This window comes from Thunnus maccoyii, chromosome 15 (assembly GCF_910596095.1).
Source record: "Thunnus maccoyii chromosome 15, fThuMac1.1, whole genome shotgun sequence".
In the NCBI taxonomy this organism is placed as follows: domain Eukaryota; kingdom Metazoa; phylum Chordata; class Actinopteri; order Scombriformes; family Scombridae; genus Thunnus; species Thunnus maccoyii.
Genome location: NC_056547.1, coordinates 28152736 through 28271136, shown reverse-complemented (window position 1 = coordinate 28271136; position 118401 = coordinate 28152736). Strand labels below are relative to the sequence as shown.

Sequence of the window (118401 nt, the reverse complement as noted above, 5' to 3'; positions counted from 1 at the left end):
AACTGGTAACTAGTTTGAGCTATCACTATAAATTTTAGTATGCCAAATATAGGCTAGACTCATTATGGTAAAATAAATTATACATCTTTATTTTTTAGTTGCAATCAACTGACATATATATATATATAGAAATTATATGTCAGCCACAAAAGGCTGCAAGTTTTGTAATTGTGTTTTATATCACATACATAATCTTTGGACTCAGCTTCAGCTGTAAAAGGAACCTTATATAGTAGGTTACCATAAGATGTTAAAACAATTGTGTTATCAAATAAGATTTACAGACATGCCTGATAATGGATAAGTGTTTTCTAAATAGAAATTATTATGTTAAAAATAGTAGAGTTAAGCTACTAAAAACTGTCAGTATAACGTATTCCTTTTGCTAGTCCCTACAATATAAACTAATTTACTCTACCTTTTATGGTAGAGTTTGTAAATGGGTCAGTGTTGAGTAATCTTAGGGCAAAGTCATGTGTCACTGTGATCACATTAGTTGAGCACATTTTTCAGTCTCATTAACCTGTCACATTCTATTTGTAGAAAAGACTCTATTGTTTCACGTTACCTTCAAGTCATTGTACAAAAAAGCTGGAATCAACTACCTTCGTTTTAGTTTATTGTTACTATTACAGTGTTGCTGAATTGCTGTGAAACATGGACACATCAGTGTTTATGGTAGGGCTATAAATCTATAGTCCATAACTTGAGTTAGAGTCAAGGGAATATTACATTTAATCCACTGAAAACTGATTAAACTGACCAATGAAAGCCAACCTTGATATATTCTGTACAGAATCTAAATGTATTATGATATGGACTTCATTTCCCATGAGTATCAATGTGTGTTGCGTAGCTTACATGGAAACCATGGAAACAGATAAGTCGATGCCGAGCCTGCACCACAGAGAGCCCGATTCTCTCTCGTCAGTTTGGCTGAGGCTCAGTGTAGGCGGGACGTTTAATGTCAACTCAGCTGTCAGCTAGAAAATGCTCTAAAATTTATTTCTGCGTATCCTGTGGTAATATAATCACTACGGGCAATCTTCTTTCATCGCTGGGTTACTGTTTGAACAACGTTAGCCGGCTAACGTAGCTAGGTTAACTTGGCGAACTAACGTTAGTAATCTTCGAACATAACTGGGTATTTGAGCTTCATACAGATACCTTAACAGAGGATGCTGGAGTCAATAAAAGTAACAGGTAATATTCTTTTTTGTCTTGTGCTCTCATATTTTCTTGTGATCGTAGCTAGAAGTGTCTACTTAACTTAGCAGGTTATAACATATCAGGAACATTAATAATACAACTAGCTAAATATAATACCGTAATAATGGTAATAATGGTAACTTTTGTTAACTAACTTAGCGTTAACAGTCGTCATAAGGTGAAATAGAAGTTGCAGCTAGGTAGTAATTAAATTGTTAATACTAACATTAACGAACATAAAAAAATCGAATATAGAAAGCATCAGAAAGCATCTATTTTTAATTATTTCTTTCCCATTTTCCTGCCTCCATATTAAGTTGCTTGATATAGCGTACATATTGTATTGTATAGTGTTAACTATGCACTTGTGTTGTTAAGACTCATGGCAGTATGAAAAGGAGCTTTCTAGTGGGCTTATTCAGAGCTGAATCATGCTGATTATTGCTTATTATATGCTTTAAATTGTGCTTTGATAGTTTCATTAATAGTTAGGAATGAGATGCTTGACCATTGAATCATTTTGCTGTGCGGTTGAATTGCATGTGAACAGTGATTTGGGACTGTTAGCTGTCATATATTTAATTTCATTTATGCTACCTGGCAAACTGAAAATGTCTTTAATTAACTTCATAAAACTTTCACACACCAAGTATTCATTAGATAGGGATAGTAGGTAGATAACTCTGTACTATGATGTGACAGTATAGCACGTCACATCAGCTGAAACTGAATGATGAGATAATCAGCTGATGCGTTAGATAACATTATTTGATTTGGTAGCTGAGCATGCAGTGAAGCTCTAATTTGTACTTTCCCCTCTTCCAATCATTGCTACTGAGGTCATTAGTTTGTGCTGTGTGTGGCTGCATGGATTCCAGCTCAGTGCTCCTGTCTGAACAGAGAGCTTACTCTCAGTGTAATGTTGCTCCAGCTCACCTTACTGCACTCTGACTTCTGTGCTCTACTGGCAGTCTCTGGAGACATGATGAGAATAATTTCCTCTGTGAGGACGGGATACTGACTCATGAAAAGGAATGGTTTATAGCCGTGGACTGCTGATGTAACAGCAGTTCAGGAAACATGTCAAATTACGTGCATTTGTGTCAGATTGCATCTTTATGATTGAGGATAAAAAGGAACAAATGGGAAGGGGCAGTTGCACTAATGTCGGTTTGTTAACAAAGATGTAAAAATAGTTGCTGTAACAAAATATATCTTTTTAGCTTGGCACTGGAATTGATCTAATTTTATCCTGCCTTGATAAGAGGATTAAGCTATCAAGCTACTCTATCTACAAAAGGTCTGCACATGAGGTGATTCTAAAGTAAGCAGCAAACAGATTCACTATCTTCTCTCACTGGCATCTCATATTACTTCTTTCAGAAAGACTCCACTGGCCAGAGGTAGAAATGTCCAAAAAGTATATCTTAAACACTGCTGACAAGCCAGTGAGTCCAAGCCAAGTATACCTGGAGAAAATTTCTTCCAGTGTCCTCAAAGATCTCTTCAGCACTGGCTCCAGCAGCTACAACGTCCTGCTGCAGACTGAGGAGGAGGAGAGGAAGAGCCCGAAGCAGTCTCCGCACAAGAGACCAAAGACATCAGTGAAATGTGGTAAGAGAAACCGTTCAGGTATGGCTACTAGAAAGATTCGGGCTTCAGAAGGCGGCAGTAAACCTGCACAGACAAATCGTGTCCTCTCAGGCAGCAGCTCCAATCTGCCTAAGCCAGCGCGGAGCATCGCAGTAGTGGGCAGCACCATGGGCTTGAACCCTCGCGCAGTTCCACAACTCCGGAGGACGTGCATCCCCAGTTCCCCTCGCACTAAACTTCCCTCTCTGCACAAAGCAGCTATCGCGCGGGAAGTGGAAAATGCCAAGAAGCTCTGCATCCTTACAGCCATCAAGCCGTCTAATGTGGAGAAAGAAAAGGCCAAGTTTTTCAAGTCTGACTTCAACTACAATCCACAGTTTGAGTACAGCAACCCTGTTTCTCCGCTCGTCCTGGCACGGCACAACAATGCCTCAGATCGCTTTCTGACACAGGTAAGAGTGTGTTTCCACTGAGCAGGTTTGGAATCATTCAATTCTTTTAGTTTGGTTTATTTGCCAAAAGGAAATCCTATAGCTTTCTTAGAAACACCTGTTCACCTTTCAAACTAAAGTGTCAGCCCTGCGTACTGTAAACTGAGGTCAGAAGCAGGGTTGCAGGGTCAGATTAAATATCAGCTTTGGACTCATTCAGACCAACCTCCAACACAGGTTTATCCCAGGTCTCTGTTTACATGTCCAGGTTCATTGTAAGCTTTGGACAGAGAAACAGACACTTAATAATACTGAAACACTGTAGAAGGTACAGTATATGCAGCCAGTAAGGGCAGAAGTCTACTAGATGCTGGCCCCAAGGCTGTGACAGGTCATTCATCACATCTGCAACAATGTCCCCAGTGCACCAGCTTGGTGCAGAGCTGTCTATGTTTGAGATCAGCAAACTCCACATGCCAGTAGTCAAGTTGGATACTGTGATCACAAAGACTTGCTGCTAAAGCTCTTTAGCGTCAGGGCTGATCAGAGCTGAGGCAGGGTGAGTCTGCTGTCCAAGAGAAAGAGGAAAGTGGCCGGAATGAATTCATGCAGGAAACAAAGACAAAAGCATTTTAGCAAACACTGGCAGATTAGTTTGAATCTGAAATCAACATCTACAGTATGACTACATGTCTGGTGAGAAACACTGAAGCTCTAAATGAAATGCAGTATTTTCAAAACCAAATTTTGATTACTTTAGGAAGACAAGAACACATGAGACTAAATATGTTACCACCAATCACACCACAAATTAACACGTAGGGCATAAGATCAGATGTATTTCTAGTGAACTGGAAAACAGCCCTGTGGTGTTTTGTTGCTCTTTTAGTAACACAAGTACACAAACAGTCAGATAAGTAAAGAGTGAGAGAGCAGGAACAGGAAATGCAGTAAAGTGATCCTGCGGAGGATGTTTGTGTGTTTTTTTTTCTTCCCTAGAGTCTGCCCTAGTTTGTCATGTTTTCTTTCTCTCTGTAAAATGTTGTGTCACACTGTTGAACTTTAAAAGTGGACTGCCATTTGGATCACTTTTGTCTTATGATATTCTTGGCATTTGTCTGAACAAATAGATACTCAAAAGAGTAAAACTTCATGGAAATGTGTAACAGCCTTAAGTGGCAACCAGTGGACCAGAACGTTTTGGGTCGGTACTGTAGGATCACAGTATTTTGCCTTACTTTGGGCTGAGATGACAGACTTGTACACCTGCACTCGCAGGCTATCTCCACACTCAAACTTACATACTAGTGATGTTAAGACCAAGTCTTAAATAGGGGAGTAAATGAAGATCCCCGATCCCCGCCGCAAATTGGTATAGTCCTACAATAACCTGAACAGTCTAGAATGCTGAATTTCAACAGCACTGTACTCAGGAGGAGAGTAAAAAGGTTGAGAAACTGTGGAGGACGAAAAATGGTATAAAAGTATAAATAAGTAAATGCAGAAATAAATAATTAAATACATAAATAGATGAAAATAAATACAAGATAATGAAAAACGACATAATTAAATGAATGTCTTGGATTTATTTTCTACATTTCTATAAATCATCTTTTCAATCATCTTTTATTTAGGCTATTCCTATATTTATGCATTTATTTATTAATTCATTTATACATTTATTTATTTTTATATTTCTGTGTCTGTATGTTAAGGATTGATGTAGTGGTGTGATTGCTCTACTACTACTACTGCCTTGGTTAAATACAGTAATAAATGAATGTAGAAATACTAATGGTGCAACGGATCGTAGCTGATCTGTGATCCGTACGAATCGCCTTCTACGGTTCGGAATGCATGTGAACCGTGGATTAATTGCAAAATTTAATGTCTCATTTAAGACAACGCAAACAAACTGCTGTAAGTACAAGTCATGGAGAGACAGTGCGTCTATAACAGGAATTTTGAAGAGCAATGACCAAACCATCATTGAATGGGTCCGCAGTGACATCTGCAGGTATGTTTACATGCTGTTAAATGTTCTGCAGCTGAGCAGCTAATTATCTACGTAGCTGCTAGCTGATGTTAACAGTGCACTTTTCCCCGCTGAATGTTTGTTTGGTGGCTTGTTCAACAAGCTGCAGGACAAGACGTGTGTTCATGTTTGTAAGTTATCATCAAGTTTCGATGATGTGGACACAGGCTGTTGTTTCATTCATTACCATATTTAAAAGAGGAAGGTATCAGGCCTCATATTGCAATTTAATTTAACAATCGAGCATTGAGTATTTTATATATTTTAAGATTTTATTTAAATATTGGGCATCTTGAATGTTGTTTTCATTTAAGACCATGGGCAAAAGTTCCTTAATGTAAGTGTTTTACAAAATATATGGAAAGCACCCCTAAAAAATACAGAAATAGCCTAAATAAAATTGATGTATGGAAATGTAGAAATAACTTCAAGAATTTATTAATTCTTTTATTAATTAATTTATATCCCTTTTCATTATCAAAAAGTTTTTTATTTATGTATTTAATTATTTATTCCTGCATTTATTTATTTATTATTTATTTATACTCAAGTCATTTTTCGTCCTCCATAAGAAACTGTATCTTAAAAGCAAAAACATATTGGTTCAGGATGCAGCCAATTGCTCCAAAATCACAAATATATTTCATGCATGTAGGCAGTGGATGTCAGTGGAACATGATAAATTAATAGACAAAATTAAATTGTTACATTTTAAAAGGGCTAAGGCTTTCTTAAAATGTAATATTATCATTAGCTGTCCATCTTCAATTTAACACTGTATCAAATCAATTAAGTAGATGTAATTACGTTAAAATGATAGAATGAAAATGACAGAATCAACCAGCAAAGTTAGTTGTTGTTAATACCATTAATGATTACTCTGATCTATTCAAGTGTCCCATTGAGTCGAGACAGAGAGCCACTATGTGCGTTAGAGCTTTTCTCAGCAGGCATTTTGATGATGATTTGATGTCACAGTAGGAAAAGCCCCAGGTGTAATTAATAACATTAAAGATGGCTGAATTCCATTTAGCTGCTTCAGTTTCAGGGTGCTGGTGTTGTTCATGGTAGATCACTGTCACACTGTCATGGCTTACTGGGACACTTGAAGAGAGCAGGGCCATTGTTAATGTTATTAGTAACACCTGCACTTTTACTACTAATGACTAATGTCTGCTGTGAAAAGAGCCTATGATTGAGGCAGTTATCAGAAAATAAAATGATCTATTGATGGTAGTCAGACTGGTTTGGTCAGGTTTGCAAGCTTTTATTGTACTTCTGTTTGTTTGTATTTTTAATGTTATTTTCAGAACAGTGATGGTGAGGGTCAGGTGATTTGTCAAGACTGACTTTAGGTTACATAAGGTGGGACTAAATCCATGAGTCTTATTGCAATTGAGTGTCATGAGTTTTTGTTGGTTTGGAGTTGTGTCAAATTAGGGGTTTTATTTCCATCACAGAAACCTACTTGAGTAAGGTGGACCACTTTGCATTGTTTAAATCCTGGGCTGTCAGTCCCTGAACATAGATAAATATTTATCATTAATTCATGCAGTGTAAGGCAAGGCTGTTAGCTAGAGTTATGTAATAGAACAACTGCAAACACATTTAAGTTTAAAGTAGTGTTAGGCTAGTTAAAAATATCCATTACATGAGCCTAAATCACATACTGTAGTGGGTCTAATCATGATCCTGGATCATCATACTCCATATGGTTAACAGATGGATCCAGTCACTCAAGAATTCATACATTTGTTATGTGAAGAATGTTGATCAGAGGTTATATATTGCAGCAATACCACTGTAAACACCCTACATTCTCACGATTTTTGTTACTTTACACCCACCTGACATGGATTCAATTTATACCCTCTAAATTGTTAAGACGATTGCCTACAATACAGTGATATGTAGGCAATCAATCCATAACAGTCTTCCCACAGTGAATGGTATGAATGCCAGAGTGACTTCCATCTGTGAGCCAGCCAGGAGCATCCTGGCAAGATTGAAACAGACACCCATTCTCTCCAATTGGAGATTCATACATAAAAGGTCCATGGAGTGACAACATGCTATGTGGTTTGTGAGTAATGCAGTCCGTCAAACTTAAGTTATCTCTCACTAGCACTTTGGAGCACCAAACTGAAAAGTTGCCAAGTACTTCATGTCCAAAGCGTTGAGGACAGGAGGTCATCAGTCACAGGGAGCTTTCATGTTATGAGCTGTTTATTTGTATCAGTCACAGTGTTTGTCTTTAAATCTCATGCAGGCAGTGCACATCATGGAGCTCGCCCTGCACCGATATGGCAGCTATGAGAAGTTTGAGCAGGTCACTGGGGGCAGCCTCCTCACCAAGAGTCGCATCTGGCACAATGTCAAGAAATACATGGAGAAGGAGGGCTGCATGGGAGAGGTGAGTCCTGACGACACATTATGAAGGAGATAATTTGCTGTTCATTGCGTTATAGTTGATATTTTTTTCACAGTTTGATTAAAAAAGAATATGAAAAGGCTAGCCTGGTGTTTTTCTGTGGCTGCCCTCTGTGGTCTGTGTCACAGTGTATTTGTACATCATCATTACAGAGCAGCAGACAGCATCAGAGTGAATGTGCTCCAGGGAAAAGTAAGACCTTGCATCCTGCAGTTTGCTTCTGTGGGGCTGTGTTTATATAACCATCTACAAATACATGTTACATCACCAAGTTAATCATGCTCCACTGAACACCACATATATATACAGGCGCCTTGTGTCCTAATGGGTTGAGACATAGAAGCCTGGAAAAAAAAAAACTCGGGAATGAATTGCCTTAAATAAGAAAACCACCCAAAAACTCATGTGACACTTGTATTTTGTTGTTCTTATTCATGTTATTATTTTATTGTTATTCCTGTGGTGAAGCAACAGTAGTAACATCATACAGAGACGTTTCCAGCACAGCTCCAACTCATAGCAGAACATATTGCTGCAATCTAAAGCATCAGTGTCAGGTTTTGGTGAAGGGTTCAGCTCAATTGATGCTTTCCACATCTGTATAGCTGTGAGGGATTTTGTGATGACAGTCTGTGAGGATGTCTGCTGTCTGTGTCCATGCCAGTTTTGGAGTTCACTATATCTGGCCCTTTAGAAAGACTACATGTCCATGTCTCATCCCCTTCGTCATTGAAATTATATAGTGAAATCACTATGTCACCAGTTAAAGGTTTTTGTGTTACTTTGTCTACCCTGATATACTTGGCTATCATGTCAGGGTTGGTAATTACTGTGGAAGTACATGAGACAGGTTAAAGGGAAATACACCAAATATAACAATATAAATAGCAAAAAAGTTACATAGATATATAAATGTGTGTTGACAGATAGTTGTCCAGGTAACAGATGACCTCCTGTCCAGAGCCTCCATGACGGTGGTGAACAGCAGACCCACACTGACCATCAACATCTCCACTGCCAGAGAGCACTGGCTGGAAGGCATGCTGAGGCATGAGATTGGTGGGTAGTGGCTAGAGCTAAATTTAAATTTGACTGTAGCGTAGTTTCCAAGGAAAGATAAAACATTGCATGGATCTAATTTTTTCTTTTAATAAAGTTGGCTTGAATTTGAACTTGAATACAACTACTGTCTATAAAAGTCCTTGTCTCTGTCCACCAGGCACACATTATTTCCGTGGCATCAACAACTGCCACCAGCCGTGGAGCAGCAGCATGGGCAGGAAGAAGCACAACCTGAAGCCTCTGAACCCCACAGAGGAAGGTCTGGCAAGCATCCACAGTGTCCTGTTCAGGAAGGACCCCACGCTGTGGCGTGCCGCCCTACTCTACTACACTGTCTACCAGGCCAGCCACATGTCCTTCTCTCAGCTCTTCCACAACCTGGGATGCTTCGTTCAGGATCCCAACACTCGCTGGGACTACTGTGTCCGAGCCAAGAGAGGCCAGACCGATACAGCACAGCCAGGTCATTATGTCACTAGATATATGAAGCCAGTAGTGGGATTTTATTAGATAAATGATTTTAATCTGAATTGTGTTTGATCACATGTTAAATGTAGATCATTAGTACACTGGTTGTCTGTTGTCTTTAACTGGTTCTCTTGTCCGACCTCTCACATTGCAGGGTGCTTCAGTAAAGACCAGGTCTACCTGGATGGCATTCTGAAGATCCTGAGACATAGAGATAAGATCAACTTCCCACTGCTGATGACTCTAGGAAAGGTGAGGCAATTCATCTGAACTAACAGTCTGAGGTCAGTTTATTATAGTCAATTTACATATTTATTAATCTAAATTATGTAGCTGCCTCCAAGATGATCAGGTCAGGTGGATCAGATTTGTTAAGATTGTGTTGTGTCTCCAGTGGTATCTCCACTATACCAGTGCTGTTCTCCATAACACCGCTACAGTTTACAGAAACAGCAGAACACTGTTACTTATGTGGTTGTAGTTCAGACATATAGTGAGATTAAAGTTACTACGAGCTACAAACTTTTTGTGTTGATTTTGGTGGCCCCTGTGGACAAAAGTGGTAGTGTTTCCCGGGATGAAGATGTCCACCCTCAGTCTGTGTGCTGTAAATCATTTTCATTCAAATCATTTCCAACCTGGTGACAAGCATTAAGAATAACTATATAGAAATAGCCAATCTTCTCACTGATGGTCCCGTTTACTTATGTATAATGTATGTAATATATACTTATGTATATATAGAGGCATCAGAGGCACTGTTTCATAACCAGTTAAAAGTTCCTTGTAGTAACTTTAATGAGAAGCAAAGCCGGAGTTTATATAACCTCTCTGAGGAGGGAACAGACCGGGTTCTTCTGCTTCAGAGGAGCTGTAAGCTTTCAGGGTTAAACAGTATGTTCATTCCAGCTGTAGATGCATTTGTGTTGTGTTTTTAATAACATCAGCCCAGTACTACAACATACACAAATTGCTCTCATCAAAAACCAAATACAATGAGCTGAAACATGCCTTTTTAGCATTAGCATTTAGCTTTTTTCCATACAGCTGAGTGCAGAGTTGGAGAATAATTTAATAGCGACACCTTTCACATTATAGTCAGTCATTTGACCCACTGTTAATATAGAAATATGAATTAGTACAGCTGTAATTATCTTGAATTAACTGAATATGTAGTTCTTAATAAGTTCTTCAGTTTGCATGTAGTTTCATTACATTTATTTTCATTCTTTTGCAGCAGGTTGCTAAATCTGTCAGTGTTGTTTTTCTGTGGGCTCAGGTGTCATTTGAAGACGTCGACCGCCTGAAAACTGTGGCTCAGATGGAGAACGTCCGCATCCCACACTTCATGCAAGACCAGGCAAAGTATGCAGAGCAGCTGACAAAAATCATGGCAGTGAACGAGCTGACTGATGAGGAGCTCAGGACCATCATCTGAGCCCAATCCATGCACCCGCACAACCCAGATCAGAACCAAATATAATCTGCCACACCACTGCCAGCCGTGGCCTGCATGCCTGAACACCACCACCGTCATCATGCATGGTAGCAAAGTGTGTAACCTGCACAGCGTGCTGTATCGCATGTAATGTAGAGATGTGTTAGACCCATACATTAGTTTTACCTGATATAAGCTCTGAATTAAAAATCTGCTATTACCTAGTCAATTTTCCACTGTTACTGTAGGAACCACCCAGAGAATCATTTCAGTGTGCTGTGTTTAGGGCTTGATGTAGTTTGAACAGTTTCTATACCAGTGCCAATGCAATGAGTTGCTGTATCAATACTAAAATGATACTTTTTCAATATCTTACTTTACTTTTCTTTAACATTTTCCAAGCATTTGGTGCCAATTTTGTTTCCTTTTTTTGTTTTTTGTGTTTTTTGGACAGTTTCTGATACTCAGCTTGGTTTGAGGTTTGATACGCACTCTTAGATTTTGGAGGATTTTCTTTAATAGCTTCTCAGTAGCTACATTAGCATGGCTTTCAAAAGAGTTTAACATGAACAACCATTTTTAATAAAGGTCCCTTAAAGGAATAGTTAAATATTTTGGGAAAGGTTTTCCGAGAGTTACTGTAGATGAAGGAAACCACTCTCATGGCCGTGTGGTAAGCTACAGTCGGGGACAATTAACCTAGCTTAGCATAAAGACTGGGAACGGGGAAAACTAGCATGGCTCTGTCCAAATTTCATAAATACACCTACCAATATCTCTACAGCTCCCTAATTAACATGTTGTATCTTATTTGTTTAATCCATACATAAATAGAAATGAAAGCAGGACAATTTGTGTTTTATCTGGAGTTATGTGCTGGAACAATTTTTTGACAATCAACAGCTGTGAGCAGTGAATTCCTGGAGTCTTGTCATCATGGTGAAGTTGCTTGGTACAATGTGGAGTTTTGGTTTCTGTACATTGTGCCTCTACAGAAACCAAAACTTACGCTCACAGACCTTATCTGGCAACCTGCGCTATAGCCGGAGACAACACACAGAGGCACTAAGTGGATGGATAAACTTGTTCATCAAGAAATAGCTCCAACACTAAATCAAATCATCATTTTCACACTTATGTTTGTTAACAGGTTAAACAAACAAGATATAGTGTGTTAATTAGTCAGTTTTTGAGGTGTCGGTAGATGTATTTTTGAACTTTGGACAGACGATGGCTAGTTGGCTTAGCTAGGCTAATGGACTCCCAGCTCCAGCTCTGTACTTAACACACAGGCATGAGGGTGGTATTGATCTTCACATTCTCGAAAAGAAAGCAAATAAGTGTATTTGCCAAATTGTTGAACTATTTCTTTAAAGTTGGTTATTAAAGAATTGTGACCAAGATATATTCTGAGTGGGACGTTTTACAGTTGAAAGATAAACTTGTTAGTGTTCTATGGTGTGCAAACTGAAATAGGGACAGTGTTTCTAAATTACCTCAAACATTTCTCTGGCGTTTCTCTACTGTAATTTCTTGTTACTTCTAAGCAGAATATCTGCCATCAGCTCAAATCAGTCAATAATGTCACATATGCTGATGCATTGGTAGGGCTCTAATCGAAATGATTTTTCTGGGGCTTTTTCAATCCGTCAGCAATACAGAGGGAAAACCTGAATGCTTAATTGTTTGTGCATTTTTTTCTTTTGTGCATGAATATGGTTAAATGTAGACATACAGAACATCCTTTACTTTTAACATACGCCATTAAAACATATTGATTTAATTCCAATTTAAGTGTACTTACCTAGTGTTTTATATCTGTCTCTGTAGTGAAGATGAATACATTCTTGCACTTTGTTTCCTCTAGATACAACTTAGGGTTACTATTTTTGTAGTACACATTAGGCATTACTAGTAACACAGAGTTGTTGCTCAAGAAAAAGACGGTGAAAGGATGGTGCACCAGGCAGAGATATACTGATACTGGTTTAAGTGCTTCATCAGCAGTGTCACACACTGTTAATTAAAGCTGAGCCTGTCAACATTGTTCTACACTTGCTGATAGCTTGATGTTGAAAAGAAAATATCTCTAAGTATGAAGGTCACTTGTAATAGTGTTTATGACATTTTGAAGGTGTGTTCCTCATTATGCTCTATGAAGCCCTAGTGGTCCAAGTGCACTGACTTGAAGCCCTATTTGACTATTTGCACTTTCTTACCTTTGAACTACCTTCTCAACTGCACTGATATTTGCAGTTACTGTGTTGGTGTCATTTATAGAGAAAGATATGTCCATGTTTGACTAAACACCAAATGCCTCGTGGTTTTACTGTGACACTTAATGAGTTTCTGTGTTGTTACGAAGAATGACCTAATGTAGGGAGCACATGAACTACTCTGCCTCCTCTAAGATCCCTTATGGTACAGTTGAATAACACAGCGTTTCTATGTGATGTTTTCTATTTGAATGGTCTTTTTGTGATAACTATAGATATAATCTAAAATAAAGTGGACTCCCTGCAAAAATGGTTGTTTAGTGCTTTTTGTGTGTCAAAGATTTTTATTGTGTGCACGGAAAGTTGGACGCAGAATTTTGGAGTCACGGTCAAAGCAGTTGGATATGATGATGTTTGATTACATATTTTTTGCACATTAAGGAATAATCAACACCATGCACCATCCATGCCCATTTTATTCCACTCATGTTAATCAATTCATAATCCTAACTTACTTAACTTCCACAAAATTTAAAGCTGCACAAATCATTTTAGATAAACAACTAATTAAATTATGACTAGTGAGAGTGGCAAACCCACATAGAATCATCACAGGCTCTGCAGTTCCCCTCAGCTCTTTTTAGCCTCTTTTAGATCATTGTTTTGGTTTCTGGTTCACAAATTTACCGGGTGGTTCAGATTCAGCTCTCTCATCAGTCTTGTTTCCAACAGCAGGAAGCTGTTCTCAGTGAAAAAGCTCACTGTATGCTACTTGCCCAGCACCAAACAGCAGAAAGACAAAGTTAGCTACTAGCTAGAGCTAGGTACAGCCACAGTTCTTATCAGGTAATACAGCTTTAGTTTTGTCTCATGTTTTGGCTGCTGACAGAATGTCTCATTTGGCCAACTGATGGCAGTAAGCAAGCTGTATAAACAACACTGTATTATCAACCTTAACAAGTTCTTACAGTGAACTTTAATTCTTTTTCACACACTGAGCTGACACATAGCAGTGAGTCCAATATTCACTCTCCTTTTAACTCTGTCTTCACCCACTCCTGTGAAAAATATCTGATTTTTAAGCTGCTACACTGTATGTGCCACTGTGTTAACTAGCCAACACGAGTAGTCTACAATGGATACAGTGTATGGTGGGTTGAATGGGGGTCGAGGAGAGAGATGAAGGGGGTCGATTGCCGGGGGATGAATGGGAGCTGAAGGTTGGTCCGGGTCATGCACGGTGGGATGATGGGGTAGAGGAGAGGGATGAAGGGGGTTGATGGCATGGGGATAACCGGGGACCAGATGGAATCACAAGAGGCTGGAGCGTTTAGGAACCCGGGGGTCGAGACTCAGGGTGGGGGACATGTCTCGATGAGCTTTCTGCTTCGTCATCCCCCAAAGTTAACTTCATTGGACTAAGTGAGAGCGGGCTCTTTGAATGTCGCTGAGGTAGGTATGGAATCTTGGGAAGACTAGCGGTCGAGAACTTTATTTATTTAATTTTAACAGGTGATCTGGGATTTCTTATTTGGAAGTGGTTGAAGCGGCTCCCCTGTGGAAGAACTGGCCAGAGTACGGTTAGGAATGTGGACTGACTTTGTCGATGTGGGGAGACAGGTTGCCTGTGTGGAGAGTTTGGTAGTGGGCCAGGAAGTCTGAAGTGAGGGGCGAACGTTTGGCATAAGATGTGGTTCGGACTTACAGATAACATGTCGAAGTGTGCGTGAAACAAGGCTAGGTATGGTGCCCGAGGACAGTTTTATGGAGATGTTAGTTCGGCTAGCGTAGATGTGTATTGTGGAAGATTTAACCTTGAGAATGGAACGGGCGAAGGTGGTGAAGCAGGAGAGGGTCAGGACGTTGAGTGAAGGGAACGAAAGACCATGGGAGGCATGGAAGCTAAAAATGGAGGGACCAGCTTTCAGGTGGGAATCTGAGTCTGGTGCCAAGGATTTAAATTTCTAGTTTATTATGGTCCACGACGATGTAGTAGGCTGTATGAACGAGGATGACTGGAAGACCGCTCATGCACCCAAAGAAGGGCTACGAAGATGATGTGGGGGGGGGGGACACGATTGTAGACAGTGTTCAGTAGCGGGATGAAGGAGGGTCGGCGGACACCGGAGTGAAAGTGCCGGTGGGCACAGTGTTGAAGACGGGCGGAGCTGAAAACACAGAAAAAATACAGTTGGGTGTTGGGGAAGGGGTGGGGGGGGGATGGAGTGGGTACAGTAGAGGAAGCACCGTGGCTTGGCAGCAGGACCAGTAGTGGCTATGGGAAGAAAGAGAAGAAAAGAGATGCGGGGGCGGGTGGAGCCAAAAGCGCTGAGGTAGCTGCAGCTGAAGGAAGGGAAGAGGAAAGGATGCTGGGACGAGGGGATGTATGTGCAGGGGTTGATTGTGCAGCCTGCGGCCGCAGGGATGAGACGAAAGTGGAAAACAGTACAAAACGGAGGGGGTTAGAAAGGAGGGAGCTCTGTGGCTTCCTTACGTATCAACTAATGATGAGGAAAACCAGGTTCCCTGAAGCAATGAATCGATATGAAGCGATTGCAATTAAAATTGTTCACTGTGGCAAAGCAGTTGATACAGTCAATGTCACTGAAAATGAGGGCATGCCCTCAATGCTACCTCGAGATGTAAATAAAGGTTGAATGAATGAAAAGAAGCAGGCGAGTCGAGGGACCTATAATAGCTGTGGCAGGAGGAAGTGAAAAGGGGTGCTGTAAACAAATTATATCAACGGAGGAGAGCCAGGATGATTCATAAAGGATGGATCGAGGGAGGGATGAAGGGATGAGGGTTGAGGGTCGAAGGGTGAGGGATGAAGGGATGAGGGTCGAGGAGTGAGGGATGAATGGATGAGGGTCTAGAGTGAGGAATGAAGGGATGAGGGTCTAGAGTGAGGGATGAAGGGATGAGGGTCGAGGGGTGAGGGATGAAGGGATGAGGGTTGAGGAGTGAGGGATGAAGGGATGGGGGTCGAGGGGTGAGGGATGAAGGGATAAGTGTCGAGGGGTGAGGGATGAAGGGATGCGTGTGAAGTGGTAAGATGTGTGGCTCATAGATGCAGGGATGAAACAAAAACACGAGACAATTAAGACATAGGGAGCAGGCACGTGGGGAAATATGACCTGGCCCTAGCTAGGGCTGAAGCAGTCTGTTGCCGCATCATAGTGGCGGCAGGATGGAATCATCGGTGTGCCAGTGCGGGGGGCGCTGGGTAGGGAACCTGCAAGCGAGTGGTCAGCTGGAGAAGTGGTGGAACTGGAGGCTGTGCAGAACTGGAAAGCTTGGCTTTGTAGGCTGTGGAGGGGCGGAGTGGTGAAGGCCAGAGTGAAAGTGCTTGTGGGCATAGTGTTAAAGACAGCTGGAGCGAGGAGATTGGTGATGGGGGGTGTTGAAGACACAGAAAAAACATTTGGGTGTTGGGGAAGAGAGGGGAACGGGGATAGAACAGTAGGAAATTGAGTGGGTCCATCAGACGGAGCACCGTGGCTCGGTGCAACTGTTGCTGTGGTAATGGCAGGACCAGAGGTGGCTGAGGGAAGAAACATAAAAGAAGGAGCTGCTGGAGCGGGTGGAGCCAAAAGCGTAGAGGTAACTGCAGCTGAGGGAAGGAAAGAGGAAAGGATGAGAGGATGTATGTGCGGGGGTTGATTGTGCAGCCTGCGGACACGGGGATAAGAGAAAAGACGAAAAACGAAACAGATCAGACAAGGAGGGAACAGGCACAGGGGAAGGTACGACCTGGCCCTGCGAGAGGGCTGAAGCAATAGGCTGCGTCGTGACGTTATTGACGTGCGGCGTACAGGTGGCGCTGGGCGGGGAACCCGGAAGTGAGCGGCCGTCCGGAGCGGTGGTGGAGGTGGAGGCAGAGAGGAGCAGGAAGAACCTGGCTTTGTTGTCAGTTCGGCGAAACGGGATTTGTATCCAGAGTTCAGCCTAGCCTTCAGCCGGGGCTGAAGAAGTCTGGGCTCTGTTGTAGTAGGTGGCGTTGTGACGTCATCGGTGTGCGACGGCCCGGCGGCGGACAATGAACCCGGAAGAGCGGGAGGATTTGAGCTGCCGGCGAGATAGTTGATGGAAGTAGAGTCTGCATAGAGTTGGAAAGTTTGTCTTTATCATCGTTTCGTAGGAGTGGGACGACCGTCTCCTTGAGAGCTCGCCAGAGGTGAGCAAACATGAAGATGTTAATCGCTTGGAAAAGAGCCGCGTCCGAGTGGGCCATTGCGTGGATGCGTGTGGAGCGTCTGGATCCCAGCTGATCAGAAGCATGGCGTCTGGAGGAGAAGGGTTCCATGTGGATGTGGTGGTGAAGGAGATATCTCGTTAGTACTGCTGGATCTAGTCGTGGGTGGTATGTTGCCGAGGAACGTGGATCACGGAGCATGGTCGGGAGGTAAGTGTTTGCGATGCAAGCGTGTTGTAGGTCGCGTGAGAACTGAGACGAACGGGAGAGAAAGGGGTTAGACACGCTTATATATGTATGCACGGATGATTGAATTAGTGAGGCACAGGTGATTGAATTTAGTGAGAGAGAGGGGCGTGGTCCTGTTCCTGAACCTTTATTATAATAATAACTCCATAAAAATATGTCTAATCAATGGTTTCAAGGTCAATGCACTATCCCATTTGCGTGTGGGGGCAGGCTTCAGCTCTGTGAAGGATTAACTGTGTAGAGAGATACTATATCAAATGGATTTGCCTAATACTAGCCCATACTGAATATCACTGAGCCACAGAGTTTATAATGCCAAAGGAACATATGCTGTATCTGGAGCTCATGTCAGAGATCAATAAGGAGAGTTTCCTGAACTGAATGTGCTGACCCACAATCTGAGTGACAGTAACAAAATCTGTCAGAACACCCTGCTGGCCTCTCCAAACCCTGTCCTGAGGTGTCACACCTCCCATTCATTGGCGTCTGGTTACACTGGGAAACTGGAAACCACTGAGGGCCAGAGTGGTGACTGGCAGCTACAAGCAGTGACATGCTGGACAAAAGGTATCAGTCTACACGCCAGTCACACACACACACACACACACACACACAGGCCTCACCATCCCCCCTCCTTGCACTTAGCTCTGGTATGATGAACACAATGTGCACAGAATGTAGTGCAGTTCTAATGGGAATGCAGTTTATTCTTGTGCTGAAACTATTAGTCATGCGTGTACCTAGTGCAGCTCCTTCATCTACTTTGTTTTTAAAGTTGTGACAAATAAAAGTATGTTAAAGTGAACTCTACTGTAAAGACTAATAGAAATGGTCACAAATACAGGTTCGCTGTACCTTTCAAGCCATGCTGGCAAATTAGTTTAGGAATGTCAGCCTATTGGTCGGTCCACTACTTTAGAATTAGTATTGTATGGATTGCCATGGTATTTTGTACAGACTTTTGGGATCCCCAGAGTATGCATCCTTATGACTTTGGTGAACCTCTAACTTTTTAATTAGTACAATCATCAAGAGTACTCCACTGATTTACATTGTTGGCTCATGGGAGAGTTTTTTTTTTAAACAAAGGAACAAAATCAATGCAGCCAGAAATATTGTCTTTTTTATTACATGCACTCTTCCTCCTTGTCAAAACCTGGTGCCTACATTACCCAGCACAGGTGTGACAACAGAGAGGACAGTGTATACCATTGTCTATCTAAGATGTTCTAAATGATAATGGAAGATGACCTTACCTCCCTTTTTTAATGCTTGTGGAATATGTTCCTGTGTTGTTGTTTTGTTTTATGGATATTTATTGGATAAACAGAAGAGAGATACTTATTATTTAGAAGAATGTCCAGCTATGTTTTCACCAGATGGGTACAACAGAAGTGGTTATCGTGAAATGAAACTACATCCCCACTAGAGGGCAGCAGCCGATAAAACATTTTCTTGTTCTGATTTACAGCTGCAAAAACAAACCAGAGAAACCCTAAAATCCCACGTGAGTGGTAATCTTAAAATCCACCAGATAATCATTATCAACATCTGCTGACAAGTCAAAGCCTGCTGACAGTAGAACACAAAAAGGTACTACTGTACTGCCAATACACAGGAAACGGTAAACCCACTGCTTTAGTAAAGCATTTAAAATGTGTGTTTGTGTCTTATGGTGGTCTTAAATGGTCTTACAGAGACATCACAGTACCCCATACAAAAACACATATACATGTGTATTAAAATAATCTTTACATATATTAAAAATACTTTGATCAAATATGTTTTTTACATATATTAAAATTATATTAATTATATATGTAGCAGAAATGTGTACATTCATAGCCTTTTTATACAGGCAAACATGAACATATTAATTAATGTTTAATATACTGTGCTAAATATTTTTGACATGTTTGATTTTAAAACCCTTGAAAACTTGCTCTCAAATTTGAAATATTTCCTTGTAACCTTCAACATTCATGACTAAGCAACAATCAAAACCAAAGTTGTAAAAAAAACAACACTTTTTAAGAGTTGAACAGTCAAAACCTCAGCTGATCTGCCTCACCAGGACTGTGTGGCGGTGGTTTAATCTGATTCAATTGACAGCGGCCTGGAAACATACACAAACAATCTCACAACTGTCATCACAGTTTGATTCAAATACGGCTAAATCCTGACTGGTGCATAAAAGTATGTGACATCACGTTTTTCTATCTGAGCCCTATCCTCTTCAAACCAGTAGAAAAACATAGAAACAAACACAAATACTAAAAATCTCATGCAAAATTCAGCCTATTTGCTCATGATAAGAAGCTGATTGTTTTTAGGGCCTTTAATGTGTCCATTATTAGGAAAATATGGCTATATGTAACGTAATATATGAAGGCTACAATATGAATTACAATTACGTAGCACAAAGGGATATTGAAGTGTCATGTGCAATTGTCCATTTCTTTTGCAAAATATTTTAAAATAAAATTATATTATTATCTAAAATATGTTTTCTACTACACAGAGGTAGTAAAAAAACATTTTTTAGACAGCTGTATATGTGTGACTTTTGGATATTGGTAAAATACAAACATTTTCACTACATCTGTGAGCCAGATCTCCTCATCCAACATCAGTGTAAGACCTCACTAATGCTACAGAGATTAAATAAATAGAAATCAATAAATTAGAGATAAACTCAGCAGTGTGGAGCTGGTTAATGAGCAGCTGAGGCAGCAGCAGCAGCAGCAGCAGTGCCCTCTGATGGCACTGTGCCCTGACACCTCATTTCCATCACAGAGGAGGATGGCAGCTCACATGTGCACACAGAAGCCTGGCTTACATAATTCAAGAGCACAGCCTTCATGAGCTCTACAGAGGAGATGTTATCACCCTCTCAACTGACAGAACAGATGAGCGTCACAGCAAAGCCTCTGAAGAGCTGGGTCATTCAGAGGATGATTAGATACTGCAATTACTTGCATTAATGACAGTTCAGACACAGCTGGAACATCTATCAATTTATCTTTATTTTATATACATATAGAAAATGTTTGGCACATTTCTTTTTAAAGTACATCATATATATATTGTCAAAACATTTTTATGGCTCTATGACTCACCAGTTGCTATTATACAGTGATAAATTGAAACCCAAAAAGGCAATCTTGGCACTTCTTCACATTCATCAGGAAACTCTTTGCTCCACGGCAAACTAAGCAGGACCAAGGCAGGATAAAGTCATTCTGATGTCTTTACTGTGACTGCGGATGTTGTCACCGCTCATGTTTGGGCATAATGTCTCCTCTGTCCACTACGGCCATACCAGGCCTGCTCAGCTCCTTAGGGGCCACATCTGCATAAAACTCAGCGACCACGGGGCAGTGATCTGACGCCACGCCGCCCCACGACCAGTTATCTGGGATCCAGGGGTTGGTCAAGCCCTCTCGTACGACCATGCAGTGGCCTGTCAGAGGAAAAGACACAAGGAGAAGGAAAGTCAGTGTGGATGCCAGGCCTGTCAATATACTAACACACCCACAATGTACCAATGTATTGACATAGTAAGGTAAACTTAATTTTTAATTAAATTTTAATTCAATAAAAGCTTCTATAGATGTTCACACTTTAGTGAGTCAACAAATAATATTGATTTAGCTCCTTCAAAAAACATGAGATTGAACTCGGGGTCAACTCTGCAAAAAAACAGCACAGCTTTAAAAGAATCATTTTCAAATGCAGCATCATTAATCATTTAATGGTCTGCATTCTGTGTCCTCAAAGACTTAAATCTTGACTTGCTATTTGTTTAGAAAGACTTGTGATTTGACTAAAGGCTCTGACAGACTTTAGACATGACGTGAACTTGTCTTGAATAACCTGAACTGATTTGGCCTTCAACTCAAAGACTTGAAACTTCTCTTGAGACTTGCTCTGACAGATTTTAAACTTGATTTTGACTTGTTTTAAATAACTTGAGGCTTGACGTAGACTTGTCTTGATTGACTTTGATTAAAGACTTGACTTGGACATGTCTTGAATGACTTGAGATTCTACTTGGTGTTGGCCTGAAGGGACCTGGGCCTGACTTTGACTTGTCTCGATCAACTTTGATTTGAGACTTGACATGGACTTGTCTCAAATTATTTAAAAACTGACTTGGACTTGCATTCAAGGAATTGAATCTTATTGAGACTTGCTCTGACAGATTTGGGCTTAATATTGACTTGGACTTGTGTCAAATAACTCCAGATTCAACTTAGACTTTTCTGGACTGGCTCTGACCTGAGACTTGACGTGGACTTATACGATAACATGAGAATTGACTTGAACTATCACTCAAGGACTTGAAACTTTTTTTGAGACTTGCTCTGACAGATTTTGCCTTGTTTCAAATAACTTGAGGATTGACATAGACTTGTGTTGATTGATTCTGATAAAAGACTTGACTTGGACGACTTGAGAATCAGCTTGGAGTTGGCCTCAAGGACTTGAGTCTTGCTCTGACAGACTTTAGACTTGACTTGGACTCTACCTTAAAATCATCAGTGCAATTTTATAGAGAGTTTGCCTGGGAAAAAACCAAGACCCTCAAACTCATATTATTCCAATCCTACATTGTACTACTGTGCACCAACACCCACACAGTGCACCTACCAGAGTAGATCTTCTTGAGGGAGCGGCTCAACCAGATGTTATCCAGGCAGCGGGTGCCCTGCGGTGAGCGGGTGCTGATGTTGGTGAACTGTGTGGATGGTACAAGCGGACAGAGCTTCTCCTTTCTCAGAATGTCCAGCTCTGAGCTCTGAGGAGGGGAACCAAAGTCTCCCAGCACCACTAACTCCTTCTCACCTGCAGCAGGAAGTGTGGAGAAAATGAGAACAGGATGAACTGACTGTTCTGACAGCTAGAGACAGTATGTTCTGTGGATTATCTACAGGAACGGGGACACTGTTACTGGAAACAGATGTTGCTGTTGAATGTTGTCAGGTTAGCTTGTGGTAATTTAATTAATTGCACATTTGTTTGTTTATACTGCATGCATCACTAAAACCCATGATCAACTGGAATGACAGGGGCCTTAAAGAACATTTTTAAGGCTGTTTATATTGTGCTTACATGGTGCATATCATTAAATAAAATAGTTCTTAACAGAGTTTCCACCAACAAATTACAAACTAATAAATACACAGCTGTGCACAGAGAGTGGGAGACCTCTCTGTGCATGTGAGACATCTTGCAGTTTCAGGGCCTGATACCACAAGAGGAATCTGAGAAAATATTTTTTGTCATTTGGGTGAATGGACCCTTAATTTTATTTTTTACAATTGCATCATGAGTAAGGATTTAATGTCATGCAAAGCTTTTATAATACACAGACACACGAGAGAGCAAAAGCTGATAAGAAAAAATCCCCCCAAAAATTGTTTACACATAAATACTGCCTGTTGACTAGCAGTAACCAAGCTGCTGAGCTGCAGATAAAATTATCTTATGATCACAACAGAATAATGACCTATGTATTAACATTTAAAATGAGGGACAGAGAAAGATAGAAGAAACCACAAAGCCTCGGGTACCACATCTTAACTAGCTGCATCTATGCTTGTCAAACATGAACAATGCCATCAGAACAACTATAAACTATGTTATTTATGTGGCTGCTGAAGAACAGACGAACAGAACAAGCACTTCCAGTGGGCACTGAAATGACAAAACAGCAGTGACTGAGCCAGGACACACTGGAAACAGCTGGATCACGTGGACAATCAGTGTTAGAGTCAAGCAATCTTCTCTTTTTGGGTGAATTGTGTAAATGCAAAGTGTGTGACTCATGCGGACTGAGGTGTGGAATAACTAGAGCTTGGCAGGTCTAACCTCACACACTGACCTTTTAGTGTTTCCTGGATGCTGGGGGAGAGCCGCTGACACTTGGCTTCTTCTGTGTTGTGGTTCTTGCCGTTGGACTCTCCTGGTGCAGCTGTGGCCTGGATGTGGACGTTCACCACGGTCAGCTCATATGAACCAACCTAATGGAAACAGTCGGTCATTTAACATTCATCAGAACAAACATGTTTCTTATTTGTGAGAGTTCAAAAAAAGTTCTTGTTATGACCATTCCTAAGTTCTGAGATGAGTATAGGTTTATGGTTTTGATTAGCAGTGTAGTTCAAATAGAGGGAGATTAAAGGATCATTCTGGATTATTACAACTCAGATCTTTGCTTCTAACAGTTAAAACATTATTTACAACCCGTCTGATCGTCTGACTGCTCATGTTTCCAGATATCAGTAATTACTTTTGCGTGTATAATCTTATCATAACTGACAGAAATGATGGTCAGAGTTATGAAAAAGTGACCCAAGTTATAATAATCCAAAACTGTCCTTTAACTGTGTTTACTTCATACATCTCTCATTAAAAGGTTTGTGGAACTTTTGGCAAAACCAGAAGAGGTGACCTAATAAGCTCTTGGCAGAGAAGCGTTTGATCTACTGAATGCAGCTTTGTTTGAGAAAAGGGCTTTAGTGGAAGTTAGATTTGCACATAAAAAGAATAGTCAGACATTATGTTTTTCAAATAAATGTTAGTTTTTACTTTTTACAGGTTCTTTTCCATCATCTTAAACCTTTGACTGTCTTTAGCATCAACAAACTACAGACTGTTTCTCAGAGCTCAGTGATACTGCTGCTGTGTGTGATAGATGGATGATCATTTAGCATTTACACTACTCTCTACCTGTGGATGTTACTATTTTGTTAATAGACATATTTCTTTTGTCTTGGTTATGTTGCTGTGAGTGTGATACTGTGCTTCTATCAAAGCAGATCGTCCTTAGCTAGTTAGAGAGTGTTTGTGTGTGTATGTCATTCTAGTTTTGTGATGACTGTTTGGTAGCAGGACATTTTTTCTTTCTCCATTTCTTCCTTTTTTCTTTTCTTTTTTTCCTATAATTACAGTCTTATTGTTTATTATTTATAATTAATGTCATTTTCCAAAGTTTTTATAAGAGGTGTTTGTACAAGCACTCCTTTTTAATACTAATATTGATCTGGTCTGATCAACCATTTATCACTTTCAAGGTGGACTACACTGACTGGACAATATAATATCAGCAAACATACCTCAGCTGAACACTACAGTGTGTTTGAGGAAATGATTATTACTTACAGAAAAGTGAGCCAGGTACGGTCGAGGGTAGGAATGACTCCCGTTGCCATTGACAACTGGTGACTCAAGGACTGCAGCGTCCTTCAGGTCAATACCAGACGAGCTGTCCCACAGAAAGCCAGAGTAGCTCACTCCCTGGGAACAGAGGATTGTGGGAACTGGAGTCAGATTTACTGACCTACTTAAATGACCTCAATACCATTACTAACAAATAGCTTATGGTCAGTTATTAATAAGTAGTTCACTGCGTCACAAGGCCATCAATATAAAGTATTTTATGATAATGCAGATGTCACATTGTGGCTAACTTGGACTCTTTTCTACAGATGTGTATGAGCTTCAAGGTAATCCTCTGCTGAGTAATAACTGTACCGTGTCAGAGGGCCTCATTTCACACACACATGTATTGTAGATGAAATGTCGGCTAAAAAGGCTCAGTAACAGCTATGAAACTGTGAAATTTTCTGCTTATTTAAGGAGACAGTTTGGTTACTGAAAATACACATGAAGACAAGATGATCCTTTAATGATCTCTGTGAGAAAACTGCATCTTTGCAGCAGCAAATGCTTATAATGCAGTGAGGAAAAATAGAATGAAATAATATAAAGCCTGAATGCATATTAACTTTTCAAGAATGCTGAAATCTATATAACAGCACATCAAGAGTCTAAAAAGCAGGAAAGTAAAGGAAAAGTAAAGACTTACATTTAAAAAAGCACATATACAGCATGAAATAAAAAATTGTAAAAATGCTTGTGTGCATGTATGTTGAAATATGATGGATGTGAAAGCATGAAACTGTGTGCTGTTCCATAATAAAGATAGAATCAACAAATAGAAATGCACTAACCCCACTCAAAACCATTTTTAGTTTCCTTTATAGATGCTTGATATTTTCTGATAATTCTGATAATGTTGCTTTTGAGTCTTTACAACGAGCACTGCTCTTTACTGTTTTATTCTTGAGGTTCAGTTATAGCATCTTAGGAGAATATTTACCAATATTATTATTGATATTGTTAAAATATTTAATAGAAATATATGTAGATTAAATGTTTTTAACTCAAATATCCAAAGTGTTCGTACAATGTGAACTCAACCCAGGTTGCTAAGAAGCAAAACAAATTCCCAGAAAAGACAGCAACAACATGACCTCAGTGTCCTCACTGCTAGCTAAACGGCCCCATTTTGAAGCAGCACAAGAACATTTACTGTAAAGTTATATAATTTATGTTAAGTTGCTCACTACATAATCAGCAATGAGTTGTAGGGTTAAATCCACAAAACCTGGGTTCCCATTAACATGGAAAATCACCCTGCCAAAAATAAATGAATGCCATTAACTTCACAATTTCCCCATAAAGTATTCATTCCCCTTTATTTTTACAAACTTTATTAGAGCATGCATGCTCTGATTATATCATATCACGCTCTCAGCAGAAAGGAGCTGGGCTGCAGGGCCTTTTAAAACCCCTTGTTGTTATTTCAACCATCCATCTTGCGTGACCGAGGCCATGAACGCACAGCTGACCCAGCTCAGGTTAATATCAAGGGGTTCATCAATTGGCTGGCTTCCGCTGTGAACAAACACAGTTATCTGCTCTGTGCTCAGCGTCTTCCTGATGTCAGGACAGATACTGTAGAGAGGAGACGCAACCTCTTGGAGCTCGAATAAATCCACTATAAGTTGTTTTACTGGAGCTGCTGATACCTTTTGATACCCCATTTTTCAAGCTTGTCTATCTTCTCTAACTAGAACTGTTATTGTCCGTTAAATCTGTGTCCGTTAAAGAGAAAAAAACACAATGAATTAGCAGTAGCTGATCAAACATGGCTACCATACCTTGCAGGAGTGTCCTGTGGGTTTTTCAGACACAACACTTTTCCACAGCCCTCGTGGCCACTTCCACTTTCGTACGCTGGCCAGTGTTCCCTGGTTTAACTCCGCACAGAACTGCAACACAACAGAGAGAGGAACTTCTGTCAGCACTAAATGCACTTCAAAAAGAGACCAGATTTGTTGTTAGTTACACTTCAGTTTTAGGAAATGACATAAATGTCGGCTGTAGCTTTACTTCCACAAACACTTCTAAGAAGAATAACACTTCTAAAACAAAGAATTTTGGGGAAGTAAGTATAAACAGAAAGGGACATGAGTGATGAAAGTACATGAGTCCAGTAAGTGGGGGGGAACAACGCTGGACAGACTGAGAAAAAAGCTTAATATCTAAATTATAGCAAGTAGTTAAAATTATGAAGAGATAAAACACCAATAAGTCCAGTACAGCCATACAGAAAAAGCACACAAATTATCCAAAGTAGCTAGATAGCCTCTTCCAAATTTAGCTTGCTATGCTAGTTTAAAGAGAGCTGAAGTCATGCCAAGACTTCAGGTGTTTTATCTGTCTTTTTTATAAAGGGTGAAACATAATACTGGGATATTCTGTTGAAATTATAAAACAACATATAAAACATAACCATGATTGTGTTAACTAGCCTAAAGCTAGTAGCATTTCCATATCTACAGCGTCAATGAAGTTTTGGCTGAATACTACACCAAAACACTTTTTTTTCCAATTGTGTTAAAAAAAAAAGAGAAAATTCTATTCTATGCAAAAATACACAGAAGCTAGTAGCTATAGTGATTGAGAAGCTAGCTTGGGGTGGGGTGGGTTTGGCTTTTTACAGTGGCTTCTGGGTAACTTGTTGCTAGCTTGCTGAGCTTCAAGATCACACAATTTTTTGTGGTCATGACTGAATGAAAAAAAAACCCACATAATGCGTAAAGGACATTGCCCTGCAGAGCCACAGGTGTTTTCAATTATTTTGGCTGATTGGCCCTGAACAGATAAGATCTTGACTCGCCTATATAGTTGTTGCAGGTTGACAGGTAAAACAGCTGCATCTGAGTGGAGTTTTATGTCAGCCTCAGCAGTAAAATAATTACCTGCCATTCACATTTATTTACAGTAAATATGAAAATGATGAATCTCACATGTGACTGCTTAACGTGCCCTTTCCTCCTTTTCCTTTTCACACTTATTCGACTGCTTGTGAGTCATGTTCAGTCCAGCATTACCCTAACTGTCCTGCTCAGGCAGATACGACAAAATGGTCTGTACACACTCAGTCCTGAGAGAGGTCTAATCAGCTAGTGAAATTGAAAAAACCTGTGTAGGTGTACCATGGGTGTGCAGGGGCATTAAAACATCTTAGTCAGAATTACAGTAGTTAATCAGTCATTATTGGAATCAGAGCACGGTATAGTAAATATCTCCTGATGTTTATCTGAAAATGAAATGCCAACACAAATTTACCTCTGCTACTGATTCATTTCTAATCTGCCTGAAATGCATGACATAGTGAGGGTCACATGAAGTGTTGTACTTCACTTTAACACTTGAGGGCAGATGAACTGGTCATCAGCAAAAACATGTTTTGCTCAACAGTCACAGAGAAACAATAAAGAATTCAGTGAACTCAAATAGCCTCATCTAATCTCACTGAGGAAATACGCTGAGAAAGAGGAAGCCTCTAATGTCGACATCACTGGGGGAAGAAATAAACCAGTAGTGGTGTAGTGTGCGGCAGGATGCAGCAGGCAAAGGCAACACAGCAAGAAAATAAAATAAGTAGAAGAAACATGCTCGTGAAGGCTCGGGTTGCTGCTCTGGCTGACCTGCAACTGGCTCTAAATTTAACCTGAGGGGCTCCCTGTGGGACACCGGGAGAGGAACCCCACCTATGTGCACACAAGCACACACACACACACACACACACACACACACACACACACACACACACACACACACACACACACACACACACACACAGCCTCTCCATGAGATGACCAGATTGAAATGACACCAATTAATATTTAAACTGACAATCTGCTACATTTAAAAATAAATGTCTACTACAATAAAGCAGTCTTATAAAACTTTTCATTTTCTATCCTCTTACACTACTATCTGTACTATAAAATTATACAATACAAACAAAGATGTTTTCTGTTGACACAATATGTTGTACATGGCTCAATTCACCTGTTAGGGGCTCTGGGACAAAAATACCCTGTTGCCTCCAAGTTTCCATTATGAACCATGCTCACACAGCAAACTATATATAGTGGCTTTTACTCTCTCAGACACCCAGAAACAAACGTTTGAGCCTGGCAGGTGTCAGAGAAAAATCACTATATAATGTGTGTGCACAAATTAATAAATAGTAATAACATAGGAAAAACATAATCCTTTAACAAGAGCAGCACGAAGCTACATAACACTAATTAGCACTGTTACAAAATCAGGTCACCTCGGTGCTTCTACAACAGCTCTATCAGGCTGCAGTGAGATATACAGCACTACAATCACAGTGAACTGCATTCTGCTTTCACTGGCCCATCGCTGAGTAAGTCATAATATTAATAATAAAGCAATTTTAAACTGCCAGGAGGTTAGAAACCCCCAACAGGATTTACTTTCACTCTGAGTCCCCAGAGGCCATTGAGCCTGTAAGGCGTACAAGGATGAATTGCTCACACGTACTTTGCCAAAACACAAAACACCCTCATAATTCAGCCTGTGAGGACCAAAGTGCGGGCACAGCATGCAGTCAGGGGCCTGGCAGAGAGCCCAGGCCTTCAGGAATCACCTGGCAGAGCAGGAGAGTCCTTCTATAAGACCTCGATTAGACCAGGTACAGGAAAACCCACTATAGTACAGTTTGAAAAGACACACACACCAGTCTCATTTCTCACTGCCAGCAATTTAATCATCTGATGACTACAGTAGGATGAATGTTAAACAGTTGTACAGACAGAGGGTGTAAAACACTCTCATCACTATTCTCCTTTGTAGAACACAAAGTATAAAACTTTCTGAAGTCTGAGAAAATAAATCTGTCATCAGGGTTATCTTAGTTTTGGCTGGTTTTTTTTTTAGCTGAAAGCCTGTTAGAAACAGCAGGTGTAGAGTTCAAAAGATGTGGGATTTCACTAGCGTCTAACTAAAGATGCTACTGAGTTGGATTATAAGTAGTGTTGTGACTCAAGGGCCAAGGGACTAAAGTCAGGATATCTCGGCCTTTGCAGCTTCAATTTTGACCATTCACCTCTTAATCATCTTAATGGAAGTGCAATGCTAAATCACATGAGTGAGTTTATCCAGTCTATTCCAGTTCTTTATCTTTAAAACCCAGTAACCTTCAGATTGCAGAATAAGGTAGTAAACACTACAATGCAAATGTGTCAGCAAAGGGTTGCCTATATATATACGTCCAGAGTTTTCAGAGTTTTTTAGTGTTGAAAACAGCTTCCTGCTGCTGCTGGAAATATGGAGGATAATGAAAGTGGTGACACTAAACCCAAACAGCAAAGTTGTGGGCGGTAAAAACCAAAACAATGAGCTAAAGATGCTAAAAAGCTCAGTAGAGCTGAGGGAACTGCAGAGACGGTGATAATTCTCTATGGGTTCAACAAACAGGTTTTTAATATAAGAAAATGTTGATTAGTGCAGCTTTAATTTAGCTTTTTAATTATTTGAATGACTCCATGATCTTTTCTCACCCTGGGAATATGTGTAGCCCCAATACTGCTAGAATACTGCAGCCTGTAGGAGCCACTAGCGGGACGTAAGGCCGTTTGTTGTGTTACACAATACAGTATATCTCTGTATGTTGCCTCCTGTGTTGCATGTATGTATGAATATTTTCTGTCATCAGATCACTTCTGAGAAAAGATCTGTATCTCATTAAACTGATTATATTAAGGCTAAAAAATATGCACATGTGTGATTGAGGCTTCTTTCAGTCCCCCAGGTAGAAATCACTCATGGTCACTGTCTGAAAAATGACCAAAAAAACTGACCTAAAACTGACTGGCTTGAAGGCAAAATTGAGAAATAAAGAATTTAGGAGCAGTGAACTCAGTGAACCTTAAGAGGATTGCCAGATAACTGTTTCCAGGGTTGCCAGTATACACTCAAAACAAAAACGATGGGGAGTGTGTGTTGCAATGTGTGCATTTACAAGTGTGTGCGTCTGTGTTTTTTGACTTATTTATAACTTGGAGAGCTACACCATTTGTCTAGTTCTTACACATTTATTATTGTATTTGTCTATAGCGGGGACTTTCACAGTGTGACTAATCATGACGGTGAAACCTAACCACATACACAAAGGGTTCCTCAGCGACATAACAGAAGGAGGATGACAATCTGGCACACACACACTCTGTGTAACTAATAAGACATGTAACACAGCAAACATGAAATGCTTCACATAGATGTAATGGAAATCCATCACATGGATACAAAAAAGTGTAAATCCATTGAATGTTTGTTAAGCCACATTTTTGTCATGACAGAAACCAATTATTGAAAAGTTTTCCTAATATTTTGTCCACCCCATTAATATACATGAGGAGGGCAAAATATTAGGAATACTTTTCAATATAATGCACTCCAGTATACCACCATCACCCACCACAACCTCAATAATAAACATACAGTAGAATTATTACCTTTCTGACAATGTCAACAAAAGCTGAAAATGTATAAGTTTTGTAATAGTCTCACAGGTCTAAACATTTGGCTCATAGAGACTGAGGACAATCTCCCAGGTTTCATTGTTAAAACTGGGTGGAAACAATTAGTGAGTTTAAAAAAACTGTATTGCCAATCCAAAGTCTTTAGAGGGGTCCTTCATGTTGGGGCTGTGACATGCAGTTCACTACGGAGGAGAATGAGGGGAGAGCATCATTTCTGGTAAGGCTTGTTCTTGACAAAATGTAAGAGGCGCAGGTTTGTTAGCGGCTTTCAGTGGGCAGAGATCTCCCATTGTCTGGTATCGTGAGACTAGCTTCGTAAAAGTACAATTTATGGCAGAACTGGATTGCATTAATGTGCTTGTGAGTGTATAATTGCATTGCAGGGTTAACACATGTTTTTTTAAAATATATTAAATATGCATTTTCCCTGCAATGAAAAGAGTGTACAACAAAAAATATATATTTTGGCAGGTTGCACTGCACTAAGCAAAGTGAAGGATCTGGGAGAGAGAATGGAAAAAACATTTCCTATTCACTATACAGAGGGAGACACTGCAGGGATAGGAGATGAAAAGAGAGGCTGCTAAGGGCTAAGACAAGACAGAAGAGATGTGAAAACAGGCTGAAAATCAGTGTGGGAGGCTGGCACAAGTGAAAACACTGCAATGTGGGCTAGAGCTTGTCCAGAGGTAACTCATCCTCCCACCACCCCCTCTCTCTGTCCAAAATACTCTGCTGCTGACCTACTTCCCTTTCCAGGGAGCTGATTTCTCTGCCAAGGATCCATCTGGTAGCCCATACAGAAAGTGACATTTCATGTGTGCAAAGAAGTGTGTAGGCTGAACAGGAACACATCATAATGCTCAGAGACGCATGTTGAACTCTGACATTTAAGGATGCATTGGCATCTGTGCATTAATGCAGTTGCCCTACATCTAAGACAGTGGGCGAGCTGACTGTACAAGCGTACTTTATATAGAGCTTCTGTTAGTGAGTTTATCCATTGTTTTCTCCAGCATCCATACTGACAGATTGGGGTCCCAAAATTCTCTCAGTTCTGAGGGCTTAATCACACCAGCATTTAAAGTCCCCCTCAAAATGTGTTTTTCTTCTTGTTCCTACAGTTGGATGTTTGAGCTTCACTGTGTAGAATGATGTATGTGCAGAGTTTTTTTTTTCACATTCATCTGCTGAAAGTGGAACGTTTCTCTGTGCTCACTGAAAATCTGATTTTATGATTTTAAGGGGTGGCATATTGGCATCATAACAAATAGTTCTGATAGTCTCAAATAGTGGACGAATATTCAACTTACACAAGTGTGATGTGGAAACTTGAAGCCTCCAGTGCACAAACACTGAGAATGGACTTACAGTGAAGTTGGAGACATCTTGTGTCCAGCAGTTCAACTTCTGAGATTAAATATATTTACGTATTTTAATGAGAGAGAAAGAGGACATTAAGGATTTTAGTGTGGTAATTATACTTTTTCTGTGGAAAAAAACATATTGGAGTATTTTTGTATGTCTTAATACATGTCTGTAGAGGATCTTTAAAATCTTGCAGCAAAATCAGGTCATGAATGTAATGTGCAATCACTGGATTCACTTGCTGGTGTGAGGTAGCCTATTTGCTATGTTGCATCAGCCACTTTTATTTAACCTTGCTCTGCTGGATTACAAATGGCTCCACAACAGAGGAATAGTTATAGAATGGAAGAGTTATGAGACAGGAATTGATGGTTCAGATACATATTTTGAATAAAATGTGTAGCTAGAAACTAGCTAGGAGGCTAGTTAGCTGAGAGAGTTTTTTCCCTATTTCAATAACTATGGAAAGAAAATACCAGGGAAGAGGGGGAGGGCCAGGGTACGGTGGCCAACACAAGCAATTTAAGAAAACATCTTCATCAATTTGACAACACACGCAGCATTTAGAACACGCACTGCAAATACCACTAATACCACTAATGATAAGTTTAAGCCACACACAAACATGCTGTACAAACAGACGGGTGAGGAATTAAAGGAAAAGCCAACATAAAGTGTCTTAATAAGGTGTTGAGCCACCAGAACAGCTTCAATACACCTTGGCATTGATTCTACAGTCTCTGAACTCTTCTGGAGGGATGAACACCATTCTTCAAAAAGATATTCCCTTGTTTTGATGATGGTGGTGGAGAGCACTGTCTAACACATCAGTCCAAAATCTCCCATAGGTTTCAACTGGTTTGAGATCTGGTGACTGTGAAGACCATAGCATATGATTCACATCATTTTCATACTCATCAAACCATTCATTGACCCCTCATGCCCTATGGATGGGGGCATTGTCATCCTGGAAGAGACCACTGCCATCAGGATCGAAATGTTTCAATATAGGATAAAGGTGATGACTCAGAACAACTTTGTATTGATTTGCAGTGACCCTTCCCTCTAAGGGAAGTGGATCCTAACCCATGCCAGCAAAATGCCCCCCACAGCATAACAGAGCCACCAGACCCCCTCACTGTAGGGGTCAAGCATTCAGACTTGTATCAGTTTTTCCTTTAATTTGTCACCTGTCTGTATACACAGAAGCACATTTACACACACATTCTTTCTGTAGCTCACATACAAAGATCACAGTTTAGTCTTTACTGAAAATGTTTAGGTACCATGTTGAACAACAGCACACAAACATATCATTTTACTTAAAAGTATGAGTTTTTGCCTTTGTTAAATTGATGGAATTAATAAAGTTCAAAATTATCTCAAAATTGTTTGATTTTGTGTCATTTTTAAAACAGTATTTAATGGTAGCACTAATAACCCCTAGAGCGCTCAATTTACCCCATCTCCATGCTCATTTTACCCCTACCTTGGGGTAAGTTGTGCCATAGGACTAACTTTTTTTGATGGGTCATTGTTCTAAAACTATAATAATTAGATACCTTGTTTTAATTTCCATGGGTACACAACAACCTGAGGTATATATAATAACTATTATTTGAAACAAATACACTTTTATTTTCCATTCTCCCCTACAGTGTCTGGCTTAACCAGCAGTCAATTCAAGCACAAGCAAGGGGAAAAACATGTATCTGTTAGTGTGCACCTGCACTGCTTAAAGCAAGATACAGTTGTCAAGTGAGCTTGCAATACTGTTTAGGGTTGTAAAGTGTCCAATTTGAATGCTGGCTTGGTGATATATAAAAGCAGAGTAAACAAAAGAAGGTTAGGGCTTTTGTCAATGTTGACTCAAGCTGTGGCTGTGGCTATTCCCTGGAAGCAGCATGTGGCAGTACATAACGAACTTAAAAATGTAGTAGTAGAAAAGATTTGTTTGTTCATTTTTAACCAGCACTATGTAACAGTGAGGTAGTCGGTTTTAGTAGCATCATGCTTTAGAGGAGTTACTAAGTGTATCTTTGAACTTGACGGGGACAGGCTAGCTGTTTCCCTCTGCTTCCTGTCTTTATGCTAAGCTAGACTTAAGCTAGGCTAGTCAATATCCTGGCTTTATCGTACTGAACACACAGACATGAGATTCATATCAATGTCCTTATATCACTCTGAAAGAAAACAAATGATTGTATTACCCAAAACATTTAAGTATCCCTTTAACATGGTGAACTCAAAGGTGCTATAGCACAAATATCCTCCAGAGCTGAACAACTTGGAAAGCTACAGCTTCTGTTATGATTTATATTTCTGTGTCATTTGTCTTCTGGCAAATCTGGCCATCACAGCTCCCAGCTGTCAGCTCAAATGTGGCAGCATCTTTTTGCTAAATTATCTTTTCTAATTTAAAAACAGAATGTGAATCAAAGATTAGTCCAAAGATAGTAATCAATAAAGTGTCATCTTCTCTCAGTGGAGGGACAGTTGTAGGCTGTGGATTTGTATGTATGCCAATACCTGACACTGGACACCCTCCAACCCATAGCAACCACTGTCATATTTATAGTAATGAAAGCACAGGAGAGCACTAACACAGTTCAAACCCAAAAGTGTGACTAGAAATAGAGGACATTTACACTCCAGAGATAGAGACAGAGACAGAGAAAGGGGGAGCATTTGCAGAAACATATTACCTAAATAGGAAACACTCAGTGACAGTTTCTGACTGCATTTCCCTGAGTAGTGAGTCATCTCATTTGCAATGCTGCAAATGAAAGCAAGACACTAGCAGACCTCCCAATCAACCAGTGTGACCAGTGAGTCTGAGAAGCTCCACTTTACCTTGTCAAGAGCCTCCCGCTCCAGCAGGTCCTGCACTGCCAGTAACTTGATGCTGTAAACAGAAAGAGAGCGGTTTCAGTTTTACATTTACATATTTACATTTTGACTGTGCATACCATAACATTTCCATCATGAACAAAACATTCATATACACTGTTCCATTGGTTACATCTGGTGTGACTATTGTGGCTAAAAAATTGTTGAAAGTTTGACTTTTAATCTGTTTGGGTCTGTTTTGGTCAGACTCTCTCATTAAATGTGAGCCATGTTATACAACCTCAACATTCCATTGGTAAATACATGTGTTTGCAAATGCTTGAAGCAACATTAATTCACAGTTTTGGGTTTTCCCCCTGTGGAACAAGCTGTAAACATAAGGCTGACAGCTGCAGCTTTCAAAGTTGTTAGCAAGCAATTGCCTTTTACTATACACTCAGCAGACATCAAGCAACATTAGCATTTATTTGAGGTTGTGTCTCTTTAAGCAATTATTCACTCTCCTTTGGTTTGGTCTCCACCAACCCCTGACAAGGAATATTTGTCTCTTTATAGCTGCTAAATGTCTATATGTTTACTAGCTAATTGCTAACTCTGCCTGTGCCACTGATTCAAAACTGTAGTTCAAGGTTCTAATACCAAAACAATAAGTTAAAAGAGGCTGAAATGCTCCACAGAGCTGCAGAGTTGGTGATGATTCTCTGTGGGTTTGTCACTACAAGTAACATCTTTCACATTGCACACAGTTATTTGATGCATTGCTGATATGAGAATATTGATTAATGCAGCTTTAAATAATTCCATAAATAATCTCTTTAAGACACTATGTATAGGAGTTATACTACCCAGTAGTGGTATGAAAATAGACATTGTGAGAGTAACACAAAACGTGTTGGACCTGGAACACTGAGATCTGAATGGAGCACAGAGAATGCACCAGTTTTCACTTTGTCTCATTTTTCTTCAAATATTACTACACACTATTCTACTCTCTCTGTCTTTGAATTGTATAAATATGATCTTTTTAACAAACATAAAAACATCTTTTAATCTTTACTTTCAATAGAAGAGGTCACATCACCCACAGAAACTCAAACATCATTAAGATTTATAAAATCCAAGGAAAAGATGTGTCAGTACCACTCACACTGTTTGCTTTGGTTCCTTGGAAATGCAGACCTGAGATACAACAGCAATGAGTGCTCAGCACCAAAGAAGGAGACTGGAAACAATTAGGATTTTATGAATCACCACATTAAAATTTGTTTTTTCTAACCCAAATTACAAAAAAAACCCCAAAACAAAAACAAAAAAAACTCCCTACATATTTCCTAACTTGCTTGTACTGGTATCTAGAGATGCCTGTGTACTTACACAGACTGGTAATTATTGACTTTTTATTCTATATTGAAAATGCACTGTTACATTATGCCAAAATAAGGGCAAACTTATTACAGTTTTGCTTTATTCTATTATCTTACAAACAGTAATGATAGCATAGAGAGACAGACTGTGTTGACCCAACAGATTCAGGTGGCAAAACCCAAGCTGGATCCTCTACATAATAAACAGCACATTTTCTCAGGGCAATTTCAGTGTTTTTTAAACTGGCAAAGATCTCAGAAAATCTGACTAACTGACGGAGGGAGTTTGGACCGGTAAATTCTATGTGCCGACATGTTATTGCAGAGTGAAGGAGGAGTCTTTACAGCCCAATAAACATTTATCTGTTTACTTTAAAAATGATTTTCCAGACCAACAGTCAGCACAATAAAAAGCAGTAAATTTCTGAGAGGCACTGCTGCTTTCTCTCGGCTCTGTGGGAGGAACTGCTTTGCAATGCAATTTGCGACAGAGTAAAGCATTCCTCAGTATTTCATTTGAATTTAAGTCTTTCACAAACAGCCTCTGAACATGAAGAAAGTCTTATTTGGTAACAAGAAGGGAATTAAATAAGTTTCCAAATTCCTGCTAGGTAGTTGATACCCATAATCTTCCAGAGCTCGATCTGAGCCGTTTATTATATTAGAGCCAGAGTTACACAAGGCATTACGCATACACGCTCACACACGCACCCTCAGCTCAGTCTGCAGTGCCATATGCTGAACTGATTCGCTGTGGTGCAACACAATGAAATGGTTGGTGGAAATGCTTCGACCTCATTCACCTCTAACCTACTAATCCGAAATCAGCCACAGAGAAAATCACATTGCATAACAGTCTTTTCTATCAGAGAAGTGCTGCTGCTGGTGCTGCCGACATTAGAGGAGCTCTGTTACTACTCCACACTGACTCACATTCACTTAGCTGAGTGCAGTAGTTCCACTGTAGCATCATGTGTAATGTAATCAGTCAGCACTTGTGAAGGAGAACATAGAGGGGTTACAGCACAAATCCTCTACATGGCTGCACATGTCATACTGTAAAGGATGTGAAGCCGTCAAGGGCAAATTCAGCCATGAGGAGACCACGTTCTGCACTTTCTCTTCTGCAGCATAAAGGTCGTACGGAAAGACGGCTCAGACCTTTACACATAAAATATCTTTCACCAGTTGGATGCACTTCAGATATGTGTTTCATCCACCTGATGCATGACAAATGCTTTCATTTTTAACTAACAACAACTCATGTTTGACACACACTTTATGTGCCTAGCTGGGATCTGGAGCAACTTTATATGCTTCACAAGTCTACTTTTTTATGCAAGTAAGTGCTTAATTTACATCCACTTAACCATTTTAATACAAAAAATGGTAAACATGGTAAACCACCTGGATAATACTAACAAAACAGATATTTTTTTACAGGGCAGACAACTATTTTAGAAATACAAGCTGTTTCATGAATTATGTTTTGTTGTCGTCGTAGGGTGTTGAAACTTTTCAGTCAACTCACTACGCCCATCCTTGCATTGACTTTTTCTGATTGGCTGAGAGCCATTGCACTGCAGTTACCCTTTGAGCAGCCAATGAACTATTGATAGGCATCACCTCATCTTAAAGACGACGTTTTTAGACAGTATACTTATTAATTGATATTGTTATATTTTCACCTCCAAGCATTTGACCTTCACCTACTGTACTGACTGTACTCTACTGAATATGTGTCAGCAGCTGCTTTAATTGATTCTAATTCCAGTCACAGTGAATGAGGGAGTGAATGTGTTAAAGATTTACGTACTTAGAATTTCCAGGTCCTGAGGACACCATGTAATACTTATACTGATTGAATGAAGACCATGTCTAAGACCACTGAGATTTCCCAGCAGGTGTCTGAGTTCATAATGTTCACAAAATTGTGAACCAGTCATTTAAAGATGCTATAATTGACTTTTTGAGCTGCTTGAGGTCAGCGGAAAAAGCTGTAAACACGTTGACATATTATGACCTTATTAAGTTGTTATGGCTATCATGTTAGCAAACGATTGCTGATTTACACATCCAGCAGACACGACCAACAAAGGTAAGTTCAGTATTCACACTCTTTTAAGCTCAGGTTTGGTCTCCACCAACTCCTCAGGGAAATATGGTTCTTTAGCTGCTAAATGCTGCAATATCGACTCTCATTTGAAATGAAAAAGATGCAGTTAGCGCACTTCCAGCAGCTGTAAATTATAACTGAGCCCTATTTCTTTCCTCTGCGTTGCCCTGCAGCAAAGCAGCTAGCCAATCAGAACCTACCCTGAAATAAAACAGGTTGTTTTAGAATATCCAGTGAAACTTTGTGAAGGTTGAAAGCTTTGACTTGCTGTTTTAGCTGCAAATCTCTACATATGAAGTAACTTAAATTACTGCTGTATTTCAAGTTGCAACTTACTAACACAACCTGCTGTGTGTGTATTTTAACTCTGTAACACTGGCCTAAGATACATTCAGACTAGACTATCCACAGTACCCAGAGACAGTGGAGATTAACCCAAGCCATATCATGCCTACTGCACATGGTACAGCAACTCTTTACATAACAATACATACCACTGAGATTCAATTTACAAATCAGTATCAGTATCAATGATCCTTATTTCAGTTTTCCAGCAGATCCATCTATTTCTACTGCCCCTTTGTTGCCTTTGTGATCAACGAGTCCACAGATCCTGTTTTAAGAACAAACAGGCCTGCAGCCCCAGAGACAATACCTCTTTCCTCCTAAGTGTGATCACTCTGCACAGTGAAAGAAACTTTCACAGAGACCATGCTACTCTCCCGCTGATTAAGATCCTGATCCTCCTGTTTCCACTGGCAGGAATTCAAGCCCAACACACCCTGAGCTGACCTGAGCTTCAGCCATGTCATCAGGACATGCAGGATAACGCTGAGTCAGTGATGCAACCAGTGCTTTGACTGTACTTTGAAGCCCTGAGATGTCAACAGAATTTGCTGTGTCCACAGGAGATAATCCTGACACAAATGATTCTCAAGAAGAAATGAAAATACACATAGACACAAGTAAGTACAAAAATACAAACAAAGGTTGCTGAGAGATATAAAAACCAATCCTTCAGTGTCACCGTGACAACAGAAATCGCTGTTAATGTCAAACACTTGCAGTGGATTTCTAGGCCCCATATCTACTGCTGCTGTGCAGATACAGACAACATGATGAAGCAAAACAGTGTCTGCTTCAGCATTTGTCGGATTAAGGCAAATCTGAGGGCAGACATGAGGTTGCGTAATCAGGCGTGACGAGCAGCAGCGGCAGCAGAGATGACCTTGAACATAAATAACGCCTCTGAGGATTTTCTAGCACTGAATGAGGAAAGGGGCAATTTAAAGAGCCACAGTTTGATGGGGTGCTGACGGTGGTGAAAGCAGGTCTGAGTCTAGGGGATTTTTCACTTCATATAACTGCTGTCTTGTGAAACCTGTCACCATGGTTTTGAGAGGTTTTAGTGTTTTAACTCCAGACAAAGGCATGATTCCTCTATTAGTTATTCATGGCTGCTGTGAAGATAAGGCCACCTTTAGATGAAAATCTATATTTAATAAACAGTCTACCCAATGTCCACTTTTGAGGAACTAACATATATAGCTATGAAGAGACCAAATGTCCACTAACACAGTAAGGTTTGTGAGGCCGCAACTTGACATGCAAACTTGTAAGAGTTGCAATACATAAACATCTACTACAATCTGTAAAAATGAAAAACTAAAATAATTTGTGAACTTGTAAACTTCAGATGTTTTGTGTAGCTTTGTTGATGCATATTTGTATGAAATAATGTATTTGATATTTTAATTGGTTTTTAGCAAGATATTCTGCATGAGGATACTGTCAAAATGGCTGTAATTTTGTTAATAATATGCAAAGCAAATGTCAAATACATTTGCTTTGGTTCCTTGCTTTTGGTTCCTTTTACTACATGTAATTTGCACATTTACATTACACCAAGACCAAATCAGAGCTAAAAAAGAGAAAGAATAATGGACTTAGATTCATCAGGCGGCTGGAAACGCCGCCAAATGAATGCTAATGTTGCTCCGTAACTGCTGGATGTGTAAATAAGCAACTGTTTGCTAACATGTTAGCTACAACAACAGTACTGGCTGGGGATATGGTGCTGTGCTGTGCATCCGTCAGCTTATTTAGATGGTAAATATTTTGAAAAGTTTTCATATGCAGTAAAACAAGAAAAAAATAACATGTGAAAATCAACAATAAAGTTAAAGTTATATGAATGTGCTGGGAAACACAGATGATGTCCCAATCAGTATTAGAAAAATAAAGCCCCATCCCATCATCACTCCAACAATAATTAACAATAACTAACAATAACTTAATTTAAAATCTGCAACTACATTTGTCAGTAACTACACTAGTGGCAATTAGAAGCTGTTTATTTAGCCATATTTTGGAAGTGTTTGGAAGACACTGAGTATATGGATGGAAAGCAGAGAAGTAGTTTTTTGAAAAGTTTCTACAGACGCATTGATACCTTTCTTTTGCCATGAAATTGGAATTCAAAGGAAGCAGTGTTCACAGCCATCTTTCAAGCCTTGAAAATGGGATTGCGGTGGAGTATTCCTTGAAGGTTTACTCTTCAAATCAAGTATTCACTTCAGTAATCTGTGTTTGACTGACCCATAATTCACCTCACTCGCTCCATACCCTCTAAGGTAATGTATCTTTTGTCTCAATTTCTCTAATTAAAGTGGAGTTGCTTTTAGCTTGGTATTGACTATTGTAAGTCACTTTGATTTGCTGCTCAGTGTTAAAAGTGCTGCTGCAGGAGACAAACAAGCCCAAATCAGCTTTGTTTAGCGGAAGAAATGGGGTTGGAAGCACTGTATTGGCCCGAGTGACTCCTGGCTGGCAGGGCTTGATGCCCCTAACTCACTGTCCACCCACAATAAAATGCTGCGCCAATGGAAATTTCCACATGAGCACCCAACACCCTGCGTCAGCTCAGCACAGACCTCTTTTGCAGCACCCTGTCCTCATGACCTCAGCACCCATGCTGGCTGCAACCTTTCTCTGGATTCTTTTAGAGGATCAGGTTGTCTCAGTAATAGCCAAGCGCTATTTACTAGCATCACTGAAAATGTAAGATGGCGGTGGCACGTCCAGGTGCGGCGGCTCTGCACTCTCCAAACCGATGCTTCAGATTCATTGGATGAGCAATGGGGTACAAAATCTCTTAAGAGCGCACAATAACGCTTTTAAATCCGGTGACACTACAGCATATAGTGTTGCCAGGTCAAACCTGAAAAAAGGCATAATAGAGGCCAAACACATTCACAGGTATCCTGTGGAAGACCACTTAAACAGCGCTGACACTGGGAGCGTATAGCAAGGCATCAGGGCTATCACTGACTACAAGAGCAACCCTGTCTGCCCCCACAGTGATGTCACACTGGCCAAGGAGCTCAACATTTTCTTCGCTCACTTTGAAACCGGCAACAATGTGCCAAGATTTCGGCCATAGAGGATGAACAGGTTCTCACATTGAGCACACATGATGTACAGCGCACGTTGCAGAGGGTCAATCCACACAAAGCGGCAGGCCTGGACAGAGTTCCAGGACGGGTACTTAAGGACTTTGCTGAACAGCTAACTGAGGTATTTAAAAGAATCTTCAACCTGTCAGGTTGAAGAGCTAATCAGAGATAATCATCAACTTTGGAAGGTCACAGAATGACAAGTACACTCCAGTCTTCATCAGCAGAGACAAAGTAGAGAGAATGTCCAGCTTCAGGTTTCTAGGCAAACACATGTCAGAGGACCTCACATGGTCCACTAACACCACTGCACTGGTCAAGAAAGCACAGCAATGGCTGACTCTGAAAAGAGCTGGTCTGCCCCAACAGATGCTGGTGACTCTCTACTGCTGCATCACAGACAGCATCCTAACATACTGCATCTCTGTGTGGTGTGTAGTGTGTAGTGTGTTTGATTCACACATAAGCTTAATGTAAAAAAAACAAATTGTCATTTTTACATTTGTATGTTATACAACTTATTAGATACAACATGTTAATTAGTGAGCTTCAGAGGTGTTGGTAGGTGTTTGTGTTTTTACTTTGGACAGAGCCAGGCTAGTTGTTTTTATGCTAAGCTAGGCTAATTGCCACCCAGCTTTAGCTCCTAACTTAACGTGCAGCCATGAAAATGCTATGGTTATATTTCCAAAAATTTCAAATCTTTCCTTTAACAGCAAAGTCGAGCTGAACAGGGCCCTGCAATGATTCAGAATCTCCCACAAACCAGCGGGGAGCACTAACTTCAGTGGACTAGCATGTGCAGAGAGAGGAATACAGATTCTTAAAATACACTCAGTCAGTCAGAAGGAATGTTTAAATGATAAATGGGACATTGTTCTGAATATGAACTGAATAAAATGTCACAAGTGAATGCAGCAATTCACAGACTCTGGTGCTTCTATAAGCTTGCAGTTCTCTGTAAAGTAAGGCTAAACAAGGAGCAGAAGCAGCTCTGATTAGACAGTAATATGATTAACAGTGACGACAGCCGCTGCTATCTGTACGCCCATTACTCAAAGACCAGGAATATCTCCAGAAACTCATTACCATATAATTGGCTTTAGTGGCTGCTGTGTCAACACAGTGGGCTGGACTATCATCTGTAAGCCACCTCTGCTAAAAACATGAAGGAATGGTGGAGATATGAAACGTGAAAGACTGCACAGTTAGTGCATTTTAAAGGTTTTATTCTTACGTATGTGTTCCCTTCTTTGCTTTTTGTGCTTGGGTGTATGATTTAATAGCCTGTAATCTGCAAAAATGATAATGTGACCTGTCAAATATACAACTGAGCTTACATAAAACCAAACACAGAGACACCACAATCGGCTATGAAACTGCTTTGGCTAACTAGATGAGGATGTAAATCACTTTGTCTGGCATCTCTTCCTTTTTCACTCTGTCCTGTTCTGAGAAACTACAGTTCGCTTTTAGTAGGAACTCTCCACTTCATGTGCGTGACATCAACCCCTACCACCATCAGCCCCGTCAGCAAGGTGAAAGGTCAACCACAGACACAGTACCGAAGAAAACAAACCCTCATGACTTGACAGTGTGATGGAAAAAAGAAAGAACCTTGAGTAACTTTGCTGCTTTAAGGTTCAGCTTGTGATGAAACTGACTTTTGTTTCAGCTACGTGATCCAATTACAAAACTTATTTCTCTTTAACTAGAATATTTCAATTAGGAAAAATCTACTTTTCTCACACATAGCTTTACACAGGAACACAGGTCATTGGAAATTTTGAACTTAAAACTCATTAGAAAGTCCTGTGAAATTGTAGGAGTCATTTTGGAAGGACCTTCATTTGAAGTGTGTGCTACCATTATTGATCACAATTTCAGTTATTTGTTATCTGGACTGGTAACAAATATCTGGTAATAAACAGATCACTGGAGTCTGGAGGTTTTTGCTGTATTTAAATTAACTTCACATGCACCATTTGAAGCCTTTGTAGCATACCTGAATCCTGTATCAAGGCACAGACCTTCAATCAACCTAGCAAATGAAAAACTCTATGCAAATTCTAATGGTGATATGCCAAGCACATGGTAAATGAGGACAATGAGGATCCCAAATTAACATAAAAAAGGTTTGGAGGCAAAACCTGAAAAAGGAGAAGGAAAGCCTTCAATTAACTGTACCAAACAAGCCAGCGAGTTAGAGAGTCTGTTCTAAAGCATCTGACCAGTTTTAGAGAAATCATTTAAGAGCTTTATGAGAGTGAAATGAGTAATAGACAAGAAATATTTCCAGCATGTAACTTAACATTACATTTCTGTTTGTGAACTGATTAAAACAACTAGATGTAATGTGTTAATTAGTGACCTTTAGAGGTGTTGTTGGGTGTATTTTTGAGTTTTGGAGCCAGGATTAACATGCATGTTTTTATGTCCGAGTGCATTATTTATTTTTTTTTAATAATTTACATTTTCAGTACATTCAAACATATGTAAATATATATCTCTGTGTTTTGGCATCTCAAACTCCCAAATGTCAGGCGGTGCAACCCTCCATGCAAATGAACAGACTAAGAAAACGATGGTATTTTAATGATAATAAATTCAAAATAAAATACTATGGTATGATTTTATGTTTAAAACCTTTCAAATAAACCAAATTTTACAAATACCAATTGTTTTAAATGTGTTGAGATAATTGAAAAACTTTTGTCCAGCAGTTTGTATGTTCTCAAATGTCAGCGTGGAACTACCGCAAATATGGGATTTTTATTTTGAAGTGAAGAAGTAATAACATTAAAGAGGATATTGTATTATCAAGATATTGTTAGTAAAAACAGATGAGGATACCTGCTCTGTTCTTTCCGGTCAAAGTAAGCTCTCCCTCAAAGATAAAGCACTTCTTCCTGCACGTTAAAAAGGTTACTATCGAGAAAATGTATCATACTTTGCTGTAGACTCCTGATCAGTGCGTTTAAAGACACAGTAAAATAACGTGTTTTCCTTGCAGGATGGGAGAAGACACAAAATTAATGCAACTCTATTGTACAGATGTGAATGGTCAGAATGTTTGCAGGAAAGATCAGCATGACACATAGAGCGCATTAAAAATGATCCGGCTGCAAGAGAAGCATATCTTGCAAAAAAAAAAAAGAGAGGTAATACATCTTGATAAACTATAATGCAAGTCTGCAAAACAGTTTATTTTGCAGTTATTACTTTTAACCACTAGTCAGACATTTCAGATTTTTAAATGAGAATATGCCAGTTTATTAGTTCTCATGTTTTATAGTTATCAGAGGAGGAAGAGAGAGGGAAAAATTGTCATCAGCCAGCTGCCCAGAACAGAAAAAGAAAAAGTGAGGAAACAGTGGAGGCAAGACCAGATAAAGCACAGGGAAAGGAAAAGAGCTCAGGAGGAAATACTGAATTTCACACCTGAGTCAATGGATACAACTCGCTAAACATCCTAACACTGACAGAGAGAATATTGTCTGTGTAGATGTACAGCAACCCAGACCATCCTTGACAAAGACAGAAAGCAAGGTTGCACGTAAAATGCACAAAATGAAAAGAGAAATGGAAGCTGCCAAAAGAGAATCTAAAAAATCACAAAAGCGCATAGAACAATTAAGGGAAAAAATAAGTCTGGGAAGCAAAAGTCAAGATCTACAACTGAAGGGAACAGATCAAGGACTGCAAAGAAATTAGCCATCCAGAGAAAAGAGAGTTGTTGACTTCCTCTGTCGAGATGAGAACAGTCGCTTACTGCCAGGGGGAAAGGATACAGTCATAAAAACAAAAACAAACAGAGGCGTGTGTTAGTTAAACTCTTGACTGAACTACATCTGCAGTATAATTCTTAAATGGGAACTTCTTACAGACAATTTGTTCGATATTGTCCTTTCTTTGTGAAACAGCCATAAGTGTCGGACAGGACCACTTGTGCATGCTTGGACCATGAGAATGTCAAACTCTTGACTGAAAAACTGCAGCAGAAAGGTCTTCTAAAAACTGCTAACATTTCTCAGCTGTTGTCCTCAATTGTGTGCAGTCCAGACAACAAGTTACACCTGTATCGAGTCTGTACAAAATGCTTCAACAATGAGATACAAGTTGCAGCACCTCAGGCGGAAGAGATCGTGACACGGCATCAATGGATAAGAAAACCTGTGTCAGAGGGCCATAAGACCTACATGAATTTTGTCAAAGAAGCACAAACTGGAACATGTGCTGAACTGTTGAACCTTTTCAATCCCAAGCTCAACAGCCTTACTAAACACCACTACAACTGGTTGCACCGAGTCAAAGAGTGCAGGGCTTTAAAAGAAAGCCTAAGAGAGGATGAAGTTGTCCTCCATGTGGATTTTCCAGAGAACTCCTCCTGCAAACGTAATGGTGAGGTGCAATCTCTTCATTCTAGAGGGAGTCAGAAGCAGGCCACGGTCCACACGTGAGGCTTTAAACAGCAGCTGGCTCACAGTCCTTTGCCACCATCTCTGCATCCCTTCAGCATGAAGAGAGAGCTGTGTGGAGCCAGAGCTGAGGGATGTGATGGAGAATAACAATCTGTCTCCCACAACTTTACATGTGATGAGTAACAGTTCAGCCACTCAGTACCAAGTAAAGGGACTCTGCTAACATGACAGCAGGCTGAAACGTCTGTTCTACTGGACTTAACTTGTTTGAAGCAATAACAAAACTATGTGTGCTTTGTGAACTGCACACATTGAGCTCATATTTACCAGCCTGGCTGGTCTATCATCATTCAGACCAAATAAAAAAAGACATGACAAAAGATCTAATGCTGGTGAGCCCAGCTTTCTGTGGATAGATCACGTCCTCACTGCTGTCCTGTAACTCAATTGTTTGTTTTGATTCTTCACTTCCTGTGTGCGGTGAAGTGTCAGGTACGCGGGATGGTAAATTGAATGAATAATGCATGGCAGCGATGTTGTCTCTTGCAGCATCACTGTGTGATTTTGACACAGAGGATGGGTGTTGGTTGTTTCTTAAAATTCTTGCTTCATACAGCTTGGAAGTTTCACAGCAGCACTGCAAAACACATTATAGACGTCATGTGAGGGTTTCAAAACGCAAACAGCCAAATTCCACTCTGACACACACACACACACACACACACAAAAAACATGAACTGATGAAGCACAGAAAAAACTGTGTGGATCACTCCAGACACAGAAAAGTCCTCCTGTAACCTGTCATGCAGACAGAGAGGATCCCTGGAGAAGATTTGACAGCAACAGCTTTTCACCACTGTAGCCACATTTGCTCTGAGTCAAGTGAGAGCCTGTCAGCTCACATCCGTACCTTGATCCAGATTAACCCCGCTGTTAAGAGTTAGTGGTGGCTGTTTCGGTGTGTGAGGCTGGCTGATCACTAACATCAGCAGGCCTTGTGAGGCTCTGATGGCTGAGCGCAGTCTGCTGTTTCACCTTTGGTAAGCAGGAGTTCATTGAACTCTAGTAGCTCTCTTCTGGTGCTTGGAGGAAAGCCAGGAAGTGAGTAAACTCAGCCTGGATCTTGTGATTGCTCACACAGCGGAGCCCGAGCGCTGTGCAAACACACCATATCTCCTCTACAGCCTCCTCCTCCTGCTGCCGGCTGTTCCTCCATAACAATCAACCCTCCAATATCACCACTAGGATTGTTACCCATGGCTTGGGAACACAGGAAGTGGGAGGCATGAGTGAGGGAAGTGCTGGAGATTTATAAGAGGGTGGGTTACAGAGGAGATGGAAGGGGAGGCAGATATGGAGGAAGATGATCTAAGACGGCGCCAAAGGTAATCAGATGGTTCTTATCAAAACACACATGACAGCAGACACCCCTTGTTCAAATGCATCTATCATGTGAGGCTGGAGGGTTTACCTAGTGCAGTTTACACTTGGTGTGGTGGAGGTTTATGGACGACTTAATAAACATGGATGATTATGAAAAGGTGAAGTGATGATGAAGTGCTAGTCTAACAGTCTCCTCTACCACATGTTTCCAACGTTGGAATTGGAGGGGCTTCGTCCCACCATTCTGAAACTGGTAATCTGACCATCACACCCACTTCATGCAACGACTGGCTGGAGTGTGCAGGTGTGAGGTGTAAGCAGGGAAACACCATGTACGCCTTTGAAGAAAGCTTCAAAGACATGAATCATGTTGAAAGTGTACGCTGTTATCTCAATTTGTACATTTCATTAAGGTGAGAATACAAAGATACACAAGTCGCAGATAATTCAAAGCATTCTTGGGATAAAGCCAGGAGGAGGCTATGATGGCAGGTTCTTCATCCCACCTTCCAGTGTGGTGATTCAGAACAGCTATATACTTATTGTACAAACTAATTCATTTCTAGCATAATGAACCCTTAAGGGTCCTGACATACCCAGTTGGTTTTAAAACTAGTGTTGATCAAAGCCCTCTGGCTGCGTTACCATAAGGTCCAAGTTAGTGTCAAATTCATACAAAAGGTCATTCAACCGCATCTAAAAGCAAAAGTGTTTTATACCATTTATAAATGGTGTCAATCTCAGAGAGATGAAAAACCTGTCACCATAGAGAGGTGTGAAATGCAATGAATCACACATGCAGATAAAGGAGCACACGTTCATACAGTCTCTCCTCGAAAACATTTATGTTGTTACCCTCGGACGTAGCTGTGTAAAGAATGAAAAAAGAGAGCTTGAGAGACAAGTTCAAACCCTGCCTACTTTCTCACCTCCACAAACCCGGCCAATCACTGTGTAAAGTTGGCGTAATGGCCAGATTGTCTTTTTTGGGAAGTTACAAAAATTGTCTGACACAAAACCTCCCCATTCAGTCAAGAAATAGGGTTTCAGATGCTGTTAGATGATCCGACAAGCACTTTGTTTGAAGACTACTGAGGCCTTTAGGTCGCTTCACGTCACCTCTCGTTGCCTTGTTTTCTATTCAAGTTGTTTGTGAACATATATGAAAGAGAAATCAACTAGTACTAATACTTTGTACTTGTACTCCAAAGAAAAAATGAAGAGATAAACAATATGATCTGGTGAACCATTTTCACACTACTGTAAATATAATTCAACAGTCTTGCCATATGTTTGGAATGCAAATTGAGAATATGTGTATTTTGTTGGGGTTAGGGTTGCTTTGCTTTGCAGTGATATTTTCAGCCTGTGGTCTTTTGCTTGTTGAAGAAAAAAAAGGGGGCAAAAAATAATAATAAACTGTACTAAACAACTGACATCACAGTTTCATAAGGCTGAACAGCTTTCTCACATCGATTCAACATGCTGAATCTTCTCTCCAATAAGAGAAAACTAGAGCAGAACTAAGAAGGACCCTGCAGCAACCAGGGGGTCAGGAGATAATAAAAATAACAAAAATAGCCTGAAGAGCATTGAAATAAACTCATCTTTCTGGTAGTGCTTCCACAGAAAAGCTTCTTAGTAGCCAGCTAGTGAGAACAGGAAGGATGTTATGATGAGACAACAGACCTGCTACTTGCTGTAGCCACCTTGCTAACTTGATGCCTGATGGCGCTTTGATAACATGACAGAAAAGGATGTATGGTTCACAATGGGGCCCTAAACAGAATCCAGTTCTGCTTATTTCAATTCTGCATAGGGTACCAAAGCGCCTCTGACACCTTGTAGAACATGACCAAAAAGACGTCTTTATAAATTGTGAAAATCTTTAAACCCAGGACCAATTATTTCAATATCATCTGAGTTTTAATAATTGGTAAGCATGGTTTTCCACAGCTCATGACAGTGTAATTCAGTGTGTCATGATTGTGTGAAAAGCAGGTGAATCAAGTAAGGAAATCAAAATTGTAATAAAATAAGTTCTACTTGGTGTATTAGCCATAAGCAGAATTGATAAACAGAAGTGGACAATTCAACAAAGCTCTTCAGTCATGTCCAACTAAGTGTGTACAGGAAGTAACATTAAATGACACATTTTCAGTTGGAGTTTGGTAAGACACGTTGTCCATACGTCAGAGGAGAGAATGTTGAGGTGCTATGGTGAATCATATGATAGCTACATAGCAGAGGATACTAATTTTACTGGCAGTGACAGTTTCAGACATAACAACTTGAATGCCCTCTATTAACCCCTCCACACCTTCCACCCTTCAAGGCAGGTCAGGGCTCACCAACCCAAGGCAGGATACTGCACTGCTCTGGTTAATTGAACAGGCAAACCCAGCCTATGTAACTTTGTGCCAAGACACACTGCGATAGCCTGGTTACACCCAGCTCAAGAACTGTGTATTATGAACAAAGAATTGTAAATGAAAGACATGGAGGCTGTGTGAGCAGACATGTGAGCGGGACAAAGTACATATCTTGTGAGTCATTTTGTGCTGAGCCATCTCAGGCCTGGTCAGAGGAACTTTTTATCCGTGCAGCTTGTTGTCAAACAAACACCAAGAGAATCCTGTTCAATTGATTTTGTTATTCATTCACGGACCAGCCTGACACTGAAACTCTGCTCTCAGAGTTTATCTCAGCAGATTAACCTTATTCACAGAGGCTCATATTTGCACAAATGTTTCTCTTGGAGTAAAAGAACACAGACACCTTAACTAGTCGACTAAATATCCTGTTGCTCTCTCTCTGCTCTTCATTCATTTTCTTTTCAAGTGATACTTTGTCAAACAACTGACACAAGCAACTCAAAGTGAATCAAAGGATCAGAAATGTTGCATAAGACTCTGCGAAGCTTGTCCCTGTTACATTTAAACAGGTGTGGCCCAGAACCCTGCTGTGTTGATCTTGTAGGGCTATTACCTTGTAAAGAGCTTATAATGGCACTCTGTACTATTTAACTACATATCACTTTTTGTTGCACTTTTGTGGGCCCTCAAGCAAGCAAAAAACAACACTTTGGATTCTTTTTTGTCATAATTCCAGTATACATTTGTCTTTTGTGTGATTTTTTTTTCTTTTGCACTTCTAACTAGGAAACAGTTCTTAGCAGATCAAGTTTCACAGTTTTACATTTCTTAAAAGCGTATTTTATTTCTTCCATTAAGTTAAATTGTAATTAATCCAGTTATTAAAACCAAATGACATCCAGTGGCTTTCTGGGGCCCCTGGTGGTTAGGGGTACCTAACCAGACTGTTGTGTGACCATGTGATGTACTGTTTATGAAGATTTTTGGGGGGGCCACAAACAAATATAAAGAAAGTCAGGCATCATTTGTGAAAGACACTTCCTTATTTGCTACTTCAGCTTTTGATGGTAAATCATTTGCATTTTTTGAAGCATAAAATAATTAGTTACAGGTCACTATGCTCTAGCAGACTGACCGGCCCAGGTATGGCTTCTACGTGGCACTGCTGGCACAGATGTTTCAAAAATGAAATGAAAATCTTGTTTTTAATGTGTTTGGTGAAAAAAAATAGCTACAGATTTTGTCGGCTTTTGATGACTTTTGAGCTTTTGCCTGATCTTTGCATCTTCTCTCCATTAATAAGACATTTATATAAGTTTGCCTCACTTTTGGTGTATGACACTACCTCACCATGACACATCCAACTAACTATGTTCATCAAATACTTAATATGTCATACTCGAGTGTATTAATCCCTGGAAGTTGTACTCACTCGTTCTCCAGCAGGGTCATGCACACCACCTCTTTGACCCCCGGGTTGTTGGCCTTATCGCAGGAGCAGCTCTGCAAGCTCCATGTGGCCACGCGCACCACGGGCTTCCCGTCCCGCAGCCCGGGTGGGGGCTCCACGTTGGGCCGCACAGAGATGATCTGGGTCGGTCCTCCGGGCGGGAGGTCCAGGTCGTCGCTCCTGAGGCTGAATGAAGTTGGGCTGGGGTGGGACTTTGTGGTACAGGTCAGCCCTCCGTTGGTGTTGGTTGAGGGCGCCCTGGAGCGCTCCACGAACACCTGGAAGCGGATTTTGTCCAGCAGGGAGCTGTTGATGTAGCTGACCCTCACCAGGTCCTCGATGTTTTTGAACGGGCCGTGTTCCGCCCGATAGGCCACGATGTTCTTGGCTATTTTCTCCGTGATGCCTCGGATGCTCATGAGCTGCGCCGGGGTCGCGGTGTTAATGTTCATCCCAGTGTAGGACTGATGGTCCAGGTCTTTGCGCAGCGAGGACGGCGAGTGCTGGGACGAACTGGTCCTGCTGGAGACGCATATTTCCAGTTTGATCACCTCTAGTTTGGTGGCACCGATCCCGCTCACCAGAGCAAGATCCTCCACCTTTTTAAACCCCCCGATACAGTCCCGGTACTCCACGATATTCTGCGCAACAGTGCGGTTGACTCCCGGTAGAGTCATGAGTTCCTCCTCGGTGGCTGTGTTGATGTTGAGCCGCTCCTGGTTCACCAGGATGTGGCCGAAGTTACACGCAGCGCTGAATTTACGCTTGCCGCAGCTGAAGTCAGTGGGGTCCTTGGGGATGGAGCGGTGGCAGCCCAGACTCCCACCCATGGCTCCAGCGGGTCACCGGGGCTCGGATCAGTGCAGCGGACGGCGGCAGGCAGAGGGCCACGGCAGAGAGAGAAGAGACTGAAACACAAGCAGCACAGAGAGCAGACAAGTGACAGTCACACAGGCTCACACATCAGAGCGTCCAGATTTCACCTTCTTCCCTTCATTAAAAATGATTTTAGACATACGCACCATACAGCAGCTGTCCACAGCCCCGGCTACATGCTGCTCACCGTGTCTGTGCGCTCCGGGCGGCAGCAGCTGACTGTGTGTCTGTGTGTGAGAGAAGAGCTGGATATAAACAGTCTCCACAGAAAACTTTGCCCTCACTCAGTCTGCTGTCCGTCTGGCCACAGGTCGGCCTCCACACTCACTGATCTGACAGGGAGACGCCAGTTCTCACATCATTACAAACCACTGCTTCCAGCGTGCGTCAAGTCACACAGGTTCAGCCAAGACAATACCGGAACACCTTATTTGTGGTCTTCAGAATAAAAGTAAGGAGGAAGGATAAGCATGCAAGGCAGTTCAAATGAATATATAGAGTAAATCAATAAACACTAGTGCCAAAGCCATAGCCATAGCCTACTCGGTATGTTAAATTACATTCAATACAGGGCCTGTCCTCTCAGACTATGGGAAACCAAAAAGGATACAAGAAATAAATATACATTAATAAATGTGAACTGCGCACCATAGCTTTAAATACATTGATACATTTAAAACTTTGCCAAGAAAGAAATAAAAGGTCAAGAAATAAAGATTTTCTGTATTGATTTATTGATTATTAAATGTCTCTACAATAAATTTCGAAATATATGTTATTCTCAATTTATTGCCCATTATTTTTAATTTCTGGCCAAATTTTAAATTTATCCTATTATAAAGTTGAACACATTTTACAATGGATTTAATGCATATGTGGTCCATCTTTTAAATATAATTTTCTTTTTCTGTGCCTAGAAACTTAATGTTGATAAAAGAAAAAAAAAGTCATTTGTCAACCCGGCTTTTACTTTGAAAGCAAAGGTTTCCTTCATTATCAGCAGTAGCAGGAGGCTCCAGCCACGACAACTAAATGTTTTCTCTCACTGGAGAAGAAGAGCTGACTATAAATATATGTAAATTTTGATATAGGGTATATTCAAATTTGGATTTGGCTTTAATGTAGGTTAATAATTGATCATTAAATAATTCCTGGACTTTGTAGCAACAAAAAGCCTGTTTGCAGTAAAGCAGGATAATAGCCTGTATAGTTTTAAATGATTCCTGATCTTACATTACAAACATATTTTTGTGAAACGTAATCATTTTTATATTCAGGTTTCTTATTGGTATTTGTAAAGACCTTTCAACCTGAGTCTTTAGTATTGGTCTGAGCTAATTATTCTCATCAAACCGAACATGAAGTTTTCACTTTTGCAGCAAGTGGTTTTGACAGACAAATTGTAACATGCTGTGAAAAAAGAATTGAAAAAAGAATAGTCAAAATCCAAGCAGCAGGCTATACAACTATTTTCACAGCCCCTGTGAAGTGAGTAAATTGCCCCTCAAAGATTTTTGATTCTAGTCTTTTGTTTTGAGGAAGAACTTTTGAGAAAATTCAAACCTGAAATGAACACATCTATCAGAACCAAACAGTAGGACCAGTCTGCAGCAATTGGTCAAACCTTTCGGTATTTTACTGTGGACTCTATCAACAGAAGGTGTGTAACCAACGCTCTGGCTGCTTCCGCTCTGATCCTACCTAATTGAATTAGCATAACATTATAATTTTAGATAAGACGCATGCTTTGGTCTCATTCTTTATCAACAAAGCCTGTGATTATCCATTGATCTAATGCTTTCTCTCCTCTGTAATGGTGTTGAGAAACTCTCCATTCATGGATTGGATGATTCTTTTGAAATACACCCACTGCTCACAAATCCAATCAGTTTAAATATATTCTTTCTAAATGGAAATAAGACAGCCACAAAGCAACAGAGATATACACCATATACACCTAGTTTGGGACTAATTAATATGTGCACAAGTGCAGATTTCAGTGCCAATAGTGCTTTATTTCTGTATTTATTTGAATAGTTATTGTAATTATGCTACACCAGTAATTTTCAAAATGCGATTTAGAGACCACTGTGAGTTCTTGACAGGGTTGCACTGATGCTTCAGTTGGTTTTAGAGAGTCTCAGCAGAATCCAGGGCCTAGATGAGGATTCGAGAGGTTCTGAATGGGTTTCAGGGCTTCTTGAAGGGTCATAAGGGAATTCCAAGGGTCCTTGTGATGACCACAGAGGTAACAAGGGATCTTTGAAGGATCCTCTTGAATTCTCCATGCAGTTCTAGGGGATCTGAAACAGGTCTCCAGAAGTTACTGAGAGATTCTGTGGGCTCCTGGGGGTTTACAATGATGTAGAGAAGTTTTGGGAGGTCTTTGTGGGGTTCCAAGGATCCCTCAGGTGGCTCTGAAGAGTATTAGAAGGGAATTCCTGTGGAGCACCAAGGATATTTTATTTCTTTTTTAATTCTTAATTCCTCTAGTTCTTGAGGTGGTTCAAATGGTCTTTCAGAGGATATTAAGGGTACCTGAGAGTATTCAGGATGTTTCCAGGGATCTTCAACAGAGGTTTTTGAGTACTTCTATGGCTCTTAAGTGGATCTAGAGATCTTGAGGGGTTTACGTAGGCGATTGATGGAGTTCAAAGGATGTTTGAGGGTGATCTGAGGAGTATCAAATGGGTTCTAGGGAATTAAGGGGGTTCCATTTGTTGTTGAGAGGATTCAGAGAGGATTGCAGGGGTTGCTGGGATGGTTCCAGGGGTTTTGCACACCATGGTTCTCCAAGGATTACAGGGGTCCTTGGTTCCTGTGCTTCTTGACTGGAGCGCCCAAAAATCACTCTTGGGCGCTCCAGTGATTCTTAGATATTTTTAAGTCTTTAGAGGGTTTCCAGCAGTTCTTGATACACTTAATGGGTTGTTGAGAGGGATGCATGGATTCCAAAATAAAATTAGCACTATTTTAATTTGACAACCATCATAGCTTTTGCACGAGAATATCTAGCTCATCATTTTGATTATAGGCTTCACAGTCAGCACTGTTTCCTACTCCACAGACAGTTATGTAATGCATCATATCTGTCAAATGCAAATTCTATCACATGGAACTCTTTTTTTTACTTTATCATTTGGGTGCAATGTTCAATTAGTAACCTGTGCCATGGATCTCTGGCCCTAACAGATAATGTAGAGCAGACAGTCAGCTGTGTGCCAAGTTCCTCTGTAGTAAACGGATAGTCCACTGTTCATATCACAACTCTATTTAGAACCATGGTACCCCATGGCATAAATACTGCACATTGCCACCTCTGCCTGACCTCAGCTCTTATGCAACATGGGTAACACAAGAAAGACTCGAGGAGTTCAACATGTAAGATGGTGAAAAATAATCAGGACTCAAAACTGAAGGTATCAACATTCCTAAAAAGGGCAAGTAGAAAGGAAGGAGTGATTCTGATCTACATCCAAATTAGTTAAGAAGATTTGGATTTCACAGTGATATGAATTTAAAGAACACAACAGTGGTTTAGGGTTGATTTTCCCTGATGGTATCTAATCCTGTCTGTTGTCTAATATTACTGTCTAATCCTGCGGTTTTTGGCAGGTGGAGATTTTGGCCCCACTTGACCTTGTAAGTAAAGACTCGTGTTAGCCTATGGATGGAGGCCAGAGAAGATCAGATGTTGTACAGTTACTTGTCAAACACTTTGTAATTACAATTAAATGTTTCCCTGCTAGCATGTCCTTGTTTTGTCCTTTGAGTATGATGTGTTGTCAGTGCATCCTAAGAACTCAAGGTAGTGGAAATGAGTGTAATAAATAGACTTATGAACATCATGAACAATGACAATTCCATGTAGAATAAATGGATGCTTGTGGTTTGGAATTATAAAAACAAATTAGCATTATTTGTGTCTGTTTTTGTAAGGATTTCAATAATACTAATGATCTTTCCATGGTGGCAGCAGGTCTGTCCAGCACTTTGTTCCAAAGCAAGTTCATTGTAGATATTCATGGTCCCCAGAGGATGTCCTAAGGACCAGAGTCCTAATGATTTTGGTGACCCCTCCTCCCCTGCTTTTCATCCTCTAGTACCACCATCTTACATTAGACATTTCAAAATCTAATGTGCAGTTTGGCATGACATTTACTGAGCACATTCATGCTTCCCTGAAGATGCAACCTTTCCATTTTGAGCACTTTAAGACCTCTCCTATTATGTCAAATCATCAAAATTGTGTACAAGATGAACTCTTGGCTGTTTCCAAGAGAGATTTGCTATGGATATTCATGGTCCCCAGAGGATGGTTCCTCAGAGCTCTTTAGTGTCACTAAAAGGCAATCACAGATCAAGTGAGTAGATTGTAATGAATTTTGTAGGCTCAAAGAAGAGCAGATTCATCAGTAAATTCTTCATTACATCCATATGATCTGTAATTTAATCCAACCCATTCATTTTTCAGGGAGTAATTACCATAGGAGCCTTCAGGGGTTGCTAGTGTGGCTTTACTTTTTTGCTATGATAGTGTGGTTCCAGGAAAGGCAATGTCTTTAGTTGGTTGGTCAATCTACCCCACTTTGGTCCAGATGGAAAAATCTCTATAGCTTTTGAATGGTTTTCCACAAATTCATTACAGACGTTCATGGTCCCAATAGGATGAATGACAATGACTTTGGTGAGCCAATAACCTTTCCTCTAGCACCTCCAGCAGGTCAAAGCTTTAACTTATAATGAGATATGGCTTTATCTACTCGATGGATTAACACAAAATTTTGCACATTCATAGTTCCTGAAGATTCCAATCACTTTGATGATCCCTTGACCTTTTCTATGTTGTCACAGGTTTACATTGTGGTTTTAAGTAAAATGTCTTGACAACGCAAAGATATCCCTGACCTGTTCCCCACAGGATGAATTGTGACACTTGCTTTAGTTTTGCAGGTATTTTTTTTCAAATACCTGCAAAACTAAAGACATTCAGATCAACCTGAGCTGTACTTTGTATTCAGTGCTAATCAGTAAATGTTAGCATGCTAATATGCTAAACTTAAGTAGTGACTTAAGTAGTAGTAAACATTCTCTCCTAAACACCAGCATGTTGGTATTGTCATTGTGAGTATGATGACCTGCTCATTTTAGCATTTATCTCACTGCAGAGTATTTTAAATAGGATCAATTTTACATGAATAGGGAAGATTCCCTTATTCCTAGTGCTGTCTCATATTGTTCTTATTAGCTGTAATACCACTTGCATCAGCAGTAACAGGTATAATATATTTTAAAGCAGATATGTAATGTCTCATGATTGACTACATGCTAACTCAGAGACTTTTAGTCCCTGAGTAAATGAAGGATAATGAGGAGTTTGGAAATGTTTGAGCATGAAAATGGTCAAAACTATTATTCTCATACAAGATACATTTAAATATTGGCACAAAAATGTCACCTATAGGCAGACTCAATCCAAAAGTACTGGTGAAAAAAGTGAAAAAAATTCTAGAGTCTACTGATCCCATTGCTGGCTCTCTGAATAACATGCTTTGTCTGGAGTGTATAAAACTGAGCCCAACAGAAAGAGTGTTGACGGTCTCGGTGACACATTTCCTACAGTCTTATCATTTTGCCCAGGGCTGGAGCTAACCCAGAAACACTGCAGCTCTCAATGAACCAGGTCAATGTCAGAACAGCAATTAACCAAACATGAAGAGACTCTGATTAACCTGATAAGGAGCAGAAGTTGGCAGCAATAGTGGAGGTACAGTAAGGTACAATGGACAGGAAGGTATAGTGAGTTAATAAAGAAAAACAAGCAGATTTAAATCAGAGAATGAGGCAAGTTATGGATTCATAGCAGTATACGTAGCTGCAAAAATACTGTGTTTAACAAAGAATCATTGCAATGAAGACAGGTCAGTTCCTGTCTTTTTGGAGCCCGAAGCAGGATTAGATTTGTGACCCGCTCCTGTCTTGTCATGTGGGCTGACAAATGGGGTTTTAGTGTACACTGCTGTAATTGGCTGGGGGTGTCTTCACCTGGGTGACCCGAGGGCACAGCCGACCAATCAGCAAATGGAGAGGCCAAAGCAGACTAGCTGTCACATTAGGAAGACTGTGGCGTGATACTGCAGTGCAGCAGTGTGTGTGTTTGTGTGTGAGTCCAAAGGGTCCAGCATTTGTTTGAATAAGCCAGAAGGAACACCAAATTTAGGATTATATCAATATATGGAGCCAATACTGACTTTTTAAATTAAAAATCTATTGACCACATCTGATATTGATATAATACAGGGTGAATGATTAGAAGCTTTAATTTGGAACTGATCAATATATTGGCTGTCTGTGGGAAGACCTCACTTTGAACTGATTCAAATGCAACACTACGATTCACAAACATCCTAAATGGGCCCATATTCATCTCCTGTTGTGCTGTTTGCTAAAGTCAGCTGTGGTCAGGAAGTAAACCTAGACCCAAGCTGTTTCCTAGCAACACAATTCCTGTGACATAGGTTTCAGTGAGGAGTGGACCAGGAAGGTCTTAATGCTGTTTTAACTTTTCCACCTTGATTGTGACATCCTGGAGGATAGATGGAATACTTCTAATCTTTTGGAAAGAAAAGATTACTGACAAATAATGATAAGCAAAATCTGCTGCTGTAATCCATAAAACAATAATGATTGCATCAGCCATTAAAAACCCATACCAATCCACTTTTCATTGTGTTCACGTCTAACAGTTCTTTAGAGTGCTAATAGGACATAGTCTGTTTGCTGAGGGTTCATAAGGTTAATTGATTTTACTCCTCTCGCCCTGAACCAAACTTTAACATTAAAATTAAATAATCTCAGGCTCAATTATTAGTATAAAGGTTAGTTGCTATGTCATAGCCTTTTGGTTGGCTAGTTTCATATTCTATTGTATTCAGCGTGTCTACAATCAATACTATTTGGTGACTTAAAAATTTGTTGCTCTCTTGTATTACATGTTGTTGGACTACTGGCAAAAATATAATTTTTAATGTGAAGATAAAAAGGTATGGCATTTCATTTCATTTCACTGTCAGGAACCATTTTATCTTACAAGGCATAATTGCAAATAGGCACACAAAGGTAAATGATTACAAGAAAATAATGTATATTGTACTAAGGCCAGTTTTAGAAAGTTTATGTAATTATTGAGTTTATTTTATGTATGTTTGAGCCCTTTTATGCGCTTAGAGAAAATCAGTAAGAATTCCTGAAGCCCCAAGAGCCATTTAAAAAACTGTTCAAGAAGTCCAGCAACCATGGAACTGTCTCAGCAACCCCTGCAATCCTTTTAAGTGCATCTGGACTCCTCTCATGAACCCCAGATCCCTGTTAAAGATCTCAGAGACTCCCAAAGAACCCCATCTACTCCTTCAACAATCTCTGGAACTCCTGGAATCTCTGGTTACCCCTGAAATCTCCTCAAGAACCCTCTGAATAACAAGGGCCCAAAAATCCACCCCTGTCAAGTTCCTCCCCCAGCCATTAGAGCCACATTAAGGACTCCTGGAATCTCCTCAGTGACTCCCAAAACCTTCCCAAGAATCCCTGGAACACCTCAAGGTCTTCTTAAATCCTTTAAGGACCTCTAAACCACACTTAAAAGCCCCTAGAGCTACCACAAGGACTCAAGGGCCTCCTTCAAGAATTCCCTGTCCTTGTCCATGAACCATCACAGGGACCCAAGGAACCACCTCAAGCACTCACTTAAGGACTGCTAAGAGAAGAATCATTAGAACTTAAAGACAACTTAAAATCCTATCAGTGACCTCTGGAGACTCCTCAGTGATCCCTAGAATCCCCCAAAACTTAGACTATAAAATTTAAAAAAAAGTATTAGAGCTCCTCGAACTCCCACAAGGACTCAGTGAGCTCCTTCAAGAATCTCCAGAGACCCTGACAAATAACCACCTCAAGACATCTGTCAAGAAAGTCTGCAATCTTCACAAGGACACCTGGAATACCCTCACTACCTCCTAGAACTTTCTGAACCGCTTGACCCCCTCAAGAACCCAAGGTGGTGTCACAGACTTCCACTCTGAAAACCAAGTCAGCCCCCTTTCCTTTAATTCTCAAGAAATTACAAGGAAACATAATACCCAAATAACACAAACAGACTACCTTACTGGCTCTTTTGTCACAAGTGCCAAGTGGGCAACTATTGCCTTGGTGACCCTCAGACTGAAGTGCACTGTGATAAAGCCTCTAATCTGACCTGTTTGAGCAAAATGCCCAGAAGGTTAGACAGGAAGGATCTTTCCAGTGGGTAAAAGGCTATGACAACACAAGTGGACTGTGAATCCTTTACTAAGCATACTTGGGGTTTTGAGTGCATTGAGACAAAAACAGCTGGGTCATGTTTAAAGTCCAAAGAAACACTGATAAGGCTGATCAAACGCATGGAGAGTCCCTGAATGTGTACAAACTGAGGAGGCAGTGCAGTGCTGCCACCTGCTGGAAGCAAACATAATTAGGACCCAAATGCAAACCTGTACTTCATAGGCAGAGGCATGTGGAAACCAATGTGTAGTGCTGCATGTGGTTATACTTTTTCAATACTTTACTTCAAGGAATATAAAACATGATTCTCTACGTGGTCATTTTAGTCGTAAAAGTAAAACACATAAAAGCACAAAAATGCAAAAATCAGTAACTTTGATCAAGGAATAAGTGAAAAAACGTAGAAATCTGAGGAAGCATTTGATGCCAGCTTTGGGTACTTTAGTTGTTTTTTTATACTCAGTATTAACGTATTCAGTATCCAGCCCTACCTGTGTCCACATAGTTTTGTTTACTTTGGGTCTTGGGCTGGTTGTCATGGTTTAGGCTAGCCCCCTTCTTTCCAATGAAGGGAAAACATCATGCTACAGCATACAGTGATGTTTTAATATTATGATAGTGTTTTTACAAATTCAGTTGACAAACTTCATTTTGTCAACAGTTTGTGTTTGCCCCTTTCCTGTTTCAGCATGACAAAGCCCTTGTGCACAAAGACAGCTCTATAAGAAAACGTTTTCCCAGTTTGGTTTAGAAAAAGCTGACTGGCCTGCAGAGCCCTGACCTCAACCCCATCCAACATCTTTGGGATGAACTGCAGCACTGACTGTGAGCCAGACCTTATTGCACAACATCAGTGCTGGACCTACCAAACCTGCATCCAGGTTCCAACATCTAGTGGAAAGCCTAAAACCAGAAGAGTGGAGGCTGATATAGCAATATATTACTGAACATGGTTTTGGAATGACATGTTCAATAACCCCATGTGGATTTAATATTCAGTTGTCCACATACTTTTTGCCACAGTGTGCCTTTTTGTCTTGTAGTGTAATCTTTTCAGACACTTTCACCAAATTCACCTGTTTTTCCCCATCACAATTTTATTATGTGACTTTTTACAGTAAAAACAAAACATTACAAAATACAGATGCAGTACACAAACAGTGCTAAATGTGATGTAAAGAAAGCCAGCTTGGTACGGTTATGGAGCCGATTGCTGTTTGACTGAAGCATCTCAGCTCCAGCTTTCCTGTCCACTGACATCTCACACAGCCTTTCAAGATCCTGCCCCTGGAAAGATTTGTTTGTGTTGCTGTTGCATATTAGCCTGGGATCGCCAGATCGATTCACAAATGCAAATTACTCTGGGACCTCTGAGTTCATTTTTGATTTCCAAGTAGCGTTATCAATGGGCGCAGACCAAAATGCCTCTGGATGCAACTGGACAGATCTACAACCAATTAGAGCAACGGAACGTGTGACGTAGCGCTGTGCGACGTAGCCCGCACAGTCATCTGTACAGTCATCATATCTGTACGATGACTATACAGATACATTGTGGTTGTGATGTGATTGGCCTGACTCGGGCCAGGTCAGCTGTAAATCTGTCTGAATGGGAGGTGGGTCAGATGCATCTGCCAGAGCAAATAAAACATGAGCTTTCAGTTTCATGTGGTTCCCAGGCTAGTTGCATATAGAATCTGGACAAGAAGTTCAACTAAAGGTGTGTTGATTCATTATGTAAAAAGCAGTTGAGCAGTTTCTTTACATTGTTGCACTCAGGATGAGTGAAGTCAGGAATACATGGAGGGTTTCCAAGAGCAGGGCTGGAAAACATGGGCTATGATAATCGAAAACAAAAATCAACACAATTTCTCTACCAGGACCAATACAAAAGAAAAAAAGAAAATGAACACGAAGTAAGAAAATGTTACACGTGATTGAAGTTAAACACTGCAGTTCATGGTTATACAATTTACATTACAGGAGATGGGGGAGCATAATACCTTGGGAGGAAATAAAATGTGAGACCTAAAAAAGAGAACCAAAAGATATATATTTATATAAAAAACAGTGCCTGAGGTGAGCTTCAGCCTTACACAGTCTGCCAATGTGCAGAAGTGAAAGGCTGACCTCTTTGTTTGTTTTTTGGCATTAAAAGGATACAGCACTGCCAGTGCAGCATCCAACATTCCCAAACTAGAGAAAGAAAAGAGGAAAGACTGAGTGGACTCTGAACTTTGTCTTTGTGTTTAACATGAGGGAAGGATGCCAGTGGCGTTTTCTGTGTTAATATAATTGTGTGTCCCTGGTAGGAGTCAACAGAGATAAGAACAGTTCTTTAAAGAGGAACATGTAGAAATTTGAAGTATTTTTGAGGTCGATTGGTCAAATTCAGAGTCCACACAATACTGCCCCCTGGCTTTCTTTTGATTATTACACAGTAATATGGTCAAACAGCGGATGTAGTTGATCGACAGATGTTTTGACAATCAAGGCTGGCAGGTTGGCAAATAATAATACACTGTAACATTGGGAAGGTCCTCCGGGGATATTAAAATATCTTCTTCTTTTTGTTCTTTTCCAAGGTCCTGTAAAATACAAGACACAAGAGCACAGAGAAGCAGTCAAGCATCCAAGAGTCTCTTGCCTTCCAAAAAACACAATCTGTTTAGTTTCAATAGGCTCCAGGTGTTAGTGCAATTCCTTGCATCTTAGGTCTGTATTGGAGAATCCAGCATGCAAGTCCTACTATGCTCTGTTTTAGTGGTTGCAAAATTGAATGAAATGCTGCAAAGCATGATGTGGCCACTTAAAATAATCCTACAAAAAACTGTTTTCTAAATGAATATGGGCTTTTAGCAGATTTGCATTTTGGTTGTTTGTTAAAGCATTTGATCTGTAGTGAGTCAGAGGTTCACAGAGGAGTAAGACATGACTGCTGAGGCTAACAGTCAAACACACATACATATTTGTTGAGTATTTCCAGCAGCAGGGCAACAAAGTGACCAGTGTTGCATTATTTCTCTAGAAATTCAATTTTTTTCTCAAGTCAAAAACACAAAGTAGTATTATGGCACATTGAAGAGTTTCTTTTTTCAATTTTGTTTTGATCTCTACTCTAAATAGCCATTTATTTTACATAAAGCCTGCAGCTTGCGAGAGACCAGAGAATGCATAGAGCCCTGTTTTGCTAGCCTAAGTTTAAATTAATAAATTACGGTTTGCTCTTTAATAATTAAATCAAAACTTTTATTTTTTTACATTTTCTGTTTTCTGTTTCTTGTTGCACAGTCTGTAGGGTCTTCAGTGAGTTGCATTAAGTTTAAGTGACATCTTCGGGTAATTCAGGTTACAGTCAGATTAAGCCTGAAACCCCTCTTTAAACCAGTTAAGAAGCACCATAATAAGACACTGATCATCATGTGTGAAGGTGTATTTACCTGGAGGCGTCTAGTTTCTGCTGTTCCAGAATCCTCTGCTGGGTCTCCCAGCTGGCCTTCTCCTCCTCATGTTGGCGACGCTTCTCTTCCAGTTCTTTGTGTTGGGCCTCCAGGTTCTTTTTCATTTGCTCGTGACGCCTCTGGAGCTGCAAGGAAATGGAAGTGCAGTCAGAGGTTTGCCAAGAGTTCATAAAGAAAACACAATACAAAAAAAAAACACCTTAATTGATTTACCTCAGCCTCAGAGTCTTTAAGCTTCTGGAGCTTCTCTTTGACCTTCATCTCAAACACTTGTTCCATTTCTTGTTCCATCTTTTTCATCTTAGACACATGGTCCCGCCGCTCCTCCTCCATCTGGGCGAGAGGACTCCTGGAGACACAAACCATGTTCATACAGACCGCACAAAGTGGCAAGATATGTGGATGGTGACACATCTATGACATCCCAGGTGGACATTTAACATCAGTGTTAACCACAGATGTGTCCCCCTCCCCCTTACTAAGGTGTGGCTGAGTGCCGAGTGATGAGAAGGAGAAGAAGGATCAGGGGAAGAGGAAAGACCAAGCTTGCTTTCCTTCTCTGGAAGCCCTCTACAATAGACAGCTTCCAGAGAAGGGTGTAGCTAAAAGGTGACAGGGGCTTTTCATGAGAGAATAAGCCCTTGGTCTGACACTAACCATGCCTTGCTAAGCAATGATGTCTACACATCACCTACTTGTCCCAGTGAAGAAGTGTCAATAGTAGCTAGAAGAAGCATTTTTTACCCTGTTTCTAGTGCTAAATCAGCCTGTTTACTAGTTAGCTAGCTATATTTATTCAAATTAATTGTGTAGAGATGAGCACTAATGGCAGCTAGTTTACATATTCACAGACATCAATGATTGAAAACAAATCTACAGTATCAGTCAATGTATCATTAATTTTAGCCACACTAGCAGCATGGAATTTGGTACAGACATTCATGTTACCCAGAGGATGAATTGTATTAACTTTATGGACTGTCTGACTTTTCATCTAGTTCCCCCATCAGGTCAAAATTTAAATTTGTCCAATACTTTGGTTCCCATTAGCCTCATTTGTGCTTTGTGTTTTATGCTTTTTTAAACATGTTAGCATGCTAACAAGCTAAACTAATATAGCAAATCTTATACCTACTAAATATGAGCATGTTAACATTTTTATTGTGAGGAAGCTGGCATGGTGAGGTTAGCATTTAGCTCCTGTTATTCTGACTTGAGAGCATTCATGCATCATTCCAAGATGGTTAGCCTTGTTGCTAGCAGTGTAGTCACACCAGATAAATGAAAAATTCAGCTGAAATTAGGTTTTTGTTGTCATGTTTTATGTTTCTAGCAGTTATCAGGTGAAACCAGCTAACAAGCTGTGTATTAGCTGAATTCTGTCTCATTAGACCATGCTAACGAACTAAAAATAATAATCTGAGCAATGAGATTATGTTTTGAAAGCAGCAGATAAACCAGCAATTATTAATTTTTGCCTTGTAGATACAGGAAAGTGAAATAGTTAAAACTACAGCAAAAAGCAAGCAACAAGCTAGTAAATAACATCTGTAGTTAGGCCAACATTGTATTGAAGTACTAAACTGGTTTTTCTGACAGTGGTGATGTAATGAAGTGTTGTAGGGCGGCGCGTCGACACACACCTGTTCACTGCCGGTATGGGGGTTGTACGTACAAAATAACAGGGGTGGCCGTTTTGACGGATGACGTTCAGTATGTTTTGGCCTTTGATTAGTCATTAGCTTTGCAGTAACTGCACACAGAAATCAATGAAGGCATCAAATGTACTTAATAAGAACTGTGTAATCAAGCTGCAAAGCAAGTAGCCATCTTGCTGATTGTCAATATGCTTTATGGAATGACATTAATTAGATATATTGCACACATCTCATGCAGAAGCTTGTAAGGTATAACATGTTTTGATTGTATTACTGTCTCTAGTATGAATTTATGGCATGTAATATATAGCCAAACAAACCCACTAAATTTAATAATATTTCAATGTTTCATTCAAACCAATATATAAATTTCAAAGCGTTGCACAGAGAAAATCCTATGAGACAGGGAAAATGAAAAAGGTTGGAGCGAGGAGGAAGAAAAGTATCTGTGAGGTTATGAAGAAGTGAAATAACTTACATGCCTTCAGCCGTCTCAGGTCTAAAAACAAACAAATGCAGACACTTAGCTTGCTGCCATAACCCATGCATTAGCTTGTGAGAGTGTGCTGGTGATTACTGACGGCTGCAGCTGGTGGATTAGGAGTCAGATGGTGCCTCAGTTAGTGCTGTCAGATTAGACACAACTGATACTGGTGGCTAGTTAGTGGGGGGTTAGTGCTGGCTTGTTTGGGCCAGAAATGGGTTTAAAGGTTTGGACTGCTTTAGTGACAGCTTGGCAACTTTAATCAGTTGCTGAAGACTTTGACCTCTGAACTGCAATTACCTCCACAGTGACATAGTAAATGTGCTGGTCAGAGACGGAACCAGCAGCCAAATCGGCAACACGTTCCAGTAGGATAGAAGACAACCTCCTGTTTCACTTGAAATATTATTAAAGGGCACTTAAGAAACATGAACACAACAATATCATGTATACTTGTCCTGATGAACTCACTTGGTTAGCTGTCCTTTGGTCTTGTTGTTGTCCACACCATTATAGGTGACTGCAGCCAGTTTCCTGCTACGGTAGTTTTCATAATGAACATTGTTTGTCACATCCTTCAGGTCCTGCATGTGGGTCCTGGAAACAACAAAAGTGGATGTAAATAAACACATCTCTCACTGAAAGAACCAATTTGCTTATTGTACACCTGCTTTGTTAAATCAATACTCTTTCTTGAATATGTTTTCATATAGGTGTTGCACTTTGCTATATTTTCTGTGGCATCCACTCCTGAGCACAACTATTCTGGTCTCTCCATGAGAACTGTGTGGGAATACTTTAATTGTATTCTGTTTGGCATTGGTATAGTACTTCTTCTAGTAATATGAATTATGACCTCTTCTATTATTACAGATCTGAGGGGAAATACTGCAGGTACCAGGCATTCATTTGTCACAGGGTTGAATGAGACATTTAGGCACTGACAGTCAGCCCAGCATAACCTCTCCTGTGCTGCAGATGATGTGTGTTTGTGCTCACCTGATGAGCATGTTCCGGAGGATTGTAAAATCACAGTGCTCTCCATTCTCCACTGTGAGAAGAAGCAAACAGAAGCAGAGTTTAGACGCAATAACATGATCTGATCAGAACATCATATGAACATAACTGAGACCCGTAGGGATGCTGGAAACTAGACAATAGAATATAGAGCAACTAATATTTACCAATGCAGCTACCAGTCCCATCATATCAACATATGAAAGAAGAACTACAACTTATTACAACTTGGGTTTTATTCTCATATATATTGATAATGCTGTACTGACAAAAGTAAGTCAGTGAACGCATAATGTCACTGTATATGAAAACTGTGTGTGCACAATTACAGTAAGAACAGTGAGTCAAAGTTGAAGCAGGAAGTGGGTCTGTAAAATGTGATGGTTGTTTACAAAGGACAGTTTGGGTAATAATGTAACAGTTAGCCTTTGTTTTCTCTTCCAAATAAGTGAGAGCTAACCCATTAGCTTGTTTCAACTCTGTCTGATCATCTGACTGCTCGTGTTTCTTGCCTTAGTAGACTTAGTGATGTCGCCACATTGTGAGATCACAGCAATTACTTTGGTTTAGTTCAATGTTATCAGAACTGAACTTAAAAAATTAAGTATACTGAAATGTTAAATATATTCATCATGACACAAATAGAAATTCTGAAAATATCAAGATGAGGGCAAAGCAGACAATATGTGATCATATGATATGCAAATATGAAAATGAACAACATACATGATGGGGTTTCTGTGCTTCATTTTCTCATTTCCTGGTCATTAATATATAGTACATACATTCTATAGTATTATATGTAGGCCGTATGTTTATATTATGTAGTGTAGTGAAATAATGTGTTAATCAAAAAGTCAACACAAGAGTAGTTAGTACAGAGTTCCAAAACAGAGAAAAAGAAGAAAAAGGTTATCAGATGAGTCAAAAATTGAATGAACTCATTTTAACTTAAGTATAGAAAGAATAATAACACTCTGTACTTTTCATTTAATTAGTTGGTGAAAACAGAAAATAGCTTTTTATTTTTGTTTTTTACCATGGACCATTTGATCAAATATATCAAAACTTTATTTTACTCTTCAATTCATCTTTCACTAGCTTTTTTATTTAGTTTTCCTATTTTTGTGGTCTTCTTTCATCTCTTACATTTAAATCATCCATCTATCACAAATTTTATATATACTTAGCAGTATTATTACACATCTTAAATACTTTTACAACCTTTTGTGACTCAGGGTTCCATACTTACAGCCTTAAATTTAACTATTTTGTCTAAAGTCTTTTTCAGGCTCTCCAAAGCCCTGCAGATGACATAATGACATGGAGCAGCATAGATATGGATGAGTGTAGTACCAGACAGCACCAGCAGAGAGCATCATGTGCTGCTTTTCTGTCCCTCCTACAGTAAACTCACCACAGTCCCCTGAGGTTTCTCTGGACTGCTGTGGTAGAGTGACTCACATAGCTTCTCAGGGACCTTGCCCTCTTTCTCTCTCCCGCCCTCTCTCCATATTTATGCTGACATGGAGCCAGAAACATTTTTGGTATTCCAAAACTCACTCTCCATGAACGGCAAACCAGTTTCATGGTAGCACTCCTACATGTGATCCACTAAGCACTTCTTACGCAGTTGTATTTTTTTGAGACGACAGAAAGAGTCTGAACATCAGATTTAATATGATCTGCAATGTTCCCATCACTGCCTCCAATTTATTTGTTACAGTAAATACCTCTGAGCTTAGTCACATTCAGACTGTGTCCTCATCACTTCAAGCTGAATATGTTGTCATATTACATATGTCTAACCGCAGTGTGACTGAAACTTCCTGTGTCATGTCAAACAAAACCCTCATATCCTGTGCTGAAGAGAAATGTCTGACTTCGGTGTGTCTCTGTGTGTGCGACTAGCAGCAGAACAAACACAAGCCAACTGTGTCAGGGCCAATTCATACAAAATATGAATAAAGTTTACATAAACTGGTATTTTATTCATCATTTTAGGAATGAAACTGATTCAACATACAAGTATTAAAGTGACCCTGTGGAATAATCTTTTAATCTTGTAATCTTCTTGTAATCAACTGGTTTAAATTCAGTGTTTCTTACTAAAACACACTGGGCCTCATGCAAGAACATTTTCCTATTCTTTTCCTGATCTCTCATTTTTCAAGTTTGTCTTCAAACAACAGTCAGGAGTCCATATGAACATTGACACATGTTTTTCTTGCTGTTCATACTGACCATTAGAAGATCCCTTCATAATGCACTTACAATGGAAGTGATGGGGGACAAAATCCACAGTCCTCCTTCTGTGCAAAAAATGTATTTAAAAGTTTATCTCAAGCTAATATGAAGCTTCAGCGTCCAAATGAGTCAAATCAAGTAGATATCTTTCAACATTAGTCTTTTTAGTGCCAAAGTTCCTCTTTTTGTTACTATACTTCCACCTGCAGCTCAACAGGGAAACACTGTCCGAGGAAACACAAAGAGGGAATTTGATGCTAAAAAGACTGTAAATGTGTCAGATATCCACTTGATACGACTAACTCAGACTGCTGAAGCCTCATATAAGCTTCACATCAACTTTTAAATGACTGTGTGGACACACTGTGGATTTTGGCCTCCATCACTTACATTGAAAGCACATTTGAAGGGTCATTTAATATCCAGTATGAACAGGAGGAATGATTACAGCGAGGAAAACTTCTTTCACTGTTCATATAGACACCTGACTGTTGCTCTAAGACACACATTAAAATTTTTGAACCTGTCCTTGAAACTACTATTTTTGTTTATTCATTTTTTCCCCATTCTTCATTCATTTCCATGACAACATGGCCGCTCCATATGCTGACGATCATGTGACACAATCAAAAGCTCCAGAACAGTCACTGAGTGGACCTCAGTGTATCGCGTTTACACCTGTTTGTGTTTGATGTTTCACCTGTTTGACTTTCTTTTTCCCTCAGTCTTTTATTGGCTGCCTGAACCACACATTTGTATCACCGCCCTCTGCAGTTGGCAGGAGTGTGTATTGTGTCACAGCCGACTTGTGAGTACATGTGTAGCCAGTTTAGTACAACATACAAACAAAACAGGTGCCTGCTCATCACTGTGCTGTTCCATAGCATCTCTAGTGATCAAAAAGTACGTTTAACTTACTTTGTGTTATTATCCATCTTGAGTTTCAACATGTTATCGTGTTGGAATGAAGTTACCATGATGGAAAAATGTTACTTGAACATGTTATCATTTATATCTTGTTACTGACCAAATTTTGTTAGCAGTTTTTCAATTGCTGGATCTAGAACTTTTTTCACTGTTGGTCATCTTGAAAACATTAGATTATTAATTAAATTACAAAATTAAAAAAATACATGACTAAGTGTTTAAGAACATGAATGATTTTTCTGTGTGTGTGTGTTGCGTGTGTGATGAACACTGCGATGAAAGCAAAACAAGAGCGCATGGGTTGTGTTACTGCTTTGCAAACCATCTACACATGATATTCAGTAATCCAATAAAACTGTGGAAATATTTGTGTGTGCGGGTGTGTGTGTGTGTGTGTGTGTGTGTGTGTGATTCCACTTAGTTGATCAATTTACAGGCTGGGATCAGTTGACCTTTGACCTCTCACCTTCAGCCACACCCCAGGGGTACTGCCTCCCGCGCACTCTCTTTCCATTGACCTCGATAATGGTGTTACTACCCACTACAGCCAGGGGTAAACGATCCTGCAGAAAGGAGGGAGGGGACACAACTGTTGCATAGCTCACACACACACGACGGCTAAAAATACACCGTAGGCTGTGGGTGTGTACTAACATACACGGAAACACTGCATGTATGACATACATAAAAAAAAAAGACATTACATTAAATTAAAAGTGTTCAGTGCAACTAAAAAAAAAACAGAGCGACAGATTTATCGGAAGGTTGCTTCAACAGAACAGACCTTGATCTTCCTGACTATCTTCATCTCCTCCTCATCGTCCGTCTCTGGGAACTCGTAGATTTTGATTTTGTGCTCTTGGATCTCTTTCATGATCTACACACAGTAAGAGAGGAGGAGACAGAGGGTGGAGGGGTGAGATGGAAAAAGAGCATGAGAGGTAATGTAGTGAAGTGAGCTCTATGTGGGACGGACAGGTCAATAGTCACACTAGAGGTTAGTCGATACACACAGGAGGAGGATCCTATAATTTGATTATGGGGCTTTTGATGGATAATGAAGAAAGAGATTATTTGAACTTGTCAGAGAGTCAAACACAAAGCTGTGGATGTCTATTGTGAAAGCAGATCACATCTGCTTTTATTAAGGCTGAGTATTATTTGAAATGTATCAAGACTGGTGCCAATAAGAGGCCCAGAGTTTCTGTAACAATACTAACCATACTTTCCCCACATGTTCCACTAAATACATACAGCATCCTTTAGGAAATTAAGCCAACTTTCTATAATGTATCTAGTGCAATATAATGCAACAATTAGTTGATTAATTGATCTGTTGATCGAAAGAAAATTAATCTTCAACTATTTTGATAATCAAATAGTCATTTTGATTTTCATTTTTATACTGGTGATCAAATAAAACAAGACAAGACAAGTTTTGAAATTTTATAGACCAAATAATTAATTGATTAATTAAGATAATCAGCAGATTAACTGATCATGATAATAATCAAAATAATCATTTGATGCAGCCATAAAATGCATTTAAATGATTAATTGTGTCTACACACAATCAGTTGTAGAAGAACTTTACCTATGAAATATCAGATCAAATAATTTCATCAATTTTTGTTGATGCCAAAACAATTTGGAGCAAAGTCATGAAGACTTATTGTGACCAAAACATGAAGTTTGCTATGTGTAGTTCTCATAATTACTGAAATGCTCAAAAAATAGTGAATGTGAAGTATTTCTGTGATCATGAGTGGCAAAGTGTACTGGACAGTGGACATGAACTGGAAAGAACCCTGTCAATACATCATGTAGCCCCTAGGGCTGGGCTGATGTAAAAGTTTTCAAAGCGTTTGATATTAAGCCAAATACTGGACTGGTAATACCGAATTTTACTAGATGTTGCAAGTGACTCATCCTCTCCAGAGTGGAACGTAATGAGAGCCAATGAGTGAGAGTGTAGTAGCACCACAGTCAGGAGTGACACATCGTGTTTTAATTCCCTTAACAACCATTCAACTTAACACCAAACAGAATATGCATAATGTGCACGTGTCCAATGGTCAAACTGCACACAGAGGTAGGAACATGTCTTTATGTAGCTCAGTAAACGTCAGATAACTATCTTGACATATTATTGACTGAAGGTCTGATCTGAAGGTCTCTTCTGTGTTGCAGTAGATTTGTAAATGCTCAGGACACAGCATAGATCTCTCAAATCATGTTTGCAAATCATCAAAATCGCCATTTGCTAACCGTCATTGGGTTAGCTCTTTGCACATAATTCACCACCCAATAACATAGCTTATAACTGGAAGAGAGAGAACGTAAACATGGCTGCAAACAAGAGCTGTTTGTACAGTTGATATGAGATAAATAAGTACATAAAACATAAAATTTTTGCTTTTATAATTTTTCGAAAGTGTCCAAAAATAATGCAGTGGTTCCTTGATGGATTATCTAGCACCTGGATGGATTATAAGAGCAGACAAAAGCTTGTCTAACCTCTGAATGGTGTGGTGCAGGGCAGGTTGCTACATACATCTGTTACAGAGATATTATTAAGAGTAACAAGTGAGTGCTTTTGCAATCGCAGTCGACTGATAGTGCAAGTTGCCAGAATGCTTCATAATTATAAACGCTGGTTCAATTAGTTCACATATAATCAAATTGGTTTCAGCTCGTACACCAAGCCTGACTGGCAAAACCAGAAACCGCCCCAACTCTAGTAGTCACGATAGCAAACTGATCACACACCTGTTTCTTGAACAGTTGACACTCCTCTGGAGTCATTGTGTCGGCTTTGGCGATGAGAGGGATGATGTTTACTTTTTCGTGTAACCGTTTCATGAATTCAATATCAAGAGGCTTCAGTCTGGAGAGGGAAGCAAAGAGAAGAGACAGTTTAAAGGTTAGTGTCAGTGAATGGATCTGCTTTAAGTGGAGCTGCAGGGATGGGTGAAGCAGTGAGCTCCTGTCACACAGCCTGCAGGGCTGGAAGTCATGTTTAATGGCTTGGCTGACCTCAAACTGCACATGTGAAAGGCCCAGACAGCAGAGTAAATCTGAGCTGATTGGAATCCTCTTTCAAACGGCATTATAGTGTTTTGCTGTTGTTTGTGCATTTGTTTGTGTGTTGCTGCCAGAGCATCTACAAAAGGTTCTATTTGGATGAATTATGTACTGTAGTCTCTAAACTAGTCCATAACCCACATAAAACGCCACATGATATCAAATATCGCACATCTGTGATATCTGTGATACTGGCATTGGAAAATGTAAATCCAATCCATGTTAGACCATGTGATAAGCCATGTAATATTTATTTCCCAGATTTCAAAGAGAGTTATAGGTTGTTCTTGGCTGTTTTCACATTCATGGTAGTTTATTTAATCTTGTTGCATGACCAGCTGCTATTGTCTCCATCTGTGAGAGGGAAGCTGTGGACAAGTGTTTGGCTTGGGAGTGTTTCAAGCACTACTCTTCTCAGTTATTCCACATATGGCCCTTTGGCTGTTTCTTAATGCAGAAAAGGTTTTAATCTTAAACTATATCCATGATCACGTAGTGACTGCGTAACAGATTGATGGTAAATCTTGAAAAACAGCTGACATACAAACATGAAACAGGATTGCAGTGGATTATGTATTGATAATGCATTTTTCATACCATGCACTGAGTGGAAAAAACATTTCTTTGTGTCCACCCACCAGTAATGGTGGGTGGACACAAACTGGAAACACATAATGATTCACAAACTGGAAATTCATGTAAACAATATGTCTCCCTTGACTAAACTTAGTGTTTCAGTATTTGATAATCATTTCTGTTTGCTTTTCTGCAGTCACTACTGTATAAAGTTCTTCACTTCCTGGTTCTTGTTAACAAGATGAATGAACATAGTGGAGATTTTAGGCTTTATAGAATTGGATCCTGGGATTTTTAGCATGTGTTCATGTGTCTGTGTGTTTGTGTACTTGAGGACTATCACATGTACTGAAATAAAGATGCCTTCCCAAACCTCGTTAACATTTTCAGGCAACTGTTGTAGATATATTCTGAGCTTAAACTGCCGCAGTCTTGATCAATGTTTCACCTGCAGCAACAGGTTTCCCAAGCTTTCCAACACAATTTCCAAGAACAAGGCTTCCATCCCTCAAACTACCTAAATAACTGCACTGCACACAGTAATAACCTCAGGCAGGGATGTAAAATAAAACAGGTCAAAGGGTCCAATAATTCTGTATTGTTGAGTTGTTTCTTTTTATTCATACCAGTGTTCCTTTGAGAGGAAATGTTATATTGAAAAAATATGGCCACATTATCTAACAACTACGATTTAATTATCCACAATTCTGTTTTTAAAATCAAGAGTAATTTATGGTGTGAAAGAGTGGTATATATCCAGAAGTCATCATTTCAAAATCATGGAAAAACCATCAACCTAAGTGAGAACACCTCACTGTCCACTTCTGCTCATAGCTGGTAAGGTAAACATCTCCAGACACAGGGCTGTGTATACATTCAGTGAACGCAGCTGTATACAAGCTGAGTAGCTCTGCCCAAGCGGTTGATGGAAACGTTATCTTGTCCACTGGGTTTGCTATGGCTACCCTGGCATTTACACCCACATTTGTCCAGCTTTATCTAACACTGGTTGAACTGTGGAGAGAAAAGGGTGTGCAACATGTTTTTGTAGATGTGAGGATGTGAAAAGAGACTCAAATTCAACAAAAAAATACAACACAGATCCAACAACGTTAGGTCATATTTACTTGTAAAATTGCGAAACTTGGAAAATGCATTTGTGAACACCATCATTTTTTCCCAAATCATCAAACACAATGTAAATCTTGTTTTTATTTGTGGAGCAGGAAGCACACATTTCTCACTAATAATGAGACATTTTTCTCCATAATAAAACCTAGTTCAGCTGCAGTTTTTGGCTAAATGCAGAAAGTTGTGTAAAGCTAGCTCTAATACACTGATGACAAAAAGTGATTTGACATCGCACTTGATCCAAATGCATAAAAACAGTGCATAGTCCGAGATGTATTTATTAAACTCTTAAACATGTCCCAGGAGCCTGATTAACAAATACAACCAGCCTTATAAATCCCTGTAGTCTGAGCTGTGAACTTTACACTTATTAAAGGGCCAATGCTGGTCTGATGTTTTAGTGCAACCCTTACACACTTACACACTCCAGGGTAGATGCTGAAAATGAATGGATCCTTATGGTGCTTTTCTTTAGCCAAGAGAGCCAACAAGACTGTGGTCAGAAATCCACACTGGGTCACTGTGGCCAACAGGCTCAACAGTGCTGGACTGCAAAACCACCTTTTGTTGTAGGCAGCACAGCATGGCCAAGTGTATGAGCCAGTCAGGCCAACTGTGTGTGTGTGTGTGTGTGTGTATGTGTATGCTTGGCAGTGGCCAGAGCCAAGACACAGATGGGAGGAATGGGGTCTTCAGGTCAGCGAGCTCAGAACAGATTACACCAGTGTTATTCCTGCCTGGTAGCCTGGTAGGAAGCCACAGTCAGAGCTGCATGGGTTTGGTCTACTTGGCCAGAGAATCATGCAGCGGGGGAGAAACACTGAAACACAACAGCTGACTGTACTGTTCCCATATGAGTCCACACCATAATGAGTGAGAGGAAAACTTCTTCAAGAACAGTCTCATACTTAAAGTCCCTGATCTTTCACCTTACTGGCATTTTTGGGGCAATTTCTCAGTCTCCAAAAATGGTATCTCCTGTGGAGTTTCTCAAGGATCCATCCTAGGCCCCCTCTTCTTTTCCTTCTACATGCTTCCTCTTAGGCATGGCTATTAAAGGTAGAGTCAGTCATTCTGGAAAAAGACTGTTGATATTTGAACTAAACACCCAAACAAATATACCCCTCCCTTCATGCTCCTTCAGAATTTCCACCCCCCAAATTCATGGATGTGCATTGCCATTGCCAAGCCCTCCTTTACCATTCAACGGGTGCTGGAGACGGGAGACTGTCATGTCCTTGCACAGACAGCTGCTCTGATGACTTCACCATGTCCTGTACATGAGCACGAACACACCCTTCCGATTGGCTGGAATAGTGATGTGTGGCTTGCTCCCGACCAGTTTGTTTGTTTCCCATTTACGGAGCCAGTGTTGTGTATGAACACAGGATTTTTCAAACACAGAAGTGACAGCTAGCAGACTGTGAGATATTCACTGAATTTGACAAAAAGTGTATTGACCAATTTTGCTCCAGAATCATTGACTCTACCTTTAACTACAGAAATTAAATAACCAGGGTGATTTAAAGACATGTCAGGACTCTCCAAATGATATGAGAAATTAGATTAACTTTGGTTAACTTTCTCTAGCTGAAGAGAAAGTTTCTGCAAAGTCTGAGATGGTTATTTGTGGCTCTCAAAAGACAAATCCTTTGGCTGAACATGTTAGTTCCTCTGCCAAAAAAACTTGGTGTCATTTTGGAATTTGAGTATAGTTTTGAGAAGTAACTAATTCAGTGGTTAATTCCAGTTTATTCCAGCTGCGAACAATATCAAAAGTCAGGTCTTGCCTCTCACCCCTTTGGCATTTGGACAACAGAACTCATTGTATGTCCCAGTGTGTCTGTTCTACTGTATAACTATGTTGTGTGTTCTTACATAGCTGATCTTAAACCATCCTTTAAATGTTGAGCAGCAGTTTGGACAACATGTGTTTTTAAATGGCATCTAAACGCCAGAATTGTTGAAGAAATTTCCAATCCTAGTAACTCCAGTTATGCCTCCAACCCTAGCCATGAGGGAGGGTTGGCTGATGTAGACTGACTCATACAGATAGGACCATGATGTGGATTTGACCCATGTCACTGTGCAGGTCTGAATGGGGTACAAGAGGGTCAGGACTTAGGACAAAATCAATTCTAGACCACAGAAAGAATTCTGGCAATTATATAGTCTAGTTCATTAGCAATTGTACACTTTATATGTAATGCATTTCTTTCTAGCCTCATTAACTTTGGTTTTCTAAAGGAACCAATTATCAGGGTTACATTGTGAGTCAATTGAATGACATTTAATGCAATGAATTTGTGAACAAGCCTGAATGTACATTGTTCGATTCCATTGAAGTGGTCGGTTTGTAAAAATTTCAAATACCGTACAAATTTGAACTTCTGTGACATTCCAGGTGATGAATGTGAAGTCTGGAAAACCTACCCATGTCCAGACGGGGCGATGAAATACAGGCAGCATTGCACTCTGCTGTCTGGCATCAGCCGTCTGTTGACCCGCGACTCTGCGTTGAGGTAGTCCTCAAACTTACTGTCAATGTAATCAATGACCGGCTGCCAGCTGAGGATGACACATCATCTAAATTAATGTCAGGAGTGTCCCAAGTTTGTGATCAAAACTGCGGATTAACTCATAAAGCAGTGACAGATGGCTGAGCTCACCAGTTACTGTTGTCAACAGCATCACCAAAGCCCGGGGTGTCGACGATGGTGAGCAGAAGATGCACTCCTCCTTCTTTTATCAGAACCTTCGACTGTTCCACCTGCAAAGAGCAAGAACGTTGAAAATCATTTCAAACATTTGCAAATAATTATAAGATTATTGCAGGCTAGATGGCCAATACTATCTCTTTACTTGTTTGCAATATTTTAATTTAATTTAAGTTATATTACATTCAATTCCCTTAGACCATTTAAGCTACACAGTTCTATGTAAGTGCAAGAAAGTTATTTTTGTAAATGCTGTACAAAAACAGAAAAAAGTCACATGCTGACAGTCCCAAGAGTTTTTAAATCTACCAACATACACCGCACACATCACGTTAACCATCTACTCCAGCCTCTAATGCTTCATATCTGATACCAGTTAGTATTTTACTGCTTCTCAAATCTAATTCCTGTTTGCAGAGAGGTTGATTTTCCACCAGTGATAAGACAAACAACAAGGCATGCTTTCAATTATAATCTGACAGACAAGTAACTGACAGTCAGATAGAATCAAACGACTGTAGGACCACATCATCTGCACCAGTTGGTGTTCCACAGAGATGGTTCACTTGTAAGTCACACCACTTTGAATCTTTACCATTACTTTGTCAAGGCTCTCGATCCCCAGTAAGAAGTACAAATGTATGGGAGAAAATAATTGTCAATAAGATTTTGACTTGTGAAATGATGTTAAGAAACAATTTCATGGCCTCTAGTCAGTATCACTGTGTAAACCTGTGAGAAACTATATTTCGTGCACAAATTATGTCAACGGAGAGATTACACAAAGACAAAGACTACACAAAGAGAAAAATATGCCAATCACCAGACAAGAACATTGATATTGGACAATTCTGCAAAACCCCAAATTATGTTCAATGACAAAAAAGTCCAGTATCAACATTTCTAAAGTAAAGTTCTGTGGCAACTGTGGTATGGTTGAGGGTACAGAAAGATCACAATTATGGCAAATGGCTAAGGTATGGTCAGGGTTAGGCAACTATAACAGTTGGTTAAGGTCAGGGAAGGATTGTATTTATGGTTAATAAAAAGGTGAAAGTTAATTGCAGCTCTTTGACAGGAGGCGAACTCCAGTTTCCTGCATGGAGGTCAGACTCATAACACTTCATCCACCACCTGAACTCAACACATTACTTCTGCACCGACACTGAACAATAGAATTGGACAAAAAAAAGCAGCTGTAGGTGCTGAAAAACTCTGGTTCTGACCACATCAGAAAGGCCAGAAGGGTTGAGCTTTGATCAGCGTGGGTTCGAGGAAGGACTCGTGATCAGCAGATGAACTTTGATTTAATCAGCAGATCTGTACCAGACCTTGTCTGCTACTCTGATGTCAGACTCAGAGCTTTCAGACTGTGAGTGAATGATGAGAAACAGTCAGTACTGCTGAGGTCAAGTCGGGTCCACATAGCATGATCAACATCAACATTACAACATTCCATGACAATACATACACAATGCATAGCCTTTGATTGCAGTCTTAGTCTGCACATGTTTTTTTTTTTCTTGAGCTGATGACTTGAGATAAAGAATAATGAGTGTTGTGAAGGTTGTGTAACACTGTAAGAAAGCTGCTGCTTTCACTGAGGAGAAAGACACACTGAAGCTTAACCTCAGCTAAACTGAGCCAATACCTTACACTTAAGTAGCACCGCAGAATGCCTGTGGTACGCTCACTGACTGGGGCTGGGCTGCACTTTCACTCAACCACACGGCGGTTACACTGCCAAACCAGGTTCTCACAACACAACAAACCTCCTCAACAAAGGAAAAGGGAGTCAAAGAACAAGACAGAAATTTGGTGCTAATTTCTGTCCATTTCCGACCAGACATGGTAAGGCCATGAAGCTCCAAGAACTAGACTAAATGCAAGATTGTACCAGGTTTAGTTGGTTAGGTGCTCCAGCAAACACAACAGGCAGTGGTTGAGGGTGTCTGGGGGGATGACGGGGATATCATGTCCTTGTTGCTGCACTAGTGAAGTTCTTGCCTGTTGTCTTGGCACCAATGTAGGGAGATGTGGGATGGTTTTCCATCCATGTAATGAAAGACCTTGATCTGTCAGACATTCATACCTGTTTATTTTATCCGTAAATACTTCTTGATTGAATTAAGAACACTTTACTAACTATTATCAGTCACTTTAAGAATTTCTAAGTTAGGCTTTGATTCATATCACATCAGCAACTTCATAGTTCTGAATCTGATCCTTCAGTATTTGGAGTAGCTGGTGAAGTACAGTGGGCATCGGCTGTTCATTAAATGTGCCAGATACATATAATTAACATTTCATTTCACTAAAAACTGATGGTTTTCTGCTTCTCAGCCAACAAGAGGTGCATTAGACATCTGTTACTTGCAGATGTTAAAAGCTAAATCTAAGATTCAATAATAATAAGATTCAATAAGGGATATGTGTATAACTTGATTTGATACTGGATTCAAATTTGATAAAATCAATTTTTGGGAAAAAAAAGCCTAAATTCTCAGATTCCAGCTTTTCAAATATGCGTTTGTGTTTTCTGGTTTCTTAAGTCTTCTGTGACAGTAAACTGAATATCTTTAGGTTGTGGATTGTATGTCATGACAAAAGAATACATTTGAGGATGTCACTTTAATCGACATCAGTAATGAAAATAACCATTAGTTGCAGCCTTATGTAATTACAAAAATGCTTTTCCTGATATGACATGTCAAAATGTCTCCTCTAAAAAAAAAGGATGTATCGAGCTCAGATAAGATGACTTCTTCTTCTTGCACACATCCTGATGACACTTGGTTATCACTGGCTGGCTCTCTCACGCTCTCTCACACACACACACACACACACACACACACACACACACACACACACACACACACACACACACACACACACACACACACACACACACACACACACACACACACACAACTGCAGCACAGGATCCCCTGCAAAGCATTTACAGCAGACCTTAATCCCTTTGACCCCCACCCACACTTACTGGTGTCTGTCATGTAGTCTGGCTGTCTTTAAACTGACCTCTGACCTGCAGAGCTGGGCTGCCCAGAAGTAATGACTATCGTACAGTGTGTGGCAAGCTGAGTAAATTAACTTTTAGAAACTTTTAAAAGGCACTAAGACTTAAATATGCCTTATTTTATACCCAAACTAATGTAAAAATGAAAGCTACTGCAGAGCTGCTGGAGTAAACTGGCTCTGTGTGACTGATCAGTAAGAGATGATACTGCTAAGAAGAGACTGCAATATTTTAAATACCTTTATAACCATATCACTGTGAAAGAAAGATGCTTGTGATGCTATAAATGTCTGAGAGGATCTCAACAGGCTGAAATAGATGAGAACATGTTGAACTTCACAGTCAAAGATGGTACAATGTTTAAGATAAATGTGTAGGACTGCTGAGTGGACGGTATTGTGATGAATGCTGCGGTGTCTCTCTTCTTCTACTCCATAAAAAGGATGAGTCAAGCCACAGACATGTCTATTAACCAGACGGGCTGCCCACAGACAGTGAGCTCATGGGAAAAGGAACAACAACACTAGATTACACCATGTTGCACAAGGACGGTAACGTGAGACGTCAGTACTACAGTCTGTACCAGTGTTTGACTGGATCACAGGACTGCAAGCGGTGTGATATACTGTGAATGGATTGTGGGAAAACAAACCACATATGATGAAGTTATGTCATCAGCCCTCTACAAGTTGGTCCATATGTGGGAATTAAACATCCGTGATACAAAAGTAAACATGAGGATAGCCTCTTCATCACAACTCAACATACAGGTTTGATGGATTGACAGGTTTTCACTTTGATTGGAGTCCAAATGACTGAGCAACTCAAAAATGAGCTTCTCAAGGTTGCCTGTAGGTCAGGTTTACCTTTCATTAACTTTGACAGTGAATTTGCACAGATAGCTGACACAAACGCTCTTACATTCTGTTTGAAGAAGATTATTCTACATTTGTGCCATCGCCCTGTTTAGTACAACATCATAGTATCTGAGTACAAACTGCAGCATCATTCTAACACATCGTTTACAGTCTGTGATCACTCTGTTTAACATTTATTCATGACACACATGGAAATGGTGATATCTCTATCATTTCAGGGCTGAGAACAGGGCAAATTCCTTGAATTGAAAGCTAATAGCCAAATCACTTTTCAAATACATATTGTATATATATGAAAATATGCTTGTGATTTATGTACTTGAAACAATAAATCATTTGTGAGTGACTGTCTTCAGTCACTATAAAACAATCTATGATCATTGTTCTGTTGGCCAATATTTGTATCCAGGCTTAACTTGAATCATTTGTAGATCAATTGAAGGTGTCATTCAATTAAAAATTCCATGAAAGCAAAAGCTTTATGGATAACATGTATTATATCTGTATCAATATATACTGTGATACAGCAAAGGAAAATCAGTGAGAGACAAGGAACTTCATCTGCCGGTGAAGGCCGTGAGATGCGACTAAACTTCTGGACAAAGCTTGTAAGTGGACACTGAGTAAAGATTATTTATATCAAACTGCTATTTCTAAGATCAAGAATGAACTTTCATGCTCAAAAGTCACAAACAGTTCATGGGTAAAATAACAGGAATCTCAGTTTTTGGTTGATACTGTGAATAAATAACTGATGAATCACATCAGGCCTCCAACTCAACACTGAATCTGCTGGCTTTCTTTATTATTTAATTAACTGCTGTTGATAAAATGCTGGAAAATACTGAAAAAATGTTTCCCACCATTTCACCAAGTTGCTTGTTTTCTTTGACCAACAGTACAAAACTCAAATACATTCAATTTACTATCATAGAGGACTGAAAGAAAACAGCATTTGAGAAGTCAGAACCAGTGGATTCTTTGGATGGATTATCAAAATCATTGCCAAAAACAACGATGCAAGAATCATACAAAATATCAATTTGCAATGCTGCCCACGATGGCTTAATATGACCAAATATATTTAAGTGATCTAGACATCATGGTTTAAAGTAAACAGCAAAATCTGACAGTTTATTGTCTCACATTATGTATATCATCATATCGCCTACACCCTATTGTACAACCATGTTGGTCAAAAATATTCCAGTAAAAAACTTGTCATTACTACTAGTGAGGCTAAAACTACTCTTAGTGAATGGAGTGACTAGCAGTCCAACAGAGCCTTTGTTGAATATGTGAGGGACACTGCCCTTTATATGAAACATATTTCATCAGACTATCTTGTTATTTTAATCTCTAAAATTCCACTGAAGCAGGAACAAGTGCCTGATATAAAAAGCGAGGCGTGTCTGTGCATTGGCAGGACAAGACTGAGCCCAGCGCACATGGCAATTTGCTGGCTAATCATCAAGCCCCTGTCCTTGTATGCTCAGCGGCCTGGCCGGCCCTTATTAACTAGGAACAACAGAGACGGCTGCTCTGCTCTATCACTTCTGATAGTTAACACCCATTCTGTCAGCTCGCACGGTCATCTTTTCTTTCTAATGGACTGGATTTCATTAGACGCAGCATTCCACCGGGTTTCATCACATTTCTTTGGCATGAGTTGGAGAAAAAGTGGCCACAATTATTTGAAATGTAATTAGTTTGTGGTTCCTGGAGAGAGAAAAAAGGAGAGTTCTCTGTTCCTCCATATTTATCTTTTGGTCCTTTTGAGGATAAACAACAATCAAAACACACATACATACTGTATTAATTTCAAGTCTATATTTCATCTACACTGGGACTAGAAACCTTGGGGAATCCTCAAACATTCAGTCTGGGCGCCAACCAAAGCACACACAGTGTAAATCTGCTTTAAAGTTTTAATAAGAGCTGAGGAGGTGTAATAGGCAGGTAAACAAATTGGAAGCAGCAGTGGGGTGAGGGCAGACAGAGCTCCTCAGTGTGTTGCCAGGGATTAAAGGAGATTTAGAGCAAAGCAGTGGATCACAAGGAACAGGTGAAGGGAAGATCCTCAACATGTAGCTGATCTGCTGTACACTAACCCAAACAGAACCGTTACAACTCCCTGCTAGAGGAGAGAGAGAGAGAGAAGAGCACTGTCGCTGGAGCTCCTTCACACCAACAGTATCACCTTTCACTCTTCAAAAGGAAGCTCAAGTAAAACTATGCAGCTGTGAGCTCTATTTGGGGAAAATGTCAAACCCTTATCCTCTGTAGCTTCTCTGCAAACAGCATCGAAGATTTAGAACTTGAAGCACAAACCACATGCCTCGCACATACAATATCGCTCCTGGTTGCAACTTCATTCTTGGCGCAGTCAAACCTGCAGCTTTAGTGTCTGCTATTGCTTAATTTAACATGACAATGATTCAACCTACAGTCAGCTCATGAAAGCTTCAGTGTTTACTAGTGCTGGGCGGTATGACAAAAAAATTTGTATTGTTTAGGTGGTTTCATGGTATATCATGGGTTTGTTTTGGGTTTTTTTGGCACGACTGGGCCTTTATATAGGTTTATAGTGGATTATTCTACTGTGAGAAGTACACAGAGTTTACAAAAGTTTGTTTCTGAGTCTGAATGCATGTAAACACAGGAACTAGCTGCCTGTAACAGCATTATGGCTAACTGCATAGAGATCTATATCCAGGGAAGTCTGCTGGGTAACCGAACCACCCACATATTCATCTACATACGCCGGTTTGTTTACATATATGAGGCTGACATTCACCGTAGTTAGACTGTAAGGAAACTAAAAAAACTAAGTGAGATAATGGATTATCTCAAGGACTATTATGAGTAAGATCATGAGTCATATCACTTTGAATGGCCAAGCGTATTTAATTGGAGTACGCGGAGAAGACATAAAATAATTGAAAGAAGAAAAACAAAGAATGGAGGCAGAAAGGCAATGTATAGTAACATTACCTCAGAGAAACTGTTAGTGTTCCTGTAGTCACTGCTCTCCTGAAGAGAGAGGAGGAAAACTTTTTTCTGCAGGGTGACCTGATGCTGCCAGACTCAGAAAATGTTTCGTGTGTTCACGGATGTGAGTAATCACCGCTGTGCAGCTACTACAAATGGATTTATGGCATTTATCCTGGAGACTGTTTCACCTCCACAGAATCAACTGGATGAAAAGAACAAGGCCAGCTGGACCAAATGTTCATCTCCACATGGTAAGAAAAATGTGATTACAACACGTAACTGTGTGAGGAATTACAGTATTTAAGTCTCTATCATCCGGCAGTAGTACATGAATATTGCTCAGTGTGGATCTGGTCATTTTACCTTTGCAATTTTACCTACCCAGGAGGCTGATGGAGGTTGCCCTGATAACTCTCATTACACGCGAGGCGTCGTTCGCCTGAAACTCAATCTGACTATCCGGAATCTCAATAACAGAGCTACCTGGCTAGCTAGTGAGCTGTATCCAGCATGCCGTTCGGCGGTATTATATTGTAAATGTACAATTACAAATGTACAAATTCGGGACAGATGTGTATGGTTTAATAACAGGTTTGCCAGAACAACTTCATAACATAAAAATATGAGAGATGTCTTTAAAGCTTGTTCTGCTGCCCCCAGGTGGCTAAAAAATCCAATAATGCAGCTTTAAATGTTGTCTAAACTCAAGCATACATACAAGAACATCTAAAACTGGAAAATGTTTGATTTAAAATCTTACTTGACTGTTGATTACTGCTACAGACACTTTTGGAGCAGTATAACCATCTGAGATATTGATGTGGAATACCCACTACCCACCCCTGGTAGTTTGCATGAACTTTGACAACATTGATTGCTTGGCAACTAAGTAGAGCAAAAGAGAACCTACATATTGATTAGCAACTTAAACCATAACTCTACTTGTAGGCCTATTGGTATTCTCGCTACATCAACAATTTCACCAAGCTTTGATGTACTCCACCAGTGTCAGAACAATTATTTAGGCATTTTAAAGTCAAAAACAAAAGACAAAAGGTAGTTAACTGACCTTCACAGCTTAAAGTAATGGTGAAACAGCCAGCAAAAAACCTGCTGGTCGATGGTTCAATCCACTGCCTGACATCTGACCTGGATAAACATGCTGGGTGACATAATTAGCACCATTACTGCTTTAGATGCAAGGTGTGGTTAAAGGTGCAGCTTGAAGCTTTTAAACAGATAAAAGGTCAGTGAAAGAATGCTTTTCAGCTTGGAGTTACCATTTAAAATAACAAGAAAGCTTTGGTTCATACCAAGGGATGGAAATTAGCAGCCACCGGCCAAATGCCGGTGAATTTGTGAAGTGTCTGGTGAATTGGGTCAACCTACCAGCCACGGTGGCTGACCTGCTGTAACATTACCAGTCGACAGCCAGTCTCTGCTGCAGTTCATATCATTTAGTTTTAACATGTGTGCCTGTGACGTTGCTATCTGTGCCGCCGTGTGCACGACGTAAACCATCAAGTAGCTATGTGTGGCACATTGGTGTAAATTTGGCCGGCAAAAAATTTGGATATATGAGACTGATCAGAGTCGGTCACTACTCCAAAAACCAGCTGAAAACCGGCCTATCGATCGGTGCAGCTCTACAAACAACAGCTTTATTGTTGTAAATTGGTGGCTATTATGCCACAAGGAAGTGATCTACATCGTACAAGGAAAGTCAGCTCCAGAGAAAACGGCTCCAATGAGTGTGTTTGTGTGAGAGTTAATACTTTTTATGAGAAAAATGTGTATTAGTTGTTTTTTTTCCCCAGAGCTAGTTACACACAAAAGTGCAATTACAAAATGGGGTTAAAAAAAAAGAATGGCTGGTAAAATTTAGGAATAATTATATATTAATAAAAAAATACACTTTTTAGACCTTGGTCGTTTTTAACTATATCTTTTAACCGGATGAGGGGTTTTAGTCATCGGACGTCTGGATCTTAAGCTATCAGAGAAACAAGCTGAGCAAACGTTAGCAGCAGCTAAGCTCACAGTTCCGCCAGACATCCTGTATCTGCCGAACAGAGTCAGAGAAACAGTGACTTTTAATGTGAAACTGCTTTATTCAGTGTTTTTGCTGGGTTTTAATCGCCGGGTCTGTTTGTTTTGGAGATGGGGACCTCTGCGGATAATTTGTCTCCCAGTAAAAACAATGAACACGGAAGGAATCCTAACTGTGAGGAGCTGACTGCAATGACCGCAATGGTGGTTGTTCAACAATGAAGACAACTCCCATGATCCCACACTACTTCACAACTTCATCAAACTCCACTTTTTGTTATTATTTGATTGTTTTGGATGAGAGACCCCTAGTGGCAGAAATGAAATATTGTTCGTTTAAGAGGAAGCTTCTTGTCTTGAAATGGAAGGGGGGGGGGGGTTTGGTTTTCTGTATATTAAGTCGTGTGCCTGGGTTTTATCAGTACATCATCACAGGAAGTTGTCTGTTTGTGTGGGGTTTTGTGCAGTAAACAGTTTAATGAGGAGTACAACATCTTCTATCATTGACTTACAGGAAAAGCAGCGCCAGAGAGCTGGTTGCTTTAGTCTAATCTGTTCAATTCAGGCAGCTGTAGCTCTGGGACTAACAGAGGATCTCTGTATCGGAACAGGCTGATACATTTTTGACACGTTTACACATTACATGGGGTCAATAATAACCTTTTTTTCAACATTAGACATCTGTCAGTGTCACAACCTATGGTACGAATCAGTACATTTTATGTGTTTCAATATGAAGTTTAAATAACGTGTGAATAACACCATTTGAAATGACGCATGTATAGAATGTGGCAAACACACCTTGGGCAGCTATTATTGTCAGAAAAAAAACAACAGAAGACAAAGTTGTATATCTGTTTATAGTGCACCCAAACAACCACTGGGCTGAGAGGATTAATCGAGTCACATTGAACCATCTGCTGTTTATGTCCTCTTTTCACTTCCTTTAATTCATTTTAATTTTTAGCCTGTATGTCTACAGGTTTTGAACACAGCACAAATACTGTATCAGTATATGAATGTACAGAGGAGACCATCAGTGTTCCAAGGATATACAGTAAGAACAATGTAACAGTAATTTAAATGCTAAAATGCATTGATTCTACAAAAAAAACTCATTTTGAAGGACTTAATCAATTCTATATTTTTTCCTCATGTGACATTTATATTTATTTTATAATATATTTTCTCAGCCTGGTTCCCAACATACTTTGGGCGATGTAAACAGGAAGTATAATGCTGCCATGGAGTTAGCCGAGGTAACTCTAGCCTGGCTTTATTTTATTTTATCTTATATTTCCCTACATTTTGGTGAATCTGCACCATGAAAAGCCATGCTGCATTATTTCCCAGCACTTCCTGTTTACACTAAAACCATGTCGAGTCACATCTTTCACATGATTCCTAAACAGATACATAGACATTTATCCTGACATACCACTATCACAAGACAGTGAGTTGCACTGATTCCACAAGCATGTGTATAATGTCGGTGTTATGATTTGACTAGGTTATGACCTGGAACAGCGCTACTTATTTCATGCACCAACTTCCACATCACGTTCAGCATGTACTTGCATTGATATCATAACCGTCTTAAGAATTATAACTTTAAATCAATCACGAGTATAAGCAGCTGTTAGAGAAGCTGGTTTTTCTTTTCTTTTTGTTTAAGCAATATTTTCCTGAGTGCTTACACTGGAGTCGAGTGGAGCAGAAAGAGGTAAATATATTGTTTACAGAGATGTCCGTAGCCAATCAAGCATAGCCACTGGCCATCTGAGCTAGAATAAACTCTCTGTCTCGACTAGCGCGGATTAAGATGCTTACATAGACGCACGCACTTCAACTCCTTCGCTTCCACTGTATGCACATACCCAGCTTTCCCCTTCAACACATGACAATGCATTGTTCTATATCAACCAATGAATAACGAGTTCATCTTAACCTTTCATCTTCTAGCTACAGCAGCGTGACCGTAGCGCAGCCTCATTCATTCTCACAGTAGCTGAGGGAGCCCACACACATCCAGAGACCCGCAGCGTCAATCAATAAGGCGGCTTTCTTCCTCACACCAGGTCTGTTTATGCTAGATCTTATCATCATACTGTTTCATCTTCACTCGATCCGCTTTTATTTACTCTCCACACATTTCATGTCTTCTCTTGTGCATTTCATCCATACTCCAGCCCACATTAAATAGCTTCTGTGGAGGCCGGGGAAGTAAGCGCTGCCAAGCATAGCTTTGCTACAGCTCTGGCTCTTCTTTGTCCAGCCACCAACACACTACACACCCAGTCTCAGTCAGGTGGTTCTGGGAGTCCAGCATCTTTTATCTTAGTTCAGCTATTAATGCTCAATTATTATTTTATGGTGTACACTGAGCCTATTTTGGCAAAGATAAATGCACGATGAAAGTTTCAGCAGACTTAATTTTTGGTCAAACAATTTGTTTTACACATCAGTAGCACTGATATTAAGCTTTCATTTGCTCTAATGTACTGTGCACGAATGCAAGGTGTCTCTGTATCAAAACTGAATAAACAAATAGGACATTATTAGCTATGTTAGCGGCGCATCTGGATTTCTGGGGCAGATGCCGATACTGATATTAGGGAGCAAAAGAATTCTGATATCTCAATCCCTCGATCCCTCAAATGTGCTTATAGAACACCTGTGACAAAGTTATGTAATGGAGGCATGCTATTTTACAATAATTTAACAATAAACTCTACTGTATAACATGATCAGTGCACTGAAACAGTAACCTTCACTGGGAATTTAATAACTATAAATAAAAGTAACACATAGAACAGAAAACATGAATACATCAAACTTGAATAAAGCAAAAGGATCAAATATATATAAAATGCTGCCTATACAACTTAATATCTGCTGACCGATATATCGGTCGGGCTCTACTACTAATGGATGGATTACCAGGCAATATGGTACCAATATTCATGCTCCCAGGAGGATGGAATAATTATGATGATCCCCTGACTTTTTCTCTGAACCACCATGAGGTTCACATGCCTGCTAAACATCAGTATTTTAACAATGTCATTGTGAGCATGTTAGCATGCTGACATTAGCGTTTAGTTTAAGGCCCCACTGTGCCAAAGTACAGCATCAAACAGCTGCTGGCATGGCTGTAGAGTCTTGAGTCGAGTCTTGTTATTTCACAACTGTGGAACCAAACAAAGGACAGAGCCAGCTACGCCATCGGCTATTGCTTTGGTCTGAATGAGTGAACAGCAGATCACACAGCTGTGTCCGCCCTGTTTATCTTGATTCAAGCAAAGACTTTGTGATGAAAAGTTATGAATATTCTGCTGTTCATAAAAACAGCCTTGCATCAAATAAGCTGTTAGATGAAATATATATAATATGTAAAAGCAGCCATTTACCATGAAATAGCATTTACTAATATCAAGTTGAGTTTTAAAACTTTATTGTATTATTTCACTATTTCAAGTTTTGTTATATATTTGTCTGTATTTTTCAAGATTATTCATTCCATAGTCTTATTTACTCATTTAGTTTGTTAACTTTGACCACTTTGGTTGTCCTTCATTTAATCAGTAGTCATCTCATCCTCTCTTTTGCAAGAGAGTCTTGAGCTCAGCAGAGAGAATAACAAAAGGACAAAGACATACAACACACACAGCCAGACAAACAAAAGGACAAACAGCATCAGAAACAATTACAGACATCCCTAAATAAACTTGAGCTTCAAACCACACAAGATATTTGACAATGCGTTTGTCTGTCCCTTGCCTAGTGGATGTGGGCTGTTTTGTTTAATCAAAAATGATAAATACTCCATATTTCTGGGCTGTGAATGGTTGCTACACTGGATGAACTATTCATTGTGAAAGGATTAACTCTTTGATTTCAATTTTAATGGAATCTTTGAAGGTTTTGGGTCTTTCTTTTTAAGTTGTACCCAAAGTTGCAGATCACTGGAATACCAGGTCCTGTTTTGGGGTCGACTTCACGTAAAATACTCAGTAAGTCTTTACTTTATATCACCAAATATAAAAAGATGTGTTACGTCATACGACATTTTCCATTAGGCAACAGTTTCAAAGGCAACTTAATGTAGGAAATGTTACAACTGTAGAACAACAATCTAATTACATTGCCTAATATGAAATTATGACACATCTTTGCCTTTGGCAAACATGTTAAAGCAGATGGACCGGTTTCACTGTCTAACACAAACAAACGGGTGGCAACAGCTAAGAGGAGCAGTCTCACAAAACAAGATCTCACACAGCAACTATTCAGTTGATGGCTGTAATGCAGACAGACACTGGGAAAAAAAAGGTGAGGGCACACCTGTGTTATAGAAGCCTCAGGCCCTGACACTCTAACTGGCCAGTGTTAGGGTGAAGGTAACCTAAAAGACAGACCTTTGGCTCTTTATGGGATTATATTTAAATAAATAGCTGAGTCATACCAACACAAAGAGTCAATCCACAGGGGAGCATACAAAAATAATAATTTATCAATGGGTGAAATGACCAAACAGGGTTTACACTTGAAAAGAAGAAGAAAGCTGCTGGCTTCTCCTGGAGAAAAAGGAAAATTTACCTGTACAGTTTTTTTGATTCTGTGCGAAGGACCCGGGTATTCAGGAGAGTACAAGTCTGTCAGAAAGAGGGAGTTGATCAGCGTCGACTTTCCCAGCCCGGATTCCCCTGAAAGACAAAGACAGAGCCAGAGTGAGTGGGTGGGATTGAACTCGAGAGATGCATTTCACGCTATACTTGTTTTCTAATCCTCTTTTTCATGCCAGACTGAGGCACAACATGACACAATCTCCAGATGTTTATCAGCCCCGTTTCTAATGCAGTCTTTTGCTGTTTGACATTCTTTACATGTTTCAGATTCAGACCCTTTTTTCAGGACAGGAAATGGTTCCCTTTAACCCCCTTTTTTTTTTTTTTTTAAATAGGCAAGCTTTAACACGAGATGAAGGAAGAGGCAGACAGAGTAGAAGTTCTGTCCTCCCAAATTCTTTTCCTGTCTGCATTTCAGGAATCTAATCAGAGATTCATGGGAAGGAAGGGGAGGGTAAGGAAGATTTAAACAACCACAGTCATCATGAATTCTCACTCTTAACAAAAGAGGAAAAACAGAAATCAAATGCACAGATACCATTTCATTGTACTCAAAAGTAATCAAATGATCACAAGAAGCAATCAGAGAACTAACACCTTGATTCACTATTATTCTAGAATAATGAGTTTGAAAACAAACGTTTAATGGTGGACTAATCTTCTCATAAAGGTCCATTCTAAAACTTTTACAATTAAACAATTAAATGGCAGAGACCTACTCATGTACTTTAATCTGGACTTTGAATCTGATAGTTTGAGATCCAGTATGACACTGGCCCCATGCGGTGGATTTGTTAGTCTTAAACTTAGCCTCTTCCAATGTCACTTGTATCTAGGGCTGCAACTAACGATTATTTTAGTTATCGATTAATCCATTAGTTGTTTGGTCTATAAAATGTCAGAAAATGTTTCCCAAAAAATACCCAAAGGCCAAGGTTACGTCCTGTTGTTTTGTCCTGGCCAACAGTTCACAACCAAAAATTATTTGGTTTACTGTCACAGAAACCACAAAACATTCATAGTTGAGAAGCTGGAATCAGAGAATTTGGGAATTTTCTTCTTAAAAAATGACTCAAAATGATTTATCAATTATCAAATGAGTTGAAGATTAATGTAATAGTTGGCAACTAATCAATTCATTGTTGCAGCTCTACTTGTACCCCCACATAATAAAGTAGTTAACTAATTATACGCTTTGGCGGTAATGCTAGCGTTAAAGATCTAGCGTTAAGTAGCCATTATAGATACTAAGATAGAGTTAGACAAGCTAACGTTAGCAGCTGGCATGAGAGCAGACAATCCATCCACACTCTTGCTCTTATATTTTTGGTAGAGCTAAACCTTGAATAACCAATCAGCAAAAATATTAAAATTTTGATAATCACTCTCATCATTTATCAAGCAAAATGCCATTCATTTGCTGGTTCCAGCTTCTCAAATGTAATTATGCACTGCTTTTTGTTCTGTCTTATATAATTGTGAATTCAGTATTTAGGGTTTTGGACTGTTAGTTATACACAACAAGCAATTTGAAGATATCAACTTTGACTCCAAGAAGTAGCGCTTGGCAAAAACTTTCGTGTAAATTCTAAGGAGCTTGTGGAGCTGCAATAATCACAACAAAACTTGTAGGAACCCGGAGGGACTGACTGTGGTAATCCAATACCTACCATAGTGTGCCTGTTAAGATTGGGGTGAGTAGAGGGCAACAAGGAGCTGCTGAACAAAAGCCTCAGTGTGAGAGAAGAGGCGGTCATACGCCAGCCTGGCACTGCAGCCAAAGAGCTGCTCCTGACCTTTACAAGTGGCCCTGGCCAACATCGGCCACCGCTGCCAACAGCTCAGCCACTCAACGCCCCCATGAATAGGGAGGAGGACGGCGAGATGAAGAAAACATTGAACAAAAGGATCCTTCACTCAGCACACTCTCAAAGTCATAAATATTTTCCTACGAGGGCAGAGCCACATTTATCTTGCAATCTCAACAGAAATGCTTCGGCAATTATAGCTGGTCTGTGATGAAACATGCAAGACCGCTGTAAACATTTCTTCAAGGCTGAGAGGGAATGGAGAACTCTTATTGACTGAACGCTGATGGGTACTAGCGGGGAGGCTGTGGTTTTGTGCAAACTGTGGGTGAAATACATGTGATAAAAATGTCAGCTTGAATAAGGGAAGCTAAGAGCTGACAGGAACAGCCGGACCAAAGAGACAAAGTGAGATGCTGATCCAGGTCCAAGTCTATGCCCAGTGTGAGGAGAGGGAAGATGAGGAGGCTCTGGTTACACGAGAACCAAACCCATCAAACCGAGGGTTACGATGATGGTGGTAGTGGTGGGTCGGGAAAACACAAGAGAGGGTGCTGATCGTGACTGGTCGTAGCTGTGGTTGCTTGTTATGAAGGGAGGCGGGTCCTGAATCTGCCACATGACAGAGTCATATACAGCTGAAGTTAGCTGAGGAGATCTGCTCAGATGGTAATTGGCCTTGACTGAGTGACAAAAATTCACCACCCCTGCTGCTCTGTGAGTGAGGCTAACCCAGCATATGAGGTTTGACCCTTTATCCACAACTGCTTCCCAATATTCAGCGGTCTGAGTGAGTGAAATGCAAAATGTCATAAAAAAAAAAAGCAAATAGCAGCCAGTGGTTTCATCGAAGCAAACAAAGTGAGCAGAGTTCCAAAGATATGTATCAACTGTATTCTCTCCGTTTCAGCAATATTTCTCAAACTGTGGCCACTGATGACTTCTTCTTCTTCTTCATGTAGAGAGTGGAGGCAAAGGAAGTAACAGTTTGTAGTGTGTAAGATAAGGAACTGTGGATTATACAGACGTGAATGAAGTGAAAACTGAATTGATTGTGGCCAGGAGATACAAATTTAAGATAATCTATGTGCTTTACAAGTGCAAATCACATTTAAAACCCTGAAACTTTGATTCAAATCTGAGTGTTTTTCACATAACATTAAATATTCACACCACAAAATCAGCAACAATCGATGCTTAAAATGGAAACTCAGCTCATCTGCTTCATCGGGACTGCGTGGGTGTGGTTTGATCAGATCTGACTAACAGCGGCAAAGTACACCGCAACTGACGTCACATTTTGATTCAAATATTGCTGAACTCTGATTGGTGCATAGATATTACCCAACATCCCTTTCTTCCTTCCGAGCCTCACCATTCATTTCAGTGAGGAAAGCACAGAAAACAACAACACAGACAAATCTCTCATATGCGAATTAGTAATAATGATTCTAACTTTGAGAGAAACTTCTGTGTTCATGTAGATTCCTGTCACTCTTAATAAAGAGCTGATTGAGGAAATATGTTTGCAGGGCAGTGAAGTCAAATCATAATTCTCTCACCTTAAAAAATGTGCTGTGCTACAAACTAAAAGCCTTATAGACTTACTGCTAACTGCCACCTTCACTCATAGACAGACAAGTAATGGTGCATACTGTAATTCGTTAACTGCCCAAACTCACTGTATTTTTATTATGACCTGAATCAGAAATGTCAAAGTCTGATCTGATTGGTCAGTTTGGGCCTAAGCTTTGATTTTTAAGGGAGGGAGTCCACCTGCAGAACAGCCACTCACTAGCATTCAACACCAAACTTGAGTGTATTGGAGAGGCATGCATGGATGGCATAGCTATGCCCTGCTTTTCTTTCATCCTTCTTCACTGTTTCTTATAGTTAAGTTTGCAGTTAGGTCATTTTGAGTCATGACCAGCCTTGTAAAACTTTGTGGCGGTTGTGGTTCTGGAGATAGAGCGGGTGGTCCATTAATGACAGGATCTTTCTGAGCTTTTCTGTTTGATGCCTGACTCTTCCTGTCCACAGATCAAGCAGGACACTAAACCACAAGCACGGCAAGTCTGCTGCCATTGGTGTGAGAATGGAGAAATCGTCTACTAAAGTAGAAAAAGCTTTTTATAAGTTCAATCCATTTGCTATTTACTATTTGTACTCTGCTTTGCTGGTATCGTAAGTTATGTGTACAATGAAAAACTGAAAAAAAAGATGCTTCAACTGATAACAACAGGTTCGATTCGGGGGCCCCTTAAAAGGAAACTTGGGTATCTTTCAACCTGGACCCTATTTTCCCATCATTTTGTGTCCAAGTGACTAATAGGGACAACAATTTTTGAAAGTAGTCCAGTATTGAGCGAGAAGTTGAAAAATTTCCTTTTAACGGATGATTCAACTCATCGACATTTCAATAATGTTTTAAGAGCTGACACTTTTTTATTGCAGTATGAAATGCTAATTTTCTAGAAATAGCAAAAGGACACAGAGGAGTGTTTAAAAAGTCAGCAACTGCAGCTAAAGTTAATTTGCTGATGGAGCTGTGTGATATTGCCAGGTACCTGTCAAGGACTCATTTAACTGCTGTACAGGTCTTTTGCATTACTCAGCACATACGTATAAAGTAATGCTGCCTTATGTGCTATATGTTCAATAAATACATAATATTCAATATATAGAAAAATATATTCATTTGTTTATGGGCGTATTTGACTAATGGGTTGTACGGGTGAAGGCTCCTCGAGTTTCGTTAAAATACGCCACGTCAGGAATAAATAATGAAGCCATTCAGTGTCTTTACAGCTGAGCATCCCAACTGCAGCACCAGAGGGGCCACTCTCACTGAGCCGACCCGCCAAGCCGAGGCCCACCGGCTCGCTGCTCGGCTCGCTCAGCAGCCAGCACACTTCCTTTAAAGGAAATTTCCAGCAGCTGTGTAAACCATGGGGGTTTATTCAAAGACACTTCCCACTGCATGCAAGAGGCTGGTGGAGGGGAAGCAGGAAAAGTTTGGCTTGTAAGAGGGAGGCCGCGGTAGGTTAATTCATTTGACAGGGCTTTCAAAACACTGTGCTAATAACGTGCAGGTGAAATGAAAAGCAGCCTGTTTTTTTTTTTTTGTAAAAGGGGAAATTTTGTATGTTCAACATTATCAGGCAGCTGAAAGCAGTCATCTTCTTTCCACCACTGTGTTTATGAATGGGGCTTTCCCTTCAAAAAAGGGGCAGGAGACAGTAAAAGTTTTAACAAGTCTAGAGCATGACAAAAGTGTTACGTATATATCTTTCGGCGAAGCCATCAATTTCCATCTGTCTGTCTGTATCAGATTTTGTCTCCTTCTCCTAAAAGCCCCTCTTGTTTAATTCGAGGGCCTGCTTTCCAGAAAGGATACAACAGAGCTCACTCAACTCTCTGTCAACCAGGACCAAGCACAATGAGCTACGGCTGCACTGGCCAACATCAAGGTCAGTTCCTGCCAATGTGTAATTCACTGCCAAATATTGACTTTGACCACAACAAATGGCTCTGGCCCACTTTCACTTGCCCGCTAACAATAGCCATCCCCCAACTACATCCACACCAACACTGTGTACTTTAACCCTTAAACTTAAAAAATACCTAGTTAAAACCAGTGTTTTCCCCTCATTTGATTCCTTCATGCATTATAAAAATGTATTCTTTTAACATTTATGCAACTGAAACAGACAGTTATTTCAATGTTTTCAAATAAAACATCTGATTAACTCTTAAAGTCTCTTAAACAAGCATCCTATTCTAAACTCAACTCTATTCTTAACAATGGAGAACATAAAAAGAATACAAAAATGTACAGGAAACACATGCAAAACTAGGCTTAAATGGCAACACGATTGCCAAGTAGAGGAGAGAAGAAGAAGACAAAGTTCATAAATGTTACTTCTTTTTAAAGATGCTACACTGGATATATTATACCCCAGAGAAGATACATAAGATAAATAGTGAAATGTCATTTTCAGTTGTGTCAAGGGACCTTCTAAAATCATTTTGGAAATCTGTATCTGTTTGTTTAAATATTTGATCCCTGTGTACTCACCATGATGAATCTCTAAATCTTTGACTTTGTTAATTAGGTACTACAAAACAAGACAAATGGAATTCTCATGATAAAATATATACTTATAGCACTATTGGTCAACAAGTCCTCCGAATTAAAATGATGAAATACACTTTGTCCATGCCCTCCAGAACAATACATGAAAGTGATTCCTGACCTGACGGCTCTATTGACAGAACAACATTGTTTATCTGTGCTTTCTGAAACCACTGCAAATCACAGTTTCAAAAATAAAACGGTTTTATGTTATGACAAAGCTATGGTAAAGGTTTGGTAGGTTTAGAGAACATGAAAAGAACTTGGTTAGGGCTAGGGAGAGATCATGGTTTGGGTTAAAATGACTACTTTGTTAGAGTTAGGGTTATGGTTAGGGTTATGGTTAGCAATAGGGGTTAGGGGTTAGGCATTAGGCGTTAGGCGTTAGGGTCTTCACAGATTTTCTGTAACCCTAACCCTAACCCTAACCCTTAACAAAATAGTCAAAGTTAGGAATGACCGCGGAGATGGTTAAATGAAACTAGCATTGACTGTTGGGAGGAAACGGAAACTAACAGTTTGATGCCAAATTCCTCCCACTGCAGGTTCGGTGGCTCTATAACACTGTCACACTGCTTCTTCCTTTGTTCCTGATGGACAAGTCATCATTACTATGGCTGGAGATAGCTTTGTCACTTGAATATAAACATTTGCTATTTTGGTGCACAAACGACATTGTCATTTTTCTGGGGAGGACAGTCTTCTATTAGCAGAAAGGGAATACATTACCATTCATTTGGAATCTAGTAACTTGCCAACCTCTTTAACAATGGTTGACTTCCACATGAATTTTGTAACTATTTGAAAAGGAAATGATCTGCTGAGCGTGCCCAAGCAAAGAAACGCACGTGTTAAGCCACCTGTGTTTACCCTTATTCAGCCATGCTCTTGGCTGTCTGATAGCTTCACGTCAGTGAGTATTAGAGTGCGAATTGTGTCAGGTGGTTGGACCCCATTGTACTTGTATAATGCATTATATTAGTTATTATTTTTGTCTTTGTACATGTGTATCTGTGTATGGTTTGTGCACCCTTCTACAGATTCCATTTACAGACTTTAGTTCATGTTCTGTGTGCTTCAATGCAGATGTAATTCTCTAACAAGCTCAATGATAGGAAGGCATTGGGTGCGTCCTAGTTGTACACTTGTCCATTATAAAATACATACATAAAAACAATATTCTTTCCAGGTGTGTTCATACTTTCCTGAGGGTGTAAGCAGACTGGTTTCCACTCTATTTATGTAAAAATTTCCTTTCCATTACCCTCACCATATGAAGCAATATGGGAAATAAAGAAAATGCAGTAAAAACAAGAAACCTGTAACATAAATTCCCTGACTTCATGTCTCTCTCTAAAATATGTGTCTATAAATTCCATCCCATAAATTCCATAACCAGTGAGTCCCTAGTGGGTAAATGTGTTTTGTAACCCTCCCATCAACCCCTTAAAAATTCAGGAAAAGCGCACAGTATCTGACGCTTCATCTACTCCAGTCTGACAAGCGCTTCATTTTGCCAATTAGCCAGCTATTCAAATTACATGCTGCACACAAAATTACCACATAACAGTCTCTTTCCTTTGAGCACACAGCAGGGGGAAACTCCAGGGCGTGACTACATGAACCAAGCCAGAAGGAAGGAGGGTACACTGATTGCCATGGAGACTGGCTCTGTAGCCCTGGAGGCAGGTAGGCACTGAAAGTCATGAACCCAGGAGACAGGATGTGACATCACGCAGGCATTCAGGGCGGCTTCCTGCTCAGGTACCTCTAGACAGCAGAGAAAGGAAGGGTTCTTCTACGGACGCGCCTCTCCCCAAATCAGCTGCTCAGGCTTTGACTTTGGCTGCATGAATGGAATGACAGGAAACCTCCTCCCACCACACAATCCAGAAGACACAAGCCACACACACAAGAGCGTACATACACATGCAGTAGTAGAGGGCTGCCTGTGCTGCTGAATGTCAAACATTTGTCTTAAGCATGGTTTCCCGGAGTCTTGTTTTACGTGCAACTTATTCTGCTCAGCTTAAACCATCTCTAATGTGTTTCAGCAGCCAGCTGCTACCGCTTTCCGCCATGCCGTTTCTGTGAAACTCAATACTGCTCGACACATGAACATGTACAGTAGGAGCAACACGTTTTAACAAAGATATACTCACTGTATATAGATGTATCAGCATCTTTTAAGACCTTCACACTTGAACTGGCAAACAGACTGAGAAACTGTAACCCTCTCAGTGTTTGTTATCCACACATGAATGCCTGATTGGGTCAAAGACTGCAGAGAAACAGGGATGTACAAAAGGTGCTAAAAGAGAAGTACTCACCCACAACCATGAGTGTGAACTCGAAGCCTCTCTTCACAGATTTTCTGTAAACTTGGTTGGGAAGATTTGCAAAGCCCACATAGCCCTCCAGATTCTTCTGTTGCTGTGGATTGAAAATAAACATAGCTGATACTTCCCTGTGACAAGACGTTACTGGAGAATGAGCACAGATTTGTTGCAGTATGTAAAGCTTGCTAGCTAGCATTTCAGACAGAACATTTCAGAATGAATAAATAAATACATACATAAATAAACACACAGTGCCTGCATTAAGAGCAGATTAAATGGTTGAGCATAGTTAAGTTTAGTGTGCAGTGCAAATATATGTAGCAAATACTGTAGCATAAAATTTTGAAATACAGAAAATATAAAACTTAACCCAGAGTCCACATACTAGCTTTTTCCAGAGCTTTCAACTGCATCTCACAGTCTTCTGGTTTTCCTCTGAGCATAGAGCAACTGAGCAAACTCCACACTCTACGAAAACTGTGAAGTGCAGTTGAAAGCTGCAGAAAAAAAAAAACTAGTAGGTAAACTTCTGGTCATCAATTGAAAATCCAAAATTTGTCCAATACTTTGGTTTATGATCAAATATTTGCAAAACTGAACATGAATCTCAGCTGTGCTTTGTGTCTAGTGCAAGTTAGCAATATTAACATCATTTAGTAAGATGAAGAATATGTTAGCATGCTGATGTTAGCATTAGTCCAAAGCATGGACAGCAATTTCAGCTCTGGGATGGTTCTTCAGTCTGTTTCTTTTGGCCGTACTGAAGAACCACCACACCCACGTCAAAGAAGGAGTGCCCTGATGTTTGCAGTGATTTGTCACAACTCAGACTGATTGATTTCCAAATTTATCAGGACCCTCTGCTTTCTCAATCCTGTCTCTGTACATTAATGAGTCAAACTTCTAGGAATAACCACACATTTTCAATCAATTTGAAACCATTTCAACAAAATTCCATGGTAATTCATTCATCGTTGTTGACAGAAGAAATCAACATTGCTCCACACAGCTAATATGGCAAAAAAAAGGATAATAATAATAATATAGTCTTAATTTTCAGTCAAACTTTGGTCAAAGTATGGTGAGTGTATCAAACCATGATTCCTTGTACCTTGAATCAACCAAAACATCATCTGATTACACACCCGTTACCCAGTGAATAAATACACTCATAACATTTTTTTAACAGCTCTGAATAATTTTAAGGACTTAAATTCTTTTAAGACCTTTCCAGATTTTAAAGGGTACATTGCACAATTTACATTAATGGACAAGGATTAAGGCTGCAGCTGTGTCTCTATTCAAGTAACTCAATTCTAAAAGATGCCAAAACAATTATTACATCCATGAGTATTTGTTGAACCGTAAATTTTACAGTTTTACTACAGTCCATGTGACCCAGAGGTCCTGCAGGTTGATGAGAGACATAAATAGAGTACTTACAGCTGGTTTGGAGAGCAGACAGTGGTTGTCATGATGTCAAAAAAGTGACACGAGAAGTCAGCGATCAAAGCGGGTAGGTCCATGAAGCAGGAACAAAACCAAAAAGAAAAGGAGACCCAGAGAAAGGAATTAGTGAAATGACCATTCATATGAAATTCCAGGAAATGCTGGAATGTGCTTTTTCAAATAACATCAGACATAAAACACAGATGTACTATGAATCAGGAGATCAGGTTCAGTCTTTTCTACAAGTCTCTATTTGCCAGTTGACATGAAACATGCAACAATATAGAGCTTTTCTTAAATACTATAGCAGCAATAGAGAGGCTCAGCCATACAATGATGTTCCTTTCTGCATGGATAGAAGTTAGTTGACGTGTCCACTTTGTCATTGTATGCAGTGCAACAAAATTATAATAAAATATGTAATGCACATTCCTTCAGTGAGGCAGTCTCTATAGACGTATGTATTAGCTTACAGAAGATGTGACAAAGTGCTCTGGAGTGCATTAGCAGCAGTGGGGGTGAATGTGCAAGGCTGACTTTAATGTCCTCTGTCTGTAGCAGAGAATGTAATATAGTGATGTAACTTATATTCTATTAACATATGCAATCAGTAATAAAGAATATGACATGACATTTGTTGGACTTAATGAGTCACAAGCCAACGTTCTTAACCAGTTGTTTGTAACCACATTGCAAAAGATTAGGGCTGAGTATTGAAAACTCACGTATCTTTTGGTACGAGCCAAAACGTTTCCTTAGCACCAAGTGATAAAAACTGTCAAGTACCAGAAGCTAGTACTGAGTGACTGAGGAAGGAAACTCTAAAAATACACTGTAGATGACAACTGATTTGAAGAAAACCTTTGTAGACATCAATGAGACAGACAGTTAGTTCATCACATTACTGCAGTACTATGGGTCAGCAAAGTCTGGCCTCACAGTAGAGTAACTATTTCCCGTGTGTTTACAGGAGCTGTCACCATCTAATCGGAGCGCTTAAGATGATGCATCCTCCACTCATCCCACCAGTCCCACTGTAACCACAAATACATTTCTGACAGACTACTGGCCTACATCGCTAGGCTCTATCCCCACGACTTCCTGTGTTGGAGACAGTTGACGAACAGCAGACATGTCATACGTTAAGCCTGAAACAATGTGCAAACAGCTGCAAACATAACCTCATCTCTAATGTGAAAGGGATACACATATTACACAGAGCATTTCATGCAAAAGTTAAGCTCTACATTGCAGTGAAAATGATGTGCAACACTGTGAGCTTTCATATTCAGCAAGTCATCAGTGGCAGTGTGCTGCTGTATTCTTTGTGGGTAATGTGTCATCTAGAGAGGAGTCACGTACACTGAGCTAGCTGCCTTTTCTCAGTCAAACTGTGACCACACACAAAAAGCTCAGTTTTAATCTTTCATCACAGACTAGAATAGGGTGACTTGTTTGTGGTACATACAGTTGCATTGCACAAAGTCAGAATAAAAGGTGAGCATTAACACTTTTCAACTTCCTGACTTACTGAGAGGTACAAACGAAAGAAAAGCAGGGTTTGTTTCAAAGCAGCACCCATTGAATAGATAGCATAATCAAAGCCGGGACTAGATTCCGCAGTCAAAACCATAATCTGGGTTCAACTCAAGTTCCAAGACAGTGTCACTGACAAATTAAATCACTGCAGGAAAACAGCACAACAGTAACAGACAGTAAAAAATGCACAGTGCACTTTGCTGTTTGCTACACTACCGGAAACAATGTGGTGAGCTTCCAGGAAGCTGGGGTTACAAGGAAGTCTACCCAGCCATGATGCAGAGCCCTGAGTACTGAGTATGAATTCAACAGCAGAGAGGACACCAGTGCTTTCTGACAAACCTCTTCCCACGACCTTAGGAGGCCTCAGACATTTCATGCATCATCCAAGATTGTTTCTCTTACAAATGTTTCTGTTGATACTGGATGGTTCTACTTAGGGATGCACAATATTGGATTTTTTGCTGATATCCGCTATGCTGGTATTTTCCAACTCATTTTGGCCGATAGTCAATGCCAATACTGATGCATCTACATATTTTTTTCCACCTGACTAAGTACTAAGTATGATAAAGAAAGAGAATATATGAAGGAAGAACTTAGGAAGACTGGAGTTCAGGAGCTCAGCATTGAACCTGCCAAGTGGGTCGAGCAGTAGAGATTTCTTTGAGTTTATTAGACAGAAGGATTAATGGGTAGGATTTAATCTCTGGTCCACACTCCGGAGAGAGGGTAGCAGCAATGCACCTAATATGCTGGTTGCCAAACACCATTATAAATCAAAAAGAAGAAGAATTTTTTTTCAAACAGCGTGGTACATCCCGTCAGCCGAGGTGTTTCCTATCTGTGCACCTGAACACAGCAGCTCCTCCACGGACTGTTTCACCCTGACGGTCCCGGTGCTTCCTCCACAGGCTCCACTTCACTCAGCGGCCCTACAGACCTGCTGCTTCTTCTCACTTTCACCCGTATAGGGCTAGCAGAGTGTTAGCTGCAAGCATGGCCAGAGGGAATCACAGCCAGCTAGCATCCGCTAAACTCCCAGCTAGCCCCGGCTCTCTGTGTGGATCAAACTGGAGCACCGACCCTCGGTTTGTTATTCAGGTTAAAGTGGGAAGAAGCAGAGAGTCTGTAGGGCCGCTGAGTGAAGTGGAGCCTGCAGTAGAAGCACCGGGATCATCATGGTGAATCATCTTCTGCAGTGGGAAAGACAGCCAGGCGGTGGAGGAGAAGGCGATGAATCGGCCCGTCATATCAGCAGAAATGTTCATTTCAGGCCGATGCAGATATTTCATTTTAAAGTTGCAATATATGACATTCAGCCACTAGATGTCGCACTATAGCACCAACACCTCAGACCAAAACAAACATGTGTCATTTACTAAATAAAGTTGGAAAAAAAGACTGTCAAACTAGGCAGAGCCAATCAAATATAGATCAAGATTCTGTTACTCCATTGCCTATTTGTCATCTCAAATGCTTTCATAACATATTTTAATGTACTGTTTAGCTGTAATTTGATAAGTGTGATGCGGCCGCCATTTTGGAAATGGATGTGAAGGATACGGAGGGACTCACATGCACTAACATGCACATGCACACGCGCTAACATGCATGCACAGCTAGTGCAGCTACCAAAACAAAGAACAGAGAAGCTGGGATAAGAACACACAACAGAGGGAGTGTGACTTCATTCACTGCTCAGGTCGCCATTACTCCACTATATTTTTATATAGCAAATAGTTGTTAGCTGACATCCAGTGAGGCTCAATGTCATTTATTGGCCTTTTATCGGCCGATATCAATGACTTGCCGATATCAAATTAGATTTTCCCCTACTCATGGGAACAGACATGGTTTCACAGAGATGGAAAATTTACAGTAAATTCCCAGAAATGTTGAATAAAACTTTTATGACAAGTTTAAGATTTGCTATTTTTAAATTTTCCACATTTTATAACAAAATCTTGAAGGGTTTTTCCAGTGTTTTAATACAGGCTTTCTGTTATAAATGCGTAGTCTCCAAGCCTGAGCTGAGATAACCCTGATGATATCATCATGGTTAATTAGTCATACTTCATGAAGCTCCCTCCAGATCCAAAACATTTTAACTGTTTTACAGGCTGAAGAGTACACCCCATGATGACTAAACTCATGTTCAAGTGTAAAATCAGTTGAGTGCTCCTAGAACTGATAATAATGAGTTTCATCTTTAGGGGGAAATATTCAATAATAAGCTGTTTTACATCTTGAAGCATGTTGATTAACATGTTCCCATTTCATGAGAATTAAACTCTCTTACATCCCCGCCCTGCATATGTTTCTGTCATTCTGTATTGTCTGTGCACCTTTCAATCATGTACAGATAATTGATCACATGCCATTTCATTTCAACAGTGACCCCTGCATGCCATCCAATATGCATTCTTCCATCACATGTACAGCTCAGTTTCATCACATGGACAGATGTTGCTTAGCATCTCGCACAGTACCCCTCAGTGTTATTGAGCCCTCACGACTGCATTATCAGCAGCAGTGCCAAGATCAAAAGTGGCAGCGGGTGTGCCACTCTTGTTTTAGTTTCATATGCTGAGTGGTATGTCACTGTTGGTTACTGGTATTCCGCTTCCACTCTACTAGTTTCGAGTACTTCAGGAGGAGTTGTCTGGATAATGCAAACCCAAATCTAGGTGCTGTCATGGTAATGGCATGTATCAAAAGTGTTCAAAGCTTCACTTTGGTGAAGGGTGTCACTACTTATTTTAGTGTTATATGCCGATTCTTAATATACCACCAGTCACTGATGTTCAGCTGGTATATGGCATAAGAAAATGTTATGTCACTAGTGTTTCATTAGAAGATAACACTGTCCATCAGCATATAATAGTTCTTAGTGATATATGTCACTGCTGTGTGCAACATAAAAACAACATGCCACCTGCATACCACGAACAGACGCCACTTTTCACCAGCAGGTACGATGTAGATGGTTATGTAGATAGCAGAAAACATTTGGTGACTAAGACATGGTGTACTGGAGAAGAGTTGTGCATTCTCTAATAAAGTAGAAGATAACCACTTCTTGTAGGCAGCTATCCCTGATGTGATGAATGCTGCTTTTCTGGCAGCTAAGCTAGCGAGGCTAGCTGTAACTACATATCAATGTTGCAAGGCTAGCAAAGTGAGTACAGCCTTTGACAAAGCTAGCTTTATGCCAATTGGCATTATGTCAAAACATTTAATGTAAGAGGTGGTATCTGCCAGTGGAACAACAATGACAGACCATTTTGATGTGCCCTATGCCAGTTGAACAGCATAGACATACCACTTGCCAAAGTGGCATGCCAATAAGAATTGGCATATGCCACCAACACAATAGTGGGACACCATCAGTACATGTCAGAGAAAAGTGATATCTGCCAGTGGGACACATGACAATGTAGAAAATATTCAGTAATAGGCAGTTTAATATCTTGAAACATATTGATTAAAATATTACAACAACTGCATACCTGCACTGTGCATATTTCATGTGTCATATCTGTATATGTGACTGCACAGAAGTGTCAGCATGCTATTCTATGGTGACCGAGTAGTCTCGTGCAGTGCATGCAACATGCATTCCTCCATCACATGTGCACTGCACTTTCATCACATGAACAGATGTTTTTCAGCATCTCACACACTACACTGCTACTGAGCCCCTACCACAGCATTATCTGAATGTAGAGCTGCAACAATTAGTTGATTAATCAATTGGTTATCAATTATGAAATTAATCATCAACTATTTTAACAATCGATTAAATCGCTTTTACTTTTGTTTCATTTTGAAGATAATGTCAAACTTCTCTGGTTCCAACTTCTCACATGTGATTATTTTCTGGTTTATTTAGTCTTCTGTATCAATAAACTGAATATCTTCAGGTTGTGAACTGTTGGTTGGGACAAAACAAGACATTTGAGGGCATCAGCTGGGCCTTTGGAAAACAGTGATCGACATTTTTCACCATTTTCTGACACTTTATGGACCAATCAACTAATCAATTAATCGAAGAAATGATCAACAGATTAATCAATAATAAAAAAAAAACATGAGTTGCAGCTCTATCTGAACCCTGCAACTACATGCATTCAAGTAAGTTTTGATTAAATCACTGGGGCAAGAAGTGTGCCTAATTAAGGGTCATATTCTGTTGATTTTGATGACAATTAATGTGTGCATATGAAAAGACTGTTCACAATTCAGAGATTGCAACAAACAAGTGTCCAAAATAGAAGTGAAACTTTGTCTTTGCTAACAGGCTATATGCATTGTGTCTTTTAAACATTACTGAACTATTTAATTCAAGCCTGTGGTTTCATTGGAGACTTACCAACATGAAATAAGTCATGCTGGGGGAATGCATTCAAGCCTTTTGATGTACACAGAGAATGGGTAATAATAATATCCCCCATTTATGCCTTTAGAAATGACTGGGCTGAGCTCTATACTCCTATGTTAACACCTGAACAAACTGAGAGCACACTGTGCTTGGTCATCACAGACTTCCCCCCCCAGTATTTGACTGCCACACCACCTGACACACTTTGTCTGGCTGAACGCCTGACCTGCCCATCTGTGCAATGTCATTGCCACTATGCAAACAGCACAGACAATATGTCACTTGGCTCTGACTGCAAGATGCCATGAATTTTATCCCCATCATAGCCTTAGATGTTTCATACAGTACCCATTACATAGAGACAGATGTATATGTCTCCTGGGAGGTCAGAACCATACTTCCTGTTCTCATTTGAATGGGGTTTTATTTCTAATGAACTAGAGCTAATTGCAGCACCGGTATGGGGTGACTTTGTTAAGGAGGTACGACTTCAAACTTCAAGTCAAGCTGTGGTGGGATTTATTTTCATCAACAGGCATGTAACACCAAAACATGTCACACTGTAACAGTCTGTCAGCCACCGACAAACTAAATAGGCACAGACATGAAGTCAATGATGTTATCGATCCACATATGCTTGCTATTAGGGAGATAATGCTGTCGCTGTCAATGGGGATGATATGGTTATGCATCTGACGTCACATTGAGAAGAATTTACTTAGCTTTGCTCACAAGTTTGCTGCTTTCAGCATTTCAGACTAACCTGTTTCACCACATGGGATGACTAACCTATGTAGCTCATTCTTCCTCTCATTCTCAGCCATTGAATCAATCTTTCAGCTAAACGGCTTTGTCAGCCTAGCCATCTTGATATTTTGTCGTGGGTTTGATAGCAACAGCAGAAAGTTTATATTTCTCTTGCAACGAGCAGACTTAACTAAGCAGCTGCTCTCTCATGACAAAAACACAGGAAATGCCAAGCTATCGTTTGAACCAACTATGAGACCATCGTTACATGATAACTTGCAATACTGTCTGTTATGAAAATGAGCCTTAGCCAAACTCCATTAAAAAAAAAAAATCTGACCGTCTATAATATCACTATACTAAAACGTGATCTTAAACGTAGACTCAGTTATTTTAACACTCATTAAGACCCACTTTCCAGTTCGGCGCACAAAACAAACACTCAGCAACACATACAGCCAGGGACTTTCAGTTTGTACATGTAACGTTAGCGTATGAGTTCCATAATCTTTACAATAAAGTTAAATTACACCACAACACAGCATGGTGGGCGGTAGCGAGCTGCATGAACTAAGTTAGGATAACTTTGTCCTAAAATAGGTACTAAGGTAATACACCAAATATACCGGAAGATCAATTTCGGATGTGATTAGCTACGCTAACCGAAAAGCAATGAGACGTTAAACTATCAGATTCTTATATAAAGTTCGGGTTACCCGTAGCTAGGCTAACGTTTAACAGTGAATGACTATTCCCGAGCGGGTTCCCACTTGATATCCCAGCGTTTCGTTTCGCTAACACAGAAAACTGTTCGCTAAACAAAAGCAACCTATTCACAAACTTCACGTTAGACCTGGGTCAACTTCACACACGAAGAACATGAAGGATTTTTTTTTTACTGAACACACTCACCCATTATGCCGCCGTTCCCGTCTCCCTCACTAACCAAGCTCTCTACGGTTGACATTCCCTCTTACAAACTCAGTGCTCAACTATGTAAAGTAGTAACGTTCGTAGTAGTTGTACCTAGTGCGATACGCACATTATTTGACGTAACGGCATTTGAATGACGCGAGCACGTCAGAGCAAAATGCGTACGTTGTCTTTGGGGAATACCGGCCGCGACACATCGCGAGATTTGTATAGAACCAACTATAATAATACTACATTTAATTTGTACTCCACTTTTCATTCATAGTGAAACTCAAAGTGCCACACTATTAATAACATAGAACATGCAACATATAGAAAATAATAATAAGAGTTAAGATGAAAAACTACTTACAATTACAACCCCATACCACAGTTACGTAAAATACTTATTATTAATTAGGATAACGTAACTAAACTCATTAAACATTATATGATAAATAAAAACTTGCAAAACACAACAAATGTACACACGTCTCTGATGATGACTAATGAAGGAATTAGAGCAGGCCATAGACACAGAGTGATTACAATGGACACTTGTGGTGCTTAAACGCTTCCTGTCTCTTGGGAAATGAGGCAGTCAACAGTGCCATCTACTGGATAATTACATAAGATACAATTTACAATTCATTTTTTTAGGTTTCACTGAAGACTTCAGTCCCCAGTCTAGTAATAGACTTTTTTTAAAACTGTTTTATGCATTATTTCAAACTGAAAGTAAGTTTAATATTGGTTTTATAAAAAAAACTAAAATTGTCTCTTGTTATATGCAGTTTAGCATTTCTGATTCAATGTAATATTTCGTTGTTGTTGTTTTTTTTTTTCATTTTTATCCTTGTACTGTTTTTGTTCCTTATGTAATTTAGGAGTCAAAAAGAAGGCCAACAAGCCATCACGTTACTGTTGATGGCACTGAATGAAAAGTCAGAGATCACCAAATCATCATCTGGGACCATGAATGTCTCTACCACTTTCATGGCAATTCATCTAATAGTTGGTGAAGTATTTTGCTCTATAGGCCAAAGTGTTGGACTGACTAACTGACAGACTGACATCTCAGTCCCTGACGCTATGCTGCCAGTCTGGCTATAATTGCACATTATTTTCTTTTGAAACACAACTAATTAATTAAGAAAGAAATAAAAAAGAAAGTAGATAGTGCATCCTGCACAGAATTCTGAGGGATTTGGGAAAAAAATGAACTATCAAAGAGCATTGCAGACATGAACCATCCTACGCAAGGCAGCAGTAAAATCAATGCACAGAGCCTGAGCAGCCTCACTGAGCTAGCACAGACAAAGATGACAGCCGCTGGCTGTGAAATGAAATGAAATGAAATAGAGTGTGGCACAGAGGAGAATGAGCATGTCGCATCACATTATATGAAGCTGGCAGCTGATATACACAGAGCTTAACATGAGTCACCTGTGTCTGTGTGTTACTCCATGTTATTACTATGTACAATTGATTAAACTGTTGTCTTGCTCATGCAGATGATGAAGTTAAAGAATAGTTGCTCAGGGAATGTAAATGATATAATCACACCAACAATGAACAACATCCTGGAGCCTGATTAATGTACTTCAATATGTTGGAGTTTTATTGTAATATTAAAAGGAAATAGTTGCCTCTGGTTTGTTGATAGACCTCCATATCATCCACACATGTTGCTGTGTAAATCTTTCTTCCAGTAGATTAACATGGAATGTGCCTCCAAAATACAAAAAATATTACAGTCCATTCCAAAACATTGTCTTAAACAAATAATCAATATATCATACCACCATTGGCTTCTATGGTGTTTATTTGCATGTTGAAGTCAATACCATTTAAGATCTTCCCATATACATACATGTATGCGTATATGATATATATGCATATTTGTTCACATGTTTGTGAACATATATAATTGTATGTATATATACTGTATATACTGTACATATGCATGTGTGTGTCTGTCAGTACGCAATCAAACAATCTGCATCGTATTCAAAATATCATGGGTAAATATATCAGCACAATATATGTAAATGTATGCACTGCATGCATGTATATGTATTTAGTCATGTATGTATGCACTATATGTCTGTATGTATAAAATGAATTTAAGCACTGTATGCATGCATGTAAGTATGTATCTAGGTGTGCATCATACATATGCATGTATGACTGCATTTATAACTCCTCACCTGTATTCTTTAAATCATGCATCATATCCAACATAATCTAGGTACATATTCTGATATTTGATGGAAGAACAGTGTCAGCACAATATCCTGGTTCCCAATACAAACAAATTTTGTGTGGTTTGTAGTGGAGGAGAAATATCAGTATCATGTGTCTATGTGATTGTGGACAGAGATCCCTGCTGCCCTGCTGCTTAATCCACAGTGCCTATGTTATGACTTCATGCACACACAAGGTGTCAGTGTAGGTAATGTAATACAGCAACACAGGCCTGATTTATTTGGTGAATAATGACATAGTTACATAAGAAAACACTGACCTCATACATGATTATTTTGCTGAGAAGTCCAAAATTCGAGTGATGAAGGATTATAACAAATGGAAGAGTATAGTGAATGCAGCCACCATGAGCAGCATGACATTTAATACCAGCCCTGACGTTAAATGGCTGCACATACTGTAACAAAGCCATCAATCTGTGATCCAAACAGTGTTTTCACAAATCTAATTTCAAATTGAGGTAATGGAGTTATTATTCAGCATCTATGCACAATTCTAATTTCATCATCAGGGAAGTAATTTGCTCTCACAGATAGTTAGGATCTCATTGGCTGAGATGGAAGGGTATCATATACCTGCCTGGCATGCTAATATATTGTCAAATGACTCAACTTATGCAAATTCTCTATTTATTTTTTCTTCTGGTCTATTATTTAGCAGTGGCAAAATGTTCAAACAAATAGCAGCTTCCCTCTGTTTTTCATCAACACTGTTTGTGTCCGTTCAGCAGCAAACAATTGTCCTTTTGCCAATTCAGTGTGGGTTTGCTCAGTGCTCATTTTATGCACTGTATCTATTTACTGTCTCTTTGTAGCGGGGGGCTCCGGGAGCTGGTGTGCATTTGCGTTCATGCATGAGCTACATGGGCACGCAGTGTAGTCGGTGTGTCTGAGAGAATAATGATTCATGCTGGTGGAGGAGCTGCCTGTCATCTTCAGCAGCAGCTCATTAGGACAGAGAAGAAAGTGGGCTCTTCCTCCCAGAGCAGACTGAGGAAAACTGGAGCCTGTAACAGCCCACAGTCCCCTCACTTTACAGAATATTTAAATATGCACAAACCTCAAGAGACAAGCAAGGGGACTTCATTCTCTGTTCATTTTTTACAGGGGCCACACATGCTGCAGGCTGGTCTTCTATTATGCCAAAGAAATGCCTGTGAATTATATGCCTTCACTGAGGATGTTTGAGAGAATTAATTTGATTTCTATGGTTAATTTAATGGACACAAGAATCAAGGGCATCACATAATGGAGAACAGTGTTCAAGGAAATAATTAGAAAACATTCCAAAATAAATGACGTCAGTGGAACAGCCTGAGCTGATGGTTTTGTACTTTATAGAATGCCAATCAATTTGTAGTATTCAGTAATATCTTGTTGCTCATCATGAAGTGAAGCAGCTGCAATACTACAAAATTACATATAACCACTACCATAATATAAGAAAAAATCCATTGCAGTACCATATATTAAAGCAATATAGTGTTTCAGATCGCCTCTGGTTGATCATTGGTATTGGTGTTCTATGCTAACAATTTAGCATACACTATTTTAAATGATGGATGGCCAGCATTATCCACATAAACTGGTAATCTTACTAGTTGCAGCAGTATTTTTTACAAGTCAAACTGTCCACAACAATGTCCACACGAAAAATCTATTAGTTGTGTTCATGGGTGGGAAGCAGGTGAAGGATCATGCCATTGACACTTTATTAGTCACATCAAGAGGCTGAAGGAGGTACAGTGTGAATCTCTGTTGCAGGCTCCCAATATAATTCAATAGACTGGCAGGGATGGTTCAGTTTAACTTCTTGGTGCAAATTGACATAAAATGAAGGGGTAATTACCAAACATACAGAGCAATAATATAGGTTCTGAAGAAAAAAAAATGTTCAGCAGGTCTTAAATGTATCAAGTATCACATCCCTACAACTGACAGAGACTTACACTTTGAGTGTTTATTATAGCAAAACCTAACAACCTATCACTACATTGTTTGGGTACAAGTACGTAGAGAGTTATCAATCTATGCTTCTTGGGAAAAGCTCATTAAGGCTCACTCTGCACTATAATATAAGTGATACAGTGAGACTTCCAACTAACTGCAGCAACATTTACAATGATCTCATTAACAAGATTAAAAGTCTACAGACATGCAAGCGGCTCTGAGGCTGTACCTGAGTTAAATGCTCACATCAGCATGCTAACATTCTCACAGTGATAATGTTAACATGTTGATGCTTAGCAGGTATAATGTAGAGTATATACCTTCTAAACACATATAATAGTGTAATGTATGATACCATGTTTGCTGTTTTGGTTTAGCATGTTAGCACGCATAAATTTGCCAATTAGCACTAAATTGGATGATGATGGATGATACTGCTGAGGCTGATGGAAATCTCATCAGTTTTGCAGGTATTTAGTCATATGAAATGCTGTTGTTAAGCAGGTATAATGTTTACCAAGTTCACCATCTTAGTATAGCTAGCATGCTAACATTTGCCAAGTAGCACTAAACACACAGCTCGGGCTAATGATTTTGCAGGTATAAACCAAAGTAATGAACAAAATTAATTTTTGAGCAGATGATATATGATTTGGGACCATGAATGTGTGAACCAAATTTTACAGCAATCCATCCAATAGTTGTCCAGATATTAAACAAAAAAGTCAACTTTATGGTGGAGCTAGAAGTCATTAGAATACATCATCTGGGAACCATGAATGTCTGTACAAAATTTTGTACCAATGCATTAAGCGGATTTTGAGATAGGCTATATCACAGCATAAGTGAAACCTCTAAACCTTTTGTTTAGAATGTTTCCTCTGTGGACCTTGAATATCTGTTGTAAATTTCATGGCAAAACATCTGTCATTTGCCAAGATATCTCACTCTGAATCACAAATGTCAACCTCATGGTGGCACTAGAGGAAAGCAGTGGATCAGTCAGAGGATAACCAAAGTCAGTAGGATTCATCTTCTGGGGACCATGAATGTCTGTACAAAATGTCAATCCATCAAATAGTTGTCGAGATATTTCAGTCTAGACCAAAGTAGTGGACCAACAAAATGACTAACATTGCCATCCCTAGAGCCATGCTGCTAGCACAGCTAAAAATTTGTAGAACTGGAATATTTTTGTATAAACCTTCTTGTGTTTTATACACAGGCACCAGCAAACACTTATTATACACTCATAACATCTCATACCATTATTACAAGAAGGCTTAATACTTACTGATGCGTCATTATTTCAGTTGTGGTTCTATGTCTTATGATGCCTTGTTATTAACATCATTGTAAAGCATTATCAGTGGATTGTAATTATATGTCATACACATGACAGTTATAAAACAATTTCCTGAGGAAGTATTGTAACATTACATTGTGTTATAGAGAAATATACTCAATTTGAAATCTTTTCTTGCTGCATTTGTGAATACATTTGTCACCACAGCTTATATCTGGCTCCACATTCCACCTAGCATTGCTCTCTTTGATGTTCCTGTGAGTTTGACATAAAAAAAAGCCTCATTGTCATTATTTATTTCCATCTGAAAGCGCATTTCTGTTTCATCTCCCATCCGCCACAGGACAAACCCATGAGCTGTGTTGTGCTTTTCCCATCGAGTTGGAGATTCAGTTCACATCAAATGTTCCATAGAAAACAAAGAAGTAGAGATATCAGGCAGGCTGAGGTGTTGAGCACAATGTATTAAAAAAAAACACAAAGGGTCTTCCTTGAGTAACTACTGGCCTATTCCAGATTTCTTTAAAAAAATAATTGAACACATCCATTCTTTAGGGAGATTTATAGTCTTTTCTTCCTCTTCGCTTTTATCTGTAGGCTGATTTACTTCAGCGTGGGAAGTCCAATTACTGAAAAGTGAAAATTTCCAGCCCTGAGGCTGGAATTACAGTATACTTTGTTCACTAGACATTACTATCAAGTAAGCAAGAACTACTGAGAGGTTCCTCCATTTATCAGCCTCCACAAAATCACGTATGAACAGAGAGGAGAACAGACGGGAGGCCTGCATGTGGTGGTTGTGTGAGTGTGTACAGTCTTTTCTCTTCTTTGTTCATATGTGATAACCAGAGCTCAGAGTTACCCCATCTGTTGCCACATGGTGTTGGTCCCTACAGCAATGTGAGCAACGTTTAAGTGAGAGAACTCAGCCTGTGCACATGCACACACAGGAGATGCGCACTTTTAGTGCATGTTCTAAAGATAACACATGACATCAGTTGCATAATCATTCCCAAATAAGAATCATGAAGAAAATTGAGTCACAATTTAAGTCATCGCCATGTTAGAGAGGATTGCATTTAAACATGATTTCAAAGCTTTATTGGCATTTCAGGCTAATGGTCAGCCATGAGGGAGATTCTCCTAAGCAGACAGAGTGAAGTTCCCATCATCTTTTGGATTGGAAATGGAGTATTGATTCTGGTGTTGGGTAAAAGAGCAAATTCAGCTACATGGGTTAAAGTCAACAAGATACAGGAACAGCTGAATGGATACATACAGAGCACACAGGGTAGTTATTGATTCCTACATACACTGATAAAAAAAGAAAGAAAGTGTGCTCTGCCTACCGAATGAATGATTAGGAGAGAGTTAAGTTGGCTAATAGAGGAAAGAAGGAGGAAAAAGAAAAATGAGAGGAAATGAGACACAAGACACAGAGGAAGTGGTGACCAATAAGACATGAGCTAGTCTACGATGCTCATCTGCTGATGAGCCTTTATTCAAAGATACAACCTAATAGGGAAATACATACAGAGCCATACAAACAATTTTAGAATAAAATACAATTCAACCTTAATAAAAAACACTCAATCATTCACGACTACATCACGGATTCTGTTTCATTTTCTATTTAAAGTGGCCATATTATTCTTTTTCTGGTTAACTGTTATTTATATACTGTTATGATGTTGGATTTTAAACATGGTCAAAGTTCCAAAGCTTGAGGTTAACGTATGTAGAAATGCTCCCTGCAAGTCAAAATCCAGTGCTTTAACCTGCTTCGTTTGCAACATTTTTTTTTACCTTACCAATGAGCTGACGTCGGCTTGTCGCACATGCCCATCTGTTTCAGAGCCTCGGTTGCTAAGGTTGTTGCTAAGGTTTTTACATGTGTTGTTTGCGTTGTTCACGCTCATATTTCAGATTGGATTCTGGCTGTATGGATGCATGTCGAGAAAGTTGACATATTGAGTAAAGACCAAGAAAAAATAGCGAAATCCTACGACTATAGTTTGTTTCATGTTTTGATGATGTAGCCTCCGGAGCCTCTGTAAGCTAACCAATCAGAACAGAGTGGGCTCATCAGTAGGGGGGCCTTAAAGAGACAGAGGCTGAATGGTGGGGCTGCATTATATGTCTATATATATATATATATATATATATATATATATATATATATATATATCTTTCAATTAAAGTGGAAACAATTCTGTAAGTTAAACTGATGCTCTCCCAATTAACACATGAAACAGAAGTCATTCTGTGTGTTCTACCATCTAAAGTGTGCAGTGTACTCCTCAGCAAGTCAGAGATGAAAACAGGAGTATTGTCCAGATGGTAACTTTTAGAACAACTGTCAAAACCTGGTCCTCCACTAATCCCTGCTTGTTTTTATACATTTTATTAGATAGGAGAGAACCCGGCATTTTTGCCATGACTCCCTCCACTCTCCAAACTATATGGAAAAAATTATAAAATTTCTTTTATATATAAATTTCTTTGAATCCATCCACTCAGTCCTACACAAAAGGAGGCCACAAGTCAAAGATTATGTGAGATGGTAGCAAATCAAGATAATAGTATGAGGCATCCACTTTTCACAAAAAACCAAGCTAAACAAAGAGGCTTTCAGTGGAAGTCAGCTTTAATTACTCTGTCCATGAATCAGCTGGAGACTTACCAAATGGGAAGCACACACCTTTAAACATTCAGATTTTGAAACACTGAGCTGCATTTTCAATATTTTCCTTCGTCACTTATGTGCCTTCATTAGCTCAGGAATGTAAATCAGACATGTTTGATCAGATTTCAATGCCAAAGCCATGTTGCATGTGTGGCGTAAAAATACTTTGATTATTGTGGAAACATAAAAGGAACAAGTGCATGTTTCTTCCTCTGTCTCATCTGTAGGCTGCTCACACACACACACACACAAGTTTGATTCCTCAAGGGTCAGGAGGTGAATCATTCGCAGATTGGTGACATCCGCAGGTGCACATCCTCTGAATGTTCTCTTATTAATACAGTACAGTTACAGACACAGGGAGAATAACTTGGCTCCCTCTGCTATATGCCATTGTGAATTCGCTCAAAATGTCAAAATACTGGCTTGCTTTTGTATTAACTCCTTTGAAAAGGAGTTAATAGAAAAGCAAGCCAGTGTTTATTTGTTGTTGTTGTTTTTTTTTTTTTACTTAATGAGGTTTCGCACCTACTAGTTTATCTCAAGCCTCAGGGGAGTTTAAGAAATTAATGTTAAAGGAGTGAGAGAAACAAGTGAGCGTCGGCAGTCATCAGGTGTGAAAGTGACTAAAAACAGATTGTCTTCACAGGCGTGCCGTGCGCAGGCTCCTCCAGGTCAACCCACATACTGTACAGCATGCAGGAACAAGAGCTGTGACCTCATATGCAGGAGAAAGCATGTTTTTAATGTTAAAAACAACTACAGTAGCAGCAGTGGTAAAAACAGAAGCATTGTGGGAGTTGTTGTGGCCTCAGACTTCTCAGACTCGACACAGATGTTACCACAGGGCAAGCATCACCTCGATTTTACATAACGCTGACACCAACTGTAAGTGTACATCGTGAAATGTGTACCATACTTTATATGTAGAGGATGTAACAAATGTGACAGGTGTGAACAACTGTCTTTCAGAAG

At 39.8% G+C, this 118401-nt stretch overlaps 3 protein-coding genes across 5 annotated transcripts; 1 reads left to right on the top strand and 2 right to left on the bottom strand.

Moving 5' to 3' along the window:
- Positions 1-842: 842 nt before the first annotated feature.
- On the top strand, positions 843-13193 carry si:dkey-222b8.4 (uncharacterized protein KIAA0895). Of its 2 annotated transcripts, XM_042436539.1 has the most exons (8): positions 843-1203; positions 2593-2823; positions 2914-3254; positions 7538-7681; positions 8626-8758; positions 8919-9224; positions 9384-9481; positions 10509-13193. In XM_042436539.1, exons 1-8 carry the CDS (start codon positions 1179-1181, stop codon positions 10665-10667), a joined length of 1437 nt encoding a protein of 478 aa, XP_042292473.1. In that variant the 5' UTR covers positions 843-1178; the 3' UTR covers positions 10668-13193. The 2 variants fall into 2 exon arrangements, with proteins under 2 accessions (XP_042292473.1, XP_042292471.1); XM_042436537.1 differs by having other exon boundaries at positions 844-1203; positions 2593-3254.
- Positions 13194-20360: 7167 nt separating this feature from the next.
- Positions 20361-53106, bottom strand: eepd1 (endonuclease/exonuclease/phosphatase family domain containing 1). Its single transcript, XM_042434550.1, has 8 exons — positions 52847-53106; positions 51807-52732; positions 35264-35315; positions 26339-26449; positions 24495-24629; positions 23215-23353; positions 21981-22175; positions 20361-20790 (listed from the first exon to the last, which is right to left on the bottom strand). Exons 2-8 carry the CDS (start codon positions 52652-52654, stop codon positions 20600-20602), a joined length of 1671 nt encoding a protein of 556 aa, XP_042290484.1. The 5' UTR covers positions 52655-52732; positions 52847-53106; the 3' UTR covers positions 20361-20599.
- Positions 53107-62090: 8984 nt separating this feature from the next.
- On the bottom strand, positions 62091-109326 carry LOC121912730 (septin-7). Of its 2 annotated transcripts, XM_042435092.1 has the most exons (15): positions 109218-109325; positions 105617-105618; positions 100178-100280; positions 91876-91982; positions 78271-78371; positions 78035-78169; positions 73580-73697; positions 71595-71687; positions 71277-71373; positions 67619-67670; positions 67091-67216; positions 66614-66634; positions 64691-64826; positions 64457-64602; positions 62091-63604 (listed from the first exon to the last, which is right to left on the bottom strand). In XM_042435092.1, the coding sequence occupies exons 1-15, from the start codon at positions 109270-109272 to the stop codon at positions 63568-63570; spliced, it is 1329 nt and encodes a 442-aa protein (XP_042291026.1). In that variant the 5' UTR covers positions 109273-109325; the 3' UTR covers positions 62091-63567. The 2 variants fall into 2 exon arrangements, with proteins under 2 accessions (XP_042291026.1, XP_042291027.1); XM_042435093.1 differs by lacking the exon at positions 66614-66634 and having other exon boundaries at positions 109218-109326.
- Between the last annotated feature and the right edge of the window lie 9075 nt (positions 109327-118401).

Excerpts from the sequence above, each read along its gene's own strand:
- eepd1 (XM_042434550.1), bottom strand. The coding sequence starts at position 52,654 with ATGGGTGGGAGTCTGGGCTGCCACCGCTCCATCCCCAAGGACCCCACT. Across the intron at positions 23,354-24,494 it reads CGTACCTGGCTCACTTTTCT|GTTGGTTCATATGAGCTGAC; the intron begins GTAAGTAATAAT and ends TGTTTCCATTAG. Across the intron at positions 22,176-23,214 it reads CATCCAGGAAACACTAAAAG|GTGAGAAGGAGTTAGTGGTG; the intron begins GTCAGTGTGTGA and ends TTCCTGCTGCAG.
- si:dkey-222b8.4 (XM_042436537.1), top strand. The coding sequence starts at position 1,179 with ATGCTGGAGTCAATAAAAGTAACAG. Across the intron at positions 8,759-8,918 it reads CATGCTGAGGCATGAGATTG|GCACACATTATTTCCGTGGC; the intron begins GTGGGTAGTGGC and ends TCTGTCCACCAG. Across the intron at positions 9,225-9,383 it reads GACCGATACAGCACAGCCAG|GGTGCTTCAGTAAAGACCAG; the intron begins GTCATTATGTCA and ends CTCACATTGCAG.
- LOC121912730 (XM_042435092.1), bottom strand. The coding sequence starts at position 109,272 with ATGTCAACCGTAGAGAGCTTGGTTAGTGAGGGAGACGGGAACGGCGGC. Across the intron at positions 71,688-73,579 it reads GTCAACTGTTCAAGAAACAG|ATCATGAAAGAGATCCAAGA; the intron begins GTGTGTGATCAG and ends TACTGTGTGTAG. Across the intron at positions 64,827-66,613 it reads CCTGAGACGGCTGAAGGCAT|GAGTCCTCTCGCCCAGATGG; the intron begins GTAAGTTATTTC and ends TTGTGTCTCCAG.